This window comes from Balaenoptera musculus, chromosome 6, assembly GCF_009873245.2.
Source record: "Balaenoptera musculus isolate JJ_BM4_2016_0621 chromosome 6, mBalMus1.pri.v3, whole genome shotgun sequence".
In the NCBI taxonomy this organism is placed as follows: Eukaryota; Metazoa; Chordata; class Mammalia; order Artiodactyla; family Balaenopteridae; genus Balaenoptera; species Balaenoptera musculus.
This window is the reverse complement of record NC_045790.1, coordinates 78,994,126-79,116,021: the sequence shown is the minus strand read 5'-3', so window position 1 is coordinate 79,116,021 and position 121,896 is coordinate 78,994,126. Positions and strand designations below refer to the sequence as shown.

At 38.0% G+C, this 121,896-nt stretch overlaps 1 protein-coding gene across 1 annotated transcript; it reads right to left on the bottom strand.

The window, feature by feature from the left end:
* Window positions 1-11,405: 11,405 nt before the first annotated feature.
* On the bottom strand, window positions 11,406-87,383 carry LOC118896386 (the record flags this gene model as incomplete). Its single annotated transcript, XM_036854160.1, is given in 9 exon segments — window positions 11,406-19,671; window positions 23,853-24,087; window positions 64,795-64,852; window positions 70,354-70,427; window positions 79,228-79,311; window positions 79,314-79,350; window positions 80,468-80,585; window positions 84,461-84,560; window positions 87,359-87,383. Coding segments are annotated over 9 exon segments (8,802 nt in total), but the record flags the coding sequence as incomplete, so codon positions are not given.
* Window positions 87,384-121,896: the final 34,513 nt, after the last annotated feature.

Below are 121,896 nucleotides of genomic sequence, written 5' to 3'. Positions count from 1 at the left end.
CATGAATTTCTTTTTCCTTTTTTGCAATTTCATGGATAGAAGATTCATCCTTACTATAGATCTTAGCAACTTCAGCATGTGATTTTTTTCTTTCCTTATTAAATCAATAACTTTCACCATTTCACTTAAAGGAAGCACTTTACAGCTTCTCTTTCGTATATATGAATTGCCAGACATATACACACACTATACATAAAAGATAACTAGTAAGAACCTACTGTATAGCACAGGGAACTCTATTCGGTGCTCTGTAATGACCTATATGGGAATGGAGTCTAAAAGAGCGTGCATATATGTGTACGTATGGCTGATTCACTTTGCTGTACAGCAGAAACTAACACAACATTGTAAGTCAACTATACTCCAGTGAAAAAATTAATTAAAAAAAAAAAAAAGAGGAAAGGTAAAAAAACCAAAATGAATTGCCAGCATCATCACTCTTGCACTTTGGGGCCATTATTATTTTTTTTTTTTTTTTTTAATTTATTTTTGACTGTATTGGGTCTTCGTTGCTGCACGCGGGCTTTCTCTACTTGCAGCGAGCAGGGGCTACTCTTCGTTGCGGTGCACGGGCTTCTCATTGCAGTGGCTTCTCTTGTTGCGGAGCACGGGCTCTAGGCACGTGGGCTTCAGTAGTTGTGGCTCACAGGCTCTAGAGTGCAGGCTCAGTAGTTGTGGCGCACGGGCTTAGTTGCTCCGTGGCATGTGGGATCTTCCCGGGCCAGGGATCGAACCTGTGTCCCCTGCATTGGCAGGCAGATTCTTATCCACTGCGCCACCAGGGAAGCCCTGGGGCCATTATTAAGTAAAATAAGGGTTACTTGATCATAAGCACTGCCATCTCGTGACAGTCGATCTGAGAACTGAGATGGCTAATAAGTGTTTAATGGGCTAGACAAAGGGATGATTCACATCCAGGGTGACATGGAGTAGGACAGCACAAGATTTTATCACACTACTCAGAACTGCATTCAACTTAAAACTTAAAAACTGTTTATTTCTGGGGACTTCCCTGGTGGTCCAGTGGGGTAAGACTCCATGCTCCCAATGCAGGGGGCCTGGGTTCGATCCCTGATCGGGGAACTGGATCACGCATGCTGCAACTAAGAAGTCCGAATGCCACAACTAAGATCCCGTGTGCTGCAACTAAGACCCAGTGCAGCCTAAAAATAAATATTTTTTTAAAAAAAGAATTGTTTATTTCTGGAACTTTCCATTTAATATTTTTGCACTGGGGTTGACTACAGGTAACTGAAACTGCACAAAGCGAAACCATGGATACAGCGAGGGACTACTGTATGCACAGAGTCTGGAAGCTTTACCCAAAAAACTGACACCTGACTGGATTTAAAAGATGTGAATGAAAAGTTAGCTATGTGGAGAAGGAAAAAGAGTATATTCCATGCATGGAAACAGCGAGTGCTTTGAACAAAAAATTTTACATGTTGGAAGTGTTGACTAAACAGAGTAGCAGAAAGAAGTAAAACTGGAAAGGCATATAGGGTCTGTATCAGTGCCTTTCAAATTCTTTTTGCGAAGGATCTGGTTTTTTATTCCTAATATGTCATGGACTGATATTTTTGGTCTATACCCCATTCAGTGAGACAAGGCCAGTGATCATGTGCTTGATGTCATGGCAATCCAAATTGCCTCTAAATGCTCCCTTTCAACTTCAGCACTTATTTCATCAGACTAGAACCAAACAGTTACTGGACTGGGCTTGTCCATGGACCACATTGTGAGTCACACTGAGCTAGATCAAAAGGTTTTATTATATCATGAAGACACTGTGCAGTAATTGAAGTATATATATACATACATATATATATATATATATATATATATTTTTTTTTTTTTTTTTTTACTTTCCTCTTTTTAAATCATAGTTCTACTAGATAATTTACAATCCTAAGAGAAAGGTACTATTTTCTCCCCATTTTCTGCATTAGGAAAATGTGGCTTATTAAGGTCAAAAAACTTTATTATAATGGTACACTGAGAAAAAAATATTAGTAGCTCACACCACAGGCAAGAATTAATTTCCCTAAAACAGTAAAAAGCTCCTAGGAATCAAAAGCTCAATAGAAAAATGGGCAAAGAATATAAATAGACTGTTCACAGAAAAGTAATAGCCTTTATTTATATGAAACATGCTTAACTTTACCAATAATAAGATATGCAAATTTAAACTCTACTGAGACACCATTGCCTAGAAGACAAGCAAAAATCCAAAAGCTTAACAAGTCACTCTACTGGTGCGTCCGGGAAGAAAAAAGTACCCTCATGACATTACTAGTAAGAGTATACATTGGTGATGGTACTGGCACAAAAACAGAAATATAGATCAATGGAACAGGATAGAAAGCCCAGAGATAAACCCACACACATATGGTCACCTTATCTTTGATAAAGGAGGCAAGAGTATACAGCGGAGAAAAGACAGCCTCTTCAATAAGTGGTGCTTGGAAAACTGGACAGCTACGTGTAAAAGAATGAAATTAGAACACTCCCTAACACCATACACAAAAATAAACTCAAAATGGATTAAAGACCTAAATGTAAGGCCAGACACTATAAAACTCTTAGAGGAAAACAGAGGCAGAACACTCTATGACATAAATCACAGCAAGATCCTTTTTGACCCACCTCCTAGAGAAATGGAAATAAAAACAAAAATAAACAAATGGGACCTAATGAAACTTAAAAGCTTTTGCACAGGAAAGGAAACCATAAACAAGACAAAAAGACAGCCCTCAGGATGGGAGAAAATATTTGCAAATGAAGCAACTGACAAAGGATTAATCTCCAAAATATACACGCAGCTCATGCAGCTCAATATCAAAAAAACAAACAACCCGATCCAAAAATGGGCAGAAGACCTAAACAGACATTTCTCCAAAGAAGATATACAGATTGCCAACAAACACATGAAAGGATGCTCAACATCACTAATTATTAGAGAAATGTAAATCAAAACTACAATGAGGTATCACCTCACACCAGTCAGAATGGCCATCATCAAAAAATCTACAAACCATAAATGCTGGAGAGGGTGTGGAGAAAAGGGAACCCTCTTTCACTGTTGGTGGGAATGTAAATTGATACAGCCACTATGGAGAACAGTATGGAGGTTCCTTAAAAAACTAAAAATAGGACTTCCCTGGTGGCACAGTGGTTAAGAATCCACCTGCCAGTGCAAGGGACAGGGGTTCAAGCCCTGGTCTGGGAAGATCCCACATGCCGCAGAGCAACTAATCCCGTGCGCCACAACTACTGAGCCTGCGCTCTAGAGCCCGCAAGCCACAACTACTGAGCCCACGAGTCACAACTACTGAAGCCCACACACCTAGAGCCCATGCTCCGCAACAAGAGAAGCCACCGCAATGAGAAGCCTGTGCACCACAACGAAGAGTAACCCCCACTTGCCTCAACTAGAGAAAGACTGTGCTCAGCGCAGCAACAAAGACCCAGTGCAGCCAAAAAATAAATAAAAATAAATAATAAAAAGTCCAAGAAAAAAAGAAAAAAAACTAAAAATAGAACTACCATACGACCCAGCAATCCCACTACTGGGCATATACCCTGAGAAAACCATAGTTCAAAAAGAGTCATGAACCCCAATGTTCATTGCAGCTCTATTTACAATAGCCAGGACACGGAAGCAACCTAAGTGTCCATCAACAGATGAATGGATACATAAGATGTGGCACATATATATAATGGAATATTACTCAGCCATAAAAAGAAATGAAATTGAGTTATTTGTAGTGAGTTGGATGGATCTAGAGTCTGTCATACAGAGTGAAATAAGTCAGAGAGAGAAAAACAAATACCGAATGCTAACATATTCACTTTGAATGCTAACTGATTCACCTTGTTATACAGCAGAAACTAACACAACATTGTAAAGCAATTATACTCCAATAAAGATGTTTAAAAGAAAAAAGAGTATATGTTGGTGGAAGGCAGATACCCTTTAGGATAGTCATTAACGCTTTTCACAAATATCCTTCCCTATCTATTTCAAGGTATACTGTACCACTTGCTTGAAGTTAGACATGGTTATATAATTTGCTTTAGCCAGGGAAATGTGAGCAAAAGTGACATACTGTGTCTTTGGGGCAGAAGTTTTAAGAGCCAGAATGCAATCTCCTATGTTCTCTTTCATTTGTTATTTTTTCTTTCCCTCTACCACCAGTATTGGCAATGTTCTAGAAGCTGGCTGATCCCTTAGCCTGGGTTGCAGAGAAGATAACTTGAAGCAGAACTCCTCAACATACAGGATGATAAGCATCATGAGCAAAATAAACCTTTGTTGTTTTAAGCCACTGATAAATGGCGAGCAGTATTTACTAAAATTACAAATGCATATCCCCTCAGATATACTTGCACGCAAGCAAAATGACATATGTAAAAGGTAATCATTTGCAACATGCTTTATTACAGCAAATGACCAGAAACAACCAAATGAACATCAACAGAAGACTAGTTAAATACTTGCAGTACATTCATACAGTGAAATATTATGCACCTGTTTAAAAAGAAAAAAATTCTCTTAGAGCTAATATGGAAGAATCTCCAAGTGAAAAAGCAAGATGTTCCCAGTGTGTATAGTATACCATCTTTTTGTTTCTAAAAAAAGGGGGGGGGGGATTAGAAAATACATTCATATTTACTTACACCTGCATAAGGAAATTCTATAATAATAAGAAACTAACAAAAATTATCTTAGGGCAGATAGGTGGAACTTCCAATTACTCAGAAAAAAAAAAATTCTTGGTGCCATACTTAACTTCTTACTGTCTCACAACCTCAATCAATCTGTCAGCAAATCTCATCTTAAGTATAAATGGTATGCTTCTGCCTCTATCTTAAAGTGCTATCAGATCCTTCTTTAAACTCTGGCTTATCTTCCTCCTCTTGGGCACATCTAATCAACTTCCAGTTACATGACCTGTGTTAAGAATATATTTACTGTTGTTCTGGTATTCAATTAAGTTGCAATGGTTTTTGGTTACTCTTAAATAAACCATGCTTTTCTCTAAATGATTCCAAGCTTTGGCAACTGTTTTTAGCTATTCTTTTTGAGAGACTCTGAACTGCCTCTTAAAAAGTCATAAAAAACTGCTCCAATATATTCTTGTTTTTCTCATTCAGAACTTTTCTTCTACATGGAAGTTATTTTACTTTCCTTTATTATAAGAATTATGACCCTTACTCTGAAAAATTAGAAATAAAAAATTGATGGGAAATCTCTTCCTTATAGTAGTATGCCAACTAAAGAATGTAGAAAGGATAATGGAAATAGAAAGTTACCATTTGGCAACCACCATTAGTGGTGGTAGATTCAGACAGGAGTCATACATGGATACTTAGCCTGTACATGGAGATTTGATGAGGAACAAGATACTGGCATGGTCTCAGAGTATTGTGCCACAAAACACTTACCAATTACAAAAGGAAAAATGGTGTCAGAACAGTGGAGAAACCTGGCTGATACAAACATAACTAGGTGATTTTTTTTTTTGGCTATGCCGTGTGGCATGCGGGATCTTAGTTCCCCGACCAGGGATCAAATCAGTGCCCCCTGCATTGGGAGCATGGAGTCTTAACCACTGGACTGCCAGGGAAGTCCCTTAACTAGGTGATTAAAGTTAACATTACAGGGGGTAGGACAGTTTGACAGCATGTACTTTCTGATGCAGTTCACTAAAATGAGTCCAACATCATTTTTGTGTAATCCCTGCCAAGAAAGTATGGCCTGAGTCTAGACATGAGGAAACATTGGATGGACCCAAAATGAAGAATATGTTACCGAATGAAAGGCCTGTACTATCTGTTGAAGATGCGAAAGACTGAGGAACTGCTCCAGATTAAGGGAGATTAAGAGACATGACTGCTAAATGCAACATGTCAGCCCGGATTGTATCCTGGACCAGAAAAGAGACATTGTTGAGACAGTTGGCAAAATTTGCATGGGGACTTGATGACAGTATTGTCATTGTTGATTTCTTGATTTGGATAGTTATATTGTGGTTATACTGGAGAGTAGCCTTGTTTTTGGAAAATACAAACAGGAGAACATCATGCCTCCAACCTTCTCTCAAATGGTTCAGAAAAAAGATTAATCATAATGGATGGAGGGCGATGAAGCAAAAATGTTGTAAAATGTCAACAGCGGAGGCATCTGGTGAGGAGGATATAGGAGTTCTTTACTATTTTGGCAACTTTTTTCTAAGTTTGAAATTATTTCAAAATAAGTTACTTTTTAAGTGTGTTTACACATGTGAGCATGCTTGCATTTTTAGTATCTGCCAGGTATTATACTACCAACAGCCACCTGTCATCATTTAAAAATCTCCTTTCACTAACACAACATTGTAAAGCAATTATACTCCAATAAAGATGTTAAAATAAATAAATAAATAAATAAATAAAATAAAAACCTCTTTTCTGCCTGAAAAGTGACTACTGACACACAGATAAGGACACTTCAAACTTGCAACGCTGCAAATGAAAAATATTTCTATTTTTACTTTTTTACACTGTTTTAGATATTAATGTGTTGATGTTTGGGGCCTTAAATTAGGGGAGCCCGTAGAAACTTCTGAACACTAAATTTCTGGCCCTGTAAAGGTCAGCCAGTGGTACTTGAACTGGCTGGCCAAGGGAAACAACAACTAATCCTAAGAGGCCTTGAAATAGTCTTCTATACTAAACTCAAAATAAAATGGCCTCACAGGTGATAATGGTACTGAAAATAGCATTTAATTTTACTTTCAGGCTCTTAACCCACTAGGTCTACTTGATTTCCATTAATCAGCATAAAGGGAAGCCAGTGGCTACCTGCCCATCTCTTAAGGCTCTAGCTTACTTGCCATGCATTCCCAGAGGCACACTGTAAGATGACTAATCACTGACTGCTTCTTCAGCACCATATGTCTCCCAATTTCAAAGGAAAAACTGTCCCATCTAGAACCAGAACAACAGATTTCCTACCTCCTGCAGCTGGAGTCGAACCTTGGTAACTGCTCGGATCCAGTGCGCTCTGGCTTGGGTAAATGGCGAAGATGCACTCTCCTCGGGAAAACTTGTAACAGAGAAAAGAATGTTCCTTAAAAATAAGCCCAGGCCACAAGATGACAGTGCTCAAGGCAAAACTGCCAAATACCTAAAATTAAAAGGTTTGTTGTATTCATGCCTATACTTATCTAGTGATTCAAGCCACTAAAACAGCATAGTCCTGAATATCCAACGTGAAAAAAATTCCTAAAATGACAAGTCCTTTTAGCTTTTCATCTGTTCCCTCTCTTTCTTCCCACTTTTCCACTCACCTGATGAGGCAGCTCATTGGGACAGTCAGGGATCAGGATACCAGCAGCAATGGCAAGGGCCCTAAGTCAATGACTAACATAGAAACCATGCAGAGAGGTGTGGAGTGACCCTCTCCCCCTACCTCTCAAGACCACCAGTCTCCCTTGAGGGTTCTACATAGCACCCTTAGGGCAGAATTTTGTTCCTGCAAACCGTTCCTGCTCCATTAAGTATTTTGGAAGGCTTTCCCATTCCTAGACTACATCAAAGTGCTAAGAAAAAAGGCAGAGCCCTCGTCCTGCTATGATCTTGTTCCTTGAGCTGCCTCAGGACCACCCTCAGCGAAAGGAACAATAAATATAACAAAGTAGCTGTGAGACAGAAACACTAACCTGTATTAGAACAAATCATCATCTTAACTGTGGAATAGTGGTTAATTCTTGGTGATGATGCTTCTCCTCTCTCTCACTGGGGTCTACTGACAAGGCAGTAAAAAAGGACCCACCATCTAGACACTTAAAATATATGCTAGGCTCTGATGCCACCTAACTGGTTCCATTGTTTTAAAACATTTGTGGGCACTTCTGAAACTGGCCTGGACGTCACTTGCACAGCTAGGATCTGGGAGGACAGAGCCATTAGAGAAGGCCAGGCACCTTCTGCTGCTCGACCAAAAACTCTACCCAGACAATAGTATCTTTAAAGTCCAAGGTCGACAAAGAGCTATCTTTCCGTGGGTGGGTCGTCAATCCAATAAAAAAGCTGGTCCAGAACTCAGTCTCCCTGATGTCTTGTCTACTAGATGAGCCACCAGAGATGATTAAAAATCAGGAAAACAAACAGAAAATAAGTTTCTGCCTTCAAGTGGTGGAGTAGAGGCATCAACCATTCTCTAACTTTTACCACATAATCAGCATTCACTGCTCTGATCTTCCCATGACCTTGAAATTTGAGAATTTAAGTCACACCTAGCCCTTATCACTCTACCCCAGTGGTTTTCAACTAGGGACAGTTTTGCCCCTCAGGAGAAATCTGGCAATATCTGGAGACATTTTTTGGTTGTCACACTGAGAGTTGCTCCAGGCATCTAGTGTGCAGAGGCTAAGGATGCTACTAAAATACTACAATGCATACAATAGCTCCCCATAACAAAGCATTATCTGGCTAAAAATGTCAACAGTGCTAAGAATGAGAAACCCTGCTCTGCCCCAACCTATCAGCAACTCACTGACCAATTAAGCGCAATAAGAACAATACTCAAACTCTGTACTAAGCCTCATTATGTGACTGTTAAAAGGACAAGTTTTAAATTTTTCTCCTTATGGGTACCAACTGCCAGACATACTGCTAGGCCCCAGGGAGACAGAAGGGTGGGTTAGATCTGGCTTCTAGACCAATTCTTTAACTCTTTCCCAGTTTTGTCAGCCAGGGAAAAAACAAAACAAAAGAAAAAAACAATGTTCACAGAAGAAATTTAAACATTAATCGGGTGGGAAGCCTATTTCATTCAAAGCAGCTCCTCTGAATGAAATGACCTGCAAGGCTCAGGTCAGTTTCAGACTCAAAGGCTGTCATATGTGGGGTCAACTAGTAAGCCAAGAACTGCAGACACTAGAAGGCCTGGTACACTGCAGTTAAAATGTTCTTCAGAGATCCTCAAAATACGTTGGAAATTACACCAAAAAGCAAAGGAAGCAGTGCAGAGATAAGCCTCAGTATCCTGATCACAACCACACCCAGCTGCAGGGAAACAAACAAAAAGCAACTGCATTCTGTTCAACAATACCATAGGGCAGGTACTGAGGAAACCTTGTGAGCTCCTCAAGGTAACCATCACCTACCTCTCCTGGGGGCCTACGATGTGGTCTTTGTGTAGCACCAGATCTGGGGGTGGAGGGGTTGTAGCATCTTCTTTCGTCTCCTTGGGTTCACATGCTCCTCCCTTCTCCTCTTCACGTGCCACCTCCAAGGCTTTCTCTTGTTCTCCAAAACCTACATGGCTGTCTCTGGAGAAGCTGCCAGAGCTGTGGCAGGAATGAATCAAGTCCCTCTCCCGACGGTCATCATCTTGTTCATGACACTGGTCTAGTTCACTCAGCTGAGAGCTTCCTTGACTCACATTACAGGAGGAGCCATACCTACTACTGCTGGTGGGGCTGTGAGAATGAGAGGAAGACACATCAGTAAATACATACAAACTAAGGACCAGAACAAAGTAATGGATAAATCCAGGAAATAATGATTCTATCAGTGGCAAGGATCACAAACAGGAGGTTCCTGGGAAGAGAGGACCAAAGTTCACAATCTAGAAGAACTAATCTCTGTTCAGCAAAATCACAACAGGAAAAATAACACAACATGCTGGGTTCTCCAATAGCACTTAACCTCAACCCTGCAATTGACTCTGAAGAATTCTTTATCTTAACGTGCTATTTTGTAAGTAGGTTTAAGAATTATTAAAATAGTCTGTTTATGCCTAAAATTCTCTACTCGGACTTCTTAAAAAACTTGTCCAGTGGCTGTGATTAAAGTTTTCTAATTTCCACAGAATAAAATGGATGGATGAAATCTACTCCCTTTTTCTACTACCTATTAAATTGAGATCCCCTTTTCTTCCTCTCCAATTGTAAATGTAAATGTCTGTTCCTCAGAATGAGCAAAGGAGAGTGAACATGTTCCTTCAATTATCTCTCAGCCATCTGTATAAAGTAATGGAAGCCACTGGGAAATGGAGGTTAGGACCAAGAAATTCCTCAGGGGAATGGTCTCATCAACATGAATGTTACAATGGTATCCCTGGCAGCATAGGGAGTGTCCCAAAGATGAACCTGCCCATCTATAGCTGAGTTGCTCTCAGGACATGGCTCAGTTTTGGACAAAATGGACACAGTCCAACTCCAAGATCTGAGTCAGGACCATATTAATGCATTTCTGTACCTGAAGAGAGGTCAGCCCACCCCTCTCTCAACCACCTGAATTCCCATACCCAGAAAGGAAATTTGTTGCCCTGGTATAAGAGGTAGCAGCTATAGCAGAGAAAGTGGCAGTGAATCGTGACCAGAAAGAATACTATTCAAAGTTACTCCCTTAAGCCATACACTGAATTTGGGGGATTCAGTCCTATTCAAAATGGAGGGACTTGGGGATGATCTATCAATACAAGATCTGTCCTAGCCCATTTGGATAGTTCCATCCCAAGTCAGAGGCCCTTCGTTTTACTTCTGGTATTCTGCTGGAAAGCCTCCGTGCAAAAGGACAAGGAATTTCCTTGTCAAAGAGTCAAGCTTTAACTAAAGGGCTTATGTTTACTCTTGGCCAAATGAAGATAAATCATTATTGTTTTCCAGTGATATTTTCCCTATGATTCCTCCCAATTATCTGGTATTTCCAGGCTGATTTCTGATTCTTCATCCCATGGCAGCAGGACAGGTACCAAGCCACTGTTCTGAGTAGTTCCCAGCACACATATACACATGAACATGTGTGCGCACGTACTCACATGATCTCCAAAGTACTTGACCAGCCTCTTTGGACTGGTTTGGGCCAGCGTTCAAGGCAGCATTCCTAAAATGCCCTGTATGGTGCTTCTTCTTAGGGGAAATAATAGTACCCTTTGCAGGTGGACCCTGCACAATGCTCCAGACTGAATAACTACAGCAAACGATAGCCCTGAGCTCCAGTGAGACTGTACTGAAAGCACTTATCAGACACCAGTCTCATGGGTAGTAAAATGCAGAGACTGGAAGACGCTGTGCAAATCCATATGGAATATATATAGTATAGGTTATTCCAAGCCATCCTTTGCATTTTGTATTTTACTTAATACCCTCATTGCCACTGGAGAAAGCATCTTAGAAGACTTGGAAAAGCAAAGCAAAGTAGGTCTCTCCTGGCTATTACAGATATAAGTGCCAAAGGCCCAAGGAAGCATTCTAGCCTATCATGTGGTTGTAATTAATATATGCCACTCAATGACTTGCTGCCTCTTCTTGCCCTCCCTTCTCCATTCTGCATTATTCAAGGCAGAGCAAACCAGAGTGAGTAAATCTCACGACCTAGCCTTCCCTTTAAGCAGGAAGCTCCTTGTTCCAATAAATGAATTACATTTGGCAGAGAGAAGAGAAGATGACAATATCCACCTATTATTTCTTCTTACTTAACCCCTAATTAACATGAAGCTCAGGTGCTGGGAAAGACACAGGAAGGATAAAAAGCAGGCTATGATTAAGCTACCACTAAGTCATTGCATCATAAATGGTCAATTCTTTAAAATCATTTATGATGCTTTAGTTGAGAACAGGCCTTTTGCTGGTCTTTGGTTCCTTGATGTCATGTAGAGCAACTGGCTGCTGTACATTCGAAACAGAGTCAATGCCAGCAGGCGCTGCCTCCTCTTCATGTGTTTCTGGCTGGTGAAGTAGCTCAGAGACAGTGCAGTGTTCTTCCTCATGACTCTCTGAAGGACAGGTGGGGTCAGAGAGGTTATCTTTGGTACCCCCGTGTTCTCCAGATGCTGGGATTTCCTGCTGGTTTTCCACTTCTCCAGGCCCTGAAAGCTCATGAGCACATATACTTGGCCTGGTCTCCAGCTGCCCAGAGGTCCCAGAGGGCTGAGTCAAAACCTTAGCTGGTTCAGCACTGGCCCCAGACATTTGAGAAGACTCCAAAGTTTTGTCAGCCTCACTGAATTTAAGGTCCTGATCACTGCTGATAACCAAAACTGGAGAGGAGGATTCTGCAGGCATTTGTTCAGGGTCCCATTTGTTCTCTTTCAGCCATGGGAATGAAAGATCCAGCTTCCTTCCAAACCTTAGTTTTGAATCACTTGCCACTGCACTACTCCCTTTCCCCTCATTACCTCCCTCAAATAGAGTTGACAACTTCTTAAAACTGGACATTAAACCAGTCTCTGCTGCTCTATTGCCAGAGGAGGAAGGCGAGGAAAAGAAAGAGCTCAGTGGTTTCTGATAGTCAGTAGCAGAGGATGGGAAATGGAGTTTTGGCCAATTGATCATGTTTGGGATTTCAAAATGAGGACTTGGCTGCTCCGTTTCCTTGGGGACTGCGGGTGGACCTTTCTGGGCATCAAGTATCCCATAGTTTTCTTTGGCACAAAGCACAGGTTCCTCCAACGGACGGTGAGAAAGGTACCCTTGGGTTTCCAGTGAGGCACTCCGACCAACACTCGCCTCACTAAACACTGTAGTATTGGTTTCTAGTGAATTGGTTGCCTGTAGCTCTAAGAAGTCTTGGTTTGTGGAGGCAGACTGCATATCTGGCTCTGGCTCAAGAGGAAGAGGTAGGTGAATCGGAGGAGGAAGCTCTTTGGCAATCCAGGTAGGTCCTGGATGCAACTGTGTTGGCAATGAGATATGCTCTGCTTCCAATGATGCCTCTGTGTCTGTACCCTGCAATATCCCCATGTCTCCTTCATCACTCAGAGACAATACTCCTTGCCCAGTATCGTCCCCTGAGACAGAAGATGCAGCCTCAATTGTTTCAGAACGTTGGGGTTCTGGAATATTGTCAGGAATATTATTGTTTTCCATTTCAGTTGTTAGGTTAGGATGAGCCATCAAGGTCTCCGAGTCTGACGTTGCACTAACCACGGTCATTCTACAGTCACTGACTATAGCTTTTGAATTGAGTGCTCCAAAGGTAGCTTCTTTCCACAAATTTTCGGGAGGTACTGATTCTTCAGTATCTCTGGAACCACCATTTTGAAGCAATGCAGTAGCTGGAATAGATGATTCTTGTTTGTATGTCTCTGGTTTGGGACTTTTAAAAAGTCCAAATAACTCACCTTTGAGAGGCTGAGATGAGGTACCAGAAGAAAAAGAGAAAAAGGAGTTTTTCTTTGGAGGTTTAGGAGAAGAGAAAAGTCCAGAGAAAGTTTTAGGAGGTTCAATTAAGGACCCAGAGAAAGATTTCACTTTGGTCACAAACCCTGAAAGCATTTCTACTGAAGAGTCCAACATTGATTTGTCTTCCACTTTATCTGCATCTTGACTCTGGAGGTGCCCTGTAAATCCTGGCTCCACAGAGGAAGAAGCTGGCTCCAGGATCTGTGTTAAGACCTCATCAGGGGCCTTTTCTAATGGCAAGTTCAGTGGGTCATTAGTAAATCTTTCACTTTGGTGGTAGGTAGTACATGTGTCAAAATGGTTAACCTTTTCAACCAAATGGCTATCATGTGAAAAAGAGCTGGCTAGTGAGTCACTCAGAAAGGTTTCCTGTATGAAAGCCTCTTCTTCATGGGGAGATACCTCAAGGGTCTCTGGACCAATGAGCAGTGTTTCAGACTGTGCCTGAAATTGTTGCGAATGAGGAACAATGTTTTTTTGTGACTGACTTACCTGGAAATCTTTTAAAGATGTCCCTGGTCCATTACTGGAACCTAGTTTTCCTGGATAGTCATTTTCTACATTGAGCTCATCTGCAAGGGAGGTAACCTTAGTGGTGTTGCTAATGGAAACACAAGGAGCCATTTGCTGTTCATGAACTACCTCCTGGACTATGCTACCTCTATTGTCATTAGAACCTTCTCTAGTCATTGTATCACTCATGCCTACAAAAACACTTGGCTTCTTACAGGGCTGGGAAGTCACTGGAGCATCAGCTGAAAGGCTGTGTTTTTCCCCAGGAGTCTGCTGCTTTTCATCCAAAAAGAACAAGTTGAAGAAACTGAAAGAGCTATTACGAGAGGCATTCTTCTTGCTGCCTGAGTTAGCAGTGGAAAAAAAGGAAGGAAGTGTGAATAGCCCTTCTCCTTGAGATGTGGTTCTTGGTAGAGAAGTAGAGGCTCTGTTCTCAGATTTTTCGGATCCAGTCAGGAAAGAAAATATACTCTTTCTGGTTGGTAATTCTGGTTGGGATGGAGATGTTGTGGCAGTTGAAAAACTCTGGTCTTTGTCAGAAAAATGATCTTGTTCATTTGAATTTCTTCTGCTCAGAATATCTGATGATATTTTATCACTTCTTGGAACTTCTGTCACTGTAGACACACCACTAGTCTCTACTGAAGAATCTCTGGAGGATTCTTTGAGACATCCTGTTGAGAAAGATGAATTTGGTGACTGGTGGAGTTGGTGGTCTCTGGAGGGTGCCTCTTCGTCAGTCAAATGATCACCCTGGATCTCCCTGATTGATGGTTCCTTTAGCTCACTGTCATCAATAGTAGTCTGCTTGTTCAGATTTCTAACTCGAACCTTCCCTTTAGAAGAAACTGGTGCAGCAGGAAAGTTTCCAACATCCTGTTTAGTTAGATGTGCAGGATTAGGACTTGACTTGACCTCATCCTTATTAGTCATTGAAGAAACAGACATATTTTCAGTTGTCTGTTTAGGAGATACATTGGTTTTAAAGAAATCCCCAAGGGAATCAAAAACATTTGAAACACCAGGAGATTCATTCTTTTCCTGAGATGATATCTTTCTATTTTTATCACCATTCTTTTCTAAATTTGGTGATCCTTCTTTATTCACCTGGGTTTTAAAGAAGTTCAAAAATCCAGATGCCTGTTTCTCGTTTGCTACTGCACTTACTGAAGAGTCTTCTCCCTGACCAAAGAGTTTCAGTGCACTTTTAAATAATGTTCTCTCAGACTCTTTGGAAGACTGGTCCTGAGGAGGCTCACAATTCTTGCATTCATCCCTACTAAACTGTGATACAAGAGGAATTGAAACAGAATCAGCTGTAATCATCTTGTCATCTTCTATATCTGATTGAGCCTGAGAAGTTGTTTGGTTTACCTGGAAAACAGATTTTAACAAACTTTGTTTTTTCACATGAATGCTTTTATTTAAAGGGAATTCTTTCTTCATATTTTTAGTTAATTCTGGTCGCTGAACACTGGATACCATTTGTCTCTCTGAATCCTTCTTGAGAAGACTTTCTTCCTCATTTTGGGAGTTACTCTCTAGTTGCTTACTCAAGATTAATGACTGAAGACCATCATTTGTGATCTCTGCTAAGTTTGACTGCTGATCTATTTTCTGCATGGCTGAAGACTCTAAGGATTCATTCTTATCAAAATTCAAAGTACTTCCAGTTGAAGCACCCAAAGCAGAAAATGACGAAGTCACTTTGTTCAATGATGACATCTCTTCTGTTCGCTGTGGGATGTTAGTCTTATTTTCAGGATGAACCAAAGAGGCAGCTTCTTCAGAAGAAGACTGGATCCACTGGAAACTGGAAAGGTTAACTGATGAATCCTTCACTAGAGTCTGATTCTTATCTCCCTTTATAATTTGATATTTATTTAAGACATGATTACCAATCGTTTGGGGCTGATTTCTGAGATCCAATGTACACTCAAAGTCTTCAGAACCACCCAGCCTCTCTTTAAAAGATACAAAATCTCCTTTTGACTTTTGAGGAGTATAGCCTGAAAAATCTAATGGTTGATCCCTTTGGCCATAACTTGACTTTTCAAGTACTTGTGAAAACATTCCTAAATTTAGATACATTGGTCCCTCACTTCTTGGCAAAGCTACAGATAAATCAAGAGGGTCATCAATTGGTTCCTCTTCAACATACCACAGTAATTCGTCTTCCCTGTCAAGTACTTTAAAACTGTAAGCAGGAATAGTGTTATCATCTAATGTAATACTTGATAGATCATTTGTCTGTAAGTCACAATTCAAATACTCTTCATAAGAACAATCAGGTATAAATAAATATGCATACTGCCCAGTTGAGTCAGTAAGTAAAGAATAGATATATTGACCATCGTGGAACATAAAATATCCATAATCTCCATCCTCCGATGGCCACCACACTCCATTTTCAAGACATGACAACCATTCCTGGTATTCATAACCAACACTTGAATAAACAAAGTTTTCATCCATTCTTAATGAGTCTAGATCAACTACGGGGCATGTACTCTTCTCATAACCTGAAGAACAACTTAAGTCAATGGGCAATTCTTCTAGTGAATTCTTAGTCTCATTAATTGGAAGATAACAAGAATTTCCATATAATGAGTTAGCTGCCCACATATCACCTCTCAATAAGTAATCTTCATTAAATGCTAACTGGTTGAATGATTCATGTGGTAAGTCACACCAAATGACACTGTTTAGATTTGTTCTCCACTCCAAGATATTTGCATTTTGATCTTTTTGGCAAAAATTTATTGCTGGATTTTCTGAGTCAGGCCACAAGAAAACGTCGGCTGATGGAAATGTATTTTGATTCAACATATAATAAACTGGCTGAAGTTTTCTGGAATTTTTAGAGAAATCTTTTATATCAGAATCCCATTCATAAGAGAAAGGATTGTTCATCTCTTCAAAAGTCTGATAGTGGTTTGACTGACTAAGAATGTTAGTATTCAGCATAGGTGAATTTAACTTGTTAGAATTTTCATGTAGTTTTGCCTCAAGAGCGTGGTGTGGTGTCTGCCTCTTAGCCAAAGATTTCTCTAATAGGTCCTGCTGAGCAGTTGGAGTGCAGTGAAGTACACTGTTCTCAGAAGAGGGGAAATTCTTTTCACATTGCTGGTTTTTCCATGTAGGAGGGCAATAATGGTTATCAACCCAAGCATCAGATAATGGTATGTTTTCTTTAGGTAAAGATAAGCAGCTTTTTATGAAGCCAGAAGTTTCCTGTTTTTCATGGTTCCTCTGGTTCTCAAAAGTCACACATGAAGTAACAGGGATCTCATCCAAGGATAAATGCTTTTTTCCATTCAAACCCTTTAGGTCACCTAAAGACATGGACTTTGCTTCATCTGGTTTACAATCAGTCATACTGTTATTTGATATCAAATTAAATATTCCAGAGAATAAGCTCAGTGTATTATTTCTGTGAGGAGAGTCATCTTTCTTCACATTTAATTCTTGTTGACTAGACAAGTTTTCAAGAGAAGAAAACCTGTTAAACAGGCCAGAAAGGAGGCCTCCTTGGGTTCTTTTCTTGGAAGCTTTATCTGCAAGTTTGTCATCACTCATTTCATCAACCAAGGTGGGTTTCAAAATGGTAGAAGTAAATGCTAACGAAGAGTCTGGTACTGTTGAGGATGTCACTTGTGTAAAATTCTTACTTTCTCCTAAAGAATCTGAAGGTATATGCTCTTTGGACACAACTCCAGGAATGTTTAAGGTATCTCTTTCACAGTTTTCTATTGCTATGTGGTCACTTGAGTGTAATTCCTCTATACTCCCAAATTTCCCAAGATCATTATTAATATTTGGAGCCAAATCAGACTTTATTTTATTAAGTGTGACATCTTCAGGAGTATTTAGTTGGTCACTCTTATTAGATGTCTTTATATCACCAAATTTCCCTAGATTACTATGAATATTTGGAACTGAACTAGATTTTATTGAACTAAGTTTGGCATTTGCATGGCAGTTTCTTTGGATCTCTTCATCAGTGGTTACTGCTGAGCCATGAAAACTCTGGTCATTGACAGTTTTATGGCTGTCAGTGAAAGAAAATTTAAACAAAGGGAACATGCTTCCTTTCTCTCTTACATCCTGCTGCTTTTCAGAATGACTAAGAACTTTGAAAAATGGAATATCTAATTTTCCACTAAAGGAAAAGGAATGCCCACCTTTCTTAGGGCCCCTTTCCCATCCATCTTCCTCCAACTGGTGAATTTTCATAGAGTCTGACAAAGTCTCCTTTGAATAGGTCTCAGGAGAAGTGAGCAAAAACTGGCTAAAGGATTTTCTGAGTGGCTCAAGGAAATCATCGTCATCAGTAATTTTGTCCCCCTCTAATGGCTTTGAAGATGGCTCTTTATTTGCAGTTCTGCTGCCAGCTACACAATGATGTCTTAAAGTATCTTTGGCACATATTTTTGGTTGATCTGGTAACAGAGACAGATCTGTACAGGGTTCTCTTTCCAACGGACTCACAACATCATCTTTCTTACTTGCAGAATGAGCTAAGTTAGAATGTTCAATGGCTGCTTGGGAAGACAACAAATCCTCACTTAGGGGCATTTGGTAGTGAGGAGTTTCTCTATCACTCCTATCTAAAGTGACAATGCTACTGTCATTGCCAAGGGTATCTTCCCTTTGATTTGACTCCAAACCACACGCAACAAAGTTTTCCTTTCTTGTTGGCTTGCTCTGGTCATCATCTTTTTTGGTTTCATCCTTTTCCAAGAAGATTTTTAATGGATTTAGCATGCTGCAAACAGACTTTATAACTGAACTCTGACTCTGTGACGCAGAGTCCCTTCCAATAGTTTCTGTTGGATCCTGAAAGTTTAAACTTCCAGTTTTACTGTCCATGTGCTCATTTTCAGAGGTTTTGTCATGTTTGCCAACGTCCTTATTGTCAACTGTTTGAGAAGACAATGGAGATGGAGATTGTATGGAAAGATCCTTCTCTGATACTGACTTGGCTCTGGGACTAGATGGCGAATTAATCTCCTCTGTTTGATTAAGAGTTTCTGTTTTCTCTGGAACTAAATAAACCAGCTTTTCCACAGAGGTTGTTAGATGCTTTGTGCTTGAACCCACCTTTTCTGTGAGTGAACTGAATAAAGAACCAACAGCACATTTTACTCCATTCAGCTCAGGGAAAGAGATGGCTTTGTCCTTGTCATTCCTGACAATGTTTAAAGATGGTATTTGATCCCCTGGCATTTTCTGTTCTGCATTATTAACAGTAATATTGTGTTTAAGTGCTTTCTTAGTTTTTGAAAGGGAGCCAAATCTATTAATCTCCTCTTCCTTCTCTGCTAAATATTCTGACACTGTTTCTACCAAACACTGAAGCTCACCCATTGTATCAATATAGTCCTCCTTGGGTTCCTCAATAGAGGAAGGGGTCATCTCTTCCATGGGGCACCCAGACAGATTTCCAAGTGTGTCTGTAGCACAATTCATCCTTTGTGATGCGAATGCAGGATTTGCTCCATAATATTCTTCTGGAAAACCTCCAATATGATGGACATTGGATGGATGACATGTTGGTGACAGTAAATCTTCCTGCTTATCAGAAACGGGGGAACCCAGAAGTTCATCAGAAGTACTGCTGGCAGAATCTTCAAGAATATCTAATGGAGTGAAATTAGTGACATGCTGGTTTAAGCCAGATGACTTTTCGCAGTTCTTAAAACAACCAGGAAGATCATAATCATGACTTTCCAAGTTAGTGGTCCACATGCCACTCTTAACCACAAATCCATTTTTGTAGGGACGTAAAACTGGGTAATTTTGTTCCTTCTTCTCAATGTGGCAAAGGTCACAATTTTCAGTGTTAGGATATGTACTTTTCAAGTTAGTCTTAGTTCCTGATTTATCATCATATTGGCTTTTTTCACTGTCTTCAAAATGACTATATAAGGGTGTCTTTTTCCTTCTCCTATCTATTGTATCATATTTCTGAGGATATCTAGAGAAAGTAGATGTTTCAAACTTAAGGTCATAATTAAAGGCAGTAGAGAATTCTGTCTCTTGGCTTTGAGATGGTATCTTTTTCCAATTCTTATACTTTGGTTGTATTTGTTGGCTGTAATATTTATCAGTTTTTGAAAGAGTTCTCACTTCTTTTACCTCTGCGTCCTTTAAGTTTATGTTACTGTTTTCTAGAGCCTCTTGTGACATTTTCCCCTCTATCTCCTCATATATACCTTCTTGCTCTTCATAGTCAACATCAGAGAAATATGAAATAATCCTAATTTTGTCATTTTGAACGTGCAAGCCTTGTCTGATGTAAAGAGATAAAAATGGAGGAATAGTAAGGCAAGAAAAAAGGGAAAAACAGGGAAAAGGAAGAAAAATTATAAGATTTAGTACATATTCAATGAGAAAACTAAAATTAATAAAACTATCAATTTGATAAAAACCATTCAGACTGAAAAGACAAGATAAGGAAATCCACATGTCCTTAAGTCAGTATTATAGCAATGTAGTCAAAAAGTTTTTCCACATTAGAAAAAGAATACCTATAACAACTTTAAAATACTTCACTTGCTACCATTAACTATTTAGGATCCTTTTGTTTTCTAAGAAAGAAAGAAAGAAACAAACAAACAAAATGAACATATTCCATCAATATTTAGAATATATTTACAATGCCAAAGTTTAGAACTGTTATATATTCCATGAAAATATATCAAGGGATTTCAAGAAATCTAAATTTGTTGATGAATTTGGATCTGAAAAGCCGCCAAGCTGTTAACTTGCTGAAGGTTGTATTTTAGGCAGTACACCCAAGAATATAGTCAAACATACTACTTTTAAAAAGAAAAATATGTATAAAATATAATAATAATCTTTGACTACCATAAGTCAAACCCTGTTAGAGTACCACAAAGAGAAAATTATTTAAAGCATCATAATTTGTCGTTTGTGAAATCTAAAGGCTATATGTATTGAGGATCACAGTGAAATGAAAATCTTTCCCTATACTGATTACAGAATCAGAAGCTACACGCCCAACTTAAGTCAGTGAATACAGAAGACAGCCAACCTTACTTTCACTGAAGTTAGAGACTGCCTATTTCCTGGGTACTGAGGTGGGGGTGGAGAGAGGGCCTGCAGACTCGGAGCTTGTCAGCTCAATGTGTTCTTTTATAGATCTAACAGCCATTAGCATTTATTTAGGAAACAGAAACAACATCAAAGTGGTCACTTAGTCACTAAAAATCGTCAAGAGTGAGACTAATATTCTTTTGACCCCTCTCAACACTAGAGATACTCTGGCTCTTTAATAGCTAACAAAGTCCAACAGTATTGCCAAACCTCAAACTATATATTTTTATACAATATACGTGTATTTCCCATTATTCTGGTTTAATATATATATATATATTAAACATGCAGTTTCATCACTCTCAGACATCCTCAAAAATTCAAACTAAACTAACTCCATCCTGGAAGAAGTCTTTATCGTTCCAACTTAAATCAGTAGATAGCCATGGCTGTAGTAACTGAAACTATTTATTTTTACACTTCTAATTTACTGGAAGGTACTACGAACATGTTTGTTCCCTCAAAGATTTTAAATTCTTCCTAAAAAGCTCTAACTTAAGGTCTTAGACTACTTCCAAGAACTTAGTATTTACAGAAATAGAAGTTTAAAAAGCAAACTAGTGATATAATTTCTTCAAAAATTTTTAAAGAAAAATCATTTCAAAAATTTAAGTTAAAAATGACTATAATACAACTTTACTTAAAAATCATGTTAACTTTTCCTCTGCTGGAGATGATAAAATATTTACTCTTTAACCTCATTTCATATACTGATACAGAAAACTAATCAGATTTATATGTGATCAATTAGAGAAAAATTTTAGGAAAAAAATTTGCAACTTAAAGTACATCACTAATGCTCCTCCAAGTGTTACTTTTTACAGCAGCGATAACAGGGTAATGATCAGGTAAACTACATATTCTTCTGGACAACTGCAGTCATTTAGGTTGATGTGCCATTATTATTGCTAGCCTGCACATTGAATGCTTACAAATACAGAGGGGAAAGAGGGCCAAAAGAATTTTTTTTTGCTATTATGTTTTTTTCTTAAAGACAATATAAACAACTAAAACCAAATGAATAAGATATGCAAATATGCAATCAATAAACCAGCAAGAAGTAGGGACCAACTTCAGTAGGATTCCTGTGACATTTCTTTTTATATTCAAATTATGAAGAGTAAGAATTCTACATGATGGTTGATATATGAAAAAATTTCACTGAAAATACTCTCAGAGATGATAGTAAACTGAGTCAGGATGTTGTCTAGCAGGTATATGACCATCTGAGGTTCAGGATAAATATTCACCAGTTTGGTATGGTGGGCAAAAAAATGAGATCATCCTATAGTATGGTCAATTTAAGCAACCAAAAGTATGAGCTAACTTGGAATGGTTTTTTAAAAAACTAACCTCCAACAAGTAAAATACTGATTCAGCCAAGGATCATCAATGGGTGCTAAAATCAATGGATAAAAGGTTGTTGGAGAAACAGAATACTGACACAATCTCAGGTATCATCCCAGAGATCCTTAATTACAAAAAGAAAGGTAACTTTACATTGGAGAAATCTGGTATGTATACCAGATTAACCAAGAGATCAAACCAAACGTTAACAGTAATGAGACAAGATAAAATGTGACTGCTGAGGCACTGTGAAAGAAACATCTATGCAGTGTTTTTGCCAAAAATGTTTAACCTGATTCTAAACATGAAAAAACAATCAGATCAAACCAAATTAAGAGGCATTCTCAAAACTGGCTGGGACTCTTCAAAAAATGTTAGTGCCTCAAAAGACAAAAAAGAATTAAAAAAAAAACAGTATGGGAATTTTGTTAGGTTATAGGAGACTACAGAAACAGGGAAATCACATGTAATGTACCATAATCCTTAATTGGATCCTGCATCAAAAAGGAAAAAATATATATAAAGAACATTATTGGGACAACTGGAAAAATTTAAATATGGTCTATATGTTAAATAATATAATTGTATTGTCAAATTTCTTGAGTGTGATCATAATATTAAGGTTATGTAAGAGAAAGTCCTCTTTCTTAGGAGTTACATGCTGAAGTACCTCCTGGTAAAGTAACATGGTATCTGCAACTTACTTTCAAATGGTTCAGAAAAAAAAAATGTATGTGTGGGACTTCCCTGGAGGTCCAGTGGTTAGGACTCTGTGATTTCACTGCCGAGGGCCCAGGTTCAAGCCCTGGTTGGGGAACTAAGATCCCACAAGCTATGTGATGCAGCCAAAACAAGAAAATATGTGTGTATATAAACATATATTAGAGAGAATGAGATAAAGTAAATGTAACAGAATGTTAATACAACTGGTAAATCTAGGCAACATGAATATGTGTGTTCATTGTACTGTTTCTCTAAATTTTAAGTCTGATTTTTTTTAAAGTTGGGGGAAGAGTAGGGAGCATATATGTATGTATTTGCTTTTATACTCATAAATATATGATGATGGTCTACGGAAGGGTAATAAGAAACAAGCGTGGTAAGAGAACTAGGAGACAGGAAGGTGATGCAGTAGAGGAGGACAACAGGTGTGGGTGGGAAATTCTTTGCTGTACACTACATAGCACACCTTCATATATTTTTACATGTAAATGTTTTATGTATTTAAGAAATTAATAAAAAGGTTTTTTTTTTTTAAGTTCCAGCAAAAGTACTGAATCTGCTATAGTGAGATCATATTGGCTTTCTTCTGAAGTTCCCAGGGAAATATTTAGGTAGGAAGAATTATCCAAGCATGTAACATCTGTGATTTTCTTTTTTTAATCTTGGTGAAAGGTGTATCAAAATCACTGGGCTGAGCAGAGAGGTGAGCAGGTTTTTTTCAGCCATCCACCCCAAGTGGGCCTGCCCTCACCTGATGATCATCAAGAAAATTCTTACTGATGGATATGCATAAATGTGAACATATGGAAGAGGAAAAAAAAAGAATCTGCATAAAATGGCTGCAGGTTGATCCACCATACTGCTATATTTCCTCTGTCACCTCAGGTTAAGGTACCCAAATCCTTGATGTCAGTTGCATCCTGGGACCTGCATACTAGGAAGAGAAAGTGCTTTGTTCCCAATACCCACCTGAGGGCCCGCCGCTCTGGATAATCGAGGTCATAACTTTGCACAGAGTCATTGCAAGAGTCCCGGGAACTGCCCTGAAGCAGCAGCTGCTGTGGCAATCGCACAGGCACAGGGAATTGGTGCACAGAAGCATTGGGCTGGGAAGTCGTATGGTAAAGAGGTGGGATGCTATTGCTGGCCTCACTGCGATAGTCACTATCTCGGTCATCAACGGCACTATCAGGATCTTCAAAAGCTGTGGAATAAGCACAGTCAGTCAAAGCAACCCAGCTTTATTTAGTTCTTCAAATTTTTTTCTGCTTCTAACTTAGGTAGCCACAAGCCTGGACCTTGAGAACAAGAGCAAGCTGAGCTGCACATGAGCCCAGTGACCTCAAGTCATGCAAAAAACTGTCTCAATATCCACAAGTCTCTCTCCTTAACGAATGAGATAAGACACTTGGTTTAATTTTAGTGCTGATTCCTAGAGGAGTTCCAAGTTCCATTTTCCCAATGCAGAATTCTCTGGAATTCTGCTTCTCTAAGCTCTCATAACCCTAGTAAAAATCTGCTTTTAAATGTCTTAAATAGATTCTGGCCCTGTACTATTATCAAAATGGGGCAAAAGGGGGAGAAACAGTTTTTCCATCTCTTAGAAAAGAGAAATTTTTGTTTAAAGTTAGCATGCTGTTTTCAGACTTTAAAAACACATGGTTGAATCAAATAAGCAGGTCCACCATCGGAAGCTGGTCCAAGAAATCAGGAAGGTCAAAGCCAAGACTTAGAAGTCAAGTTAAAAGTTCTAGATGCAGCTGAGAACAGCAGCAGTCTTACTGTCTTGCTGCAACATTGGGTTTTTCTAATAATTTCTGTCGAGCACCCACACCCTGGGCTCAGAATTCCCATCCCAAGCCTGGGCTGAAGAAGAGGAAAACACGTGCACTGTCAATGGGGTCTTACTGACAATGCAGCCTAGTTTATCTAACAGCAGTGACTACAATTTCATAGAATTATTTCTGCTTTTCAGGCCAGCACCTGACAAGCTACAGTTTTTTCTTGATGTTAGCTAAAATGACCACAGTTACAAATCCTGCTCCAAGCAAAAGTAAAAATATGCAATACTGTGCTTGGAAAGGGAGTTCAACCTAATAGTGCGTTGTAGTTTATTTTATACAGAAGCCATTTCTGATACCATATCCATATGTGTATAATTAATAAGGTCCCATATGTTCTTTCTTGCCAAGTTTCTATTAGGTTCACAATAAGGAAAAGGAACATTCACCATCCAAATTGGAGATACTTTTAGCAGATGATGGACTCCTCATATTAGGAATTTTAAAAAAATCTTGGTAGCAATGTGGACAGTGGAAGCCTCCTAATGACCATAAAATTAGGCTTTTACAAGTAGGAGATAAGAACATATATTGACACAGTGGAAACAGAAAAGAGTTAATGAACCAGAGAAAAAAATCCAGACAGAAATGATAAAACCTGGGGACAAATGGAAGGTAATCCCTATTACCTTGACCCCTTGGCTTCTACATCAGACAACTTGGTAGATAATCCCACTAAAAGAGACAGGGAACACACAACACGTGGGTTCCAGACAACACTTGGGGTCACAGCTGGGAGTAGGGGTAAGAAGATCTTTCGAGCTTTGCCCACTTGAGTTTAAGGCAACATGTGAACATGAGAAAAGAAGAGGAGAATGATCAGAACTCCAGCGGAAAAAAATCAGTATGAGAAAGAGACTAAGCTTCAAATGGTCAGGAACAATACCAATCAAACATAGGGGATGCAAAGCATTCTAATTACAAAGCACTCTGATCACACATTAGGAAAGAGAGACTTTGGAGGTACTGATTTTAGACCTTGTTGCATTTGCTGTTCTGAAGACAAGAAAGGATCAAGGGACAAAAACCAGTATGCCATCCAGACTTAATTCTTTCTGAACTCACGGAAGGAGTAAGTGTGAAGAAGTCAGTGCTGGATTATTCATGCATACAGATGAGGGGGCAGAGGCAACAAAAGAGACAAAGCCAAAAGTCTATTTAAACTCTGGCAGGAGAATATGCTATTAGTTTATAATCCAGAGAACCAAGATTTAGTCTCCAAAGAAGCAGCAGTGATAGACAATCCTATTGCTTATGAGTCCAGGAGAGGGTAGCTCAGCCAGAGGTAGGAGCCCAGGATCCAGAGCCAGAAACTACCTGGATAGACCCTTAGTTTCTCACTGCATCTGACCTTAATAATACTCTGCTTTATTCTGTTAAGCTAAGGGGAGGAATATTCCAAAACATTCCTAAAGGCTGACACATTTCCACACTGAAGGAATAAAGGGCAAATACTAAGAAATAAAGTGTCGGGACTTCCCTGGTGGTGCAGTGGTTGAGAATACGCCTGCTAATGCAGGGGACATGGGTTTGAGCCCTGGTCCGGGAAGATCCCACATGCCTCGGAGCAAATAAGCCCGTGCGCCACAACTACTGAGCCTGTGCTCTAGAGCCCGCGAGCCACAACTACTGAGCCTGTGTGCCACAACTGCTGAAGCCCGTGAGCCTAGAGCCCATGCTCCACAACAAGAGAAGCCACCGCAATGAGGGGCCTGCGCACTGCAGCGAAGAAGCCCCTGCTTGCCGCAACTAGAGAAAGCCAGCGTGCAGCAACAAAGACCCAACGCAGCCAAAAATAAATAAATAAAAATAAATAAATTTATTTTAAAAAAAAGAAACAAAGTGTCTGTGGAAAGAAGAGGCCAGGAGTAGAAGAAAAGAGAGTATGAAAAGTAGGAGGGGACAGGGAAAAGGAAATACAAGGAAGTGAGGTGAGACAAAGGACAGGAGCAGAAAAAGGGTAGGTCAAGGGCAACAGCCAGCTTTTCTCCCCCTATACCATCCCCAGTTTCCTTATAAAGTAAATCTCCTAGCACCACCAAAGCTGATTAGAAACTAAAGAGGCAAATTAAGGAAAAGCCTTGAATGAAAGAATTGTACTTTCAGTGTAGCAGCAACAATCTCTTACTGGCTCTACACTCTACCCCACAGTAGTATTTCACCTAGAATGGAAAACTTCTGGCTTCACTGAGAGAGACTGAGTACAGGTTTGGTTACTCAGCTTAAGGCGGACTTGTGAGCTAGTTTGAGGGCAAAATTTGAAAAGTCCCTTGAAATTAAAAGGCTGGGAAAATTTACTCATTCAAATATTTATTGAGTGCCTACCAGTGAAGGCCAAACAACACAGAAGACTCAGCGTATAGAGTCAGTCTAATAGGAGAGAGAAAATATGGATACAAATACAAGGACGTATCTATCATGAGAACAGTACTAACCAAATGCTTTATGAGTTGACGATTAGGTCATTTCCTGTTAGGGTGAACAGGGAAATCATTATGGAAGATACGACTCTGAAAGACTGGAGGGTTTTCAATAGGTGAAGATGGGGGGCGGGGGAATACCCTCTAGAATCTGGACAAAAGCAATGGCATGAGTAAAGGCCTGATGGTGGAAAGGCTATATATATTTTGGCAAAACATTCTGTAGCTCATTTAGCAGGTACATAAAAGGACATGGAAGGGAATGAGAGAAAATAAACCTGGAAGAGCAGGATGGGGAAAGTAATTTAATCTGGGGCAAACATGGGCCCCAGGCAGAAAGCAGGCACTCAAACAAAACAGAATGAAATACTGAACAACAAGGCTCTCTAGTATGTGGTGCCCCTGGATTAAGTCCCCATCTTTAAATACAGAATACAGGGAGAATTTTATCAGAGAAGGAAAGAGAATTCAAACCTTTTTTTTTTTTTCATGGCTTACTTTTTTCTATTTGAAAACCTTAAGTTATCTGAGCTCTCTTAGGCTGCCTTTGAGTAGTTTCCTGGTGCAAATACCCAGGATTCAGATGATAGAAAGTACATACCCCATGAGAAATTCTAGTGACAGGACAAAATTTGGCCTCTCTTAGCATCTATTGGATACCTAATCATTGGGACTCAATCAACCCACCCACCTCCCCTGTCAGATAGGTAACACAGCCAGTAATGTCAGCCTAGGGCTGTGAATCTTGTTGGAAAGAACTAGATGCCCACTCTCTAAGGTCAAAGTTGAACAAAGTTGGGCTTCAGCCTAGCTGGACTGCTCCAAGGAAAGTCAAACCACGTCCTCAGCCTCTTGTTCACGTCACAAAACCAATGACCTCTCCTGGAATGAACCTTCTCCTTCTAGTCACTGCACTCCTTAGCTAAGAGACCAAAGGAGAGAGTTTCCTCCAAAAGGTGGCTGATGGTACTACTTGTCTCTGCGGAAGAAAAATCAGGAGATCCTGTCAGGATTATAACTGAAACTTTGGTTTGAAATGAAATTTCTCTCCCTCTCTCTCTCTCTCTCTCTCTCTCTCTCTCACACACACACACACAGAGTCTTCAGGAAACCAGCCTGAAAGGATATAATTTTCCACTGCAGGTAACTGTCTCCTGAGATTCAAGTAGGGGAAGAGGAGGGAATGGAATTATATATGCTTATATGCATGAATATCCAGCTTCATAGTCAGAGGGAGTATGTTAAAGGGTATGATCAAGAAAATTATAAGGTATTCAAATTCTTACGTACTCTGTTGGTCTCCCCAGCCCAAATAGGTCCAGTGACCTAAGAAAACCGCAAGTGGTAGCAAAGAAGAAGAGTGATAGAGACAATTTTAGGACAAATTCAAAGAACATTTTCCATCCCACCAATTATTATATACCTTACCTTACTTGAGCCTACCCTACTTGTATTCCATTTATTTTTCATAACATGTAGAGGGCATCTGCCTTCTACCAAGCATAAGACAAATCTACAAAGTACTCTTGCTCTCTGCAATTCACTATATAGAGAATAACAAAAAACTACTGCTTCCGGGGACTTCCCTGGCAGTCCAGTGGTTAAGACTCTGCACTTCCAATGCACGGGGCACGGATTCGATCCCTGGTTGGGGAACTAAGATCCCACATGGTGCATGGCGCAGCCAAAAAATTAAAAAATAAATTTTAAAAAAACCTACTGCTTCCATACTCTTTTAAACCTCCTTCTGGCTGAGGTCTCTCTTAGAACAACATCACTGAGGAGCTAATACACTGTTCCATATTCAAAATGAGAAAAATTTAATCAGCTTCTAAGAAACCCTTCCTTATCTCTATGTTCACCAAACCTGAATCTACTACAGTATATCCATGAGAAGCTCAGACCTGGTTACAGTGGGAAAGTGAGTGATTCCCTTACCCAAGAGCGATGACATCCAATTTTGCTGCTCTCTATTGAAAGTTAAAAGGCCAAAGAATGGGCTACCCTGGTGGCGCAGTGGTTAAGAATCCGCCTGCTAATGCAGGGGACACACGTTCGAGCCGTGGTCCGGTAAGATCCCACGTGCCACAGAGCAACTAAGCCCATGCACCACAACTATTGAGCCTGCACTCTAGAGCCCGCGAGCCACAACTACTGAAGCCCGCATGCCTAGAGGCCGTGCTCCACAACAAGAGAAGCCACCGCAATGAGAAGCCCGCACACCACAACGAAGAGTAGCCCCTGCTCTCTGCAACCAGAGAAAGCCTGCGCACAGCAACGAAGACCCAATGCAGCCAAAAATTAATTAATTAATTGTAAAAAAAGAATCAAAAAATTAAATTAAATTTTAAAATTAAAAAAAGCCAAAGAATGGTATTAATCTCTAGTCTTCCAATATGTAATAAAACACTGTAGCCCAATATGTAATAAAACACTGTAGCGGGGACTTCCCTGGTGGCGCAGTGGTTAAGAATCCGCCTGCCAATGCAGGGGGTAGGGGTTCGAGCCCTGGTCCGGGAAGGTCCCACATGCCGTGGAGCAACTAAGCCCGTGCGCCACAACTACTGAGCCCACGTGCCACAACTACTGAAGCTCGCGCACCTAGAGCCTGTGCTCTGCAATAAGAGAAGCCACCTCAATGAGAAGCCCGCACACCATAACAAAGAGCCCCTGCTCAATGCAACTAGAGAAAGCCCACACGAAGCAAAGAAGACACAATGCAGCCAAAAAAAAAAAACAAAAACCACTGTAGCCTGTTGGGTGCTCAGAGATAGCCACTTTTTTCTGAATTGCCTATAAATTATTTAAATAAAATCCATTAAAACACAGAAGCTTTGACAGAAGAAAACTGAAAACAATTCCTACTCATTTTTCAAGATTAAAAAATTCAATATTAATTAAATTTAAATCCTATCCCACAGCCGAACTGAATTTGAGGCAACTAATGTGACAAGGAAATCACTAAAAATGGTCCTTTATCCCAAGAAACAAGGAATAATGTGGCTTCATAGTTAAGAATATGGATATTGAAATTAAAGCTAAGTTCTTCTGGCTCTGCCATGTACTAGCTATAAGATCTTGAAAAGATTATTATAGATGTTTCCTCATCTGTAATTTGAGAATGATAATAATGAGTCTCATTGGTTTCTGTAAGGATTACAAGAGAAAATCCATGTAAAGTACTTAGCACATGTCCCCAGAAAACAGTAAGCAATTTGCATTTCTTGTTGTTTTGTCATGTTGCCAGATCTTTGCTTGCCTTATAGGTTCCTAACAAATAGGTAGCAGGAAGATCAGCACACTCCAACAGTTGTAATGTCAGCTGAGGGATCAACAACGTCTGGGTTAAAAAGTCCTCAGAGTTCTGAGGGTGCAGCTACCTTAATTAAATGTTTGCCATAAGACGCAAAATTCTGGAAGCACTGAATGATGCCAACACAGGCTGGTTTCACTACCTGAGTTAACTCCCAATCCTGGGGAAATGGGATTACAAATCAATCACAGGCTGTTTAACTAAGAGTTAAACAGGGAGAGTTTTCTTCCTATGTACTTACCTTTTTCCTACCACCCATATCTCTTTCTTCTCATGTTAGTTTAGTGTGCAATTTTTAAATTTTTAATAATTTATTTAACTTTCTAACCATGGAGTGGAGGATAAAAATTCTCCTAGGCTATAGTGCAGTTGCCATAGCAACCATGAGAGGGTAATTATCTTGTTTCTTTTTAAAAGAAAACTGAAAAATAATCACATAGAACTTCAGAATACACCTATCAAGCTAGATGGCTTCAGGCAAGTGACAATGCTGCGTCTCACTGAAACTCTGGGCCCAAAGAGCGCTCTCTTTGCATTACACAGCCTCATTCTTGAACGCCCAACAGCACTGCATAGCAGTTTCTTGTACATAGTAGGTGTTCAATAAATATCTCTTGTATGAATAAATCAAACGAATAATCTGATCCCATCTACTAGGTCCATCCCTAAACCATGAAAATAACAACAGTTATGCTCTCTGACTAACTTGTTCCCTATTCTCACTTCAGCCTGGTACCACTGTAAGAGAAATAACACCAGTTTAATTAAGCCAAGTTTCCTTCCTCACCCCAAAAAAGCACTAAAACATCTCACTAGTCAGTGGAACAATTATTGTGGATAGTTAGGTTTTGCTAGGCATAAGAAGCAAGAAAAGGAGGGCGGAAATGTTTCAGGAAAAGAAATTATACATTCAAAGGCCCATTCAGTGAACTGAAAATAGTTCCAGCGTAACTGAATGAGAAGCTGCAGGGTTATGGAAGAACCTGATCAAAGTGAGTCTTAAGTATATGTATGTTTAGAAATTTAGTAATGTTAGGAGTTTGTAATTATCTGGAGGATAATACAGAGCTATTACAGCTTTTAAGCAGGGGAGAGACAGGATCAGATTTGTCATTTTAGAAAGAGAATGGTGGTACAGTGTGGCCACTGGTTGGTACAGTAGGTAGACTGAAAACGTGTCAGGGAGGCTAGTAAGAGGCTATTGCACTGACCTAATGATGGCTTGAACTAGGGAAGTAGCAGAGGGAGCAGAGAAAAGTAGATACATTCATAAGATACGTTGGAGGTAAAGTCAATAGGGTTTGATAAGTAACTGAATGTGGAAAGTGAGGAAAATAAAGCCTAGATAATATTGCCCAGGTTTTTAGCTTGAGCTACTGGGTGGATATGACATCATTCATTAAAAGAAATACAAAAGAGGGGAAGGTTGAAAGAGGTGATGATGAATTTAATGTTAGATGTATTTATCGGCTTTGTGGTATCTATGAGACATCTCAAATGACTATGTCTGGTAGACAGCTGGATATATGAGTAAAGAGATGTGGAGCAGAAGACTTGCATGTTTTCAGAACACAAGCTCCCATGAGGACAGGAATTTTTCTTCTTTGTTCCTTGCTATATCCTTAGTGCCTAAACAGTGCCTGGTACAAAGCAGAATCTCAACAAATATTTGTAACTGAATAGATAAAAATTAAATAAAAACAATGAGGTAGAGAGTATAGGATAAGAAGAAGACTGTATATAGGAGAAGGGGGGAAGCTATAGAACAGCCACGTTTAAAAAGCAGACAGACAAAAAAAAAGAACTGACAATATAGTGTTGGTGAGGCTATGGAGCATCTAGAACTCTCATACGTGGCTGGCAAGAATGCAAGGTGGTAGGCCTCTTCGGAAAATAATCTGGGCATTTCTTATGAAGTTATACACACACCATACAATCCAGCAATCCCCTTCCTATATATTTACCCAAGAGAAATAAAAACATGTTCATACAAAATCCTATATACAAATGTTTACAGTTGCTTAATTCATATTCACTAAAAATTGGAAACAGAAGTATCCTTCAACTGATGAATAGGTAAACAAACCGTGGTACATCCATACAGTAGAGTACTACTCAGGAATAAAAAGGAATAAACTAGTGACACACATAGATGAGTCCCAAATGCATTATGATAAGTGAAACAAGCCAGACTCAAAGCTACATACTATATAATTCCACTTATATGACTTTCTAGAAAAGGCAAAACTTAGGGACAGAAAACAGATTAGTGGTTGTCACAGGCCAAGAATGGGAGAGGTTGACTACAAAGGGTTGAAGGGAATTTTTAGGGTTGATGGAGCTGCTCTATATCTTAACTGTGGTTATGGTTACATGACTGTATGTGTTTGACAAAATTCATAGGACTGTACACTAAAAGGGAGAATTTTACTATATGTAAATTATACATTAATAAATCTGACTTTTAAAAAAAAGGAAGAGTCCACAAAGGAGCCTGCAAAGAAGCTGGAGAGGAAGAAAACCATGGCATTGTGGTCCCTGAAGTCAGGAAAACAGGTTTCAAGGAAGGAGTGAGTGGTTAACAAGTAGCAGTGCTACAGAGCAGTCAAAATAAAACTGAGAAAGTCCTACTGAATTTAGAAACAAAAAAGTTACTCGTCATTTTTATGACAAATTTTAATGAATGAAAGCTAGAGCATAGTCTGTTCAGAAGCAAATGGAAGCACACGCAGTGGAAAAAGGAGACATCAAGACATTCTACAATTCATGCAGTAAAACGTTCAACGTAAGCAAGGTGGAGGGTACTGCTTATCACAGGACATCAAAAAGGTAGTAAGCAGAGAAAAGACACTGGCTAAACGAGTTGCAGAAAAACCTCCAAGTACATTAAGAGCGTATTAGAAAACCAGTAACATTCTCAAACTGGGCATTCACACATATCAAATGACTGTCAAACTGGCAATTTTAATGAACAGGCTAATGTTTCCCACCTCCCTGGAGCTTCAAACCTCTTCAAGCTCACATACTTAACAAATGAATAACCAATTACCCTCTAGCTCAGTGTCACCTGATGCTAAGAGAAAGGCTGTCTAGAAAACTAGAGCCTCTACTGGCAATGACATTTTATTTACAATGTTATGAGCTCTCTTCAGATATATTAGCATACCAAGTATACGACAAGTCCAAAACCATGGAACTCTGGACACTTCAAAACTAACACTTCAAAACTATTCCTAAAATTCCTCTCTACTTTATCTCCCATGTCCAATCTGTCAACAAGCTTAGTAATTAAGTCCATTTAAGTCTCCTTCCTACTGTCCCTTCCTCATAGGTTTTACTCTCCTTATCAAAGAACTTATTACCTCATGCCTGAATTATTACAGATTTTTGACTGGACTTAAGACCTTCTAATCTCTGTCCCATTCAATCTACTTAGCAGACTGCAACAAGACGAATTTTCCTAAATCCAGCTTCTCATCACATCATTACCCTTTTAACAACTTACAACTCTTTATAAAAGAGTATATTTATCTCCCTGGCTTTCAAACCCCTCTATAATCTGATATCAAATAAATATCAAACCTCACTGTTAGCCAGTCGTGCAAAACAAAGTTTTTGTTATGACAAACAGATTGTCATAGTTCCTATGCTTGCCATACTCAGGAGATGGAGAGACGAATGAGCCCAATTTCTCCTATCTGTTCCCCAACTTCTGAAGCTGGAATATCCTTCACTTCTATTCCTTCTTGGTGTAATGGAAATGGTATGAGCTTTGGAACCAAATAAACCTAAATTCAAAGCCATCTCTTACTAGCTGTGTAACCTTAGGCTGGTTAACTTCTCTACACTTCTCTTCATCATCTATAAAGAGTAATACCACTTACCTCTCAGATTTGCATAAGTATTGAAAAATCACATATATAGCATTTAATTACCATGTGCTAGACAAATGGTAATTACTCAATAAATATTCCTTATCCTCCCTTATATAATTGGAATTCATTCTTAAGTTCCACTTAAATAACTCTCCTTAAACAATGCGCAACGACTCTAGTACAGTATCTCTGTTAACAATCAAAATAAGAACCATCTGTCTATTTCTTAAAAAGTTAAACATACACCAACCCATATGATCCAGCCATTCCACTCCTAGGTATTTAACCAAGAGAAGTGAAAACACATGATCATGTGAATGTTCATATTAATTATAATAACTGGAAAAAAACCAAATGCCTATCAACAAGTGACTGGATAAACAAAACGTGGTATACCCATATAATAGAACACTACTCAATAAAAAGAAACAAATTACTGATACACTCAACAAAATGGAAGAATCTCAAATCCTTCTGCTGAGTGAAGGAAGCTAGACACAAAGGACTGCATGCTATATGTTTCTATTTTATATAAAACTCTAGGAAACCAAATTTAATCTATAGTGATAGAAAGCCTATCAGTGGTTGCCTGAAGCCAGGGGTTGGGAGAAGGATGAATTGCAAAGAGCATAAGGAAATGTTTAGAGATAATGGAAATGTTCTGTATTTTGATCATGGTGGTAGTTTCACTGGTATATACATCTATCAAACCAATCAAATGTACACTTCAAATGGGTGAATCTTTTGCATGTACATTATATCTCAACAAGTTGATTTTTTTAAAAACACCTGCCTTAGAATTTGATTCATTTTATTGCTTGCCTTAGTCCTATGCATCCCATCCCTAGCCTAGGTTGTAAGTTCCCTGAGTGTAAGATCCAATCTTCTACTCCCTTTATGGTCCTTCCAATACTCGGCACAGAAATCCTATACTGAAGGAGTTAACAACTGAATAAATGCAGGTTCTTCTTAATCTTAGAAAGCAGTGTCTTTACATTTTAAGAAGAATTACTTGAGCCTCTTGTTTAAAATGCAGATTCCTAGACCATACTCCCATAGATTCTAATTCAAAATGCCTGGAGTGGCTCGGGCATCTACATTTGTTGTTGTTGTATCTGCCTTTTCAATAAGCGACTAATGCCAAATGATTCTTGAATTACATTTTGAAAAACACAGCTACAGGATTTGCTATATGAAAAAAGCCAGTCTCTCAGACAGAAGCATAGTGCCCCTGCGCTGATGGAGGGAGGAGACAGACAGATGAGCTATCCTACTGAGCTTGGAGACCAGCTCACTGCGATCACACAGGGAAACGAAACAATTCTGGCAGGTCCAGGACCCAATTAAAAATGAACCCTCTTTCCAGTAAGGCAAAGGTTCTGCACTTATCCCTGTTGACTAGGCTACAGCAACACAGGCTTCTTCTGCCTATTTCATCCTGTTTCTAGTGGAAAATGTAAGAAATCAGAAATAGTCACATTAAAAAAATAAGGTCCCTAAGTATCAAACAAAACCCCCCCAAACAACTATTACATCACCAATTAATAGTCCAGTGCTGGTCAGTTTTTCTATGACAATGAAATGACAGGAGATTTGAGCCCTAGACTTGAAGTGAACAGCCATCTGTCTAGAATAGCAGTGACAGGACTCACCTATCAATTACTAAATTGTAGTAATTACCAGGTAGCTCACAAAGGACAATAAAGTCAAACATTAGAAATTATTCCCTTCCTTTTTTGAGACAGTAGATTTCTTTCCATGGAAAACAGTAAAGAACCTATAATTAAGAAAAGTACTTCAAACCTGACATAGGGGAATAACAAAAAGAAACTATTGAACAAACTTCCTTGTGAATATAGATATAAAAATCCAAAATAAAATACAAGCAAATCAAACATAGCATTATATCAAAAGAATACTTTTAAAAAATACTTTTACCATAATCAAGTAAATTAAAGGAAGGCAAAATGATTTATTAATAGAAATTGATTAATGCATTCATCGCTGTTTTTAAGTCAAAGGGAAATACCCATGAATAACTAGGTAAGTACTATTAAGGCATTTTGAAATGTTCAACATCCATTCATTTTTAATATGAAAGCTCTACTGAGTTATAAAATACAGAAAAGTACACAAATGATAAGCATACTGCTTAATGAATATGTGAACACACTCAAGTAACCAGCACGCAGATCAAGAAACAGTATTACAGCACCCCCAGCAGACCTCTTGCTACCCTTTTTCAGCCAACTTGCTACTTCCCTCACTTCCTCCAAGTCTTTACTCAAAAGTCATCTCACTGTAGCTTGTATACTAACCACCTTATTTAAAATTATAATTCAATTTCAGTTCTAGCATTCCTAATTGCTTTTCACCATCTACTCTTTTATTGGTCCACCCTCTAACATCCTGTATAATTATTATGTTTATTATCTACCTCCTGCCACCTAGGATCTTTGTCTTTTTGCTTCCTGATATATCCTAAGCACCTAAAACAAAAGCTGGAATGTGCCCAAAATTCTCTGTAGAAGAAAAGGACTCAGCGATACAGGGACACGGGGAGGGGAGGGTGAAAGGGCAGTATGGCTGGATGTGAGAAAAGGAGTATCAACACCAGGAATATAAAGAGGTACAATCTTTCTAGTGTATGATTTGGCAATATCTAACAAAATTTTAAATGTGCATATTCCTTAACTCAGTAATTCCACTTAACAGAAATGCATTAATTCAACTAATTTTACTGAGCAAAGTTACTGGGGATACACAGATAAGCATTTTCCCTACTCATGAAATTTATGGTCTAGAGAAGAAAATAAATATTAATCAAATAATCATACATACTGAGTAAGTGATGTAGGAAAGGTAAATACATAGAGGTACTAAAAGAATATATAATATGGGAGGGGGGATCCATTTGCACATTTACAAAATCGAGGAAGTTATCATCATAAAGTCGGAATAGTAGTTATTTTTACAGAGGAGGAGACTGTGATTGGGAAGAGGCATGTGGAGGGCTTTCTGGGGTGCCTGGCAAAGGTCTATTTTTTGCCTTATATTAATTCATTAAAATAAACATTTGTTTTATGAGGTTTATATATATATATATATATTCATTCTACAATTAGATTTTTTTAGTGCATCAAGCAAACTGCTCACATCACTACAACCACCACCATCTGATTGCTTCATTCTCTTGCATAAAGTCTTCAAAGGTTCCCCATTGTCTTCAAGATAAAATACAAACAGCTTGCTATGGCACTCAAACCCTCCCTGACATGAGCACTCTGTGCCTCTCTAGCCTCATCTCTAACCCCTTCCCCACTCTTATCTCCTGCCTTCAAGCCATCCAGAACTTAACATACTTAAGTGATGCTTTTTCATCTTAGTGTCCTAGTACCATAAACTTTTTTCTCCTTTCCTTGACTGACTCCGACTCATCTTTTAAAGCTCAGTTTATTTTGGAGTTTTGCAAGGAGGGGAGAATGGATAGGTAGAGCACAGGAGAATTCTAGGTTAATGAAACTATTCTGTATGATACTATTGGGGTGGATATGTGTCATTATGCATTCATCAAAATCCATACAATATGTAGGGATGTAATGCACAACATGATAATTATAATTAACACCACTGTATGTTATATATGAAAGTTGTTAAGAGTAAATCCTAAGGTCTCGTCACAAAAATTTTTTTCTTTTATTTTGTATTTATACAAAACGATGGACATTCACGAAACTTATTGTGATAATCATTTCAGGATGTATGTAAGTCAAATCATTACACTGTACACCTTAAACTTATACAGTGCTGTATGTCAATTATATCTTAATAAAACTGGAAGAAAAAAAGAGAAAAACCCCATAGAATGTATAACACAAAGAGTGAACCATAATGAAACATATGGACTTTGATTTTAAACTTTTTTTTTCAATTTAGATATCATTTTCTCTAGGAAGCTATTCCTAACCATCCAAATTTGGATTAAGTTTTCTTCCTCTATACTCCTCTACGATTTACTTATCACACGGTACTAGCTACATGTTTCTTCCTCTCTGGACTTGAGCTCCTTAAGATCAAGGACTTTTAATCTCTATACCCCCAGTGCCTAGCATGATTCTTGGCATGAGGAAGAGCTGTCCAATAACTGTTTGTGTAATGAACAAGTCTATCAATTGTTGATGTCTACCATAATTTTGTCAATCATGTTTTATCAATCAAATTCATTTCTTACCACTTTGTACCAATAAAATCTATAATAAGAAGCCATAAGATGACCATGCTTTTATGGGAATAACAGTCACCCATATATATATATATATATATATATATATATATATATATATATATATATATACATACACACACACACAATACACACTATGCCCAGATTAGGTACTTAAATGTTGTAATCAAATAAAACTTTGATACATTAACCTGACATTTTTAACATGCATAATTGTATAACATAGTAATTGAACAGAAATGATAATGAGTTGATGTAATGACTGCAATTAGCCACATCAAATTCTTTCTGGAAGATGGCAGGATAGAAGTAAATAAATAAGTGAGTCAGAAGACTACAATTAACATTATTTTTAACAGCCAAACCATATTGTTATAGTCTCTCTTTTCTTTGTTAGTTAGCCAGCACCTATAATTAGCATCAGTATCAATTGCTCCCACCAATACCACATGTACAATGTATAACTCATCACCCACTCTTACTGACAGAAGTCCTAGACCCATTGCACTGCCCTACTACTAAAATAAGACTCCCTACACTCTAATGAGGCCATAACTAGTATATTTTCCTGTCTGAGAGTCCAAGTCCTGGACGAGACATACCAGAAGATGTGGATTAATACTTTACTCCCACTACCCAGGAAAGAGTAGTTCCAGCCAGGAAGAGGTTCCTTGGCCAGGAGCGAGAGAGTGGGGTGGATTACCTTTTGAATTCTCCTTTCATACTTTTCATTTATCCTACTATGAATATCTTTCTTTTCAATTGGTACATTCTGATTAGCTTCTTCAAAAGTCATTTCTAAACTCATCTCTCTGGAAAGCCTTCCTGAACAAACTACATGCCATTCTTAACCATTTGCTTCTTTGCCTCCTTAACACTTCCCTCTCTATTTCCAAGGTATTACTACTGAAAACAAACTGAAAGGAATTGCCCAAAATTAAAATATAAGCAGAAACACAAGTTGATAAACCAGAGAAGGAAATTTGAACAGGACACCAAACAAAGAGGAGGGACCAGTTATCAAGAGCCAAAATAGGAAGTCAGGAAATAAAAGGCCCAAGACGGTAGAGGAAGAAAAGACAGGCTAAGCAGGCAAGCAGGAAGGAGATTCTGAGTCAATCACAGCACAGGAACTGTTGCTTGTGGCTCTCTGCAACAAGATTAGTAGGAAGGCTGGCTATAACTAAAGGCCAGGGAGGAGAAAACACTCTCATACTTTGCTGGTGGGGGTGAAAATAGTACAGCTTCTAGAGAGGACTATTTTGTAGTATCTTCCAAAATGTTAAATGCATTGTTAAATGTAAAATGCTTTGACCCAGTAATCTCACTACTAGCTATTCATCCAATATGTATACATGTATGAAATCATATATGTGAAATGATATCAACTGCAAGCACTGTACCAGCATATACTGGAAGCAACTTAAATGTCTGTTAATAGCAATTCCAATCCTAAGTATATACCCAATAGAATTGAAAACAGGCATTCAAACAAATACTTGCACATAATTGTTCACAGCAGCACTATTCACAATATCCAAAAGTTGGGGTAAGAAACAAATGTCCATCAACTATGAATGGACAAACAAAAGGTGGTATATCCATACAATGGAATGTTCAGTCATTAAAGGAATAAAGAACTGATATGTGCTACAATTTGGAAGAATCTTAAAAACATGCTAACTGAAGAAGCCAGTCACAAAAGGTCACATACTTATAATTCCATTTACATAAAATATCCAGAATAGGTAAATCCATAGAGACACAAAGTAGATTAGTGATTGCCCAGGACATGGCATTAAGCAGGAACCAGGAGTGACTGCTTAAAGCCCACAGGGCTCCTTTAGGGGTGATGAAAACGTTTTGGATTCACATAGAGGTGAGAGCCCCACAGCGTTGAGAATGTACTAAATGTCACTGAATTATACACTTTAAAATGGTTAATATTATGTGAATGAAGTTTCATCTTGATTCCAAAATGTCCATGTTAATAGGGACTGGATCCCAACATGTAGTATATATCATACATTGTTAAGTGAAAAAAAGCAAGGCATGTAACACGGTGCAAAGCATACTACCATTTGTGAGGGTGGTAAGTATATGTATATACTTACGTATATATACAGTAAATGGCAATAGTGGTTGCTTCCGGGCAGAAACTGAATGGCTAAAGGATAGGGTAGTGAAAACAAACTGTGCCTCATAGCATGCACTGCATCTTTTGATATAAAAATGAACCTTATGCATGTGGTTCTTTGGAAAAAAAAATAATAAAGTGGGGCAGGAGGAATTAGCCCTAGGTTTGAGGTAATCAAGAATCAGTTCTCAGGGAACACCAGAATGATTAGGATGCTTTAACAAGAGCCAGAATAGGAGACTCAGATAAAAGTGTAAATAGTGGAAGAAAAATGGCGAAGAATGAATATGAGCTAGACCTCTGTCTTCTGGGATCTGAGAAATGAGAAGGGGTAAAGAGGAAAGTGATGAGGTGGGAGAATCTGCAGGATAGAGGCCAGCTGGCCATGCAATCCTACTTTCCTTCAGGGCATGTAGTCCTTGGTAAATAAGTGAAAGTAATCAGTGACATAAAGCTTGCTCTTCTGCTTCCACTGTTCACAGAAATAGGTCTTTAGTCATAGTCACAAAAATTTTAAGTGGCACAAAACTTTCAATCCTACAGCAGATTTAAAAGGAGAGAGGATGCTATGTGACAAGGACACTAGGTTCAGAAATAAAAGAAAAGGCTCCCAAAAGAGTGAATCTGCCAAACTGGGCCAGCCGTGAATATCTTCACTCTTTGAAGAAAACTGTGTACAGCAGAGGGACTCAGTTCCTTCTGCAGATTAGCAAGTACAACTTTGACATCACTCTACTCCCTCTAAGCCAATATGCTCAGCATATAATTTGGCATTTTTAAAATCCTTTCCCCATACTTTTCATTTATCCTACTACGAACAAGCTTTCCTTTCAATCAATACATCTCAATTAGCTCCTTAAAAGTCATCTCTAAACTCATCTCCTTGGAAAGCCTTTTTGAACAAACTTATGCCATTCTTTACTATTTGCTTATTCTGTGCCACCTCAGCACTATACTCTCTCTTTCCAGGTTATTACTATGCACCCGCTGAAGGTCCTTAGTTAAATAACATTCAAGGTGCTGCATTTGTGTATTTGTCCTCTTCTCACCTGTGTCTAGTTCATGAGCCAGGTCTCCCGATTTTTTGCATCCTCCCATTAATTCTTCCTTGGACCCCACAAATATACTCTCTGGTCTATGTATCTACTCAGTAAGAACAAGACTACTCCAAGAAAATAGAGAAACCTTTAGGAAGGAAGAAACAAAAAGATGTGATGGATAAACTTGTACTTAGGAGCCTTGGACTTCTTTTCTGTAAAGCTTATCTGGAGTCTCAAAGCTTCACAAGAGAAATTAAGGAAAATATGACAATTCTCTTTCTGTCTGGCATCTGCTAAAAAGTCTTCATTTCTACTAAGGATAAACATGAGCACTCTCATGCTTATAAATTACCTTACAACATAGCTAACAAAGCTTTAGCTATTGTCGACCTCATATCTCAGTTACCAGAATATGAGTGTAGCAGCCTTAAATACAGAAGGATCCTAGGAATCTATAAGCTCTGGAGAAAATAAATTTCCAACCCTCCAAAAAAAGAATGCTATCTTCCAGCAAATACTGCAAATTACACTCTTTTTCAATAATAACTGTTTTCCTTTTTTTCCCCAGAAAGGCCAAATTGTTTTCCCCTAAAATCCAGGTAGGATGAAGTCTCTCAGGCACAAACAACCAGGTTTCATTCCCTGGTATCTAACACATCAGAGAGTGAGACTAATAGCTGTGCAGATTCCAAAAGAAACAGAAGACCATGTCCCTACCTCCTGCAATTCACCAGGCTTGTGGAGAAAAAAAAATCCTGTCACTCGGGGAGCAATGGAAAGTCTAAGAAAGTTTACAGTACATTACTAAACTCTATTAGAAAATAATGGGTGATGGGCTCATGGGTAGTAGTTCCATTATTATGCTCCAAAACTTATATATATTACATGTACTCTTTCACATATTCAAATAATGCATAATTAAAATTTTAATTTTTTAAAAATTAAAACGTTGGAAGAGTACACACTAAACTGTGAAAAGTAGTTATCTCATAGTAGATTGGACAGGGGGTATTACAGAGAAATTTTTCATTTTCTATATTATACATTTATGAATCATTTTAAGATTTTTGTAGTGAAAATGTTGTGTTTCTCTTTTTTTAAGTTTAAAATAAAAGGCACTGATTTAGTATGCTGGAAAAGAATTCTTCACAACACCATGCAAAGTGACTACCAAGAATTCAGACTCAGTGAGGAAACTAACACATTCTGTGAAAATAAACTGCAGGAAGTTCTTAACCCAGTAACAAATGTGTGAAAGTCATTCTAGGAGGGTGAATGAGGACAGAGGAAATATTCCTATTGTATTCAAGGCCAGGATTTCAGGGAAACAGACTTTTGCCCTGGAAAGCAACCCAGAAAGTAAGCCATCTATTTCCCTATGGTTTCAATAAATTCTTAAAACATAGTAAGAATCCAAAAGGGTCACCGATCAAGAAATATTCAAATCTCAAATATAGTAAGCTATGAAAATTTTATTGTAGTAAATGGTACGCAAGACCAATTCAAAGGATGGAAAGAATAATCAAAAGATATCTCTGATGTATATATGTATGTTTAGACAAGTGTAAAACCTCTCAAATGACTCATAAGAAACTGCTAATGACGACTGTGAGGAGAGGGTCCAAAGAGCTGGGTACGGGAATGGAAGGGACACCATTTTCTGTATTCTTTTTAACATTAAAATTTTTGGTACCAGTATACATATTATCTATTCAATAAATGAATTAATTTTAAAATAAAAAGGCAGGGACTTCCCTGGTGGCGCAGTGGTTAAGAATCCGCTTGACAATGCAGGGGACAGGGTTTGATCCCTGGTCCAGGAAGATCCCACATGCCACGGAGCAACTAAGCCCATGTGCCACAACTACTGAGCCTGCACTCTAGAGCCCGCAAGCCACAGCTACTGAAGCCCACGCACCTAGAGCCCACACTCTGCAACAAGAGAAGCCACCGTGGCATGTACATATATACACTACCAAATGTAAAACCGATAGCTAGTGGGAAGCAGCTGCATAGCACAGGGAGATCAGCTCGGTGCTCTGTGACCACCTAGAGGGGTAGGATAGGGAGGGTGGGAGGGAGACGCAAGAGGAAGGAGATATGGGGATATATGTATATGTATAGCTGATTCACTTTGTTATAAAGCAGAAACTAACACACCATTGTGAAGCAATTATACTCCAATAAAGATGTTAAAAAAAATTAAAAAATTAAAAAAAAAGAGAAGCCACCGCAATGAGAAGCCTGTGCACCTCAAGGAAAAGTAGCCCCTGCGTGCCACAACTAGAGAAAGCCCACGCGCAGCAACGAAGACCCAACACAGACAAAAAATAAATTATAATTAATTAATTAATTAATTAAAAAATAAAAAGGCAGTAGCCAATGTGTTTCTGAACAGCAAAATATTGGGTTGGCCAAAAATTCCTTTGGTTTATAAGTAAAAATAAAAGATAAATTTTTCATTTTCACCAAGAACTTTATTGAACAACATATTCACCCTTTTATTCCACTACCTTCTGCCATTTTTCAGGCAACCTTATAATTCCATCTTCCCAAAACTTTTTATCTTTTTGAGCAAAGAACTGTTCTGGGTGCCTTTTACAATCTTCCAGGGAATTGAAACTTTTTCCATTAAGAGAATTTTGTAAAGACTGAAATAAATGGAAATCCAAAGGTGCAATGTCTGGTGAATACGGTGGATGAATCAGAAATTCCCAGCCAAGCTGTAACAGTTTTTGCCTGGTCATCAAAGAACCATGTGGTCTTGCGTCGTCCTGATGGAAGATTATGTGTTTTCTGTTGACTAATTCTGGACACTTTTTGTCGAGTGCTGCTTTCAGTTGGTCTAATTGGGAGCAGTACCTGCTGGAATTGTTTGGTTTTCCGGAAGGAGCTCATAATAGAAGACTCCCTTCCAATCCCACCATATACACAACATTACCTTCTTTGAAGACCAGCCTTTGGTGTGGTTGGTGGCGGTTCATTTCTCTTGCCCCACAATCTCTTCTGTTCCATATTATCGTACAGTATCCACTTTTCATCACCCATCACAATTTGTTTTAAAAACGGAACGTTTTCATTACATTTAAGTAGAGATTCGCATGCGGAAATACGGTCAGGAAGGTTTTTTTCGCTTAACTTACGTAGAACCCAAATATCCAAGCGATTAACATAACCAAGCCGGTGCAAATGATTTTCAGCGCTTGATTTGGATATTTTGAGTGTGTCTGCTATCTCCCGCGTGGTATAACACTGATTGTTGTCAATTAATGTCTCGATTTGATCGCTATCAACTTCAACTGGTCTACCTGACTATGGAGCATTGTCCAGAGAGAAATCTCAAGCATGAAACTTCGCAAACCACTTTTGGCAGGTTCGATCAGTCACAGCACCTTCTCCATACACTGCACAAATCTTTTTTTTTTGCATTTCAGTTGCGTTTTTACCTTTCTTGAAATAATAAAGCATAATATGCTGAAAATGTTTTCTTCCATCTTCAATATTAAAATGGCTACACAAAAATTCACCAATTTTGATGTTTTCTTTTTAAATGCACGCTGATATGACAGCTGTCACAATACGATCTAACAAAATTGTTTTGAAAGAAGTTAAAGACAACTCAGCGCTACTAGAGCCATCTTACGGAAAAAAACCAAATGAACTTTTTGGCTAACCCAATAGATCCCATGAGATTTTTGCCATCAAGGGGTTGTACAGTGGAAAGAACATGGACCTTTGAGTCAAACGGAAGTTTTAACCCCAGTTCACCCACTTCCTAGAAATAAGTGATGCAGAAAAAGATAACCGGTTGGGAGATCTGAAAAAAATCTCTCCGTGCTGCTCTTCCCAATACCATGTAAAGTGGCTACCAAGAATTCATAACTAACAAGGAAACCAATATATTCTGCAACTTTTAATCACAGCTGACTTGAGAAAGCAGAATTTTAACCTAGAGGGCAATAAACAGAACCCTCAAAATCCATGATATATATTGAAATTCACATTATGACAAAAACGACAGTGAAAGTTATAGAGTTAAAACATTTCTTTTATGAGGTAACACTGCAATGGATAGAGCTAAAGGTCAGCTGGTGTAGGGACTAAACAGCCCACTTATAAAGCCTTGAACTTATGAATAGCATAAGTATTATATTATGGTTTTGAGGAGTAGATAAATTTGTATTTAAATGCAGGGTGGCAGTGTCCCAGAGGAGACTGAGGTACAGGATTGAGTTTAATAATTTCTCCGGTCTCCCAGGACTATCTTGGGCACCTATACCCCAATTTCAGTGCAGGGCATGGTTTAGAAAGCTAATAGAAATCCTGACAACTCAATATCAGAAAAACAAACAACTTGATTTAAAAATGGGCAGACATTTTTCCAAAGAAGACATACAGATGGCCAACAGGCACATGAAAAGATGCTCAACATCACTAATCATCAGGAAAATGCAAATCAAAACAACCTCACACCTGTCACAATGGCTATTATCAAAAAGATAAGAAACAAGTGTTGGTGAGAATGTGGAGAAAAGAGAACCATCGTGCACTGTTGGTGGGAATGTAAATTGGTGCAGTCACCATGGAAAACGGTTCCCAAAAAAATGTAAAAAGAGAACTACCAATGTTCCCCAAAAATCTAAAACTAGAACTACCAAATAGAAAACAAAAACACTAATTCACCATGTTTACAGCAGCATTATTTACAATTGCCAAAATATGGAAGCAACCTAAGTGTCCACTGACAAATGGTTAAAGAAGATGTGGGGGGTATGTGTGTGTATACACATATATATGGTATGTATATATTTATACACATACATGCACACAATGGAACATTACTCAGCCATTAAAAAGAATGAAATCTAGCCATTTGCAGCAATGCAAGCGGACCTGGAGGGCATGATGCTAAGTGAAGTAAGACAGACAAAGAAAAACAAATACCATATGATTTCACTTATATGTGGAATCTAAAAAACAAAACAAATGAACAAGCAAAACAAAAACAGACTCATAGATACAGACAACAATCTGGTTGTTGCCTGAGGGGAAGAGGGTAGGGAGATAGATGAAATAGGTGAAGGGGATTAAGAGGTACAAAATTCCAGCTATAAAATAAGTAAGTCACAGGGATGTAATACACAGCATAGGGAATATAGTCAATAATATTATAACAACTTTGTATGGTGACAGATGGTAACTAGACTTATTGTGGTCATCATTTCATAATGTATAAAAATATCGAATCACTATGTTATACACCTGAAACTAATATAATATTGTACGTTAATTATAATTCAATAAATAAAATAAAAATTTTAATAATTAAAAAAAGAAGTTCTAGCAGACCGTGCTAATGTCTTTTTTTAAATTTACTTTTACTGGAGTATAGTTGCTTTATAATGTTGTTTTAGTTTCTACTGTACAGCAAAGTGATCAGCTATAGGTATACATATATCCCCCCCTCTTTTTTGGGTTTCCTTCCCATTTAGGTCATCACAGAACATTGAGTAGAGTTCCCTGAGCTATACAGTAGGTTCTCATTAGTTATTTATTTTATACATAGTATCAGTAGTGTATATATGTCGATCCCAATCTCCCAATTCATCCTACCCACCCCCCTTGGTATACATACGTTTGTTTATCCATACATTTGTTCTCTCTGTGTCTCTATTTCTGCTTTGCAAATAAGATCATTTATACCAGTGGTCCCCAATCTTTTTGGCACCAGGGACCAGTTTCGTGGAAGACAATTTTTCCACAGATCGGTGGGGGGATGATGGTTTTGGGATGATTCAAGCACATTACATTTATTGTGCACTTTATTTCTATTATTATTACATTGTAATATATAATGAAGTAATTATACAACTCACCATAATGCAGAATCAGTGGGAGTCCTGAGCTTGTTTTCACTTGCCACTCACTGACACGGTTTTGATATGAGTCTGTAAGCAACTGATTTATCATGGTCTCTGTGCAGTCAAACCTCTCTGCTAATGATAATCTGTATTTGCAGCCACTCCCCAGTGCTAGCATCACCGCCTCAGCTCCACCTCAGATCATCAGGCATTAGATTCTCATAAGGAGCTGGCAACCTAGATCCCTCGCATGTGCAATTCACAGCAGGGTTTGAGCTCCTATGAGAACCTAATGCTGCCACTGATCTGACAGGAGGCGGAGCTCAGGCAGTAATGCAAGCGATGGGGAGTGGCTGTAAATACAGATGAAGCTTCGCTTGCTCGCCTGCTGCTCACCTCCTGCTGTGCGGCCCAGTTCCTAATCAGTCTGTGGCCCGGGGGTTGGGGACCCCTGATCTATACCATTTGTGCTAATGTCTTGAAGGGGCCTGCCATGGAACAGCAACATGACACTGCAAAAGGATATAGAGGATAGGCTGGGTTCTGTCCCTCCAAAAGTTATGGTAAGCGATTCTTTATCCCTTCAAGAAAGATCTACCTACTACATGCTCTTGAAAGCTAATACTAGTTGTGACTGTGAGGTCACTAAGTTCTCTAACAGATGGATCTCTTGATAGGCAGGGGCTATCAGCATGGTGGCTACTGTCATCTGGAAAATACGTAATACAGAAAACAAATTGCTAAAGAACAGACCACAGGATCTGGTACCAGCCAAGCTTCCTTTTTATCTGGAGCTGTGCAAGATAGTTAGGTCTGATGGTCAGAAGTGTCAGGTCCTCTCAAGTTGGTCAAGTTGGTAAAGTTGGTAAAGTGCTAGAGTGACAGACAGTCCCATAGTTTGCTGTACATGATCATGCCTTGACACAGTGAGTATTTGCCAATTGGGTCCACTCTTTCCGGCATGGACCCACCAGAAAGAGGTGGACAAAATTTCATGTTCTGGGCTTCCCTGGTGGCACAGTGGTTAAGAATCCGCCTGCCAATGCAGGGGACACGGGTTTGAGCCCTGGTCTGGGAAGATCCCACATGCCGCGGAGCAACTAAGCCCGTGCGCCACAACTACTGAGCCTGCACTCTAGAGCCCGTGCTCTGCAACAAGAGAAACCACGACAATGAGAAGCCTGCACATCACAACGAAGAGTAGCCTCTGCTTGCCTCAACTAGATAAAGCTCATGTGCAGCAACGAAGACCCAACACAGCCAAAAATAAAAACAAATAAATTAATTTTAAAAAAATTTCATGTTCTGCTAGAGTTCACCATCACCTGACTAGGAAAACAAGTCCTGTTCCTCGAGAGGCAACGAGAATACCCCACAAGCATAAATCTAGTCTTGTTTGAGGTAGGTAGAAATGGAACTAATAGCAGCATGGCTGTACCTGCCCAGAGTTTTGTATTTGGTTGATTCTAGCAGGGGAATTACACCATCATCTGTAGAGCAGGCAGTAATCTAATCTTTCAGGTGAGGAATATCTGGTATACATATAGAATGGCCTATTTCTCTGCCTCCCCAAACAGGTAGAATATTAAAAATAAGACAAGTCATAGCATGGCAGTGGACAGTTTTGGATGGAAACCAAGAATAATATGACATAAGAGGAATATTTGAGTGTAGTGCAGACTAGGGATACAGCATGTCAGGCCTGATGGATTAAGAGTAGTGGGAAGCACTAACACCTCATGCTTCCTAAGGATCAATAATATCAGCACGATGGATCACCAGGAAATATAACACTAAGAGTTGAAAAGGAAAAAAGGGCAAGACATTTCACATAAAAGTGTCTCTTCTGGGCATGCTGGTAAAAGAAATCCTTTTGAAGTTAGTGGTGGTCAAATAAGATATCATAACAAGGTAGGCAAACTGTATTACTGACAATGCTTCTGAATGTTTGGTCACTGTTATTCATACATGTGACTAACATCCAACTGTTCCGAACTGACGCATTCTTTAAGAAAAATTTTAAACAATATGTTGAGTTATGCCCTATTTTACTAATTTAAAAGACTGATTCATACTCAGGAAATTTTGGTTTATGATCTGACACGGCACTATTAATAGGCAATATTGTAACAAAAGCAGTGAAGCAAACCTTTCATAGACAATCGGAGAAATCTCTTTGAAACATCAATGATGGGCTGTATCTCAATCAAAATTTCAAGCTCGCTTAAAGGTCATATTACAAATGAAAAAACAGGCCCCAAAACTTATTTCAGCCATAGTAATTTATTAGGAGAGACCTTACGGATATTACTAACAGAAGAGACACAACTTTAAGAGCTACTTAGAACTCTCAATGAAGGAATCACTAGTACTGTTGAACTAAAAACTGTGTCAACCTCCACAACCAACCATCATTCAATTAAATCTCAAATCCAAACTAAAAAAGTAAATCTACAATGACCTGTCTCTATATTGTCAGGCCTGGAATCTTTTTTTTAATAAATATTTATTAGTTTTTAAATTATCATAAAATAAATGCATTTGGAGAAAATTTAGAAAGTACAAAAAAGTATAAAGAAAAAAAAAAATTTACCCACAATCCTACCACCAAGAGCCACTATTAAAAATATTTCCTAGGTTTTGTTCCTATGCTTATGAGTATATAATTTATTTTTTAGATAATTGGGATCCTACTTAATCAGTTTAGGTTACTCATTTTTAAAAACTTATTCACATAATTGTTTTCTGTATCTTAAAAAATTACTTAAAAACATATTATTCCATTATATGGAAATGCCACAACTACCCATTCCTCCATTAATTTTGCAATTTTTCTCCATTATAATTAAAACCTAATCATAAATGTCCCTTTGCATCTCAAGTTGTTTTCCCTGAATAGTTCCTAGAAGTGAAATTACTGAGTTAGAAGGGTTGTACTAATTTACACAGCCTGGCAGAATATGTGAGTACTCATCTCATCAAGTCCTTGCCAGATGCTGATTCACTTTTGATTCATTTCTCAATTGCAGCCAGTGATACTGTCACTGATAATACAGTGGGTGGGCAAAGCAGACATGTATAAAAATTGAATATAGCAGAAAGTTGTAGAACTTAGTAGTCATAAGACTATTTGGTGTGGCAACACTGTGCTGCTGCATTCCTTGACAAGACATAGGTATAAATATCCTTACTTTGATAGATTGAAGTTTGAAGATTGAAGTTTGAATACCTTGATTTCTAAATACCGTCCCCCACTAAAAGGAGCCAGGGTTCATTGGAGAAATGCCTTATTCTAGAACTGAGGCAGAGAAAGGACAAGATGAGCCTGGAACATCTTATACCAGGAAAGGAAGGAAATGGTCAAAAAAATGACGGGGTCACATCAAAAGAACACAGGATCTGATTTTAAAGGGACTCCCATAGGCCAAATTTGGGACAATGTGAGCATCAAAGAGAATGACAGAACTGGATTATAAAACATTGAGTTAAAAAAAGAATTCATGGGGGCTTCCCTGGTGGCGCAGTGGTTGAGAGTCTGCCTGCCGGTGCAGGGGACACGGGTTCGAGCCCTGGTCTGGGAAGATCCCACATGCCACGGAGCAACTGGGCCCGTGAGCCACAATTACTGAGCCTGCGCGTCTGGAGCCTGTGCTCCGCAACGGGAGAGGCCGCGATGGTGAGAGGCCCGCGCACCGCGATGAAGAGTGGTCCCCACTTGCCGCAACTGGAGAAAGCCCTCGCACAGAAACGAAGACTCAACACAGTCATAAATAAATAAATAAATAAATAAATAAAAGAACGTGAATTTCTAAAAAAAAAAAAAAGAATTCATGGCTTCCCTGGTGGCGCAGCGGTTGAGAATCTGCCTGCCAATGCGAGGGACACGGGTTCGAGCCCTGGTCTGGGAGGATCCCACATGCCGCAGAGCGACTGGGCCCGTGAGCCACAATTACTGAGCCTGCGCGTCTGGAGCCTGTGCTCCGCAACGAGAGAGGCCACGATAGTGAGAGGCCCGCGCACTGCGATGAAGAATGGCCCCCACTTGCCGCAACTGGAGAAAGCCTTCACACAGAAACAAAGACCCAACACAGCCAAAAATAAATAAATAAATAAATAAAATATTAAAAAAAAAAAAAAGACAGTGCTGAAATTTAAAAAAAAAAAGAATTCATGAGTCCATAGTGATAGTCATAAAAAAGGAGGATAGGAGAGGGAAAGCTCTTTACAGAAGATTGACAGCTGTAAAGCAACTATACTCCAATAAAAATTAATTAAAAAATGGTTGAGGGTTTTGAACCCAGAAAAAAAAAAAAGGACTGACTGCTACTCGATGTAAAGGCATGATAGAAAACCATTATTTTGTGACCAGCAATGTATTGAATAATAATAAATTAAGGCCATTAATCATAATAGATTCTAAAATTAATGGATGAAAGGCTATGAGAAAATAGGTTATACACACACAGTCTCAAAGTATTACCCACCTAGCCCCAACGGTTTACTTATTAATTACAAAGTGGAAAAAATACCTTAACAGTGGAGAGATCTGGATAACATCATCTGAACTAATAATTAACATAAGCATCACAAATAAAGGAACAAACTGACATCAGCTCTGCAGTAACCAGAACTAATTATGAAGAAACAATCAGACAAATCCAAATTTTAGGAAATTCTGAAAGGCAATTTAACTGGATCCTTGTCAGCTGTCCAGCAGAATGTTTATGCTGATGTGGGAATAAACAACCTTTTGGGAGAGCAGTTGTTGGTGAAGAGAGGTTACACAGTCCCTTCTCCTGTTTCTCCTCTCTGATTCCAAGTGAGGAGAAGTTCCAAGATTCACAGACTGGGGTTGCTTGCAAGAATGGGAGCCAGACAGGTTGGAGGTCTACTTGGGTGGAAGAATTGTTGATCTGAACCCTGTACCTACCTAAGTAGACAAAAAGGACTGGAGAGACGAAGCAGAGCTGGGAGATAGAGAATAGAATGAAATTGCCTTTGTTTCTCAGAGCAAGAATAAGTGAGCTCCTCAGGAGTCAAATAAATTTTGTGGAATGTGGTTGGGCCTAAGCTGTCTTGATATTCCCCCCATTCAAAAAGCCTCTATGGGCTTTCCTGGTGGTGCAGTGGTTAAGAATCCGCCTGCCAATGCAGGGGACACGGGTTCAAGCCCTGGTCCGGGAAGATCCCACGTGCCGCGGAGCAACTAAGCCCATGTGCCACAATTACTGAACTTGCACTCTAGAGCCCGCGAGCCACAACTACTGAGCCAGCATGCTGCAACTACTGAAGCCCGCACGCCTAGAGCCCGTCCCCTAAAAAAAAAGCCTCTTTGTGATAGGATACCAACAGCAGCAAGCTAAGTACATCTATTGGTGGAAGAAGTCAATAGTGGATGAAAGAGGCTGAACCAGAGCAATCTCTCACATCCAGGAACTGGACCCTGAAGAGTACTCTGAGGTAACTTCTGGAGAGTCACAAATGTACCTCAATGAGAGAACAAGCATTCACCTACCCAAGAGAGGAGAGGAAGAATCAAGCAGTATCAACCAGACAGGCAGCAACAACCAAAAAGAGAGGCTCAAGACCTCTCCTAGGAGGACTGATGTTACTGTTCTTAGAAAACAGAAACATCTTCAGAATCTCAATGTATGTCTTACCTATCCATGAAGACTGCTCCAAACACTGACTTAGTGTGAGAATAAGACATTGCAGTGAAGTGACTGCTCATGGCATAGGTATGTCTTTGTGTAATGGCATTCACTGAAATATCCCAGATGACCTCTAGTCCTTGGTCTTTAGTACACAGAAAACACTTGAGACCTCTCTTAATCCTGCCCAAGTGGCTTCATTAGAACCAGAGTCTCACTTGCTACTTCTAGAGAGCCCAGGACTCATTCTGCAGCATATGCGACTTGTTAGAGCATGGGAATCTCAGTAGGGACCCACTGGCCTAGAGATAGCATCCAGCCATTCCCTCTTTGGAGTGCTACTGTTCACTAGTACCACCCAGAAAGTAGACACAAGGTCCCAATGTGTCTACTCTGGTCAACCTTCTCTCCTCTCACTCAAGTCAAGGAAGGCTTCTCTTACTCAGGAATAGGGAGATTATGGTGAATCTCTGCTTCTTCCCATAACAGTTATTCAAAACATTTTGAACATTCCCCTCAAGTCCTAGGCTTTCAGTTACTAAAGTCCCGAAGACCATTTCTTCAGCTCTTGCCTTCCATATCTTTCCCTGAAGTAATGGGAACAAGAACTAGCAATAACACAGGGGATAAAAAAAACATGTGGACATAATGTAATATCACCCTATGACATATCTACATATATTACAGTTACCAAAGGAGACTAAAATATCCTAAGATAAAAGTGAATGCGAAGTGTTTTTACTGAATGTTAAATTCACCATCAGAAAGGTTTGGCCCCAAAGAAAACATTGGGAAGAAGCATATAGTTCGCCCCAATACTTTTAAAGAATCTCATCATTTTTAAGATGTAATTGGGGCCAAAGAAACTTTCATATCAAAGATAAGAGTAAGGGTTTCTTTAGAGCAGTAGCCCAGTGATTTCTGAAAATATTTTGAAGACATGTCACAAGTGAATGCAGAGAACTGACCCTAGCGGAGAAGATAGTGGAGGGACCACCCACATGAAGAAATCTCAGGACTAGGAAGTTATAGGGTCCCATGATATTACAGCTAAAAGAGTCCTAGAGATCATTTAGACCAACTCTCCCATTTTACACATCAAGAAATTGAAATAGACAATGGAAAGACTTCCAAAGTCTCTCAGAGAGACAGGAGCAAACCCACATCTAGAACAAGGATTCAACTACTCCATTACTCTTGTTAATAACCTTTAACTATTAAAACTAGTACATTGTTAAATATTTAGAAAATGTAAGAAATGCAAAAAAGGGGTTTAAAAAGTCATAATCCCACATATCAGAGACAAATTCGGTTAGTATTTTAGTGCTTCTCTTTCTAGGTATTCTCCCCCTAATTGTACAGATATATTTACAATAAGTATATTAGTCTGCTCAGACTGCCATAACAAAATACCATAGACTAGGTGGCTTAAACAACAGAAATTAATGTTCTCAGTCTCTGGAGGCCAAAAAGCCAAAGATCAAGGTTCTAGCAGAGTTCAGTGAGAACTCTCTTCCTAGCTTGCAAATGGCTACCTTCTCACTGTATCCTCACATGGCAGAGAGAGCACTGTTGTCTCTTCCTCTTTTTAAGAGGGCACCAGCCTTATCAGATTAGGGCTCAACCCTTATGACTTCATTTAACCTACAACTCCTCTTCACAGGCTCTATCTCCAAATACAATCACACTGGGAGTTAGGGCTTCAACATATGAATTTTAGGGGGACACAATTCAGCCCTAGCATTCTGCCTCTGGTCCCCCAAAATTCATGTCCTTATAACATGCAAAATACATTCATTCTATTCCATCAGCCCTGGAAGTCTTAACTCATTCCAGCATCAACTCTAAAGTCCAAAAACTCATTTAAATACCAACTAAATTATATATGAGTAAGAATCCAGTTATGATTCATCCTGAGGCAAAATTCCTCTCCAGCTGTGAACCTGTGAAACCAAACATGTGCTTCCAAAATACAATGGTGGGACAGAAAGATAATCCCACTCCACAAGGGAGAAGTAGGAAAGAAGAAGTGACAGGTCCCAAGCAAGTCCAAAACCTAGCAAGGCAAATTCCATTAGATCTTAAGTCTAGAGAATAATTCTCTTCGGTTCAATGACACACCTTCCACTGGGGTGGCATTGTCACTCACTCAGCTCTACAGAGTGGCCCTGGCCCCATAGCTCTCTGTGGTGGCCACCCTTTGAAACAAAAGGAAACATCTCTGTCCCTTGGGCCTGTGCTAAGACTGGCAGCCCTGATATTCTCCAAATCACCTTCCGGGTCACTCTTGCCTTTCTTGCCACACGTTTACGTCAAATAACTCTATGATCTAGTCTTGTAGAATCCAAGAAATCCAACAGCCTTCCTTCATTCCATCCCTCTTTCTCTGTCCCCTTTAGTTGAAACTGGCAATGTCTCTGCTGGTATAATTCCATCTCTATTCCTGGCTTCTGCTGATGGCTGGTTTAGTCCATGAGTCACACCCATGATCTCTTTAGTGTTTTCTTCAGAACAAGATTTCTCATTTTTCACAATATATAGGCTAAGGATAGGCTAAGAATTTCCAAATCTCCAAGTTCTGGTTCCTTTTTACTTAACAATTCCTTCTTCAATTCAACCCTCTCCTCTTGCATTTTATTACAAGCAGTAAGGAAGACCCAAGCCACACCTTCATTGCTTAGCTTAGAAATCTCCTCTGCTAAACACCCAATTTGATCACTTATAAACTCTACCTTTCACAAAACACTGGAACAATTCAGCCAAGTTCATTGCCACTTTATAACAAGGATCACCTTTCCTCCAGTTTCCAATAAACCGTTCCTCATTTCCATCTGACACTTCTCCAGAACAGCCTTTAACATCCATATTTCTGCCAAGAGTCCCTTCATAGCAACATTGGCTCTTTCTAGCATGCACCTCAGAATCCTTCCAGCCTTTTTGCCCATTACCCAAACTTCCAAAGCCACTGTCACAATTTTAGGTATTTGTTACAGCAGCACACCACCTCTCAGCACCAAAATCTGTACTAGTCTGCTCAGCTGCCATAACAAAATACCACAGACTAGGTGGTTTAAACAACAGAAATTTGTATCCCACAAGTTTAAAGGCTAGGAAGTCCAAGATCACGGTGCCGGCTGATTTGCTTCCTGATGAAAGTTCTCTTTCTGGCTTGCAGATGGCCACCTTCTTGCTATGTCCGCACACGGAAAGCTCTGTTGTCTCCTCCTTTTCTTAAAAGGGTATCAGTCCTATCAGATTAGAGCCTCATTCTTATGATCTCATTTAACCTATATCATCTCCTCACAGGCCCTATCACCAAATACTGGGGGCTAGAGCTTCAACATATGAATTTTAGGGGTATGCAAAAACTCTTAAGTTACATATGTACATATGTATATACATATACACATACACATATACAAAGGGTAAGAGTTTTGTATACTTTTTAACTTAGTTTCATGAAAATTTCCCCAATACATTATTCAAAGAATATTCAAATCTTATGACTATTATCATTTACTGTTGTTTAACTATTAAGTCATTTTCAAATTTTGCTATTTAAATAATTTTGCAGTGAACATCTTTCTATACAAATCCTTGTCTGTTTCTTGATTATTTAGGACAAATTTCCAGAAATTCAACTGTTGAATCAAAGGTCATGAATTTTTAAAGGCTCTTGGTATGTATTGCCAAATGGCTTCCCAGAAACCTGTACTAGTGTACACTGCCATCTGCAGTAGACATTATAAATAGAATAACATATTTTTCTGATTGAAAAAAAAAACAGTGTCATAAATGACTAAAAAGGCAAGTTTTTTTCTAATTAAAGGAGTCAAAGATTCAGGACACCAAATAAAAACATGTGATTCTTGATTAGATCATACGCTGGTGGGGGAGGATGGCTATAAAAATACTTGGGGGACAATTGGGGAATTCTGAATATGAACTGTATATTAGATATTATTGTAGCAATGTTAAATTTCTTGATTCTGATAATGGTATTTTAGTTATATAGACTGTTCTATCTCTTAGGAGACACATGCTGATGTGTCATAAAGTCTGAAGCTTATATTCAAATGATTCAGAAAATACACATGTGTATTTTTACATATGTATATAGGGGGACAGAAATGGGAAAGAGTGGTAGGGAGGAAGAGAAGCAAATGTGGCAAGATGTTAATTACTGAATCTAGTAAAGGGTAAATGCCACTTTCCTTTTTAAACTTACAGTTTAAAATTTTTCAAAAAAAAAATATATTAGAGAGTGTCTCCCCACAACTACGGCACCTGCCGGCAGCTGGTGGGGGGCTCTGACCCCCAAGGAGACGGAAGGAACCCCAGAGTGAGCCAGTAGGACGTAGGGGGACCAAGGGGAGAGGAGAAGTGGAGGCCAGACAAGATGGGTGCCCCTGAGGCTGGGGAGATCAGGAGAGGCAGGTGGGAGGGAGTCTGGCCCACTCAGGCCACGGAGCCTGCTGAGTTCCCAAGCTGCTTCCCCCCAAGCCCCGTGTAGGCCGCGTGCGTCCTGGGGGCACAGGAAGGAGGCCGAGGGGAGAATAGGAGAGGTAAGCAGGAGGGGCCATCCCGGAGGAGTGGAAGAGGAGAGGAGAGTGACTGCCCCGCCCACTCAGGCCCAGGGAGCCTACTGAGCCTCCCAGGGCGATCCCCTGCCCTCCAAGCCCCCTCCAGGCTGTGTGGGTCTTTCTGGGCATAGGAGGGAGGCCAGGGAGATCAGGAGAGGCAGGCGGGAGGGGCCCTCCCAGACCCCAGACCAGAGTGGTGAGAGAGGAGGGCATTTGCCCCGCCCACTCGAGCCCAGGAAGCCTGCTGGGCTCCCAGGTGAGGTCCCCTGACCTCTGAGAGCAGGGGTGGGGGGCACACCTGGGCCCCTACTGTTCCTTGAGCCTAAGCCCCACCCCACACAGCCCCCAGGGCCTTTTCCAACCCTGTGAGTCCTGAGCATTGGCCCCACCCACCACCCAAACCTCACCCTTGCTTAGGCCCCGCCCTCCACAGCCAAGGCCTTCCCCCACAACCCTTTTTTTTTTTTTTTCTTTTCCCTCCTCCTCTTTTTTACTATTGTGGTACTGATGTACCTTCCGGTTGTTGGTTCATCTATATTTTTATTTTTACATTCTTTCTAACATTATCTGTTAGTTTCCTAGTCTAATTTTATTTTTTACTTTGTTATTGTTCTCTTTTTTTTTTTTTTTTTGCCAGCTCAGGGTCAGGCAGAAGTTCCTGCAGTGGGAGCTCCAAGTCCAAACCACTGGACTAACAGAGAACCTCAGACCACAGGGAATATTCATTGGAGTGAGGTCTCACAGAGTTCCTCATCTCAGCACAAAGACCCAGCTCTACCCAACAGCCTACAAACTCCAGTGTTGGAAGCCTCAGGCCAAACAACCAGTAAAACAGGAACACAATCCAGCTCATAAAAAAAAAAAAAAAAAAGAGACAGCAAAAAAATGTCACAGATGAAGGAGCAAGGTAAAAACCTACAAGACCAAATAAATGAAGAGGAAATAGGCAATCTACCTGAAAAAGAATTCAGAGTAATGATAGTAAAGATGATCCAGAATCTCGGAAAAAGAATGGAAGCACGGATTGAGAAAATACAAGAAATGTTTAACAAAGATCTAGAAGAACTAAAGAACAAACAAGCAGAGATGAACAACACAATAGCTGAAATGAAAAATACCCTAGAAGGAATCATAACAGAATAACGGAGGCAGAAGAACAAATATGTGAGCTGGAAGACAAAACAGTGGAAATAACTGCCGAGGAGCAGAATAGAGAAAAAAGAATGAAAAGAATTGAAGACAATCTCAGAGACCTCTGGGACAACACTAAATGCACCAACATTTGAATTATAGGGGTCCCAGAAGAAGAAGAGAAAAAGAAAGGGTCGGAGAAAATATTTGAAGACATTATAGTGGAAAACTTCCCTAACATGGGAAAGGAAATAGTCACCCAAGTCCGGGAAGGACAGAGAGTCCCATACAGGATAAACCCTAGGAAAAACACACCAAGACACATATTAATCAAACTAACAAAAATTAAATTAAAAGAAAAAATATTAAAAGCAGCAAGGGAAAAACAAAAAATAACATATAAAGGAATCCCCATAAGGTTATCAGCTGATTTTTCAGTGGAAACTCTGCAGGCCAGAAGGGAGTGGCAGGATATATTTAAAGTGATGAAAGAGAATAACCTACAACCAAGATTACTCTACCCAGCAAGGATCTCATTCAGATTAGATGGAGAAGTCAAAAGCTTTTCACACAAACAAAAGCTAAGAGAATTCAGCACCACCAAACCAGCTTTACAACAAATGCTAAAGAAACTTCTCTAAGCAGGAAACACAAGAGGAGAAAAAGACCTACAAAAACAAACCCAAATCAATTAAGAAAGTGGTAATAGGAACATACATATCAATAATAACCTTGAATGTAAATGGATTAAATGCCCCAACCAAAAGGCACAGACTGGCTGAATGGATACAAAAACAAGACCCATATATATGCTGTCTACAAGAGACCCACTTCAGATCTAGGGAAACATACAGACTGAAAGTGACGGGATGGAAAAAGACACTCCATGCAAATGGAAATCAAAAAATGCTGGAGTAGCAATTCTCGTATCAGATAAAATAGACTTTAAAATAAAGACTGTTACAAGAGATAAGGAGGGACACTACATAATGATTAAAGGATCAATCCAAGAAGAAGATATAACAATTATAAATGTTTATGCACCCAACATAGGAGCACCTCAATACATAAGGCAAATGCTAACAACCATGAAAGGAGAAATCGACAGTAACACAATAACAGTAGGGGACTTTAACACCCCACTTACACCAATGGACAGATCATCCAAACAGAAAATATATAAGGAAAAACAGGCTTTAAATGACACAATAGACCAGACAGATCTAATTGATATTTATAGAACATTCCACCCAAAAGTGTCAGAATACACTTTCTTCTCAAATGCACATGGAACATTCCCCAGGACAGATCACATCTTGGGTCACAAATCAAGCCTTGGAAAATTTAAGAAAACTGAAATTGTATCAAGCATCTTTTCTGACCACAACGCTATGAGACTGGAAATCAATTACAGGAAAAAAACTGCAAAAAACACAAATACATGGAGGTTAAACAGTGCACTACTAAATAACCAAGAGATCACTGAAGAAATCAAAGAAGAAATAAAAAAAATACATAGAAACAAATGACAACGAAAACACAATGACTCAAAACCTATGAGACCAAGCAAAAGCAGTTCTAAAAAAAAAAAAAAAAAAAAAAAAAAAAGCAGTTCTAAGAGGGAAGTTTATAGCAATTCAATCTCACCTCAAGAAACAAGAAAAATCTCAAATAAACAATCTAAACCTACACTTAAAACAACTAGAGAAAGAAGAACAAAGAAAACCCAAAGTCAGTAGAAGGAAAGAAATCATAAAGATCAGAGCAGAAATAAATGAAATAGAAACAAAGAAAACAATAGAAAAGATCAATAAAACTAAAACCTGGTTCTTTGAGAAGATAAACAAAATTGATAAACACTGAGCCAGACTCACCAAGAAAAAAAAGGAGAGGACACAAATCAATAAAATTAGAAATGAAAGAGGAGAAATCACAACTGACACTGTAGAAATACAAAGGATTATAAAAGACTACTACAAACAATTGTATGCCAATAAAATGGACAACCATGAAGAAATGGACAAATTCTTGGAAAGGTACAATTTTCCAAGACTGAACCAGGAAGAATTAGAAAATATAAACAGACCTATCACAAGCAATGAAATTGAAACTGTAATTAAAAATCTTCCAACAAACAAAAGTCCAGGACCAGATGGCTTCACAGGTGAATTCTATCAAACATTTACAGACGAGCTAACACCGATACTTCTCAAACTCTTCCAAAAAACTGCAGAGGGAGAAACACTCCCAAATTCATTCTATGAAGCCACCATCATCCTGATACCAAAACCAGAAAAAAGGTATCACAAAAAAAGAAAATTATAGACCAATATCACTGATGAACATAGATGCAAACATCCTGAACAAAATACTAGCAAACAGAATCAAACAGCACATTAAAAGGATCATACACCATGATCAAGTGGGATTTATCCCAGGGATGCAAGGGTTCTTCGATATATGCAAATCAATCAATGTGCTACACCACATTAACAAATTAAGGAATAAAAACCATATGATCATCTCAATAGATGCAGAAAAAGCTTTTGACAAAATTCAATACCTATTTATGATAAAAACTCTCCAGAAAATGGGCATAGAGGGAACCTACCTCAACATAACAAAGGCCAAATATGACAAACCCACAGCAAGCATCATATTCAATGGTGAAAAGCTGAAAGCATTTCCACTAGGAACAGGAACAAGACAAGGATGTCCACTCTCACCACTCTTATTCAACATAGTTTTGGAAGTCCTAGCCACAGCAATCAGAGAAGAAAAAGAAATAAAAGGAATACAAATTGGAAAAGAAGAAGTAAAAATGTCACTCTTTGCCGATGACATGATACTATACATAGAAAATCCTAAAGATGCCACCAGAAAACTACTAGAACTAATCAGTGGATTTGGTAAGGTTGCAGGATACAAAATTAATGCACAGAAATCTCTGGCATTCCTATACACCAACAACGAAAAATCAGAAAGAGAAATTAAGGAAACACTCCCATTTACCACTGCAACAAAAAGAATAAAATACCTAGGAATAAACCTGCCTAAGGAGGCAAAAGACTTGTACTCAGAAAACTATAAAACACTGATGAAAGAGATCAAAGATGACATAAACAGGTGGAGAAATAGACCATGTCTTTGATTGGAAGAATCGATATTGTGAAAATGACTATACTATCCAAAGCAATCTACAGATTCAATGCAATCCCTATCAAACTACCAACGGCATTCTTCACAGAATTAGAACAAAAAATCTTACAGTTCGTATGGAAATATAAAAGACCCCAAATAGCCAAAGCAATCTTGAGAAAGAAAAACGGAGTTGGAGGAATCAGGCTCCCCGACTTCAAACTATACCACAAAGCTACAGTAATCAAGACAGTATGGTACTGGCACAAAAACAGAAATATAGATCAATGGAACAGGATAGAAAGCCCAGAGATAAACCCACACACATAATGGGCACCCAATTTACAACAAAGGAGGCAAGAACATACAATGGAGAAAAGACAGCCTCTTCAATAACTGGTGCTGGGAAAACTGGACAGCTACATGTAAAAGAATGAAATTAGAACACTACCTAACACCATACACAAAAATAAACTCCAAATGGATTAAAGACTTAAATGTAAGACCAGACAGTATAAAACTTTTAGAGGAAAACATAGGAAAAACACTCTGACATAAACCACAGCAAGATCTGTTTTGAAAAATGGTTCTGATGAACCTAGGGGCAGGACAGGAATAAAGACGCAGCCATAGAGAACGGACTTGAGGACACGGTGGGGAAGGAGAAGCTGGGACGAAGTGAGAGAGTAGCATTGACATATATACACTACCAAATGTAAAATAGATAACTAGTGGGAAGCAGCTGCATTGCACAGGGAGATCAGCTCGGTGCTTTGTGACCACCTAGAGGGGTGGGATAGGGAGGGTGGGAGGGAGGCTCAAGAGGGAGGGGATATGGGGACATGTGTATGCATATGGCTGATTCACTTTGTTGTGCAACAGAAGCTAACACGGTATTGTGAAGCAATTATAGTCCAATAAAGATCTATTAAAAAATGGTAAAAAAAAATACATATATATATTAGGGAGTAGTCAAAAGACAGGAACAGTCTATGCATATAAAAACAAATTAGCTGGTAAACATATAAAAAATGTAAGAGAATTAATAAAGTTGCTGATTATTATAGCCTCTTATTTCCTCCTGCCCTCTAGGCATTTGCTCTTTAATCACTTGAACTGCATTTCATCAAATGGACCCAGGAAGGAATGGCAAGAGAAATCTCAATCGTTCTATTTCAGGTCTCATTAGCAGTCCTGGAAAAAGATTTAAAAGATTAAAAACTCAAAATTAGCTCATTGCAATGAGTTTTGGAAATGACCTATAGACTTTAATTCACAACTTGGTCTTCAATTCAAATTCTTGTGGTCTCCCATGACCCTAAATATTTGATAAATCCTAGTTTCTAAATGGCAAAAACAAAAGTAATAAGTCATATGAAAAATAGGTTTTCTTTAAATAAAGAAAAAGTGTTGACCTCTGCCAGTGGTCTTACTTTTATCAGGAAAGTAAGTAGCCAATAGAATGGAAGGCATCCAATGGATTTATAAACCATGAATGAAGGTTTTCCTTTTCAGAAACAATATGAAGGAAATAGTATAACATAGTGGTTCAATGCATGGGCTATAGAGTCAGATTGTCTATATCTGAATATTTACTTCACCACTTACTACCTATGTGATCTGTGGCAAATAACTCAATCTCAGTTTCCTCATCTTAAAAATGAGGAAAACAGTAAAATCTATGTCTTAGGGTTGTTGTGAAGATTAAATAAGTTAGTATATTTTAGCTCTTACAGCAGCATCTGGCATACCGTAAAACCTCAAAATACGTTAGCTGCTGTGGTTCTTATTATTACTAGTATTACTACAATAACTACTACCAGTATCACCACCACTATCAACCTGCAGTTACTAAAAGTTTGGCATTGATTCAGAAACACTACAGCAAAACAAAAGAAACACAACATATGCACACCCACCCCCACAGGTTGAAAAAGTGAAAGAGAACTGATTTCAAGTCAGTCCTTCAGTATCTCTTCAAGCTGTTCTGAGAGAAGCTGAGAAGATACCAATATACCAACAATGCATGGCTCATTTCACGAAGGAATTTGTGTGGTCTGGATAAGTTAATCTCAGAAGAAATGACAAGTTCTCTCACTCAGTTAATCGTTTATCAAACCTTACTGAGGCTTACTATACTATGTATCAGGTATTGAGCCAGATACTAGGAATACAAATGGAAGATTCTATACCTTTAAAAATTTTGCTTTCTTGTCAAAGAAATATACATAGATTATAATATATGCTAGGTTATACGATGGATGTATGTACAGGATACTATGGAAGCAGAGGAAAGATCTAAGCTAGACTGTGGAGAAGGAGGAAACAGCATGAAGATTTCCCAGAGGGGGTAACATTTAAACTGAGTCTTAAAGGATAATAACAGATAAATGGGGACAGAATGGGAGAAATCATTCCTCCAGGGGTAAAAGGGGGCAAATGGAGAAAAAAAGAGTACCATTGCCCTACCTACAGCCACACAAAACCAAAAGATCTCTTCTTAAAGCTAAAGGACAGATAGCCATTGGCAGTGTGGGCCTGAATAAGGTATATTTCTGGAATATCTCCTGTTTATACATACCACATCTCCAACCTCCCCAACTCAAAATAAGCCACATTTGGAGAACTGACAGAAAGTTGTGATTAAGAAGAGATTCAAAGACAAGTTTCTCACTTACAACACTGGGCGGCAGCAGTAGGCAATGGTTTCCTCTGGCTTTCTTCTTGACTAGAATACTAGAGGCAGAAAGGAGAAAAAAACAAACAAACATAGTAAGAGGCCCAAGTAAAGAAGAAGGAGAAAAACAAAACAAAACAACAACAAAAAAACTATAGCTACCTATAAAAAGGTTTAGCATTTGACTGGAGTCAAATTTCTTATCAAACAGAAACAGATCATCCTGCTGATTTCCCTGTGTGATCCTGACATACAGGCCAGACTATCAGATATGGCATTGGCCCAATGTAACAGGCTAAAGCAGGATAGCAGGAAGGCTGTTCTGACCAAGGGCACCTGGGCACCATTCCAGCTCTACCAGACAGCTGTAGAAGGCTTAGCCTTAGAAGCTCAGAGGACTTAGAAAACTCAAATAATATATAGATTTCCCCATTTGGGTGATGGAACTGAAAACCTCTCTGAGACTTGAGTTTTCTCCATCTTTAAAAAGATGAGGCTTCCTCCCTCACAAGGTCACGTGGGAAGTGAAATTACTTACGTAAGCATGTAATACAACATCTGGTATTAACTAGTGTCCCCTTCCCAGTTATACTCTAACCTCCCCAACACAACCCACCACTATCACCACCAAAAAACAGAGTACTGAAGCCATGAAAAGAAAGTTCAATAAAAGGGAGTCAAATTAAGTTCAAGTCTTGAAGATGGACAAGATTTGGAAAGGCAAAACAAAAAGAAAAAGGTATAAACAAATTAACACAGGTACACAGAGTCTGGAAGAAAAAATGGTTTGGTTCAGAGCCCATTGGAGGATTGGGAAAACATAACTTGGTCTAGCAACCTGCAAATGTAAGTTGCAAATATGAGTTTTCATCCTGACTCTGCCATTTATTAATAAACTGTAAGATTCTGGGCAAGACAGAGCTTCTCTAACACTGAAGGAGTCATTCATTCAAAAGATATTTCTTGAGTGCCTATTATGTGCAAGGCCTTGTTCCAGGCACTGGGGGAATAGAGTTTGTAATCATGGTAAAGAGTTTAGATTTTACTGTAGTCTATTGAGAAGGTATGTAAAGTTTTAAACACCAGAGGGATATGACTTCATTATACTTTAAAAATCACTCTGGCTTCTGTGTGAGAAGAACTGTAGGCAACCAGAGGGGAAATAAGACTAATTATTGCAATTATCCAGATGAAAGTTGATGGCGGTTTACACATGAGTGTTAGTGGTGAAGGGCATTTCAAGTGGTTGGATACAAAATACAAAACACTTTTTGTATATAAATATACTTTTATATATAAAGTACTTTACAAGAAACAAACTACAATACAAATATCAGAGGTAGACAGTGCTATTACTATTTCCTTCAGGGGAAGGATCAGAAGTCAAGCACAGTTTAAACAATATAATAGTATTAGTAAAACTGTCAATCATAAAAAAGTTCAAAACTTCTTAAAGGCTAAACAACCCACTCCAAAGTAACAAAGGGACTTGGTTATAATAACTATTATAAATAATGGTGATTTTTATAGGCAGTACACAGGCACAACAGTGACGAAATCATAAAACTTTAAGCATTAAACTAGAAGAATTCAGACTTAATAGATGAGAGTAGATATTTCCAGCAGACATATTTAATGAATCTCTTTCAGGTCCAAAGCAGAAAGCTGAAGACCAGCTAGAGCCTAATTAATAATATTAAGAGAGCTAAGGAAAAAAATCCATAATACCTATGTACAAGAAAATAAAAGTAGTACAAGTAAGGAAAATTATAGGCCAATCTCATTTATGAATACAGATGCAAAAATCCTAGATTACCAAACCAAATCATATGACATTTATTTATCATAAATAAGTCTTTATATTTCTGTGTGAATATGTACGCATATGTATGAATGCTGGCATATAAATTTTCATGTATCATGACCAGAAGGACTTTAAATGAAAGGACAGTTCAATATCTGAAAATCTATTCATGCAATTCACCACACAAACAGACTAAAGGAGAAAAACTATGTGATCGAACAATGCAAAAAAGATCTTGATAAAATCCCTTACTTTTTCATGACAAAATATCTTAGAAAATCAGAAAGAAAATGGAATTTCCTTAATCTGATAAAGGGTACCTATCAAAATCTACAGTAAATATCATACTTCAAGATTTATGAAGCATTCCCCTTATAGTCAGGAAAAAGACAAGGCTTCCCCACTTTCACCATTAAAAATTACACAGGATGTTTTACACAATGAATTTTTAAAAATAAGGGGTCACCAAAAACAAGGAAAGTCTGAGAAAATATTACAGCCAAGAGAAGCCTAAGGAGATATTACAACTAAATGTAACCCAGTGTCCTTTATGGGGTAATGGAACCAAAAAAACGCATGAAATAAAAACTAAGGAAATTTGAAAAAAAACTAAGGATTTTTATTTAATAAAACAAAATAAATAGAAATATAAAATATTAACCTTTAGTTAATAATAATATATCAATATTGGCTCATTAATTGTAATAAATGTACCATACTAATGTAAAATGTTAATAATAAGGAAAACTAGAGGGAGGGGGCGGGTAAGATGTGATATAGAAGCCCTCTCTACAAACTGCTTAATATTTAAGTCTGTTAATAAAAACATATGTAAAAATTTCACTTAAAATATAAGACACAAGGATTGAAAAGAGATAAAAACTTATTATTCAAAGATGCAAAAACTAAAAAACCCAAAGGAATCTCTAAACTAGTAGAATTAATAAGAGTTGGTGAATAAGATCAATACTAAAAAAAAAAAAAAATTGAGCAGCATTGCCTTATATAGATAGCAATGACCTATTAGAAAGTGTAATTTTTAAATATACCATTCACAATGATTAGGAATAAACCTAACAAAAGAAGTGTAAAAACTGCATGGAGAAAATAGGTTTTCCTCCTATAAGACTTCTCAACTTTTGATGCTTAACTATATTTATTACGTTTCCTGCTTATTGTCTGTTTCCTCCTATTTGATCCAAGAGGACGTTGATCTTTGTTTTAACTTCTGATGTATACCAAGCACCTACGACAGGGCCTGGTACATAGTGCTCAATAAGTTATCTGGTGAATAAATGACTAAATTAATGTCACCAATAAACGGACAAATGTAAATTTAAATGATAAAGCTCTAAACTCATTAGATTAGCACATATTTTAAATCTGGCAATAACAAGTATCAGTAAGGATACAGAGCAGCAGAAAAACTGGAATATAAATTGGTATAATTATTTTAGAGAACAACTTAGCAACATCTAGTAACGTTACACAGAGCACATTCCACAACAAAGCAATTCTATTTCCAAGTATATAGCCAGAGAATCTCCCATACATAAGCAGAGAGAAACAGGGTCAGAGACGTTCACCGAAGCATGCATTTATAATAGTGAAAACCTAATTTTCCATGAGTAGGAAAAGTAATAAATAGTGATACATTTCCACTCTGTCAAGTGGTAGATCCCTAGGCCAGTCTTGACCCAAGAGGCTACTGTGGATGGGAACTGTTGCACACCATAAGAAAAAAAAAGATAAGATTCTACATTGTGTTTTTAAAATGGTTTTGCAGCTAGTATGACCAAATTTTGATAATCACTGAATCTTGGAGATAAGTGTACAGGTTTCATTTTACTAGTCCTTCAACTTTTATATTTGTTTAAAATTTTTTCATGATAAAAATAGAAAAAAGAAAGGAAGACGCTCCCACTAACCAAAGATGAGACAAGTTTAGCATCAAAAAGAATAAAGATTGCAATGGATTGAAACACAAATATATCAAAATTCATAAATTGATAATAATATGCCACTAAAAAAAAGAAAACAACTCACTGGTCACCTTGAGAAGCTGCTTATGCAACAGCTCATTATTTTGAAAATTGCTAAAGAGAATGTTTTTCTTGCATGGACTTTATTTCAAGTGAACCAAATAGCTGATGAGGCAGACAAATCATAGATAATAAATGTTGAAGAGATGATATAATTAGAAAATCATCATTGTGCAACCCTAATAAAATAATGATTATTATTTGCTGCTAAAACCATTAGGTAAAAGGCTGGTGGGATCACTTTAAAATGGATGAAATAGGCTGACACCAAGTGGAATCCACGTGTAATTTTAACATCACTAAAAGTGAGGCAAGACATAATCTGCCTACAAAAAAAAATAAAAAGATATGTTGTGAAATCCTAATCCCCAGTACCTATGAATGTGACCTTATCTGGAAATAGAGTCTCTGCAGATGTAATCGAGTTACTCCAATGACTGGTGCCCCCACAAAAATCAATGGAAATTTAAACACAGACACAGAAAGAGATGAGAACGTATCGTGAGGATAGGCAGACACAACCCAGGAAGGCATGTGATAGTGGAGACAGAGACTGAAGTAATGTGTCTATAAGCCAAGGAACAGCAAAGACTGCTAGGAAGCACCAGAAAGTAGAAGAAAGGCATGGGACAGCTTCTTCCTCAAAACCTCCAGAAGGAACTGATCCCGCCAACACCTGATGTCAGAATTTTAGCCACCAGAACTGTGAGAGAATAAATTTCTGTTGCTGCAAGCCACCAGTATGTGGTACTTTGTTTTGGCAGCCCTGAGAAACTAACACACTCGTCAAATCACTGCATTTTGGCTTCCTGTACTAACCTGTGGATATTGATCATTAATTGACAAATCCAATGGCTCCACTTCATCCCTCATCTTCTTTGCTCACTGTCAAGAATTTCTGCCTCAAAACTTTTTTTTCCCTTTGTTCCATAAACCTTTTTCTGGTTCTCCTACTCTCTCTTTCAGGCAGCTCTTCCTCAGTCTCTTTTGTTTCTCAGGATTCTACCTTTGATGTTTCCCAAGGTTTTGTCCCTGTTCTTCAATACTCTTTCTACATACTTTACCTATGACTTCAATTGCTACAAATATGTTGATAAATCCAAACTCTATGCCCGACCTCATCATACCCTGAGCTTCAGATTCTCTCATGACGTTGCTTACCAGACGTTTCCTAACAGGTTGCTTACCAGACAAATTTTCTAATAGCCCAACATGCCCTAAAGTAAGAAAACTTATCTTTTCCCTCCACCACCACCAACAAAAACATTCCCCATTCTTGCTAGCCCAGGGTGAGCTGATTGTGTTCTATTCTGTGCACAAAACTCATCTCTGGAAATAAGTTAGGACAGCGGAACTAAGCAATGCAATAGTCTAAACATTCCTAAAAAGAGCACACAATAAGGATACATATCCAAAAATCTGGGATTAAGCAGGAAAAAAAGGCTTCTGCTCATCTGTGTAACAAGAGGACAGATTCCCTAGTATAAGCTTGCTCCCCAACAGTCTAGAGCCAGACTAGTGCCAATTCAGCCACTTCTGGGGGACAATGGGAAGAAAAGAAAAAGCAGATAGATCTTTCTAATAATAGGCAATCTTCTAGCTACCTTTTTTCTTTAATGCAGTTTAAATTCTGTCATTCTTCAACATGTTCCTGGGTTGCTCCCTTAAAGTGTCCTATAAAGACACTCCTTACATTGTAAAAAACAGTTCCTACCTCATTGTCAGTTCCCAAGGCATTGATTTGCTCCAATTTGTAGGTCCAATATCTGGCTTCCTCCTCTGGGATATCTATCACAAAAAAGAAGAAACCACATTACCAGGTTAATAATTTAATCATAGGTTGATAATACTTTATTCAACCAAACAATCTAAGTTAGAAGGGTGGTGGTGATGGACTAATTTTACTGATGGCTTGGTTCTTGCCATGAACATTATCTTGAATCTTCACAAAAACCAAAATAATATATTATTATTCCCAATGGATCAGAAGATTTAATATTGTTAAGATGTCAATACCTCCTAAAGTGACTGAAAGATCCAACACAGTTGCTATTAAAATCCCAATTTTTTTTTTACAGAAATATAAAACCCTATCCATATGGAATCTCAACAGACCCCAAATACCCAAAATATTCTTGAAAAGGAAGAACAAAGCTAGAGGACTCATACTTCCTTATTTCAAAACCTACTAAAAAGCTATAGTAGGGCTTCCCTGGTGGCGCAGTGGTTAAGAACCTGCCTGCCAATGCAGGGAACACGGGTTCGAGCCCTGGCCCAGGAAGATCCCACATGCCACGGAGCAACTAAGCCCATGTGCCACAACTACTGAAGCCCACGTGCCCAGAGCCCGTGCTCCGCAACAATAGAAGCCACAGCAATGAGAAGCCCACACACCACACCGAAGAATAGCCCCTGCTTGCCGCAACTAGAGAAAGCCACGCATGGCAACGAAGAACCAAAGCAGCCAAAAATAAATAAATAAAATAAATTTTAAAAAAAAGGTATAGTAAATCAAAACGGTATGCTACTGACATAAAGACAGACATATAGACCAATAAAAGAGACTAGAGAGCCCAGAAATAAGGCCTTACATATATGATCAAATGATTTTTTTCAAGGGTACCAAGAACATTCAATGGGGAAAAGCGTCCTTTCAAGAAATGGTGCTGGGACTTCCCTGGTGACGCAGTGGTTAAGAATCCGCCTGCCAACGCAGGGGACACTGGTTCAAGCCCTGGTCTGGGAAGATCTCACATGCCGCGGAGCAACTAAGCCCGTGTGCCACAACTACTGAGCCCACATGCCACAACCACTGAAGCCCGTGCGCCTAAAGCCCGTGCTCCACAACAAGAGAAGCCACCACAATGAGAAGCCCGTGCACCACAACGCGGAGTAGCCCCCACTCGCCACAACTAGAGAAAGCCCGTGCGCAGCAATGAAGACCCAATGCAGCCAAAAATAAATAAATAAATAAGTAAATTTATTTTTTAAAAAAAAGAAATGGTGCTGGCACTACTAAATATAAACAGAAAACGGGGACCTGCTGTATAGCACAGGGAACTATACTCAATATTTTGTAGTAACCTATGAGGGAAAAGAATCTGAAAAAAAACAGATGTGTACGTATTATAACTGGATCACTTTGCTATACACCTGAAACTGACACAACATAGTGGATCAACTACACTTCAATTAAAAATTCAAAAATAAATAAAATCTTATTTTTAAAAAAAATAAATTTTTTTAAAAAAAGAGAGAAAACATAGGCAGAACACTCTCTGACATAAATCACAGCAAGATCTTTTTTGATCCACCTCCTAGAATAATGAAAATAAAAACAAAAATAAACAAAAGGGACCTAATGAAACTTAAAAGCTCTCACAGCAAAGGAAACCATAAACAAAATGAAAAAACAACCCACAGAATGGGAGAAAATATTTGCAAACGAAGTGAACAAAAAGGGATTAATCTCCAAAATACACCAACAGCTCATGCAGCTCAATATCAAAAAACAAACAACCCGATCAAAAAATGGGCAGAAGATCTAAATAGACATTTCTCCAAAGAAGACATACAGATGGCCAAGAGGCACATGAAAAGATGCTCAACATCGCTAATTATTAGAGAAATGCAAATCAAAACCACAATGAGGTATCACCTCACACCAGTCAGAATGGCCATCATTAAGAAATCTACAAACAATAAATGCTGGAGAGGGTGTGGAGAAAAGGGAACCCTCCTACACTGTTGGTGGGAAAGTAACTTTGTACAGCCAGTATGGAGAACAGTATGGAGGTTCCTTAAAAAACTAAAAATAGAATTACCATATGGCCCAGCAATCCCACTACTGGTCATATACCTGGAGAAAACCATAATTCAAAAAGATATATGCACCCCAATGTTCATTGCAGCACTATTTACAATAGCCAGGACATGGAAGCAACCTAAATGTCCATCGACAGGTGAATGGATAAAGAAGATGTGGTACATATATACAATGGAATATTACTCAGCCATAAAAAAGAATGAAATAATGCCATTTGCAGCAAAATGGATGGACCTAGAGATTGTCATACTGAGTGAAGTTAAGTCAGACAGAGAAAAACAAATATATGCTATCACTTATATGTGGAATCTAAAAAAAAAATGGTACAAATGAACCTATTTACAAAACAGAAAGAGGGTCACAGTTGTAGAAAACAAACTATGGTTACTAAGGGGGGGAGGGATAAATTGCGACATTGGGATTGACATATATATAAAATAGATAACTAATAAGGACCTACTATATAGCACAGGGAACGCTACTCAATAATCTGTAATGACCTAAATGGGAAAAGAATCTAAAAAAGAGTGGATATATGTATATGTATAACTGATTCACTTTGCTGTACAGCAGAAACTAACACAACATTGTAAATCAACTATACTCCAATAAAAATTAATTTAAGAAAAAGAAAGAAATGGTGCTAGGATAACTGAGTACCTACATGCACAAAATGAAGGTGGACCCTTATTTAACATCATATAGAAAAATTAACTCAAAATGGATCAAAACCTAAATGCAAGACCCAAAACTAGAAAACTCTTAGAAAAAAACATAGGGCCAAAACTGCACAACACTGGATTTAGCAGTGATTTCTTGGATAGGACACCAAAGGCACAGGCAACAACAACAAAAAATAGACAAATTAGACTTCATTAAAATTAAAAACTTTTCTGCATCAAAAGACAGTATCAACAGAATGAAAAGGTAACCCACAGAATAGGAGAAAATATTTGCAAATCATATATCTGATAAGGGATTAATCCCCAGAATATATAAAGAACTCCTAAAACTCAACAATAACAAAAACCCAATTCAAAAATGGGCAAAGGACTTGATAGACGTTTCTCCAAAGAAGATATAAAAATAGCCAAAAAGCACATAAAAAGATGCTCAATCATTAGGGAAATACAAGTCAAAACTACAATGAGATACCACTTCACGCCCATTGGGATAGCTACTATCAAAAAAACAGGGGAAAAAAACCCAAAAAAACAAAATAACAAGTGTTGGCGAGGATGTGGAGAAATTGGAACCCTTGTACACTGTTGGTGGGAGTGTAAAATGGTACAGATACTATGGAGAACAGCATGGCGATTCTTCAAAAAATTAAAAATAGAATTACCATATGATCCAGAAATTCCACTTCTGGGTATGTACCCAAAAGAACTGAAAGCAGAATCTCAAACAGATATTTGCATACCCATGTTCACAGCATTATTCATAATAGCTAAAATGTGGAAGCAACCTAAGTGTCCATCAATGACTGAATAGATAAGCAAAATGTGATATATACATACTAGGGAATATTATTCAGTCTTAAAAAGGGAGGAAATTTTGACATATGCTACAGCATAGATGAACCTTGAGGATATTATGCTAAGTGAAATAAGCCAGTCACAAAAAAACAAATACTGTATGATTCCAATCATATGAGGTACTTAGAGTAGTCAAAATCAGAGATAGAAAGTAGAATGGTGGTTGCCAGGGGCTGGGGGCAGAGGGGAATGGGGAGTTATTGTTTAATGGGTATAGAGTTTCAGTTTTGCAAGATGAAAAGAGCTATGGATATGAATACTGGTGATGGTTGCACAGCGTTACAAATGTATTCATACCACTGAACTGTATATTTTAAATGGCTGAGATAGTTAATTTTATGTTACATGTATTTTACCACAATAAAAAAAGAGTAAAGAAAAATGGTACACATACCCTCATTGTATATATTTAAGATGGGCTATAACAACTTCCAAAAAAATGAAACATCTTTTAAAAACATCAAATGTGGGCTTCCCTGGTGGCGCAGTGGTTAAGAATCCACCTGCCAGTGCAGGGGACACGGGTTCGAGCCCTGGTCCGGGAAGATCCCACATGCCGCGGAACAACTAAGCCTGTGTACCACAACTACTGAGCCTGCGCTCTAGAGCCCGTGCGCCACAACTACTGAAGCCGGTGTGCCACAACTACTGAAGCCTGCACGCCTAGAGCCTCTGCTTCGCAACAAGCAAAGCCACCGCAATGAGAAGCCCGCACACCGCAAGGAAGAGTAGCTCCTGCTCGTTGCAAGTAGAGAAAGCCCGCGCACAGTAATGAAGACCCAACACAGCCAAAAAGAAATAAATAAAATTAAAATTAAAATTAAAAAATCAAACGTACCCATATATTCAGCACAAAAGAGAAACACTGAGACAAAATATGGATCAGGTCAACTTTGGTAACATTTAAACAGGTACACTTTTTAGTAGTCCACATGAAGGAATCAAATACAGTCCTTTCTCCTTTGTCCCTCCTATCCAAAATTTCACCTCCTTCCCCTCAAACCGCTCTTCAGCAATTGGTGGCAATATTTCAAAGTCTTATAATAAAACCTTCAAGTAATTTACTACCTAATTTGTACAGCACTCCTCAGCCATAAAATGGTTTACTTTGCACTTGTTGAAAAGAAGTGAGAGGGGAGGAAGAGCTGCTCTGCTGCATTCTATAAGTTCTGATGTAGAACAAATTCACCAAGATACATTGTTAAGTAGAAAACAGCAAGGGACAGTGAATGTGCTAGAATATGCTACTATTTGTTTTTAATAGGGGTTGGGGGTCTACATATATGCTTATAGATTCAAAGACTGCCCCTGGAAAGATATACCAGAAAGTATTAATTGTGGTAGCCTATAAGAAAGAAAGATAACTGATTTGTGAGGGAGACCTAACTTTCCCTGAGTAACTTTTTAAACCATTGTGCATGTATTACTGCCTCACCCCTCAAAATAGCTTTAAGGAGAAAAATACAGAGCTACAAGGATATTTATTGCAGTACTATTTATAATAGTACAAACTTTGAACAATCTAAGTATCCAACAAGAGGAGTGGTTAAATATATTACAGTTTAAATTAAAAGCCCAGGCTCTGGAGCCACATCATCCGAGTTTCAATGCTGGCTTTACCACTTACTATCTAAATGACCTTAGGCAAAAGATTTAAATACTTTCTGCCTCTGTTTCCTCATCTCTAAAATGGAAATAATAGTTGGGTCTACCGCAAAGGATTGAAGTGAGGATTAAATGAGGTAACATTTGTAAATGCTTCGTGATATACCCACTGTACACAGTTACTGGTCAACAAATGTTGTTTTTATTATTATTGTGCATTCATACAATAAAATAAAATCAACCACTGAAACACATTTTATATAACATTTATATTATAATTATGTAATTGGTAAATAAAACACATTAAAATGTAATATATACAGTGCCATTTTATAGGAAAAACTGTATATGTGTATTAAAAAAACTAAAAGAAACATAACATAAAAAACATCTCTAGTAGGTGAGATCACAAGAAATCTTTGTCCTTTTGCACACCTGTATTTTCTGAACTTACAACATAATTTTAAAAATTAAAAGTTACTATTTTTAAAAGATGATGGTATAAAATTTAATAGAATATTTCAGAGGTTTCTTAATTATCCAAAGGAAAATTCCTTTGCTGAAATATGGCATGCTGCAAGCCAAAATCTTCCTTAAGAAGGACCCTTTAAGTTTTCAAAAACTATATCCCAAACATGGTTATCATAGAGACAAAAGCTTATTAGCACACTCACATTAACTCACAAAGACACTTATCTGAGAGTTTACCTTAACGTTTATTCAAAAAAAAAATTTATTAGGTGCCTATTATGTGCCAAGAAAACACTAGAGATACCAAAATAAACTATGCAAGTGCCCTTATGAAACAAAATCTAAATAGAAATGTATACTACTCCCTATGACACAAAACAAGTGATGCAGTTTTGAAAGAGAGGAATGTTTACTTAAAATGCAATGGGGAGTGGACTGACCGACTTCCAGCATGGCAGTGTGAAGAGCTCCACAGATCTACTTCCTAGAGAATATACTTTAAAAAAATACCATTTAAAGTCTCTAGAAATGGTCCTAAGAAACATATATTCAAGAAAATCTACTACAACTTTAAGAATAGCCAATTTCTGTTGTATTTGAACCAAGACCCATCCCCACCCACCCCCCTCCCAATTCAACAAGACAGAAACTCCATTCCAGACTAGCACAGCTGAGAACACAGCATTAAGAATACAAGCAACTAAGCCACAAGCAAGAACTCCAATTACTTTTCTCTTCACCTGCAACTTGGCCTACAGACACACAAGAAAGTCTTCTTTTCTATTTTTCTGAAGTAATAGTTGCTCTGAGTTTAGTTATTTCTGAGCTTACTGGAAAATCATGCCATTTTTGCTCAAATCACCATAAGGTACAACATATAAATAGATTGAAATCATAAGACAGCAGCAACAACAATAGTATACATGAATATCAGTAAACAGTCAAAATTAAAACTGTATAAAGTTAAATTAAATTAAACAAGATACCAACATTTAAAAATTGGGAAATTACAAAATGTTGGCAAAGATATGCAGAAAAGAGACACCTGAGACATTGTTGGTAGAAATATAAACTGGTACAATCTTTTTTTTTTTAACACAAGCAACTTGGCAGTACTATGAAGAGTAACGATGCACATACCTTTTGACCTATTCTTTATTTAATTAATTTTTATTGGAGTATAGTTGGTTTACAATGTTGTGTTAGCTTCTACTGTACAGCAAAATGAATCAGCTATACATATACATATATCCCCTCTTTTTTGGATTTCCTTCCTTTTAGGTCCCCAGAGTAGACTTCCCTGTGCTTTACGCAGTATGTTCTCATTAGTTATCTCTTACACATAGTATCAGTAGTGTATATATGTCAATCCCAATCTCCCAATTCCTCCCACCTGCCCTGCTTTCCGCCTTGGTATCCATACTGTTTGTTCTCTACGTCTGTGTCTCTATTTCTGCTTTGCAAATAAGATCATCTATACCGTTTTTCTAGATTCCACATATACGCATTAATATACGATATTTGTTTTTCTCTTTCTTTCTGACTTACTTCACTCCATATGACACTCTCTAGGTCCATCCACATCTCTACAAATGACCCAATTTCGTTCCTTTTTATGGCTGAGTAATATTCCATTGTATACATGTACCACATCTTCTTTATCCATTCCTCTATTGATGGACATTTAGGTTGCTTCCATGTCCTGGCTATTGTAAATAGTGCTGCAATGAACATTGGGGTGCATGTGTCGTTTTGAATTATGGTTTTCTCCAGGTATATGACCAGTAGTGGGATTGCTGGGTCATAGGGTAGTTCTATTTTTAGTTTTTTATGGAACCTCCATATTGTTCTCCATAGTGGCTGTACCAATTTTGTTTCCCATCAACAGTGTAGGAAGGTTCCCTTTTCTCCACACCCTCTCCATTATTTATTGTTTGTAGATTTGACCTATTCTTTAAATTCTACTTTAAGGAATTTATCCTAGATTCATAAATGGGCATAGATAAAGCTGTTCGTTACAGCGGTATATCAAAAAAAACTGGAAACAACCTACATGTCAATCAATAAAGGATTGCAAAAAAAAAGGATTGCTTAGATAACTTATGATATAAAGCAGCTGTTGAGATCAGCAAGATAGATCTTAAAGTATAACATGAAATGATGTCCAAGATAATATGCTTTAGTTTATACAATACTATCACCATATATAGTACATAGAGTATGACCCAAATTTTGTCAAAATAAATTTCTAGAGAAGAAATTTCTTGTGCCTAAACCAAGACACAAGAAAGTTAACAGTGGTTTATTTCTAGGGAATGCAAAGGAGGTCAAAAGAAGTAGGAAGAGAAACTTAACTTTTTATCCAGGTACATTTCCATGCTATTTGAATTTTTATAAGGAACATGTATTTTTGTGTGATTTTTTCTTTTTTCTTTTTTTTGGCTGCGTTGGGTCTTCACTGTTGCATCGGCTTTCTCTAGTTGTGTTGAGCCAGGGCTCCTCTTCGTTGCGGTGCATGGGCTACTCATTGCAGTGGCTTCTCTTGTTGCGGAGTACAGGCTCTAGGTGCCCAGGCTTCAGTAGTTGTGGCTCGCGGGCTCTAGAGCACAGGCTCAGTAGTTGCAGCGCACGGGCTTAGTTGCTCCACAGCACGTGGGATCTTCCCGGACCAGGGCTAGAACCCTGTCCCCTGCGTTGGCAAGTGGATTCTTAACCACTGAGCCACCAGGGAAGCCCTTTTTGTGTGATTTTTAAAATTACTTTGTAAATTACTATTCTATTTATTAGTGCTACTTCAATGCTTAAATTGACAAATCACAAGGTATATATTCACTTCAAGGCAATAAATGTTAAAATATTATCAAAAGAATAAATCATTGATACTCTGACAAGCAGGTATTTTATTATAATAAACAGTTATACGAAACTAAATGACTTGAAAAGAATGCTTTCAGTGTGGATTCTTTAATGAGCACCATTCTAGAGTCTACTTTGCACATTCCTGAGCTAGGTGTTATAGGGAATGGAGTGGAAGACAGAATGCCCTGAAAGGAGATGGCTGACAAAAGACACAGTAAGAAAACAACTAACAAACAATTTCAAACAATGTGGTAAAAAGTATTAAATGGTTTTTTAAATCTAATCAGACTCCCAAAAGGCAACTCAAATCTTGTATCAGCAAAATTTTATGGGAGTTGGGTTTTAGTTCCACAGATCTCATCATCTTTCATTATGTCTCTGCCTCCAATGTGGACCATTCCCCAGGCCCTTCCTAGAAAAGAGATCTAAGATTAAACTTCACTCTTTCATGATACCCTTTGGTTAAAAGGCCAGGTCTTTTCTCTCATTTTCGTTGTCAGAGAGCTTTGAGGGCCATTCACATATCCTAATGAGGCAAACACATCAGAGTCACCACCAGCCTCTGCTGTATGTGGCTTCTGTTCTCCCTCTTTGGGGGAGAGCAGCTTTCACTGTGCTCAGCTTTCTGCCCAGCCCACCGAGGATAGAATTTCCAGAGCGCTAAACTCAAAAACAAAGCATCTCCATGGATCAATATTTAATCTGTACAATTCTTAATGACTATGTCACTTAATGTGTCACTATTTCTAATCACTAAAGAGCTAGTAACATTGCTAGTTAAGTTGACCTGAACTGGGACCACAGTGAAAATATTCAAAGTGAGTGTCATAGGGAAATGATGCTGAGTTATGTTCTAATCTGGTAAAGTGGAGTGGAAATTCAGTCTTGAAAATAGTATATTAAGACAAGTGTGAATACCAATTGCCAAGCCTGTAGTTCCTTAAACTCTGTTAAGGTTATATGTGGAAGAAGGAAGACTGAAATCAGGTCCCTGGGATAGGTGACTCAAAGAGCTGGCTGAGGAAGTTTAATGGGACTCCTCTCAGAACAGTGTCTTAGAGGGAATGCAGAAGCCACAGGTATCCTAGATCTCTCTCTCTCTCTCTCTCACACACACACACACACACACACACACACACACACACACACACTCTCTCTCTCTCTCTCTCTTCCTCTCCCCCCACCCCTCTCTCCCCCTCCCTCACACTCCCCTCCTTCACCCTGCTGATCCCACCCACCCCACCACCACCACACACACACAGAGTACTCAGAAGGGGCTATCTACCTTATAAGGCTAAATAGGTACTCTGGTACCTCTGAGTTCAGTCACAGGGCAGAGGGAAGGCCAGACTTAAATAAAATCCCCTGAACCTCTGGGTGACATTAGGAATAAGCTGGTTTTATGTCCTCTAATTAGAAAGGGGGCAGAGAAATCTGAGCTATATGGATGAACATTAGCTGAATGGAGCTAGGATGCGGAGAAGCAAGGGCTAGAACCCTACCTCCAAATGGGCAATGCACTGACTGACCTCATCTGACTGACGAATAGTCTTCAGTGCAATCCACACAGTCCCCACCATGGTGTCCCAGATCAGTCCTTTGTTCCATACTTCCACACTTAGACCCAGGTCCAGGCGACTAATCTCACTGAAGGAAAGAAGAAAGCCCTTTTTTAGAAAACCAGGTAATATGAAAGAAACATCTACATCTCCTGTTTTGCTAAACCTTGAGTATGTCCTGATCAGGATCCTGTCATCAGGGAAAAATCAAAATGTCCCTGATGCTGCAACCACTCTTTAGGTTCCTAGAAACCTATGTAGGGTATGCACAGAAAAATGCCTCTGTCAGTCTGTCCCCTCTCCTTTGGAGCTACAATCATGGTTAGACTAATACAGTTTCACAAGAACACTGAAGCCAAGCAATGAGGGCATTACTGCCAGGAGTGTCTGCCTACAATCTCCAAACTTAAGCAACAGTTTTATATGTTTTATTGTAATACTAGCACTGCCTCCAACTTATACCTCTGGATACAGGGAACTATGAGGAAAAAGCAAGGCTTCTTTATAACAAATATGAAAGGGAATCCAAGCAAAAGTAAAAGGGGCCATGAGAAGATCTAAGTTTGATGGGAACATGTGGTCAGAGGCAGTTGAGGGACACTGGAGTGTGCTAGTTCATTATCAGTTAAAGCAGGTACTGTCACTTATAAACAAAATGATCACAGGATAATGATAAACACAATGATTTTCCTGTAATAATAACAAGGAAAAATTATTTAAAAAGAAATTATTCCAGAGAGCCAGGTGACCACTAAGCAAAAGCAGTGTCATACATGGAAGAATATCAGCTTGGAAGGGTTAACTCAAAAATAATTATGGACTTAAGGTGAAACAAGCAAACACTTATGTTAATGCTAAAAACATTCTCCAGAAAGCTCTTATGGAAACACAAGGTTATTTGAGGGGAAATGTAAGAAAGATGAGAAAAGGCCAATTCCAGCAGGAAAAGCAGAAAGGTATTCTCAGGAAAACAACAGCTATTAATCACATGTAGAAGTTTCAAGTTTGTGCTTTAGAGATAGCTTGGCTTCCCTGTTGTACTATTAAGATACATGTTCTCAGATTCACTAGTTTGGGATGTGGCCTTATAGCCATAAAATTCATATCAAGTGTGTTGAAAACAAGTGAAGCAAAGCAAATTTGCCCCTTTTACATAAATACAGCAGAATAGAAAAGTACTGAGTTCATTTTTTTCACTTATGTTCCCTGACATGTACAATTCATATGGCTTGGTACATTGGGGAAGACACACAATATAGGACCTAGCTCCTATCTCTAAAAACTTCCAAGCTATCTGGAGAGCTGTTCAAAACCAAAAAGTAGGTGACTAAACCCAGCCACTATGTTAGGGCATTCACAGTGGGGAAACTGAGCTTCTGGCACACAGTTTCATTCAGCCTAATTAATTGATTAGCCTTGGAAAAATATATGTAACAGCCCCAAATCTTTTGAATCTGGAAAAGAAAAATTGCTTGGGGATACATATACAATATTCCCAAAGCAAGTCCTAAGTAGCCTCTCAAGCCAATAGCTAAAAGAAATAGCCAGAGGTCTTTACAGCTTGACTTGGACAGATAAAGAAGAAAATCTGTTCTTCAGGGAACTCTGGGGAATAAAGCCCAAACAATGAGGATATCTTCTGTGAGAAGTCTCTTATCTACATCTGCTCAGATGGCCCAACTAAGAGAAGTCTGAGAGCTCTGTTTATGCCTCATCCCCAGAGCTCTGGGGAAGTTTCTGTTCTGTTAACTCAATCAACAGTATACGTGCACACATGTATATAAGATTCTGAGCTAGGCAAATTCACAGTAAGTGAAGATGCCCTCCTTGCCCTTAAGAAATGAACAATCTAGTCCTAGAAATAAGACAAAGAAATACTAAAGATTAATGAGAAGTACCAAAATGAATGTTAGATGCTACCACATAATACATTAGGGAGAAAAAAAAAGGAGAAAGGGGAACAAGTGACCAGCAATGGAGTTACCAGTGACAGAAGAGCAGGATACGAGGAATAAGGAATAGGAGCAGTAAGGTGGATAATGTAGCTAATAAAACCTGTGTGTAGAAGGAGAGAGGACAAAATTCACACAGCATCTCAAGGTGGGAGACAGAAGAAAAGTCACACATATCACAGTAGGGTTGAAAGAGTAAGTGCTATGGGAAATTGGAAAATAAGTAAGAATAAAGCTACTATGCTTTATATGCTTTATTTGATCAGAGACTGCAGAAGATTGATATGTTTCACATGCTGGGAACAGTTATAACAGCAAGTGATTATTAGAGCCAACTGGAAATCAAAAGAAAGCAGGATTGCTAAGTTTATATACCACAGCCAGAACTGTGGTATGGCTAACAGGGAAGAGACTTGAAAAAACTGTTCATACTTGACTTTACATGAGTGAAGAAAGAAACAAATGGTCTCACTCTGATGTCAATATAACAGATAGGAAGAAATGAGGTTCATAATCTTGAGAGAGAGGCAACCAGTGAGAAATTTGACACCACTAGTCTCTTCTTGAAGCCCCAGTTCTTCAGCTTCCAGGACACTACTATCTCGTTTCTCCTTCTTGCTCTCTGTTCACTCCTTCCTAGTCCTCTTTGTCCCCTCTTTAAATGCTGGTGCTCTCCAGGCTCTACCCCAGGCCCTTTTCTCACCCAACACACTCTTCCTAAGCTTTCTCGTCTATGCCTATGGCTTCAACTGACCAAAATATTTCTCCAACCCAGGCTTCCATGAGTACCAGGTTCAGTTTCTAACTTATCTTCTGTAACTTTCTTCTTACCTGTCCTATAAGAACTTCAAATATAAGCTTGTTCATAACTGATATATTATTATCTCCTATCCTAATGAGTAGCACACCACTCACCCAATCATCCAAGACAAGTCTTGGTTCTACCTCCTTAACAGCTTCTATCCATCCTTTTCTATCTATCCTTCTGTTACTGTCTTAGCCCAAACCCTCATAATCTTAATCTTTAACTATTATAATAAAGTTTCCTAAATGGTACTATAAGCAGCAATATACTAAAAGCCCAGAGGATTGGAATGTTTCCCCATAAAAAGAGTCATCCTGTGTCTGAGATGGACTATAAAACTCGCAAAGCAATGTCACTTCAATCACAAATTTCACTGCAATTTTAATACATTTTCTTGGTTGACCCCCTTGTGCCCACCTTCCCAAAAAATAAGCATAACCTTGTAAGCGAGAGTAGACCTTTACAGATAAGGAAACTGACACTCAGAGAAGCTAAGTGATTTGGTCAGCCCTTCAAAATGATATTGTACATTTTTCTTCCCTTTCCTAGAGCAGAAAAAAAAAATTGTTGAAATTTAAGAGGAAAAAAAGGAAATAGCAAGTTTTTTGAAGCCAGAGCTTACAATCATAATATACTAAATTTTGTGTCATATGCAAGCACTTCTACTAATATTTACTCATTTTTATTAATTAGATGAAGGTAGAACATTTTACTCCATAAAGCAAAAGGATTATAAGCACAGACATCCTCATCTTCCAAAGCAGGTGACTTGGAAACACACAGTCCTCACATGCATAACCACATTCTGAGAATCAAAGAAAGATTAAGTTAGGTTTAATATCATGCTCCGTATGTTATACTATACCTAATTCTGACCACTAGGAAAATCTGACTAGGTAGTGTTTTCACCCATGTAAACTGAGCATTTACTCAAATTCATAATTCGCCTCTGAAAATAGATTACAAATCGGGAGACAACAAAACTGCAGATGTACTTTACCTACCACACACCTCACTTGTTCCTCTCTCTAGTTTTCAAAAAGAATATTTAACATGCTATTAAAATGTGTTTTTAAATATTTAACATATTTTATAAGTCTTAGATATACACAAAATCTTCAGCCTCTACTTGTTTAATCCAATGTGATTACCTTGGAAATATTGTCAAATATTGTAGGCATGCTGCTGCTGCTGCAAAGTACTTACAACATAAAATCTTGTTCCCAGGAAGGTTGATCGCCACGGACTGCTACAGTTGTGCTCTTCACATTTTGCACTTTCAGGGTCACATATGTGTTAAATTTGTCTTTGAAAAAATGCAAAACAAAGATATAATACTTAGTGCTCAGATGGTTATCCAGTCTCACAAAGTCCTTGGAATTAAGTAATGTCCAAATTACAGTATATGTAAGAAAAAATGGAATTATATATTGTACAATATAGCATCATTCTAAGAAGAGAGGTACAGAAAAATTAGAAAACACACACTGTTCTCAAAAGCATAATCTACAATAGTGTTTTTCAAATTTAAGGACTATATTTTATATTTGACCAGTAGATACACATACACACACATACAAACAAAAACAAAAGCTTTATGAAATGCAAGATGTGATACATTGATATTTTTATTCTAATTTTTAAAATATTAATCATAAGTAACTAAATTGACTTTATAGACCACCTGCAGTTTGAAAAAATAATAATCTAATTGATCTTACAGGAAAGATAAGATATGCAAATTAATAAAATGTATAAAGAAATAAGTACCACAGAGAAAGAGAAAAAGTACTAAAGGAAGGCAGAAGAGGAAAGCGTTACCTCTATTGTTTACAGGGACAAGAATTGAGGAAAAATTCCTCATAAAGGAAATGGATTTCAAGCTTGATCTATTCACCCTGGCCCTAAAGCACAACTTACATAAAAAATATATATATTATCACAGAGTCGGAAAAAGTAAATTCTCTAACCTGAGAGTATAAATTGAGTACCAAACAAAGGTAGGTGGCCTGGATCTCAAAACTCAGAAATCTGACCTAAGACTTAACACAGCACATTTTGTTACTTCCTGTGTATCAGCCATGATGAGGGACACTGAATTGAGAGTTCACTTCTCTATGTAAGAAGTTAATCATAATTTTATAAAATGAAAAAAAAGACTATCATTTTTGACTCATCAAATTGCCAAAGATTGCTTAAAACAATTACCTATGTTAGAGGTGTGAGAAAATGGGCACTGTCATGCACTTCTAGCAGAAGGTAAATCTTTCTCTTAAGTATCATAAAAAAACTATGTAGTTTTATACCTACAATTAGTCTACAATTATACCAAAGATATATGAGGATACAAGCCCACCCACATGAGGGAATTCCCATACATATTTGGTAGTAGCAATGCAGTATACCCCTAAGCTGTTTTCTATCATAGGATTTTGTACTCCATTCCCCATATCCAACATAGTGACTAGACCAAAAGGAGATGCCACCCAAAAGCAGCCAGCCAATTCATAAGCTGACCAAAGCTGAGACCAACATGATTCCTCTCAAAAGATGTTCAGTAGGAAAAACAAAGAAATAGTAACAATTGATTGGTGCTGAAGCTTGAAGGAGAGGCATATAAATTCTATTGGAGCAGCCACTATGGGGTGTGTGCAAGACAGGTAAGCATAAAAAGCCTGCTGGAAGAGAAAGGAGAGCAGAAAGCTTCTCAGAAAGAAGAGAAGCCCTAACCCAGAGCCACTGGGAGAGAGCAGTAGGCCCAGAAACTACTTTAGTTCCTGTTGCACCCAGATTTGGTATTCAGATTTTCTTGGCTTCCCAATCGTGTTTTTTCCCCCATAATCCACAGACCCTCCTTTTGCCCCCAGAAGGAACTAGAGTAAGTCTTTATAACTACTTGACATTCAGTTAAGAAAATGTGTATTAAAATAAGGAGATACCATTTTCACCTTCAGATGAGCAAAGATTAAAAAGTTTCATATTATCTAATATTGATAAGGATTTGGGAAAACAGACACCCATATACTTTTGGTCTGACTATAAGCTAGCAAAATTTTTCAGAAATGAAATTTGGCAGCAGCTACCAAATATGTTTAAAATACATACTTTGGCCCAACAATTCTCTACTTCTAGACTCTAGCATACAGATACATTTTCAAAAGCAGGCAATGATAAATGCACAAGAACATTTATTGCTTATATTATAAGCTATTGCTTATAATAGCAAAAAAATTGAAATGACCTGAATATTCAATAAGGGACCTAGGGTACAACAAAATTCTGTATACTTTTTTTTTTACAGTAGGTTCTTGTTGGTTATCTGTTTTAAATATAGCAGTGTGTGTACAACACTTTGAAAGAAAGAACCAGATATATGTATACACACATATACACAAGAAAAGACTTTCATGATATGTTGTTGGAAAAAAAGCAGGTTGCACAAAGACATGTGTAGCTGATCCATTAGTGTATACATGCACATACACAGTAAAATTCTGAAAAGGTATATAAAAGCCTCAAAATAGTTACTTCTGAGAAGCAGAATTGAGTTGGCCAAGAGGTAAGGAGACTAACTTTTCACCAGATTGATATAGATTTCTTTGATGTTTTACGATAGCACTGTTTTTTTTCAACTTTTTGAAGTATAATTGGCAATTAAAAATTGTATATATTTAAGGTGTACAACTTGATGATTTTATATATGTATACAATGTGAAATAATCACCACAATCAAGCTAATTCACATTCCTCACCACCTCATAATTAGCATTTTCTGTGCGTGAGTGTGTGTGTGTGTGTGTGTGTGTGTGTGTGTTGAGAACACTTAAGACCTACCCTCTTAGCAAATTTCAAGTATACAATACTTGTTAACCATAGACACATTGTTGTACATTAGCTCTCCAGAAATAATTCATTTTGCATAACTTAAACTTTGTGCCCCCTTGACCAATCTCTTCCCATACTGATTTTTAATTAATTTAATGAACTTAGTGAATTTAACTAATTTAATCAATGAATCAAATGACATAATGATTTTGAAAAGAATGCTTTTACATCACACGCAAGTATGGGGAGAAGAACATAATAATTAAAGGCTGGCCTTACCTGGTAACCCTGGACTTTGGCTCTTTTAACTGCAAGAGAGAAAAAGAGGACACCGTGAAGAATTCTTGCAAATTAATTTATTTAACCAGCATTTATTGAGTAACTACTATGTGCCAAGACTAGAGTTAGGACTAGATTTTTAAGTCTAAGTCATTAGAGAAAAGAAGCTGGGACTTCTGATCAAAGCTTGAATGCAGAGAGTTAGAAGGGCCCTTAAAAGTCATCCAATCTAATCTCATACTCCATGCAGAAATCTCTTACAGCTTCCTGACAAAGAGGTAGAGGGAACTAAATTACTCCTACGGCACCCAATTTCATGTCAGATAACTTTCTAAGGTTTAAATTATTTATGTTCCTTATTTAAAACCCATCATAGGAACTCCCTCATTCCACTCATGCCAAAAGAAGACCTTAACAGGCCAGATCTGGACAACAGGTTTTAAACAAGAGTGAGAAGTAACTTCTTTCTGGGAATAAGCAGATATCAAGAAGAGTTCCTGTCCAAATAAAAGGTATCCAAACTGGAAGAGAAGAGGTAAAATTGTCATTATATGCAGATGACATGATACTAAATATATACTGAAAACCCTAAAGACTCCACACAAAAACTACTAGAACTGATAAATGAATTCAGCAGGGTAGCAGGATACAAGATTAACATACAGAAATTGGTTGCATTTCTTTACACTAACAATGAAATATCAGAAAGGGAAAGTAAAAAAACAACCCCTTTTAAAATCACATCAAAAAATACTTAAGAATAAACCTCACCAAGGAGGTGAAAGACTTATACACCAAGAACTATAAAACACTGAAAAAGGAAATTGAAGAAGATTTAAAGAAATGGGAAGCTATTCCATGCTTTTGGATTGGAAGAATTAATATTGTTAAAATGGCCATACTACCCAAACAATCTACAGATTTAATGCAATCCCTATCAAGTTACCCATGACCTTTTTCACGAACTAGAACAAATAATCCTAAAATTTATATGGAATCACAAAAGACCCAGAAATGCCAAAGCAATACTGAGGAAAAAGAACAAGCAGGAGGCATAACCCTCCCAGACTTCAGACAATATTACAAAGCTACAGTAATCAAAATGGCGAAAGAACCATAAATAAAATGAAAGACAACCTGCAGACTGGGAGAAACTCTTTGCAAATAATATGACCGACAAGGGTTTTAATTTCCAAATATACAAACAGCTCATACAACTCAGTTACAAAAAAACAAACAACACAATCAAAATATGGGCAGAAGACCTAAAGAGACGTGTCTCCAAAGAAGACATACAGATAGCCAATAGCCACATGAAAAGATGCTGAACATCGCTAGTTATTAGAGAAATGCAAATCAAAACTACAATGAGGTATCACCTCACACCAGTCAGAATGGCCATCATTAAAAAGTCTACAAATAACAAATGCTGGAGAGGGTGTGGAGAAAAGGAAACCCTCCTACACTGTTGATGGGAATGTAATGGTACAGCCACTATGGAAAACAGTATGGAAGCTCCTCAAAAAACTAAAAATAGAATTGCCATATGATCCAGCAACCCCACTCCTGGGCATATATCCAGACAAAACTATAATTCAAAAAGATAACATGTACTCATATGTTCATAGCAGCACTATTCACAATAGCCAGGACATAGAAGCAACCCAAATGTCCATCGATAGATGAACAGATAAAGAAGATGTGGTATATGTATACACACTAATATATACAACTCAGACATAAGAAAATGAAATAATGCCATTTGCAGCAACATGGATGGACCTAGAGATTATCATACTAAGTGAAGTCAGAAAGAGAAAGACAAATACCATATGATATAACTTATATATAGAATCCAAAATATGACACTAATGAACTTATCTATGAAAGAGAAACAGACTTACAGACATAGAGAACAGACTTGTGGTTACCAAGGGGGGAGGTGGTGTGGGGAATAAATTGGGAGTTTGCAATTAACAGAAGCAAACTATTATATAGAGAACGGACAAACAACAAGGTCCTACTATATAGCACAGGAAACTATGTTCAATATCTTGTGATAAACCATAATGGAAAAGAATATGAAAAGAATGTATATGTACGTATAACTGAATCACTTTGCTGTACAGAAGAAATTAACACAACATTGTAAATCAACTATACTTCAATAAAATAAATTTTAAAAAAAAAGAGAGAGAGAGAGAGAGAGAATTCCAATCCAAATGATCGCAAAGAGCTTGGTTTCCAAAACATCAGTGAAGAATTGCAGAATCCTACATGCCAGCTCTTAGGAAAGCTCAAAGACCACACAGGCAGGAAAACTGCTAAATTCCAGAAAGCACCAACTATCTTTCTGTCAATGAAGATTAAGCCTAAGTGCCACAGGGGGAAAAAAAGATAAAAGGAAATCCCAAGACACAAGGCTTGAAAAGGATACTCAGAGTACAGATCTGCCATTATCCTTCTCCTGCATTACAACTGAAAGCTTCACCTTAGCTGACATCCAAGCCCTGGTTTTTCCAAGAGATGGGTAATCCAGCACCTTTTACAAGGCCTTCTCCATTTTCTTAGTGCTAAAATCTCTCTCTCTTTTTTTGGCTGCACTGGGTTTTCATTGCTGCGCGCGGGCGTTCTCTAGTTGCAGTGAGTGGGGGCTACTCTTCGTTGCGGTGCACGGGCTTCTCATTGCGGTGGCTTCTCTTGCTGCAGAGCACGGGCTCCAGGCGCGCGGGCTTCAATAGTTGCAGCACGCGGGCTCAGTAGATGCAGCACGCAGCCCTAGGGCATGTGGTCTTCAGTAGGCGTGGCACGTGGGCTCAGTAGTTGTGGCTCGTGGGCTCTAGAGCGCAGGCTCAGTAGTTGTGGCACAAGGGCTTAGTTGCTCCGTGGCATGTGGGATCTTCCCAAACCAGGGCTTGAACCCTTGTCCCCTGCATTGGCAGGCAGATTCTTAACCACTGCGCCACCAGGGAAGTCTAAAATCTCTTTTCATTGAATCAAAGTATGTCTCCCACTGGACTGCCCCTTTTAGTCTTGTGTCAATTTCTCTTCCCAATTATTCTTCAATTTCATCTAATTCAAGACTTACTGTAAAAGCTACAGTAATAAAGACAGTGTGGCAGTGGCATAAAAATAGACACAGACCAATGGAATAAAATAGAAATATATATATAAATATAGCATAAATATACTATGTAATTATATAAATTATAATAAAATAATATATATTATCCTTACCTCGTGCCATATGCAAAATTTAACTTGAAGGGAATCATTAATAGAACTAAATGTAAGAGCTAAAACTATAAAACATCTAGAAGAAAACATAGGAGAAAATCTTCCTGGCCTTGGGTGATTAGGCAAAGATTTCTTAAATTGGATACAAAAAGCATGAAGTTTAAAGAAAAAAATTGATAAACTAGACTTCTTCAGAAGTTAAACATGTATTCCTCAAAAGACCCTGTTAAAAAGTTTATAGACCAAGAGGAAATATTTGCAAAATGTATCTGATAAGACTGATAAAGGACCATAAAAAAAATCTCAAACTCAATATTAAGAAAGCAAAGAACCCACATTTTTAAAATTGGACAGAAGATTTGAACAGACACTTCACCAAAAAAAGATACCACAGGTGGCAAATAAGCACATGAAAAGAAGCTCAATATCATTATTCATCAAGGAAATGTTAATTAAAAACATAATGAGATAGCACTATACACCCACTAGATGATCTAAAATTTACAAATCTGACAAAACCAAGTGTTTAATGAGGATGTGGACCAACTAGAACTCTCATATACTGCTGATGAGAATACAAAATGAAACAATCATTTGGGAAACAGCTTAGAAGTTTTCTTACAAGTTAAACATATTTATCATATATTCCAGCAATTAGTCTTCTAAGTATTTACCCCAGAGGAATGAAAATTTATGTCCACATAAATACTTGTACATGAATGTTCATAAGAACATTATTCATAATAGCCAAAAACCTAGAAAGAACCCAAATGTCCTGATAAACAAATTGTGGCATATCTATACAATAGTATACTACTCAGCAATACAAATGAAAGAGTTACTGATACACACAACAAAAAAATGAATCTGAGAAGCAAATTTTGCTAAGTGAAAGAAGCTAGACACAAGACTACATGCTGTATGACTCCATTTATATAACATGCTAGAAAAAGCAAAACCATAATAGAAAGTACAGCAGTACAAAGAAACACAAGGAAACATTTTGGGGTGATGGAACTGTCTGTATCTCAACTATGGTCACGTTTACATGACTATATTTATTGGTCAAAGATCAAAACTCCTAGCAGCAATCCCACACTTAGGAATTTACTCTATAGATAGATTCCACAGGTACAGAAAGAAGTTTATACCAGTTAACAAGTTGAAGCAATGTTTATAATAGCAAAAGATTAGGGGATTGATTAAATGTTAAATTATCTAAATGCGACAAGCAAAAAGCTTTAGAATTTTCAGAAGAAAATATAAGGGAATGAATATCTCTGTATGATGGGTGAATGGATGGATGGATAGATATACAAGTTTTAGAATAAAAATCATGAAAGGAAAAACTGCATACCAACTTTGAGAGTGATTATATCCTGGGAGAGAAGGGATTGAGACTGTAAAGGATGTTTCAACTTTATCCATAATATACTATTTTTTTAACCTTAACTAATATGAAAAACATTAACATGTTAAATCTAGGTGGTGAGTACATGAGTATGTAATATATTATTCTCTATACTTTTCTCTTTTAAAAAATTTTTATTCTTGCATATGACATGGTCCTCTATGTTGAGCAGATGATATGATCATTTATGTAGAAAATCTGAGAGAATCAACCAAAAAGCTTCTGGAACTAAATAAGCAATCATGGCACGGTTGCAAAATACAAGGTTACTGTACAAAAGTCAATCACTTTCCTATATACCAACAATGAACAAGTGGAATTTGAAGTTCAAAACACATTACCATTTATATAAATCTAACAAATAGGTATAAATCTAACAAAATATGTTTAAGATCTCTATGAAGAAAACTACAAAACTGATGAAAGCTATCAAAGAAGAATGAAATAGATATTCCATGTTCATGGATAGGAAGACTCAATATTGTCAAGATGTCAGTTCTTCTCAACTTGATCTTTAAGTTCAATGCAATCCTAATCAACATCCTAGCAAGTTACTTTGTGGATACAGACAAACTGATTCTAAAGTTTAAATGGAGAGGATAAAGACCCAGAACAGCCAACTCAATACTGAAGTAAAAGAACAAAGTTGGAGGACTGACACTAACCAACTTTAAGACTTACTGTAAAGTTAATAGTAATCAAGACAGTATAGTATTAGGAAAAGGACAAACAAACAGATCAATGGAACAGAATAGAGAGCTAGAAATAGACCCATGTAAATGTAGTCAACTGATCTTTGACAAAGAAGCAAAGGCAATACAATGGTAGTAGCAATGATAGTCTTTTCAATAAATGGGGCTAGGAGAAATGGACATTTACAAGTAAAAAAAAATGAATCTAGACAAAGACCTTCACAAAAATTAACTCAAAATGGATCATAGACCTAAATGTAAAACATAAAACTATAAAACTCCTAGAAAATAACATAGGAGAAAACAGATGACCTAGGGCATGTGATGGTTTTTTAGATACAAGAGGAATAATTCATGAAAGAAATAACTGATAAGCTGGACTTCATTAAAATTAAAAACTTCTGCTCTGTGAAAGACAATGTCAAGAGAATGAGGAAACAAGCCACATACTGGAAGAAATATTTGCAAAAGACACATCTGATAAAGGACTGTTATCCAAAATATACACAGAACTCTTAAAACTCAACAGTAAGACAACACACAGCCTGATTTTAAAATGGGCAAAAGACTTTAACAGACGCCTTACCAAAGAAGATAAAATGATGGCAAGTAACCATATGAAAAGATGTTCAACATCATGTCATTAGGGAATTATAGATTAAAACAACTATGTATAAAATGGTGTTAAACAAGAAGGAAAAACTGCATTAAATGGATGAGGTGGCTATTTGTCCTTTGGGCTCCCTAGTACCAAAATACTCTTCCTTTTCTGAAGAAATCCCGAGAGAGGGGAAGCAGAACCCTATGACTCACTGCAAAAGCCGAAGGCAAAAGACCTAGGTGTAGCAATCACATGCTCCCAACCTGAATCTTGAGGGACTGAAACGAAGTTGCAGAGCTGGCTAAAGAAAGTTGCAGAGAAGTTGGGATTCCAGTAAAAGAGCATGAATGTACAAGGCAGTGGAGTTCTAAAGGACAACAGTTTACATCCAGTAATGTGAGAACACCAAAATGTACCATTCCTGTTCTTGGATATTGGGGTTTTATGTCAATTTTCCTTTTTATCTCCATTTTACAGGTAAGAAGAAACTTGAGCTCAGAGAGGTTCTGTGGCTGGGTCACATTAAGAATCAACTGGGAACATCACATGGATTAAATAATGGCACTAGATAAAGGATTCAGGTCGTCTGACTCTAAGTCTAGTTCTTTCCATTTCACCAGAATGCCACCATGGAGGCAGCTGGAGGAGGAGAAGAAAAAGAAAAAAACATAGTCACTACCCTAAGGAAGGTGAGAGAGACAGCAAAAACAACGCAAGCACACAGAGGAAAAGAGCTAATCATATAATTCGCTGTCAACTTAGAAACCAAAATGTAATGTTAAGATAAAATGTGCCAAAGAGAAAGGACAGATGAGTAAGGTTGGGATTAATAACCAAAGCTGTTATCAAATAGATAGAAGTAGAACTGGGATTAAGGAAATGGATAAAACATAGATAGGCAAAGAGAAGAAGGAACAACATGAGAAAAAGGCACAGAGCAGTATTTCAGTCCAATGAGAGGCAAAACCCATTAGCCCCACAAAATCTCTAAGAGTTTGAGTGCCAGGTCCTGGGGGCTAGTCAGGCAAAAGGCTAAAACAAGGGAATTGTGGTATCCTAAATCCAGAACTTTTCCTATTTAATTTCTTCAAGAATAAATCTTTCTACATCTCCTGCTTCGGAAAGACAGCATAAGGGAAGACAGAGAATACCAGGAGAGTCCAGAAATGAAGTAGATACATTTTGTTCCTTTTCAGTTTTTCCCAGGCATAGCCCATCTTTTTTATCATCACCTACTCCTCAAGAAACTGCACCAATATGCCTTCCCTCCCATCACTGTGTTACAATAAAGTCTTAACCTTTAAAATTACAGACTCCTTTGATAATTTAACAAAAGCTACACACCTGCTCTCCAGAAAAATGCAGGTACATCCACAAAACACTGTGCATATCAAGGGGAAATCCATGCAGGTTAAGATCATCTGCTAATAAAAATGCTTTTATTACCAATGTTGTTCTCATTAAATTTGTTTTATTAGTTATATTCCTATTTTATATCTACAAAAGTCTGCTTTTACTAATTTGTCTTAGGTTTATTTGCTCTATTTAAATGGACTAATTACATGGTGTTTGGCTCAATAAGTATCTCTTTGGAATTGGATGGAATCATTGCTAATTCAGGGTCTTCTCTAGCCCTCGAATAATAAACATAGGCCCTTGAGAGAAATCATAGTTAGAGGAAAATGTTTTTCTAAGTATTTGTCATTATGAAGATACACCATCTAAAAACAAAGTGTTTTCCAATATTTCAATGATAACTTTTAAAAAGCTACATTAAGCCCATGGGAGTGGAGCAAAAGCTGCAGCTGCTAATGACTAGGAACAAGGAGGTCTTGATTCTAGACTTGGCTCTGACGCTTCATTACGTGGGCCCTTAGACAAAAAGCGTAACTATCTTAGGCCTCAAGGTTTTCAGATAGAAATGAAAATTCTGTCTGTTCTGGAAAATGAAGATTTTTGTCAATCCAGTTTCTGTAAAATGAGGGGAAGAGGAGGTAAAAGAAATGATGTGAAAGGACACTGAAACATAAAATATTCCAGTTACCATTTTAAAATTAACTATTTTCATAAATTACAATGTTTTGATGAACGTATTACACGCACCAGATTTCAGTAAAATTCCAGCACAATTCACTTTTAAAGAAACATCAAATTGTGCTTGGTGTTACTTGCAAAATAAAATCCTCAGAATCCTGGTGGCCTAGTTTTACTAATTTATTCTGAATTTGGATATTAATACCTAGAGAGTAACAAAGACTGCTTCAGCTGTCACTACTTTAACCTTAGAATACTGTACTAAATTTGACATCCATTTTATTTTTCTTTACTTGTCATAATGTGTGCACATTTAAATATCAAGTACTCTATAACTATAATGTTATTTTTTAAATCTTGATACCAGGTAAGGCAAGAGACGCCTGCCTAGTTCATCAGTGCCTTGACTACTCTTTTTCCTGGATCAGTTGAAATAATAAGGATTTTTCTCTTTGATATTTTAATGTGGCTGTTACAAACATGGGTTTTCAGATGATAACCAAATCTTTTTAAGTTTTAGAATCAGATTGGCAAGTTCCCAAAAATTAATGTTGAGACTCTGATCAGAACTACATTTAAATCTACAAATGAAGAGACTGTATGTTTAGAGACTGTATGTTTTTAAAATATTTAGGTTTCCTATACTTGAAAATAGCATGTCTCCCTATTTATTTACTCCTTTAATATCTTGTTTTATAATTTTCCACAAAATGGTCCCATACATCTTTTGTTAGATTTCTCTATGGCACTCTTTTTTGCTTTTATAAATCGTGCACTACTGATGGGAATGTAAATTGGTGCAGCCACTGTGGAGAACAGTATGGAGGTTCCTCAAAAACTTAAAAATAGAACTACCATATGATCCAGCAATTCCACTTCTGGGTATTTATCCAAGGAAAACAAAAACACTAATTTGACAAGATATATGCACCACTATATTTATCGCGGCACTATTTACAATAGCAAACATATGGAAACAACCTAAGTGTCTATCAATGGATGAATAAAGAAGATGTGGTGTGTGTATACACACACACACACACACACACACACACACACACACGAACAATGGAATACTACTCAGTCATAAGAATAATAAAATCTTGCCATCTGCGACATGGATGGACCTTGAAGATGTTGTGCTAAGTGAAATAAGTCAGAGAAAGACAAATACATATGATTTCACTTATATGGGGAACATAAAAAGCAAAAGAGGGCTTCCCTGGTGGCACAGTGGTTGAGAATCTGCCTGCTAATGCAGGGGACACAGGTTCGAGCCCTGGTCTGGGAAGATCCTACATGCCGTGGAGCAACTAGGCCCGTGAGCCACAACTACTGAGCCTGAGCGTCTGGAGCCTGTGCTCCGCAACAAGAGAGGCCACAATAGTGAGAGGCCCGCGCACCACGATGAAGAGTGGCCCCCGCTTGCCACAACTAGAGAAAGCTCTCGCACAGAAACGAAGACCCAACACAGCCAAAAATAAATAAATAAATTTTAAAAAAAAAAGCAAAAGAAATGAACAAACAAAACAAAACCGCAGATACAGGCAACAGAATGGCGGTTGGGGAGGCATAAAATGTATGAAGGGGGTCAAGAGGTACAAAATTCCCATCATAAAATAAATAAGTCATAAGATGTGATGTACAGCATGATTACTATAGTCAATAACATTGTAGTATATATTTGAAAGTTGCCAAAAGAGTAAATCTTAAAAGGTCTCATCACAAGAAAAAAATATTTTTTACAACTTTGGATGGTGATGGATGGTAACTACACTTACTGTGGTGATCATATTGCAGTGTATACAAATATCATGTTGTACACCTGAAACTAATATATCAATTATACCTCAATTTTTTAAAAAAGAACTGCAAATTGATTTATCTACAGTATTTTTAGTGTATCACTTTGTATAGATTTTTAATGGTTACTCTAGGTATTACACTTTACATATACAACTTATCACAGTTTATAGAGGTCAGCATTTTACCAGTTCAGGGAAGTACAGAAGCCGTCTCTCTTTAAGTCCATTTTACTCTTCTTCCATTTATAATATAACCAACTTAAGTATTTCCTCTACAAAGATGAGAGCCACTAGGACAGCACTTCAATTGTCAAACATAATTTAGAAGCTCAAGGAAAGGAAAGTCTACTGTATTTACCCATATTTTTTCTCTTTCCATTATTCTTTCTTTCTGATGTTCCACGATTTCTTCTTCTATCATTTCCTTTCTGTTCCAAGAACTTCCTTAAGTCCTTCTTTTTTAAAATTTTGTTACATTTATTTTACATAAATAAATAAATAAATAAAAGACTTAAGTAGCAAGTATTTATTGAGCAGTCATCTCTGACAGGCCTGAGCCTCGGGGTCAGTGATATCACTGCCCTCTGCACGTTGTCCTGAGACTAAAGGAGATGATACCTGGGAAGCCCTCCCTACAGCCTGGCATATTCACCAGGCTCAGCAAGAAAATGTGAGCACTTCCACAGTGGCTGTCATCATCATCTTTGAAGTCAGCCTTTTTGATGGCTGCAGGGATGTTCATTACCTGATCTATTAGTAACAGGTGTCCCTGTTTCCCTCCCAATCTAGTCTCTACAGCGGCCTGAATGACCCTATTAAAAACTATCCAAAACACATCATTCCTCTGCTCAAAACCTTGCAAAGGTTCCTGTTTCACTCAGAGTAAAGCCAAAGTCTTTACAGCTGTGTAAGGCCCAACCTGATCTGTACCACTACTTCCTCCCGCCACTCTGACCTCATGTCTTACCAGTCTCCCCTGACCAGTCTCCTCCACCACACAGGCCTCCTAGCTCTTTCCCTCCTGGCTCTGGGCCTCCCTCCTAGCTTTTCCACATGCTGGAAATACTCTTCCTCCAGATAGCCACATGGCTCACTCCCTTGCCTCCTTCATGGCTTTGTCCCATTTCACTCCTCGATTTGTTCCAGTGGCATTTCTATCTAATGTCACCCCCCACCATGCCCCTGCTCTACTTTTTCCTCATAGCATTCACCACTCTCTAACATAACTATTAAATTCATTTATTCTTCATCTGTACTTCTGTCTCACACCCTACTAGAATGTACATTCCAAAAGAAACAGGGATCTTCCTGTCTTGTTCTCTGTTGTGTCCCAAGAACCTAAAGTAGTGCATCGCATTACAGTAGGCATTCAATATATGATTTGGGGACAAAAATCAATGACGTTTTTTCTTTAAAAAAAAAGGTTCAATTCCCTACTGTTGAGTCGTTATCAGCTTTTTTCGACTAATATCCGCCATTGATTTAGCGCCCACCTGGGGCCAGGCGCATGCACTCTGCACACGCTCTGAGGTCCCCCTCAGTCCTCTCAGCCACCCTCTGTGACAGAGACCTCTTTGTAGAAAGGTTCGGGGAGGCTCGGGGACCTGCCTCATCTTCTGCCTGTAGCGTCTGCAGCCCAAGCAGTAGGTACCCTTAAGCCATTAGGGTAGTCTACTATTTTTCCTTCATCTAAGAAATACTGATTTCTCCTTTATTCCTGAAAGATATTTTCACTGGGTAAAGAATTTTGAGTTGACTGTCCTTTTCTTTCAGCCTTTGAAAGATGTTGTGTCACTTCCTTCTGGTCTCCATGGTTTTTGATGAGAAATCCATGGTCATTCAAATTGTTTTTCTCCTATATTGGTAAGGTCTAATTTCTCTTGTTGCTTTCAATATTTTTCTTTGTCTTTAGTGTATAGAAGTTTGATTATGATGTGTCTTGGTGTGGATTACTTTGGGTTTACCTGTTTGGAGTCTGCTCAGCTTCTTACATCTGTAGATTTATACCTCTTGCCAAATTTGAGAAACTTTCAGTCATTATTTCTCTGGATACTTTTTAATCTCCATTCTCTTTTTCCTCTCCTGGAATTCTTATGACATGAATGTCAGATCTTTTGTTATAATTCCACAGGTCTCTGAGGTTGTCTTCATCTAATTTCTCTCCCCAATCTATTTTCTCTCTTTTGTTCAAACTGGGTAATTTCTATTGTCCCATCTTTGTGTTCACTGAATCTTTGTCCTCTCCATTCTGCTATTAAGCTCATCCATTGAGTTTTTAAATTTTGGTTACTGTATTTTTTTAGTTCTAAATTTAACACTTGGTTCATCTTTATATCCTTTATTTCTTTGCCAAGAGTTTCCAGCTTTTCATTTATTTAGTTCAGTTACAAATGTGTTCATAATTATTCACTGAAGCATCTTTATGATGGCTGTTTTTAAATCCTTGTTATATAATTCCAACCCTTGTGTCATCTCATTGTTGGCACCTGTTTTTATTTTTTAATTGGTTTGAGTTTACTTTAAATTGCTGGTATATTTTGGAGAAAAGAATTGGTCAGAACAGCTTAAGAAGCCTGGTAAGCGGAGAACTCATCTTGTTTTATTTAGATTGTTTGCTCCTAACCCTCTCTAGATTGCAGTGAAGTCAACTCTTACCCCAGATGCTCTTTTTTTTTTTTTTTTAATTGAAGTATAGTTGATTTACAATATTGTGTTAGTTTCTGGTGTACAGCAAAGTGATTCAGTTAAATATATATATTATTTTTCATATTCTTTTTCATTGTAGGTTATTACAAGATATTGAATATAGTTCCCTGTGCTATACAAGAGGACCTTGTTGCTTATCAGTTTTTTGTTTTAATCTTTTCTCTTGATGCTTTATTTGCTTAAACTCCTTTATTTATTTATTTATTTATGGTTGTGTTGGGTCTTAGTTTCTGTGCGAGGGCTTTCTCCAGTTGCAGCAAGCAGGGGCCACTCTTCATCGCGGTGTGCGGGCCTTTCACTATCGCGGCCTCTCTTGTTGCGGAGCACAGGCTCCAGACGCGCAGGCTCAGTAATTGTGGCTCACGGGCCCAGCTGCTCCACAGCATGTGGGATCCTCCCAGACCAGGGCTCAAACCCGTGTCCCCTGCATTGGCAGGCAGACTCTCAACCACTGCGCCACCAGGGAAGCCCGCTTATCAGTTTTATATATAGTAGTTTGTATCTGCTAATCCCAAACTCCCAATTTATCCCTCCCTCCCTTTCCCCTTTGGTAACCATAAATTTGTTTTCTATGTCTGTGAGTCTGTTCCTATTTTGTAAATAAGTTCATTTGTATCATATTTCAGATTCCACATATAAGTGATATCACATGATATTTGTCTTCCTCTGATTTACTTCACTTAGTATGATAATCTCTAGGTCCATCCATGTTGCTGCAAATGGCATTATTTCATTCTTTTTTATGGCTGAGTAATATTGCATTGTGTATATGTACCACACCTTCTTTATCCATTCATCTGTCGATAGACATTTAGGTTGTTTCCATGTCTTGGCTATTGTAAATAGTGCTGCTAGGAACATACGGATGCATGTATCTTTTTTTTTAATAATTTTTATTGGAGTATGGTTGCTTTACAATGTTGTGTTAGTTTCTGCTGTACAGCAAAGTGAATCAGCTATTGCATGTATCTTTTTGAATTATAGTTTTCTCCAGATATATGCCCAGGAATGGGATTGCAGGATCATATGGCAACTCTATTTTTTAAATTAATTAATTTATTTATTTATTTGGCTGTGCTGGGTCTTAGTTGCCGCGTGTGGGATCTTCACTGTGGCGTGCAGGATCTTTAGTTGAGGCATGTGGGATCTTTTTAGTTGCAGCATGCAGGATCTTTAGTTGCGGCATGTGGGATACTAGGGTCCCCTGCATTGGGAGCACAGAGTCTTAACCGCTGGACCACAAGGGAAGTCCCCTGGCAACTCTGTTTTTAGATTTTTAAGGAACCTCCATACTGTTTTCCATAGTGACTGCACCAATTTGCATTCCCACCAAGTTCCCTTCTCTCCACACCCTCTCCAGCATTTGTTATTTGTAGACTGTTTAATGATGGCCATTCTGACCAGTGTGAGGTGATACCTCACTGTAGTTTTGATTTGCATTTCTCTAATAACTAGCAATGTTAAGCATCTTTTCATGTGGTTATTGGCCATCTGTAGGTCTTCTTTGGAGAAATGTCTCTTTAGGCCTTCTGGCCACTTTTCGACTGTGTTTTTTTTTTTTTTATTTTATTTATTTATTTTGGTTGCGCCAGGTCTTAGTTGCGGCAGGTGTGCTCCTTATTTGTGGCTCATGGGCTCCTTAGTTGCAGCTCAGCAGCTCCTTTTTATTTAGTTGCAGCACGTGTGCTCCTTAGTTGCGGCTGGTGGGCTCCTTAGTTGTGGCATGCATGTGGGATCTAGTTCCCTGAACAGGGATCAAACCCGTGTCCCTGCATTGGAAGGCAGATTCTTAGCCACTGTGCCACCAGGGAAGTCCCGTGTTATGTTTTTGTTGTCAAGTTGTATGAGCTGTTTGTATATTTTGGAAATTAAGCCCTTGTCGGTCGCATCGTTTGCAAATATTTTCTCCCATTCTGTAGGTTATCTTTTCATTTTGTTTATGGTTTCCTTTGCTGTGCAAAGCTTGTAGACTTGATTACATCCCACTTGTTTATTTTTGCTTTTATCTCTATGGCCTTGGGAGACTGACCTAAGAAACCATTGCTATGATTTATGTCAGAGAATGTTTTGCTTGTGTTCTAGTTTTATGGTGTCATGTCTTATTCTTAAGTCTTTAAGCCATCTTGAGTTTATTTTTGTGCAGGATGTGAGGGAGTGTTCTAACTTCATTGATATACATGCGGCTGTCCAACTTTCCCAACTCCAGTTGCCAAAGAGACTGTCTTTTCTCCATTGTATATTCTTGCCTCCTTTGTCAAAGATTAATTGACCGTAGGTGTGTGGGTTTATTTCTGGGCTCTCTGTTCTGTTCCATTGACCCACATGTCTGTTTTTGTGCCAATACCATGCCGTTTTGATTACTGTAGCTTTGTAATATTGTCTGAAGTCTGGGAGGGTTATGCCTCCTGGTTTGTTCTTTCTCCTCAGGATTACTTTGGCAATTCTGGGTCTTTTATGGTTCCACATGAATTTTAGGATTAGTTGTTCTAGTTCTGTGAAAAAGGTCAAGGGTAATTTGATAGGGATCACATTAAATCTGCAGATTGCTTTGGGTAGTATGGCCACTTTAACAATATTAATTCTTCCAATCCAAGAGCATGGGATATCTTTCCACTTCTTTGAATCATCTTCAGTTTCCTTTATCAATGTTTTATAGTTCTCAGCATATAAGTCTTTCACCTCCTTGGTGAAGTTTATTCCTAAGTAGTTTATCTGGCAGGTTGCATTTTTATTTATTTATTTTTAAATATTTATTTTATTTATTTATTTATTTTTTTTTTTTTTTTTTTTTTTTTTGGCCGTGTCAGGTCTTAGTTGCAGCATGCAGGATCTTCGTTGAGGCACATGGTCTCTTTGTTGTGGCACATGGGCTTCTCTCTAGTTGTGGCATGCGGGTTTTTGCTTCTCTAGTTGTGGCGCGCAGGCTCCAGGGCACGTGGGCTCTGTAGCTGTGGCTCGCAGGTTCCAGAGTGCATGGGCTCTGCAGTTTGTGGCATGCGGGCTCTCTAGTTGAGGCACACGAGCTCAGTAGTTGTGGCATGAGGGCTTAGCTGCCCTGCAGCATGTGGGAACCTAGTTCCCAGACCAGGGATCGAACCTGTGTCCCCTGCATTGGAAGGCAGATTCTTTACCACTGGACCACCAGGGAAGTCCTGGCAGGTTGCAATTTTAAAAGTTACTGTTTTTTTACATTCCCTTTCTGATATTTCACTGTTGGTATAAAGGAATGGAACCAATTTCTGAATGTTAATCTTGTATCCTGCTACCTTGCTGAATTCGTTTATCAGTTCTAGTAGTTTTTGTGAGGAGTCTTTAGGGTTTTTGATATATAATATCATGTCATCTGCATATAATGACAATTTTACCTCTTGCCTTCCAATCTGGATAACTTTCATTTCTTTTTCTTGTCTGATTGCTGTGTCTAGGCACCTGCTGATTGTCTAACACAAATCGACAAAAATATTACCTTGAAACAATAGTTTCATAATAGTCTAAAGAGTATGAATAGTTAATATGAAAGGGTAGATCTGTTTTAGATTATGCCTCCCTAACAACATTTAACTATATGAATACCAAAGCATGACTGAATGTTCCAGGCAGGGTATTAGTTGATCTCAAAGTGGACGGATGCCTTATTAAAACGGAAAGCAAACTACAGCCTGAAAGTAATTGGTCTAGAGTTTTACTATGAATAGAGTCTGGAGAAATAAAGCAGCAGGCAGGGGTGACTGCAGGTAGACTCATAGGAAGTACTTCCCCAGAAGGAAAGTGTACAGATTGGAAAAGTAAAACCTTTCTTCTAACCACAGACTTTTAAAAGTATAATACATAGCTACCTACTGACTGGAAGAGATAACCAGGATGTATTGTCAAGTAAAAATATGATACACTTTGTATAAATATAATTCTACTTTGTGAAAGAAAACCAAAAACCCCATACCATATATAAAGATTAACACAAAAGAGATCAAAGACCTAACTGTAAAAGCTAAAACTGTAAAAACTCTTAGAAAACAACATAGGTGTAGGGGACTTCCCTGGCGGTCCAGTGGTTAAGACTCCATGCTTCCAATGCAGGGGGTATGGGTTCGATCCCTGGTCAAGGAACTAAGATCAACATGCTGTGTGGCACAGTCAAAAATTTTAAAAAAAGAAAAAAGAAAACAATATAGTTGAAAATCTTTGTGACCTTAGATTAGGCAGTGGTTTCTTATTTATAACACCTAAAGTACAAGCAACAACAAAAAAATAGATAAATTGGACTTAAAACTTAAAATTTTTTAATGTCAAAGGACACTTTTAAGAAGGTGAAAAACCACAGAATGACAAAATATTTGCAAATCATATACAGGCATACCTCGGCACTGTGCAGATTTTGTGTTTTTTAAAATTGAAGGTTTGTGGTAACCTGCATTGAGCAAGTCTATCGGAGCCATTTTTCCAACAGCATTTGTTCACTTTGTGTCTCTGTGTCACATTTTGGTAATTCTCAAAATATTTCAAACCCTCCACCAGCAAAAAGATTACAACTTGCTGAAGGCTCAGATGATGGTTAGCATGTTTTAGCAATAAAATCTTCTTAAATTAAGGTATGTACATAACATTTTAGACATAATGCTACTGCACACTTAACAGACTACAGTATAGTGTAAACGTAACTTTTATATGCACTAGGAAACAAAAAAATTCATGTGACTCACTTTACTGTGATATTCACTTTATTGTGGTGGTCTGGAACCAAACCCACAGTATCTCCACAGGGTATTGGAGATACACCAGTATAATACATGAGGTATGCCTGTAACTGATAAGGGTTTTATATCTAGAATATATAAAAATTCTTACCACTTAATAAAAAGACAACCCAATTTTTTAATGAACAAAGGATCTGAATAGGTATTTCTCCAAAGAAGAAATATAAATAGGCAATAAACACATGGAAAAGATGTATAACATCATTAGTCATTACAGAAATGTATATAAAAACAAAGCTGTAAATCAAAATTGGTATTCACAAATGAGATACCATTTCACACCCACTAGGATGGCTAAAAGCAAAAAAACAGAATAACAACAACTGTTGGCTTGGATGTGGACAAACTGGAATCCACACAACACTGCTGGTGGAAATGAACAATGGTACACTTTGAAAAGCAGTTCACAGTTCCTCAAAACATTAAACACAGAGTTACCATCTGGCTTGTAGGAGCAGTTATATATCTGAGGGAAATGAAAATATATGCACTCACAGAAACATACACACAAATGTTTATAGCAGCATTATTCACAATATCCAAAAGGTGGAAACAACCCAAACGTCCATGAACTGATGAATGTATAAACAAAAGGTGGTATAGCCATACAGTGGAATATTATTCGGCCACAAAGAAGAATGAAGTGCTGATATATGCTACAACATGGCTGAAACCTTGAAAACATGCTAAGTGAAAGAAGCCAGTCACAATGGACCACATTCTGTGATTCCTTTTATATGAGATAACCAGAATTGGAAAATCCACAGAGCCAGAAAGCAGATTAGTGGTTACCAGGGGATGGAGGGAGAGGGAGTGATTACTTAGTAAGTATGGTATGTTTTTCTCTAGTTTGAAAGCGAAAGGTGGCAATTGCACAACATTGTAATATACTAAATGCCACTTAACTGTTAAAATGGTTAATTGTATGTAATGTGAATTTTACCTCAATTTTTTTAAAAGTCTACACCAGATACTGTATACAGATGTTCACAGCAGCATTATTCATAATAACCTAAAAGTGGAAACAACCCAAATGTCCATTAACAGATGAATGAATAAACAAAATGTGATACATCCAAACAATGGAATAGTATTCAGCCATAAAAAGGGACAGAGTATGATAAAACCTACAACTTGAATAAACCTCAAAAACATTACACTAAGTGAAAGAAGCCAGCCGCAAAAGACAAATATATTGTATAATTCCATTCATGTGAAAAATCCAGAATAAGTAATTCTGTAAAGACAGAAAGTAGATTAGTGGTTGCCTAGACCTGGAGAGGTTGGGAGAAAATGGAGAGAATTGATAGCTAATGGGTAAGGAGTTTCTTTTGAGGGTGATAATAATGTTCTAGAATTGACTGTACTGATGGCTACACAACTCTGTGAATCCAGTAAGAACCACTGGATTGTACTTTAAATGGATGAACTGTATGGTATATGAATTATATCTCAAGCTGTTAGAAAAAAAGTAAACCAAAAAACCCTAATAGAGGGGCTTCCCTGGTGGCGCAGTGGTTAGGAATCCCCCTGCCAATGTCAGGGAACATGGGTTCGAGCCCTGGTCCAGGAAGATCCCACGTGCTGCGGAGCAACTAAGCCCATGCACCACAATTACTGACCCTGAGCTCTAGAGCCCGTGAGCCACAACTACTGAGCCCGCGTGTCACAGCTACTGAAGCCCACACGCCTAGAGCCCGTGGTCCACAAGGGAAGCCACTGCAATGAGAAGCCCGCGCACCGCAACAAAGACCCAATGCAGCCAAAAATAAATACGTTTTTTAAATAAATAAATAAAATTTATAAAAACAAAAAAACACCCTAATAGATGTGTAAATATGCTTGTATAGTTGTTGTGAATAGGAAGAAAGGTATGGAAAGATACATATCAAGTGGGCTGTTAACATTAGTTACCTCAGGAAATGAGATGGGGACAGATGTGAGGTTATCAGGTTTTCACAAGTTTTTAAATCTTTATTCACCATTATATTGTTCACTTATTAAAACTTTAATTTTAAAGTCTGAAGAATTTTGAGTTTGAAAAACATTAAATATATGATATTTAAAATAAGAAAACACTGTAAGGCTCTACACTATAAACTATTCCCACAAACTGTTAAAAAATAACAGATTGATCAACAAACTTGTTATCCATCTAAATATGAAGTTAATTTCAAAGTAGTATTTTCACAGTCAAAGCTGAGAGGAGCTCCAGCTACAGCACACAATTCCTCATCATCTAATTCCATGCTACTAACAGGTGTGAAAAGCAAGGAGAAAAGTAAAAGGTGCAAAAAAAGAGATAATCATGACTGAACACAAGCTCTTTAAGACTCCACCAAGCCGCGGAGCAACTAAGCCCGTGCGCCACAACTACCAAGCCTGTGCTCTAGAGCCCATGAGTCACAACTACTGAGCCCACGCACTACAACTACTGAAGCCGACGTGCTCTAGAGCCCGTACTCCACAACAAGAGGAGGCACTGCAATGAGAATCCTGCGCACTGCAACAGAGTAGCCCCGTTAGCCACAACTAGAGAAAGCCTGCGCGCAGCAACGAAGACCCAACGCAGCCAAAATATAAATAAATTAATTTTTTTTTAATTAAAAAAAAAAAACAAGACTCTGCCAATATGAAAACCCGAGAAGTCAGGGCTAAAGAGAAAATGGACAGGCAGAGCATTTGGCTCCAGACTGCTTACAATTAAAAGCAAAAATAAGAGAAGATTATTTCTTTTTTTATTTACGCTATGCCTAACCTCAAAAACACTATAACTTCAGCTCCTGACTTTCCTTGACCTTGCTGAAGAATCAAATCTACAACTGGCATCCTTGAGATTACAGGAAATAATCCTATTCACACTGACTCTGCATCCAGTGACCTGGTTCCTCAGGCACTGGGAATGGCTAACCTGCCTTGTTCTAGCCTGTCCTTCCTCTGAAATAATTTCCAAAGCCTTGCGGCACTATTTCCCCTGTTTGTAACCTCCTGTTTTAGAATCTAGCATTAAAGAAGTGTCACCTGTCAAATATGATAACCACCATTTCCTTCTTATTTAAAAGTTAACATTTTAAAAGATAGGAATCATATATAATCCTACTGCCCTGTTTTCAATCTGCTATAGTGTATATATTTTTTTAATATAATTGCAATTATTAATTTGCATATTTTGTTGTATTATACTTTTACACATGTCAAGTATTTGGACATAAAGATGCACTAACTGTGACATCTGTCAAACAACTGAACACAGGAGTTGACTCCGGTGTTCTTACTGGCTAGCAAGATGTCCTTTTCCTTCCCTCTTCTTTATGATAAACTGTCAAGTGGCAGACCATTTTCTAGTGCAGCAAAGGTAGCTACACCAAGCAGATCCATTCTCTAGGAGAAAGTGGGACTATTCTGGTACAAAGCAGCAGGGCAGCCATACCAGATCTGAACCTGACATAGCAACTTTGCCAAATACAAATAAAATTCTACACAAAGAGAAGTTTCCCCTAATAAGATGATTTGCAGCCAGGGCTCCCTCCTCACTTCCTGAGGTTGCTGGATCACTTAACTGGCAATCAGGGCCTTATGTTAAAATCTAAGTGGAGGTTTCTAACAGGAAATGGGAGAGTGAGGCCATCTAAGAAATACCCTGTTTCTAGAGGGGAAAAAAGCTACATATGAATGAGTATCTCATTATTCTTGGGTGGAAAAAAAATTTTTAATTGTTTTTTAAGAATACCATAAAATGATTCTAAAACAATGTAATAAGAAAACAGCACTCAAAAGTAAACACTTTTAAAATTACGCATTGCAAAAACCAAAACTTAGTCAGTATTTCACAGCTTCTAAATATTTAAAAAATGGAGTCACAGAAGCAAAGTGAAAGACTAAAATAATAAGGAAGCCTGCTGGTCGGCAGATAAAAAAAGGAAGCTCAGTGAGATAAGAATATTAAGGTAAACTTAAGAAAAATTATAGGGAGTTCCCTGGTGGCCTAGTGGTTAGGATTCTGGGCTTTTACTTTCGTGGACTGTTTTGATCCCTGTTTGGGGAACTGAGATCCTACAAGCCGCTGCACAGCCAAAAAAAAAAAAGGAATAAAATAATGATAAAAATTTTTAAAAAGAAAAATTATAAAAATTCATTATAAGTAGTGAGAGAAGAGTCAACTTTGAAGAACCGAAGCGATGATTTAAAGAAGAAATTTAAGAAAATCTCCAAGAATGAAAAAGGAAAAAAAATGAAGAGATTAATATAATTTTAAGGGGTGAGGGGACGGGGGAGAGAGTAGCAGAGCTCTAACACATTGATAATTGGAGTTCCTGAAGATGATACAAGAACAAATGGAACAGAGGTAATATTCAAATACAGAAGAAAGTTTTCTTCAGATGAAGAAAGAGCTCAAGCGTATCAGATAAGATTAATTAAAAAAAACAATAAAAAAAGAAGGGATCAGCACCTAAAAATATTTTAGTGAAAAGCACCATCTATAGACATTCTTCTAATGGCAATCCAGGAACTCTATACCTAGCCACTTGGCATTCACCTATGAAAAGGAGTCCATTATGCTCTAGGTACCTTGCTAAAATAAACACTGTATCATTGACCCTGAGCTAGGAAAGCAACCCAATGCAATTCTTCATGTATTTAAGTACCTATATCTACAACATGACCCCACCATCCTGTCCCTCTTTGATTAAATCAAGGGTGATCATCAGCCCCAAGGGTAGTCAATCAGTAGACTACATAGCAGCTCAACAGAAGCTTTGAAAGAAAAACTATGCTAGAAATAAGCATTTATAAGGGATAGTGACTGACCAAATCAATCAGCACCTCACTTAGGGAAGAAAAATATGAGTCACACAGACAAGTCTGAGAAAAAGTGAGGACAAAAGTAGGAAAAAAAAAATCAAGGAGAAAAACCAAACACTTATTATGTCTCCACTCCACACTGACAAATTCCTGAGGTTCAAGTGGTAACAAGATAGCCTGTTTATTACAATTGCATTCATACTGAACAACCTTTTAATTCCCCAAGTAAGCTCTATTCTCTTGAGGGTCTGATTCCTGTTCTTCCTAGGAAACCTAGATGTGTGGCTTTGCTGGTTTTCACAAGGGTAGGCTTACACTTGACAATTATATTCGTATCTTTACTCCTTATGTATCCAGAAGTGAGAAGGAAAACTGCATTTGAGGGATCTCTAGTAGTTCGATTATGGTTGGAACTTAAAGAGTGGGGACAGAAAATGACAAGAGTAAAGGTGAAAGCCAGGGATGACCATCAAGTGCCTTGGAAACCAGTCCAAGGAATTTGGAGATCGACTTTATCCTAAGGGATTTTAAGCAGAGTAGTACCCTGATCAGATTTACATTTTAGAAAAGTAATTCTGGCTGCAGTATGTAGAATAAACTGGAGAGAAGCAAAAACCAATAAAAAGGCTATTGCAGAAGTCCAGGTGAGAGAGAGAGAATGGTAGCCTGTACCTAGGTAGGAAGAACTAGAAGGGAGATGAAGCTAAGAAGAATAAGGTGATGACATTCTTGACATGAAACCCAAAGACTGAGAAAGCTGGAGCAACCACTACAACTCATGGCTATAATCTCCTTGTAGAACTGGAGATGCACTGAATGCTGGCCACCCTATACCCACAGATAAGATACAGCATAAAGAAAGCAAGGAGGAAAGAGATGAGGGGGAGAGAGTAACAAATAAATAGCTTCTACTTTAACACCTTGCTTTCCCTCGCCAAGTACTAAACAAGTTCGCCTTGAGAATTCCCTGGCGGTCCAGTGGTTAGGACTCAGCGCTTTCATTCCCATGGCCAGGGTCCAATCCCTGGTTGGGGAATTAAGATCCCACAAGCCGCATGGCATGGTCAAAAAAATTTTTTTAATTAAAAACAAAATTTTTTTTAAAGTTCCCCTTAAAGAAGCTTCTAATGTGAAGGAGGGCAGACTGCTGTTTGTGGTAACAAAATGTATAGTACTTACTGATTGACCCTTTAAACTATACACACATATAACTTTGATAAAAAATTTTTTTTAAAAAAGCAATGTCTGGCAGGAAAGAACAAAGCAGAAAAAAGTTAAAATACAGATAATAGATATATGAGGATTAAGTTAATAAAGGTAAAGCACTTAGATTCTGGCACATAGTAGGCAGTCAATAAATGTTAGCTATGATGATAACTGTTAATGTTGTTACCAAAAATGGCAGAAAGCAATTACGCAAAAAAGAAAATCCATTAATAAACATAGGCTCCTGTCCTTAATAAGGACATTCACAATACACTTCATTTCCACATGTTCAAAATATTCATTCTTCAACACCAAACATTAATATTATCTCTCTTACCAAATTTCCCAATTTTTTTCCAACATACTATCAGTCAAAGATAGTCAGTCTCCTTGCTCCAAATTCCCACAGCAGTTTATATGCATCTCTTGCTTTCTATCTCCCCCTGGCAGTTATCTGTATCAAAATCTTAACTCCTATAATGGGCAAAAACTCTTTAAGGCCAGAATTCTTTTTTTACTCATCAGATTATTTCTCTAAAATTCCTTGAATGTAATCTTGGTAAGGGGTCCCTGAGACAATTCCTTTTTTGGAACCCATAACACTCCCCCAAACAAATACCATAAATACTTCTTCGCAACAAGACTTTCTTTGGTAACCAATTTGGTAACTACCAATTCCCTCACATAATTAGAAAATATGGGCGTTACATATAAAATTGATTGATGCAATGTAATTATAATAAGGCAATTTTGAGTTTACATGCCAATGCTACACCTAAAATATAAACATGGAATTGGCTTTTACTTATATATTTTTAGGAATAATGGATTATCTGTGCCCAATCCTTGAATGCACAGACATATTAAAGAGTAAAGGCCACATCTAGTTGGCCCCATAAAACATAAGAACCAATGGCCATTTCTCTGGGATAGTTAGAGACAATAGAACTAGTGGTTGAAGGACTGAGGTTCTTTGGGGACCCAAAGGCTGATCAGAAGAACTCTACCCATCATTCTTTGATGTTGATATACAACGAAACAAACAAAAAAAAAACCCTCAATTTTCATATTTGGCAAAGGAATCCTCCCTTTCTTCCCCACTAGACCTTGGGAGACAACATTAAAGCTTGGTTATGCTTTATCCAGATTTTGTAAGTCTGTATTCTCTATACAAGGGGCCACTAATTTAGAGGCGTTAAACATTAGTCCTGGGCTTCCCTGGTGGCGCAGTGGTTGAGAATCTGCCTGCCGATGCAGGGGACATGGGTTCGAGCCCTGGTCCGGGAGGATCCCACATGCCGCGGAGCAACTAAGCCCGTGAGCCACAACTACTGAGCCTGCGCGTCTGGAGCCTGTGCTCCGCAACAAGAGAGGCCGCGATAGTGAGAGGCCCGCGCACCGCGATGAAGAGTGGCCCCCGCTTGCCACAACTGGAGAAAGCCCTCGCACAGAAACGAAGACCCAACACAGCCAAAAATCAATAAATTAAAAAAAAAAAAAAAACATTAGTCCTTATTCAGATTAACCCAAATGTACATTGTGTGTCAAGTATACTAGGCGCTAGTGGAATACAAATTTTAAAATGGGTGTCTTAAAGTCTGTGGGTAAATAGATGTAGAAATAGAAAGTTACAACACAAATGCTACAATGGAGATAAATACAAGACACTGGAATGGAATAGGATTATACTGATGATAGTGAGAACTGCGAAAACAACAACTACAACTAACAGTTTTGAAAACACAGTGCCACTTAATCCCTTAAATGCTGATTTAATCCCCACAGAAACTTTATGAGATAAGCAGTGGTATTATTTCCATGTTACACATAAGGAAACTGGGTTTGGGAAAGGTTTAAACAATTTGCTCAAGGTTACATAGCCAGTAAGTAACAGAGCTGGGGCTCAAACTCAGGCAGTTTGACTTCAAGACCTATCTACATTCTTAATCACTATGGTAAGTTGCCATTCTCCTGGTCTGGAGAGTATAGGTATCTTTCCAGTAGGTATCCTTGTTAGCTTCCTCCATTTTGATTGGAAGAAGCTTAAAGAATTTAGTAATCTTTTCATTTCTTTCCTCAGACCTAGAGAAGGGCTCAATAAGTGACACCATTATATGAAATGCATGTACACTAGAGGGCTTTCCTGAGGAATTAGATGAGAGGGTTGCAAAGGTATATTGACCTTTACATGGATGTTTTAATTGGATCTGGGTTTTTTTTTTTAAAGGGAATCTTTATATATATATTTTTTTAATTTATTTATTTATTTATTTTTGGCTGTGTTGGGTCTTTTTTGCTGCGCGCGGGCTTTCTCTAGCTGCAGCAAGCGGGGGCTACTCTTCGTTGCGGTGCACGGGCTTCTCATTGCAGCGGCTTCTCTTGCTGCAGAGCATGGACTCTAGGCACACGGACTTCAGTAGTTGTGGCACACGGGCTCAGTAGTTGTGGCTCGCGGGCTCTAGAGCTCAGGCTCAGTAGTTGCAGCGCACGGGCTTAGTTGCTCAGCGGCATGCGGGATCTTCCCGGACCAGGGCTCGAACCCGTGTCCCCTGCATTGGCAGGCGGATTCTTAACCACTGCGCCACCAGGGAAGCCCTGGGTTTTTAAAATATATTTGTCCCTCTCTTTTGAAGCTTTTCTGCCTGCTGCTAATGATGTTTTCTGTGTGTGTGTGTGTGTGTGTGTGTTTGGCAGGGGGGAGTAGAAATACTGTATAAAAGAATCTCTCGTTACCAGAATGTCAGCTCTCCTAACTCAGGAATGTAATAGATTTAAAAAGTGAGAGATATATACTGGGAAGCCATTGGAAGATCAGGGTAGACAGGTAACATGATCTGAATTACATTTTTAGAAGACAGCTCTGATTACTGTTTGGAGAATGTACCTCAGGGGAGCACAAATGGAAGAAAGAAAATACATATGTTGGATAGCTATTGCAATGGTCCAGACAAGAGATGATGGTGGCTTGCACTAATGTAGTAGAGGTAGAGATGGTGAAAAAGATCTGAGAAAATAAAGTATGTGAAAGGGATTAAGAATTAGTTTCTGGAGCCAAGGCAGAGCAGATGAGCATTAGCAGTCTCTGCTACGCAGATGTTTTTACATTTTAGGTTCATTACTTCAATATTTATTGAGGGCCTACTGTCAGGCACTGTGCCAAGTAACACGGAGATAAAGATACCCTCTCCGCCTTCAAGGGTCTCAATCTCAAACTAGTATAGGAATGGCTGCACACAATGTGCTATTGATGCCTCAGATTCTGTTTGACTCTAATCAAAGCTGAATGACATTCTCCAATTTCAAGATCAAATCAACAGTTTGATTTGCATCCAGGACCTTGAAGGGTTACAGTACTCAACATCCAAAAAAATCAAAACCAGCAAAAGACCTGATATTCTCAACTCAGTCCCCAACTGTTTGCCTAGACCCATCTTAAACTCAATTTCCCAAACTGTAACTGAGCTCCTTGGCCTTCATTTCTTATTTTCACGGATCTAACTCATCCCTGCAATTTGATGATTGGTGCTGTTTCTCTAAATCTAAGTAGGCAGACTGAAGAAATTACAAAATTATGAGACTGGCAAATAGTAATTCTCTCTTTTCTGTACTCTTTCAAAAGAGCACTGACAATGCCTTCTCCTTAGAAAGTCCCTGTGGCCCTAGGGATATAAGCAGTGCTAAGGCCAGAAGAAAGGAATCGAGGTAGTTTCTTAGGCCTGGATCTGCTCTAGGATTTAAAGGTGCAAGATAAAAACTGGGTGCTGAGATTTCCTCAGTTCCCTACTTTGCTCACTGGAGAAGAAAAGCAGAAAGCAGATATAGGATCAGGAATCAGGACAGAAGCCCTGGCTAAGACTAAAGAGTGTATATTAACCTGAATAATCTGCTGGATGTGTCTCTCTTAAGACCCCTAAATACAGTGAAAGGTATATAAAGGGAAAGCACAGAAATGTTCAAGGCAAAGGAACACTGAAAGGAAATGAGTAAAGTGGGAAGAACTTAGGAAAATATACTCACAATGGAGAAATAACTAGCATAAGCTCAAGACTTAAAAACCACCTTAGAGAAACTAGGGATTGTGAAAAGGGAATAACTGTGTTGATAAAGATGCCCACTAAGTGTTTTCATGGAAGATATACAAGAAAAAAAATTGGACAAAATTCTTAGAAAGGTAGAGAACATTTATAGGTATGAATGAATAAAAAAACTCCTTCAGTTCTTACCTTTTCAGGCTTCAGAAATGATGGCTAAGAAGCAGCTTTACACAAATGTAGAATAACGTAGAATAAACTGAACATATCAAGTATATACTTTTTTAAAAAAAAACATGAAACCATTTCATGAAAGGAGAAAAAAAGCATGCTCCAAAAAAAAAAAAAATCTACAGGACATAAAAAAATTTTCTTAGTAACAACCAAAAAAATACACTAAGAGGCCCTGAAGAATTAAAAGCAGAAATTTTTATAATAAATAGATTTGAAAGAGATTAATACTATAAAGTAAAATGGATAGTATGTTGTGCAAACTACAAGGTGTTTTATTCATTCAACATTTTATTGAGGGCCAATTATGTATAAGAGACTTAAGGGAGGTCAGAAAAGTGACTATGACATCACCACTGCCCTTAAAGAACTGAGTCTAGCAGGGAAGCAGCCATATTATCCAAACAGGGAACAAGAACTATAAGAGAATTGTTGACACATATTTATCTCTACTTCCCCACCTCCCAGTGATTCTTAACCATTCTAGTCTGGCTTTCACTCCCACTACTCCACTGAAACTGCTCTCGACAAGGCCAGTCACCTCCATGCCACCAAATCCAATGGACACGTTTCAATTCTCATCTGACTCTATTGTAAATTGACAACTCACTCTTTGAAATAGACTCATCTTGACTTTCATGACATCTATTGATTTGTGTGCTGCATATGAGTTTGCTCCTTTACAGTCTCCTTTGCCATCACCTCCTCCTCATCTACCAACCCCTCAGATTGTTGGAGTTCCCTTGAGCTTGGTCTCATACCCTCTTCTCCCTTTCTGTTTATTCTCTAAATGATATCATCTACTTCCACGGTTTAAAATACAATCTCTATGGTTACAATTTCCAAATGCCCATCTGCAGACCAGTCTTCCAGGTTTCTCAAACTTTGTATTTCTGTAAGTGAACTCTTGATTGATCCTCCCACCAAGGCTATTCTTTCACCCAATCTTTGGTACCTCAGTAAACAGCACTGCCATCCAGCTGCTCAAGCCAGAAACCTGTGAATCAGCTCTCAAGGACCCCTTCTCTGTCACCCTCCATTTCCAATCAATCAAGTCCTGTCAATCCACCTACTTAATAGTGCTCAAATCAATCCACTATTCTGTATCTCCACTTCCATTAACCTAATAGTTTAAGCCATTCTCATATATCACCTGGTCTATTGCAGTAGACTACTAATTAGCCTCCAATTTTCAATCCTGCCCTCTCCAATGTATTCTACACCCATTCTACCCCATGAGTTTTTTGGGTTTTGTTTTTTGGGTTTTTTGGGCACACCACATGACTTGCGGGATCTCAGTTCCCTGACCAGGGATTGAACCCAGGCCATAGCAGTGAAAGCCCAGAATCCCAACCACTAGACCACCAGGGTACTCCCTATCCCATGATTTTTTTTAATGTAAATTAGGTCCTTCAATGGCTGCCCATTAGAAATCGAAACTCTTTACCACAGCCTAAAATTCTGCCAGATCTGGCCCTGCTTACTTTTCAACTTCTCTGGCTTTACTCTCTTCCCTCTATTCTAGCCTATCATTGGGCGTTCTTTCAGTTCCTAGAATACTATAATCCCTTTTCACCCACAGGATCTTCCAATGGGACCATTTCCTCGATCTGGAAGGCTCTTCCTCCACCCCATCCCCAATAGTCTACTGATTAGCTCCTTCTCACTTTTCAGGTTTTAGTTTAAATGTCCACATTTCAGAGAGGTCTTCTTTAACTGTTCATTGCAAATATAAAACCCTCTTATTTATTCCCAGTTCTTTTTCTTTAAAAGATTTATGACGATTTATATTTACGTATTTATTTTTGATCACCTATTATCTCCTCACCCACTAGTCTATGACTTCCATGAGAGCCGGAACCATGTTCTGTTATCTACTACTCACTCAACCTGGCACCGTGTCAAGTGTCTACAACATAAAAGGCACTAACAAATACCTGCTAAGTGAATGATAAATGGATGTACGAACAGATGCTATAAGGGACCTAAAGAAAAAAAGATTCTGATTTTCAATTGGGATTTTCTTTGGATTTAGTTTGGTTTGGGTTGTGGAGAGGGAGGCAGATATAAGCAGGATCACAAAGAGGTAGCCATTCTTCAGTTGGAAAACAAGAATACAAGTAAGAGCATATGCAAAGGCATGGCACTATGGAAATGCATGCCTTCTATAATTAAAACAGTATTTCACACACCTCCTTGGGGCAGAGTCCCAAGTGAGTTTTCTATAAAGTCCTGGAACTCATGGTGCTTTTTACAAAACACTAAGAACACTTTTAAGAATTTACTGAAATTACTGTAAGGAGGAATTCTAACCACAAGGATATTAATCACAGTTACATTTGTATTATCAAGAAAATGAAAATATCCTAAATTATACCCATTCATAAGGAAATATTTTAGTAAATCATGGTACATACAATGGAATATTATGTAAACATTTAAAACAATGATATAGACCTATCTTTATTGACATTAAAAGATATCCAAAGTTACGTTAAGTGAAAAATCAATAAAAACACATGTAATATCCCACTCATGTTACATTTATAAACATATAAATACAGACTACACATACATATATATTTGTTTATATTCATAGAAGCTGTCATATAAAACAGCTAAACTTTCCTACAGGAAAAATAATAATAAATATTTACTGATTGCTACTAGTGGCAAGATACCATTCTAAGTGTTTTCAATGTATTTTGCCATTTATTCCCTACAATAGCCTTATTAGGTATATACTAATATTACCTCCATTTTATAGATGGGAAAACATGATGTACAGATTAAATAACTTTCTCAAGATCACACATCTAAGTTACTATGTCAATAAAACATCTTCTAAATCACTGAGACACAGTAATACCAAAAGTCATAAAGTGAATTTTTTAAAAATTAGACTCTAACAACTGCTATCTCTAAGAGACCTGCTTTAAATCAACATAGTGAGACCAAAAATAAAAGACTGTAAGGTTAGATACATCTGAGAAATAAGAAAATTAAGAGCCCATATCAAGGCATTAGACAAAGTTTTTTTAACCAAGAGATAAACAAGGTCACAAATATTACAGGAAGAAATGCCTACTACATTTTTTTTAATGTTTAAATTCTTTGCTTTTGACCTGGCAATTCCACTCCTAGAAAGGTATTATGGTTTTTTTATTACAAAACTAGTATATATTCATTGTAGAAAACATTAAAAAAGATAAACCTCTTCCATAATTCTACCATGTTACCTAAAGTAATTATTTTAACATTACTATATATATATCTATATATATATCTATATATAGATATATATATCTTCAGTTTTTTTCAATTAATATACAGTATTTCTACTTTACTGACCTAGTTTGGAACTTACTTTACTTAGTTGTTTTGCAATCTGTTTTCCCCATTAAAAATATTTTATAAACGTCTTTCCATGTTATTAAGTATTCATTTATAACATGGTTTTTATTAGTTGTTATTATAAACTGAATGTTTGTGATCCCTCAAAATTCTTATATTGGAGCACTAACCCTCAGTGTGATAGTATTTGGAGGTGGGGTCTTTCAGGGTAAGTAGGTTTGGATGAGGTCATGAGGGTGGGGTCCTCATGATGGGATTAGTGTCCTTATAAGAAGAAACCAGAAAGCTAGCTTGCTCTCTCTCCACCATATGAGGACACAATGAGAAGGCAGCTGTCTACAAGTCAAGAAGAGGGCCTTCACCAAGAACTCAACCACACTGGACCGTGATCTCAGTCTTCCCAGCCTCCAGAACGGTAAAAAATAAATATCTGTTGTTTAAGCCACCCAATATTTTGTTGTAGCAGCCCAAGCTAAGACAACTACATAAATAATATTTATTTTCCACTATTACAGCACATTCGACTTCCTTTCAATCATCAAATACTACTGTTATGGGTTGAATTGTGTCTTCCTAGAATTCATATGTTGAAGTCCTCACCCCTAGTAACTCAGCATGTGATCTACCTTACTTGGAAATAGGGTCACTGCTGATGTAATTAGTTAAGATGAAGTCATTAAAGTAGACCCTAATCCATTATGACTGGCATCATTATAAAAAGGGAATATCTGAACACAGAGACATGCACCCGAGAAGAACACCATGTGAAGACAAAAGAAGAGATGCTGTGACAAGCCAAGGAATGCCACAGATTGCCAGCAAGCCAGCAGAAGTTAGGGGAGACTCATGTAACAGGTTCTCAATAGGAACCAACCCTGCAGACACCTTGATTTTGAACTTCAAGCCTCCAAAACTGTGAGACAATAAACTTCAGTTGTTTAAGCCACCTTGTTTGTAGTACTTTGTTACAGCAGCCCTAGCAAACTAATGCAATTGTAAATAATCTTTGATCACTATCCTTACAGATAATCAGGAATGTGTAAAAAATGTATTTTCCTAGGATAAAGTCCTAGAAGTGGAACTGCAATCAAATAAGCAGCACCGTTTTATGGCTCTTATTATAGCTAACCCTTCAACAACGCCAGAGTTAGTGGCCCTGACCCTCTGCACAGTTGAGGTCACTCCCTGTGCGCAGTCGTTCCGTCTGCGAGGTCTCTCCAGGTGGTTTGGTATCCATGGATTCAAACTGTGGGGACTTCCCTGGTGGTCCAGTGGTTAAGACTATGCACTTCCACTGCAGGGTGCACGGGTTCAATCCCTGGTAGGGGAACTAAGATCCTGCATGCTGCACAGCTTGGCCAAAAAAATTAAAATCTGTGAATCATGTAGTACTATAGTATTTAGTACTACTGAAAAAACACCCACGTATAATGAATCCCAGCAGTTCAAACCCGTGTTGTTCAAGGGTCAACTGTACATAACATCCCATGTGACTAGTCTTTTCTCAACAGGCTCTCATATATTCTTTAACTTCTCTCTAGGATCCCCAGAGGTGGTTAGGACAAGAATTACTAGTCGCCTTTTACATACAGGAGAACAGACTCAGAAAATTCAGTGCTAGTAATCAAACCTAGCCTTCTTTTCAAAAGACTAGAGCGGCACTGTCCAGTATGATAGCCTGCAGCCACATGTGACTATTTAAATTTAAATTAATCAAAATTAAGTAAAATTAAAGATTCAGTCCTAGGTTGTACCAGCCATGTTCAAAAGCTCAGTAGCTACATGTGACTAGTGGCTGCCAATACCAAAGAGCACCGATGTGGAACATTTTCATCATCACAGCAAGTTCTATCAAATAGCACTGGATTAGAGCGTACTGAGAATCTAGAATGCAGGCTTACAATGCTTAGCACAACAGATCTTTGAATAAGTACTAAAACTGGTTAACCAGGATCTTCAAGAAATTGCTCATGATGATTCAGCAGAGGACATCTCTAACACGATAAGGGCAGGAGCCACGCTAAGACACATTGAAGCACAACTATAACAAAGTTCATCTGAGAAACCACAGGAGCCTCTCAAGGGTAATCACAAATGCTGTGACTCATCCTAGGAGAGCAGTGGGCAAATAACATGCATAGTAAGGTGGTAGATTCACACGTACAAAGAAAAATGTCTAGGTTGAAGCTCTGGTTCCATATTATAAAAACCGACGCTCAATAATTCTACTTTCTGGTTTTTTAACCTATGTCTACACTGAACTGAACTTTCATCTTACTGGAAATCCTGGAAGATCACTTAAGTAGGTTAAGCCCTAGTTCTCAGAAAGTTCATTGTTCTCTAGACCTCAAAACAATGTGCTATTTTTAATAGATACCATTGAGTATTTAATCTGTGCCATGAATTGTACACTAAACTTTGTAAAGAAATGTATGTTATTATTTAAATATTTTAAACATACAAAAAAAATTATGACCGCCCCTCTACCTAACAGCTGGACTGACCAGATCTCAACATTTTGCTATATTTGTTTCAGATCTTTTTTCCCCCAAGATTTAATAAAACATTACAGATACAATTAAAATACCTACTTAATCCCATTCCTTCCCTCTCTCCCTCCCTTGAAGTATCCATTATCCTGACAGTGATATGTGTCATTCCAGGCCAAAATTTTTTTACTACATATATTTGTGTCCATAAACAATATATAGTACTGTTTGGATGTTTCTAAATGTTAAATATATGGCATCAAACTGTATCTGTCTGCAACTTGCTTTTCTACCCTTTTTGGTTTGAGATTTATCATTATTGATAAATGAAGCTTAGTTTATTCATTTAACTTAGTTTAGTTTAGCATTCTATTTGATGAACATACCACAATTTATTTATCCAAACTTCTACCGTGGGACTTTTAGGTTCTTTCCAAATTCTTGCCATTCAGATAATGCTCCAATGAACACCCTCCTGCATGTCTCCTTTGACATAAGCACATGGATTGGAACTCATTAGGATGTAAAGTATACGTATCTCAACTTTACTAGGTATTGCCAAATTGCACTCCAAGTGGTCATATAATCGTTCACTTCCACCTACTGCATATAAAAATTCCCCAAACAGTACTTTCCCAAAAAGCCTTTATGTGTTAAATAATTTTCTAAATAAGAAATAATTTTCCATGTGCAATAACATTTTGAAGTAACAAACCAGCTTTCAATTTTATAGCTCTTGGAATAAAGACCAAAACTGTATAAATACAACAAAATCCAACAAGGCCAAAATATCCCTTATGACTTCTCCAAGGCTGTCTTTCTTTCAATGCCTATCTATGAAACAGGAGCTATGGTAGGCACTTGATCCTAACATTATAGAAAAATGTTTTTCAAACTTTTTTTTAACCCAGCCTATAGTAAGAAACATATCTTACATTGCAACAAAGTTCCCATCTGCTTACATCCATTTGTATTAATATATATGTATACTATGAAACAAAAGTCTCACAGAATAATACTTTCCCTTATAGCTGCAACTCTATTCTCTATCTTTTTCCCCTGATGCTGGTCACTCACTAAGCTGATTTCAAGACTAATGAATTGTACCTACAGTTTGGAAAAAACACTGCAGTAGAGTGTACAACTTCCACTTTACATATTAACTAAAACAGAGGTTAAATAAC